This window comes from Lissotriton vulgaris, unplaced genomic scaffold, assembly GCF_964263255.1.
Source record: "Lissotriton vulgaris unplaced genomic scaffold, aLisVul1.2 SCAFFOLD_881, whole genome shotgun sequence".
Lineage (NCBI taxonomy): Eukaryota > Metazoa > Chordata > Amphibia > Caudata > Salamandridae > Lissotriton > Lissotriton vulgaris.
Window position 1 is genome coordinate 741709 of NW_028255099.1, and position 122220 is coordinate 863928.

A 122220-nucleotide genomic window follows, 5' to 3' on the forward strand; every position below is an offset into this window, starting at 1 on the left:
AAAAGTATTTCTCCTCGTATCGCCATTCTAACACCTGCTCTTGCATTGTGTTAGTTTTTGTCACCGCCTCAGATTGAAAGGTCCTTGTATATTTGGGGCAGCGTCGAAAAGCAATGGTTGTTTGTTGTGGAACCCCCACCGCACGTCCCTTTGATGCAGATACCCACTTGAAAGGGACCATATTTACAAAGCAGGGTTAAGTCACAAAAAGCGGCTTAATACCACTTTGTAAATATGAAACAGGGCCTCGCGCCACCAGAACATCATACACAGTGAAGTTTCTGTGGCCCAATGCCCCCAAGTTTGTATCTCTGTCCGATACCACCTCCGTAGGAAACCCACCCCATGCGAAGATATCAAGGAAGGCTTTCGCACTGCAGTGGCAGTGGTGGTCCTTAGCTGAATTGCCGCAGGATGCCTGGTCGCATGATCCACTACCACCAGAATAAATCAGTTCCCAATGATATTTGATGGTCAAGGGGACCAACAAGGTCAATCCCAACCCTCTCAAAGGTAACTCGACCACTGGAAGTTGAATTAAGGGGTGCATTATTTTTGTCTTTACAGCAAGGGTATCCAGTTCCATGTCCAAAGGCCTCATACTCATGACACCCAGCCTTTTTGAGATCCCAGTTTTTACCCCGATGCCCACCCTTGGGCTCTGAAGAGTTTCTGAGTCCACCCTCCTACCCAGGTTTTTGGGGGCCTGAAGAAGACTCACTTTTGTTTTTATCTTTTTAGTCACCATCTTTACGTTGGAGGGTCTTTTGGCCTCTTTCCTTTGGTCGGTTCACTGATAGAACATCGATGCTAAAAATATCAATGTAAAAAATATTAAGAAAAAAATACAGAATGGCAAAATATAGACTCCCTATACTTAAACTGGTAAGTACAAAAATATTGAATCAAAAATATCACAGATAAAAATATAGATGTGAAAAATATTGATGTAAGTTAAAAAAAAAATATATATTAACACCTTTGACAATCATGACGAGCTGAGCTCGTCATGAGCCACGGCGCTCCGGTGCTCATGACGAGCTCAGCTCCTCATGGCCCGTGGAACGCTCAGGTGCGGGGAGAATTCCCCTGCTGTGCTAAGTCAATACACCTGTGACGAGCTCAGCTCGTCATGAGCACCGGAGCGCCATAGCTCATGACGAGCTGAGCTCGTCGTGAGCATGGGGCCGCTGTGCGCGCCCCCCTCCCCCCCAGCACAGCGGGGGAAAAACCCCCGCTGCGAAGGGGCTAAATATATAAAATGTTAATGTTACCTTTAACAAAAAAGATACATTTAATATACATTTTAGCTATATATAAAAAATAAACGTAATTAAAAAATATAAACACACAAACATAACATATACCTATATTTACTATAAAATAATTTACTATTATCTTTATTTAATTTTTAAACTTTTAAATTATATAAAAATAAAATATATATAATATCAATAATAAAAAAAATTAATAAAAACATTAAACTATTAAAAAAAATCAAAACATACATTTCACAGTACAATAAATACAACAGTAGGGAAAATGTTGGATAGCGCAACAATTAAATTTACTATTCCAACTCCAGTGAGTGCAACGGTGGGGAAAATGCTGGATAGCGGAAGGGCAAAAATTACTATTCCCACTCCAAAGAGTGCAACAGTAAGAAAAGTGTTAGATAGCGGAGGTGTAAAAATTACTGTTCCCACTCCATTTATTGCAACAGTAGAGAAAGTGCTGGATAGCTGAAGGAGAAAAATTACAATTCACACTCCAAAGACTACAACAGAAGGGAAAGTGTTGGATAGCGGAGGGGTAGATTTTAGTATTTCCACTCCAGTGATTGCAAAAGTAGGTTAAATGTTGGATAGCCAAAGAATTAAATGTACTATTCCCACTCCAGTGAGTGTAACAGTAGGGAAAGTTCTGGATAGCAGAGGGGTACAATTACTCTTCCCAATCCAATGAGTGCAACAGTAAGGAAAATGCTGGATAGCGGAGGGGTAAAAATGTCTATTCCCACTCCAGAGAGTGCAACAGTATGGAAAGGGTTGGATAGCAGAGGACCAAAAATTACTAATAACATTTAAACAATTTATCAACAAACAAACAAATTATTTAAAACATAAATGCATGTATTTTATTTCCTACCTTATAACACCACACCAATAAAAAAGTCAACATTTTTATTTAAATGTATTTCCATAATTAACATAATTAATAATGAATTACAAAATATTATTAATAAAAAATAATAAACATTACTGAGTACTAAGGCTGGGCGTAGTGGGCGTAGTGGGGCTTCGCGAAGCTACGCGATGTGGGCAAAAAACAACGTCCACCCACGCACTTCGCGTAGCCCCACTACGCGCCACCCGCCTCCCTCCCGCCCTCCCTAAATGCTTTAAATGAATATATAAATGAATTATAAAACCACTTACCTTGTCCGCCGCGTCCCCGGGGCTCCCGCTCGTCATCGCGCCGCCGGCGCCGCCATCTTAGATACACGATGCGGGCGGTCGCGCATGCGCATTAGTATCCAAGACGCGCGCGCCGGCGGCGCGATGACGAGCGGGAGCATCGGGGACGCGGCAGACAAGGTAAGTGGTTTTATAATTCATTTATATATTCATTTAAAGCATTTAGGGAGGGCGGGAGGGAGGCGGGCAACTTCGCTACGCCCACAAAGTGGGCGTAGTGTTGCCTGCTTCACCTACTTTGCAAAGGGCGAAGTAGGCAACACTACGCCCACTTCGTGGGCGTAGCGAAGTTGCCCGCCCACCCTTATTGAGTACACATTCTTTAACACTATAATAACCACAACACACACCTAAAATTAATTACCCAATTACCATAATTATTTACCAATTATTTCATTTAAATTAATTAACAATTAATTAATAATTAATTGATAAAAAAGTAAATAATTTCCCACCATTACCACCATTTACACCTATAAACACAACACACACCTAAAATTAATTACACAATTACCATCATTATTTACTAATTAATTAATTAAAATTAACTAAATATTAAATAATTAATAATACATTAATTTACACATTTAACACTATAACATCTCAATTAAAGAAATATTAATAAATACAAATTATTCAATAAATGTAATATAATAAAAGTACTTCCAAACCTATTTCCATATAAACCCTCAACCCGCTACTGAACTAAAAACACAAATTTCAAATAAAAATAATAACTACTACAAATAATCAATACATTTCATATAATTAAATTACTTCCTACCCTATTCCCCGATAAACTCACAACCTGCTACGGAACTAAAAACACAAAAATTCAAATAAACAAAAATGTATAACTATTAAAATTTCAAAACATAATAAAAATATAAACAATTCTTATACATAAAATATAAATTTCACACATATAAAATATATACTAAAATACATAACATTAATAAAAAAATCTATATTTTTAACAACAATATTTTTGCAAATGATTTTAAACACTTCGATAGTTTTAAATCAATATTACTTACCTAAAATCGATATTCTTGACCACAAGAATTTCTGTTGATATTCCTGACCCACAATATTTTTGATGCAATATTTGTGCAATTCGATTTTTTTTACTCAATTTTCTGTCTCTGCACCCCTTTGGTCATCTCCACCAGTGGTTGTTTTGGTCACCCTTTGTTTTGACTGAGGGGTCTGCCTTCCTCCCCAACTTTAAAGAGAAAGTGGACCTAGGTCTACTGGATGCTGATGTAACTTCTCATTGTAACAATTACTGAGTAGATGCTCTTTCATGAATACATTGTAAAGCCCTTCATATTCATGCACATTGTTACCAGTTAACCAACCATCTAGTGTTTTCATTGAAAAGTCAATACATTCCACCTAGGACTGATTCTAGTCTCCCTAAATGTTATCCTGTATTTTTCAGTGGTGAGTCCAAATCCCTCCATCGGGATACCCTTCATGAGCTTATAGGACTTTCTTTCTCATTCAAAGTCAGGAGTCTATCCCTGCATTTTCCTGAGAATAGTTCCGTCAAGAGAGCAGCCCAACTTTTTCTGGCTACTTTCCTAGCTAGGCAGGGTCTCTCAAAAGCAGTGAACCATCTGGGGATATCATCACCCTCTGAGTATTCAGGGACAAGACCATCCCAACAAGGCCACAGTGTATGAGACCATTCCAACATAGCGACAGTGTGTGTAAAATTCCAACATGGCAACAGCGTAAGAGACCATTCCAAGATGGCAACAGACCATTGTGATGGCATTCGAGCACATGGGGGCTGTGGCCCAGTTTTGAGTGAAGATACTTTTTGGGGGGAGATCCACAGGTTTCCATTCCCTAAACTTTTCAAAGCACTTTCAACTGCGTGTTTGATGCAGGGCCTGGGAGTCAGAGCCGAACCATATAGGGGCCCGCAGGGAACGCCTACCAACGGTGGGAGCACCAGGAAGCGCGAGATAAAAGCTAACGAAAGTTACATGCACTGATTGGCACGCGTATTTTGAACCGCCTAATAGAAGGAAGAAGGGCGGGGAAAGTACGAGGTCAAAAAGATGAGCGTGGAACCCCTTACCACAATTGACGCTCACCGTTGAGAAGTGACTCTCAGCGTGGAGACTGACCTATCGATTGGACTGCTTTTAATAGGACCCTGCCCGCCTCGCTATCAGTAGGTGCAGCTGTAGTAGCCCATCAGACCGAGACCCTGCATGGTAGGAGCAACGGGGGCCTTGGCGGTGCCGGAGACGATTGCCTAGCCAGGATCCGACTTCCTTGGAGTGCCAGCGAGGTGTGGGGCGGAGTGAGAAGCCATGAGCAGGAGCTGACCACTGTGGGCTAGGAGGCAAAGCAGTGGGTGGAGCGGTGGGCGGGGCCACCGAAGGCTGGGGCAGATCACGCTGCAGGGGTACGAGGCCCCACCACCTGGTTCAGGACAGCAGCAGGGACGAAGATCCAAGCCCTCCAAAGGCAAGCAGAATACGGGCTGGCCGGAAGCACAGCAGCTAAGACTGAGACGAGGCAACGGAGACTAGAAAAGCATGGCAGGGAAGAGCTGCAAAGGGGAAAGGCAAAGAAGGAAGCCGCCCTGTTTCCCGGAGGGAGCAGCTTGTGATGAGGAGGAAGAGGGACCAACACAAGAGAGGCATGGAGTGCCTTGGATGTAAAGAGAGAAGACTGGCCCTGAGCTGGACAATGCCCTGCAGGCCCTGCTGGATAGGGTACTGGCCCTCGTGGCCAGGCAAGGAAAGGAGTGGTCCGCAAGCATGTGATGGATTACCTGGAGGAAGGCCCTGCAAAAAAGCTTAAGCAGGCCCAGGAAAGAAAAGCAAACAGGGCAGCAAAGATCTCAAGACCCGGTGGGAAGGGGCTTGTAGCCGGAGTGCCGGAGTGCCCAATGGGAACAGTCCAGCCTGAACTGCCAGGCCAGGTTCTCCCTGGACCGTAATCAAGCATCCTAGGACCGGTTTCGGGGTTTCAGCCCTCATCAGCAAGGATCGCTTGACTCTAGTGGCACGGAGAGCATAGGACCCACGTCTGGGCATACCGTCCCTCTCGGGGTGACAAATGCAAAAAGAACAATTGATGGGCAGAATGCAGAACTGTAGTTCCGTGGTTCGTGAGTGAGGTTCGATGGTTCCGAACCCGTTCAATAAAGGTCCTCGGAAATAGACGATTTTGGTGTCAGCAGACCGCAAATGACGAGTGTAGTGTGTCCGAGTGTTTTCGCATGAATCGATCTATGGGAACACTCCGTATTCAAGGATTTAGTTTGGACCTTCGGGTTCCATTTTGTGTACAGCAGCCATTTTGTATGGTTGCCCTCACATAGGCCGATGACTGCGGCCGAACGCGTCCTTGAGACACGTATGCCTTAGCTGACTTCTGAATGACCTGGCCGAACTGACTCCTTGCCCAAGGCTGACCTCACTGAGCCAGTTCCTTGTTAAGCAGCTGGTCTGATAAAGATCAAAGAGTAGGGCAAGCCCGAGTTTATGGTACACTGCTCCCACCTTTCTATCTCACTTCCAATCTGTTTCTGCTCCTTCCTTTACGACATAATCACTGATTTGGGTTGAGGGTTTTATGATGGGTTTGTCCGGCCTGATCCGACAAGAAATCTGGAATGTGCTTGGTCATTTCTGGTGGGCTGGACAACGGAAAGTGGATTGTCGTCATACGCTACTTTTGAAATGTCACGCTGTCATTGGTCAGTTTGTATGAAGCCAATGCTAATTTGAAATGTTGCCTGAGGCTTGATTTTTGGCATAAAAGACCATGCTCCGCTCATTGAATTTGTGCAGTCTCTAGCGAACCACACGTGTGTGCTTCGTAGATCTCTGTTCCTGGTTGTAGCCAATAAACTTTGGTCTTTGACGTCACCAAGAAGTATCCTGTGTCTCTGTTTGCCAAGACAGGGGAACTCGAAGGCATCGGGCGTTCTCCCTGACGCCGCTGGGTTCTAAAACCTGGTCCTTCAGTTGGCGCCCAACGTGGGGCGACTTCAGCGGTACCGGTCCAAGCCCGAAGATCGTGAGGAGCTTCGTGTGAAAATTCTGGAGGAAGGCCTACCACCTCATCGACCCCTGTATGTCGGCGTGGTCCGAAAGTCTTTGCTGCGAGGTTTCCCGCTTTCCGACGGCTACGAAGGACTGCTGCCCTGACTGTCGCCCTGTTTTGGAGCCTTAGACGTTTGTAGAGCGAGACGATTGACGGGTCTTCTGGTGACGCCATCGACATTTCAGTTAAGTATGAGTGGAGCGTCTCCTAGTCCTTAGTTTGTTTGGTATCCCTTTAGTGGATAGCTTTGATTTGGTACCTGCAGGCCCCAAAGCCAAGGGACTCGTGTATTCGCGAGACTATCGTTTTGAGATTTCCCTTGTAGTTTGAAGCTAGACTAGTGAGCAAGATGCCTGGTCTTAGCAGACTGGGAAAGATATTTGGTTGTGGTTATTCTAAGGATTCCCGGTTAGAGGATTCGTGTCCGGTTCCTCCAATTGGAACTCCTACATATGACTTGTACGTGAAACATGGTGTGGGCCCTATTAGCTATAATGAGATCTGGGTAAAGTACACGAGAAAAGACGGTGTCCTACAGTGGCCCCGTTACGGTAGTTTTGAAACTGAGATTTTAGATAATCTCGAAGTGAAATTGTTCAAGAAGAAAGCCCGGCCGGCAATGTTTGACTCTTTCCGCATATGGCGCAAAGAAGCCAAACAGAAAGAAATTAAATTAGCGAAGAAGAATAAACGGGAACGAGGTATGTCTATGGTACAAGCTGCTATTGCGTATAGGGATAACGAGGAAGAGCAAGAGAGCGAACAGATGCTTAGGGTGAAGAAGTTAGCGGTAGATAGATGCTTCCCAGTCTTGCCGCCTAAAGAGCAGAAAGACAAGACAGATCTTGCAAAAGATCCTTTAATGTTGCATCTCCTGAGTTCGCCACCACCTTATGCACAGAGTGCTATTGCACCACCGCCACCAGTTGCGGTTGTGCAACCTCCAGTTGTTGTGCCACCTGCGATTCCTCCACAGCCAGCTCCTCTTCCGTTGGCTACTGTTCCTTTGGCGCAGCCTCCTCAGGGGCCGCCAACTTTGCCTCCCCCTTTGTCTGCTACTCCTACGCCTGTCCTTAATGCTCCTTCTGTTCCGACTTTGGATTCTTCTACTATTGTTCCGTCTTCCCTTATTCTTCCATCTTCTCCTTCTACTAGACAGCGAATGACTGCTGCTTTTTCTGGTTTTCTGACTCCTTTGTTGGGACAATTGGGTATGTCTCCTGTGAATGAGGATAGACAATCACGTAGTCAGTTGCCTGATACAGATGAGCGTGTAGTGTTGGATCACATGGCACGTAGATGGGTTACGTATACCTCCCAGTATGATCTTGAGGGTATTATGGATGTTTTCCAGCAATGGAAAGCACCAAAGCAACGGTACGTTTTTGAAATGATGTGTGTGTTCCTTCATGAACAATGGATTGACGAAGTGGGTAAAGCTCCTGAAGAATTGTATCGAGTGCGTTCCGAGTTTGCGAAAGGGACGATTGTGAGTCTCCTCGACATTGAGAGAGCAGTGTTGACGTTGTTGTCGTTTCGTAATAATGCTCCTTCTGAGCGATTGTTCGAGCCTGATTCGTCAGTTAGGAGAAAAGCGCGTCAATATCCGATGCGTGAAGTTCCTCCAGTTTGGAGACCTACTGATGGTAATGTTCCTGCGCACTTTCAGCGAGTGTGGGTACATGTTCCTTGGAACCGTGCTGAAGTTCTAGCACTTAAGCAGACTTTACCTGATCCGCGCGAAAATCCGGCGGGATATTATAAAGAGCTCACTCAAACTGTGGGTTCGTGCATCATGAATTTAGCAGACATAGACATGTTGTTTGGTAATGTTGTTCCACAGCCTATCTGGAATGTGATTCGACATACGGATCATGATAATGAATTGGGTGATACATGGGTTAATCTTGTTGCTGCAAATGATAGACAAGTTGGAGGTGCTAAGCCTGAAGATCTTATTACTGAACTTCCTGGTAGGATAATTAATTTCATGAAGACTTTGATGCCCGAAGTGCGTGTTAATTGGGACAAGTTGTCTGCATGCAAGCAGAAGAAATACGAGACTGTGTCAGATTTTTTCACGCGGTTTGAAGAGACTTTTGTAGATCATAGTGGCCAGGATATGGCTACCGAGGGTGGCCAGAGATTGTTCGTTGACAAGTTTGTGCATAATTTGCTTCCCGAGTTGTGCACTAAGTTGAAGGATTCCGAGAGTGCTTGGCCCGTTTCCACGTCAGCGCAGATTTTAGCTACGGCTCAGTACTATGAACATAGGCGCAAAGATGAGTTAGAGAAAGCGGATAAGAAGACTAAGGAATTGAAGACTAAAGTTCTTCTACAACAAGCTTATCCACCCCGTACTAATAGTCAGCGCGATTATCAGCAACCTCAGCAGTATTCGAGAAACTCGCAAAGGAATGAGTCTTCTCAACAGCGTTTCCCGTAGGGGCCTAATCAGTGTGCGTATTGCAAAGAAGAGGGTCATTACAAGAATAGTTGTCCGGTTTTGTTACAACGCACGAATGGTGCTTCTGGTGTACGAGGTAGAGGTGCTCAACAGTTGCCTAGAGGTAGAGGTTGCGGACAGAAAGTACATCCTTTGCCTCCACAGAACTCGATGAATAGTTTTGATCAACAGCAGGGTTCGTCTGGTAGGACAACACAGTACTATATGGATGATTATTATGTTGAAGGTGACGAAGCAAATGGTAATGATTGTTAGGACAGCCATGGACAAAGAGAGGGAGTTGTTTCAGTTCCAGTAGATCAGAGTGGACCTTATGTTGAAGTGATTGCATCAGGTGTGTCAGAACCTTTTCTGCTAGATACTGGTGCTACGAAGAGTTCTATTATGCATTCTAAACTCCCTGGCGCACCTTTGTCTGGCTTTGATAATGTTTCTGTAGGTTTTTCTGGCGCCCCCGTTACAAATCCGATTTCTGCTCCATTGTCTCTTTCTGTTGGTCCTCGTAAGTTCGAAGCACCCCTTCTTTTGACTACAGGTTGTAATGAGAATTTGTTGGGATTGGATTTATTGAAGAGATTGTATGCGACACTGTATTGTTCTCCGTCAGGAGTTCATCTTACCTTGGGTGAGAGAGTGATCTCTCCAATGTATATATCGAAAGATAGTCTTCCATCTGAGTTGTCTTCTTTACCAGATTCATTGTGGGCTACTGGTCCGAATGATGTGGGCCTATTTAAAATTCCCCTATATGTTGTGACACTGAAGGCGAATGCTAAGTTACCTCGCATTCCACAATATCGTATCTCGAGTGATGGTGAGTGTGAGAAGTTGGCCTGATATATAGTGCTCACTATTCTAGTGATCACTGTGTATCATACCAAACGACTCTTATTGATGATTGGTTGTAAGTCAACCTTATAGACCAGCTATCCTAGTAGCGTGGACAAAAGCAGTCTTTAGGCTAAACTCTAGAGGGCGTGTTAAGCCAGCTGTTTTACCATCACATATACCCCTTGAACACCAAGTGAAAGGACACCACACAAGTTGTTATGAAAAATAAAGTATATTTATTTATAACAAGTCTACCCTGAACTCTTTATGAGTCAGGGAGCTAAGCACAATACAAAACTCTTACGAAAATACTTCAAGTTGCACAATTTACACAAATGCCCGAGGGGCACGAAAAACCATATACACTAAAAGTGGAATGCGAAATACTAGCATGTAAGTAACAAGATCCAGAGGCTTCAGGATCGCTAGGACTACACTACTAAACCTTAAGGGTGGGAGCAGGAGGCCTAGGGAGATCGGGTGCAGAGTGTGCACTCTCACGTGGGATGCGGGACAAAGTCTATGGAGGCTAGTATTTCTAAAGTTACTGTTTTCGGACGAATCCGACTAGGTAGACTTAAAACGAAAAAGAATCTGGACACTTGGATAGTGAACCTGCGTTGGAGCACCGAAATGCTCGGGTTACCTAGCCCAGGGGCTGCGGCTGCATAGGGTTCAAAAGACGTCGGGAATCCTCGTTGTAGTCTATGGAGCCTGAAAGAAGGAGTTGCTGGCAGGCGACGAGTGAAGATGTTCGGTGTGATTAAAGCCTGGATCAGTGATGGAGACGACCTGAAAGCTGAGGGGAGTCAGTTCTTAATCACTAGCCAGTGATTGTGTGGGCACCAGGATGGCACCGGATGAAGTCACCTCGACCAGGTGAGTGGGCGACGCTGGACTCTGCAGCCACACGGGCTAGGAGGCGTTGTCGGCGACCAGGCTGGAGGTGCGAGCTGTCCCACGAAGGTGTCTGCTGTCGCGATGCGGGACCCAAGATGGGGCAACAAACCTTGGCAAAGGCAAGCCCACGCGGTGGAGTCAAGATGGTGTCTGGAGTGGACAAGGAGGGTCCGGGGAGCTCGTCTTTTGGAGGGGAGCAAGGGCCAGTCTGGAGCAACCAGATCAGCGGTGAAATCGTCGTGGTACGTCGTCAGGAGGGCCACTAGCCAACGGGCAAGTGACTAGACAACGTGGCAAGCAGCAAAGAGCAGAAGGGCCCCACTCAGATCTCGTGGATGCTGGGGGGCTGGACTTCGGTGCTGGAGCTGCTCTGGGTTGGGGCTTCTCAGACCCACGTGCACTCGCTGGAGGGTCCCTCGGTGGTCGTGCTGGTTAAGCGTCGTGCAGGTTTAGAAGATGGCCGGTCCCTTAGGTCTCGTCACACCCACGAATCTCAGCTGGGCTGATGATGCAGGTAGAGGTCAGAGATGCCAGGGAATCCGGGTCTCGTCGAGCTGGTCAGTCTTGATCCAGAGGATGGACGTGCAGCAAACCGCGATGCTTAGGTGGTGCCTGCGGGTGCAGGGTGGCTACTCCTTAGCCACAAGGGAGAGTCTTCAAAGAAAGTCAAGAGTTCCTTTCGTGGAAAGTAGTTCAAGATTCAAGATGATCTAATTTGGGAAGGGGGCCCGCTCCTACTTTTATTCTAAGAAAAGGGGCTGGCACGCGACTAGGTCCTGCCCATGGGTGGGACCAGGAGGGGGGTGGTTACACCCCTCTCCCTTGTCCGGACTTTCCCCAGCTCAGGGGCTGGGGTGCCCCTGGAACTGGTTTGAGCTGGCATATGCACAGTGAGCACCGGGGTGCCACTTGCAGTCACCTTCCTCTCAGCCCTGCCTACCTGGGATACACAAAACCCTGTCTGGGATGGTGCTAGCACCGCCCCTGACAGGAAACCCTTTGTCCGAGCTCTCCTCGCTGGAAGGACTCCCAGCAGCAGGAGGTCAGACTTGTGTCTGTGGTGGCAGCATCCATTTTGTGATGCTGAGGCTCGAGTTAACTTTAACCGGGGTTCACAGTTTCATACATGTCGTGTCCCTCTAGAAGGGTGGAATGCTAACCCCGTCGCCAGAATTGGCGAGGGGTTAGTATTCCAATCCGTATGACACCTTACTCGACATGTTTTGATAACGCGGTACCAAAGTTGGCAAATAACCGCGAGGATTATAATGCACTTAAGAGTATATGGTACGCGTTATCATGGAACAGCTATTAGGACTTGGTTCCGCAAGCTGCAAACGGGCTCAGCTCATGCCAAGCACTCTGCCTTCAGGATTGATAAGGCCTGCCATAGGAGAGACTGATAGGAATACATGTGTCCATTTTAGGGTTAGATATAGGAATACTACATCTAAAGCAAAGGGTGATTACACCACCTTGCCCCACTTGTCGTGCAGCCAGTTGTGTCAGATTTGGGTGCCAGCCAGGGGTGGCATAATACATGCTGTAGCCCCTGGTAGGCCCTGGGTACACCTATGCCCTGGATACCTAAGGTATGCTGTACAGGGTCTGATAAGGTGGCCCAGTACCAATTGGTAAATGCACCTAAGGTACATGTGTGTCCATTTAGAGAGAGAACAGCTAGGCTGTGGGTCTGATTAGCAGGCCCACAGCCAGGGAAAGTCGTAAACCAGTGAAGCAAAAAGCAAAAATCGGGGGTGACCATAGGATTGCAGACCCCACTCTCCTACATAACCCCCCCAAACTTAGGGACATTAAACTAACCTTGACCAGGTGAGTCTTCTTGTTCTAAGTAGAATTACCGGGAGAGACCATCTGCATTACCATGGTCAGTCCCTGGGCGGTGCTCCACTGTAAAGTCCATCCCCTGTAGGGAAATGGACCACCTAACAAGTTTGGGGTTTTCACCCTTCATCTGATTTAGCCATAAGAGGGGCTTATGGTCGGTCTGAATCTTGAAGTGAGTGCCAAACAAGTATGGCCTCAACTTCTTCAGGGCCCAAACCACAGCAAAGGCCTCCCTCTCTATAGCTGACCAACGTTTCTCTCTAGGGGTCAGCCTTCTACTTATAAAAGCAATGGGCTGGTCATGACCATCAATATTCAGTTGAGAAAGAACAGCTCCCACACCCAACTCAGAAGCATCTGTTTGGACAATGAATGGCTTGGAGTAGTCTGGACTCTTGAGAATAGGTGCAGTGCACATGGCCTGCTTTAGGTCATCGAATGCCTTCTGACAGCTAACTGTCCACTGAACTTTCTTTGGCATTTTCTTACTTGTCAGGTCATTAAGTGGAGTCACAATGGTTCCATAATTTCCGACAAATTTCCTATAGCAACCAGACAGGCCCAAGAAAGCTCTGACCTGTGTCTGGGTGGTTGGAGGAGCCCAGTCCTTTATGGCCTGTATCTTGCTCTCCAAAGGTTGAACTTGGCCTCCACCTACAAGGTGGCCCAAGTATACAACTTGACTCTGCCCTATCTGGTACTTGGTAGCCTTGATAGTGAGGCCTGCCTTTTGCAGAGCCTTTAAAACTTTCCTCAGGTGGATCAGGTGATCCTCCCAGGTGGAGCTAAAGACAGCAATATCATCTAGATATGCTGCACAGAAGTCATCCAGCCCAGAGAGGACTTGGTTCACCAACCTTTGAAAAGTGGCAGGTGCATTCTTCAAACCAAAGGACATCACCACAAACTGGTAATGACCTCCTGGGGTAGAAAATGCTGTCTTGGCCTTGGCATCCTCAGCTAACCTGATTTGCCAATAGCCAGCTGTCAGGTCAAATGTGCTCAAGAACTTGGCAGAAGCCAATCTGTCAATGAGCTCATCTGCTCTTGGTATTGGATGGGCATCTGTCTTAGTGACAGCATTGAGACTCCTGTAGTCTACGCAAAACCTCATCTCTCTCTTACCATCTTGGGTGTGAGGTTTAGGCACTAGAACTACAGGACTAGCCCAAGGGCTCTCTGAGGGTTCAATGACTCCTAATTCCAACATTTTCTGTACTTCTTGTTTGATACAGTCCCTGACGTGGTCAGGTTGCCTGTAGATTTTACTCTTTATAGGCAGACTGTCACCAGTGTCCACCTCATGGGTGCACCAGTTTGTCTGACTGGGTGTCAGAGAGAACATTTGTCTAAAGGATTGAAGAACCTGTTTACAATCCTCCTGTTGATGCTCAGAGAGGCTGCCAGAAAAGACAACACCATCTACTGACCCATCATCAGGGTTCTGGGTGAGCAGGTCTGGGAGAGGGTCACTCTCTTCCTCCTGCCCCTCATCTGTGGCCATGAGCAAGCCCATGTCTTCCCTGTTGACAAATGCCTTGAGCCTTTTCACATGAAGTACTCTGCGAGGACTCCTGGGAGTTCCAAGGTCCACCAGTTAGGTGACCTCTCCCTTTTGCTCAATAATGGTATGGGGTCCAGACCACTTGTCTTGGAGAGCTGCTGGGGCCACTGGCTCCAACACCCACACCTTCTGTCCTGGGTGATACACAGTCAGGACAGCCTTTTGGTCATGCCAAGCTTTCTGGAGTTCTTGGCTGGCCTCAAGGTTTTTAGATGCCTTCTCCATGTACTCTGCCATCCTGGAGCGAAGACCAAGTACATAATCCGCTATGTCCTGTTTAGGCTTTTTGAGAGGTAACTCCCATCCTTCCTTCACAAGACACAGGGGTCCTCTTACAGGATGCCTAAAGAGAAGTTCAAAAGGGCTGTAGCCAACCCCCTTCTGTGGGACCTCTCTGTAAGCAAACAGAAGGCAGGGTAAAAGGATGTCCCATCTTCGCCTAAGCTTTTCAGGTAACCCTTTTATCATCCCCTTGAGGGTCTTGTTGAACCTTTCAACAAGCCCATTGCATTGTGGATGATAGGGGGTAGTGAACTTGTAGTGACACCACACTCCTTCCACATAGCAGTCAAGTATCCTGACATGAAGGTTGCACCTCTGTCAGAGACAACCTCCTTAGGAAACCCCACTCTGGAGAAAACTCCAAGTAGGGCCCTTGCCACAACAGGAGCTGTAGTGGTCCTAAGGGGAATAGCTTCTGGATACCTGGTGGCATGATCCACTACCACCAGTATAAACCTGTGCCCAGATGCTGTTGGGGGGTCCATTGGTCCAACAATGTCAATCCCCACTCTTTCAAAGGGTACCCCCACCACAGGTAGAGGTATAAGGGGGGCCTTTGTTGTACCACCTGATTTGCCACTGGCTTGACAGGTGACACATGAGCGACAAAACTCCTTAGTGTCCTCAGACATATGAGGCCAGTGAAAGTGTGGGGCAAGCCTGTCCCAAGTCTTGTTCTGGCCTAAGTGACCTGCAAGGGGAATTTCATGGGCCAAGGTGAGGAGGAAACCTCTCAGAGACAAGGGGATGACCAGCCTCCTGGTAGCACCAGGCTTGGGGTCTCTTGCCTCAGAGTAAAGGAGTCCATCTTCCCGATACACTTTATAGGTACCTGTGGCATTCCCTGGGGCCTCAGCAGCAGCTTGCTGTCTGAGGGATTCCAGAGAGGAACAGTCTAATTGAGCCTGCCTCAAGTCTGCCCTGGAAGGTCCCCCTGTCCCAAGAAACTCAACCTGTTCAGGCTCAAGTTCTTCTAGGATAGTTCCTTCTGGGGTCTTTGGGTCAGTCTCCTGTGAGAGCTGATCCTCTCCTTGAGGCAAGGGGGAAGGCACTGCCTTAACCCTACTGTTCTTTCTCTTGGTGAGTGTCTGGTCCATTGTTCCAGGATCCAGCACTAGTTCAGCTGGGCTTTTCTTGGCCTGTGACCTAGTCACAGCAAGGACATGTGCTGACAAACCTAACATCTCCACATGAGTCCTATACTCCACATCTGACCATAGAGAGGACTCCAAATCATTGCCCAAAAGACAGTCCACTGGGAGGTCTGAACTAACAACAACCCTTTTGAGGCCATTTACCCCTCCCCAGGAGAAATTAACAAGTGCCATACTATGGTTGGTAGTGACATTGCTAGCGTTGGTCACTAGGTAGTCTGAACCTAATATTACCTGATCAGGGTCCACAAAGTTTGGTGTCACCATAGTGACACTGGCACAAGTGTCCCTGTAGGCCTGAGCCAATTTTCCATTGATTAAAGGCGTTTGCCTGTACTTGCCCAGGGTACTGGGACTTATTGTAGGGGTCATATCCATGTCCCCAGTACAAACAAGAACAGCCTGGGTAGGTACTCTGACTAGGTCAGAGCCTGCCTCAGATACCAATGTCAACCCCACTATAGCCTTAGGGGGAACACTACCACTACTAACTGAACTAGGGGTTGCAGGTGCCTTAGGGGCAGTAGTGGTAGGAGCTGGTCCTTTCTTGGTGCACTCACTAAACCAGTGAGTATTACTTTTACAGTATTGGCACCATGGTTTCTTCTGACCATTATTCTTCTTCTTTTGGGAATTCTGGGACCCACCCTCCTTAGATTGTTGGGGCCCTGTTGAAGACTTCTGGTCATTTTGCTTACTCTCATTACCCTTCTGGTCTGCTTTCTTTTGGCCACCACCCTGGTTCTGGTTCTGCTGCTTGACCCTTGTCCTGACCCATCTGTCTGCCTTCTTTCCCAATTCTTGGGGAGAGGTCAGATCTGAGTCAATAAGGTGCTGATGCAACAACTGATTTTGACAATTACTTAAGATTTGTTCTCTCATAATTAGGTTATACAATCCTGTATAATCAGTAACTTTACTTCCCAGTAACCAGCCTTCAAAAGCCTTAGTGGCACAATCAACAAAGTCAGCCCAATCCTGAGACTGAATTTTCTGGGTGTCTCTGAACAGCAACCTGTACTGCTCAGTTGTTAAGCCAAACTCATCAATCAGTGTATTCTTCAGGACTTGGTCATTGTTAGCATCCTCAGCTCTAGTAGTGAGGAGCTTATCTCTACCTTTGCCTTCAAAGGAGAGCCACAAGATAGCTGCCCACTGACTCTGGGGGATGCACTGGACAGTGCAGGCCCTCTCCAAAGCAGTCATCCATTTGTGGATGTCATCCCCTAACTTAAAGGGGGGCACTATTTTACTCAGGTGTCTAGTATCAAAACTCCTGTCCTTATCTCTAGGGATAATGCTGCCACCAGTGGGGTCTGCCCCACTCAATTTCTGCTCTCTGGCAAAGGCAAGTCTCTCTTTGGCAAGGGCAAGTTCTTCCCTCTCATTGCTCAGATTGACTTCCCTCATCTTAGCTTCATGCTCTCTTCTCTGATGGGATGTCATCCCTCTGTGAGAAGAGGTCTGAGAGCCATTGGTATGAATAGATCTGTTAGAGCCTCTGGAATGAGACCTAATTCGTCTACTCCCAATGTTAAGCCTGTCTGAGAGTGGGCCTGGGGGTCCCCCAGTTCCATTCTCATGTAGGCTTAAGTTGGTCCTGGTGAGCCTACTGACTACTACCTGACCTTTGTCTGCCTCATCCCCTGACAACTCCTGTTCCTCTTCCTCCTCTTCACTTTCTGTTCCATTGAGGTTGAGGTCAGGGTCCCCAAGGGTTCCCTCTAAGGGGGGCATACTCCCATCTGGATTAGAGGGGCCTGTGTTAGAAGCCCTTCTGGCATCATAAGTCTCTAAGAGACCTATCAGAAATGGGATGGTAGGGTTAGAACCCTGTTTTAGCTTCCTGGAGGTACATATCTGTCTCATCTCCTGGAAGCTAAGAGCTGCATATCTTGACATGACCTGTGGAGGGTCAATGACCACTAGGGGAGTCTGTGAAGACTCTCCGTGGTCAGACATGCTTTCTAGTGAGGTGTAAGTGGTGCACTTACCTACACTATTTGTTTGCCTACTGATCCCTTGCTAAGAGTTGTAGTCAGGGTGTGCTAGGCCCTGTTGAACTACAACAGCTGGTTCAGTAGAACTCAGAGTATTCTAAGCTAAGTTATATGTACCTGGAGTACTTATGTGATCTTTCAAATGATATTCTTAGGATACCTGCGAGGTAAAACAACAGCAAGCTCAAATCCCAACCGCTGCTCACCAATGTGAGAAGTTGGCCTGATATATAGTGCTCACTATTCTAGTGATCACTGTGTATCATACCAAACGACCCTTATTGATGATTGGTTGTAAGTCAACCTTATAGACCAGCTATCCTAGTAGCGTGGACAAAAGCAGTCTTTAGGCTAAACTCTAGAGGGCGTGTTAAGCCAGCTGTTTTACCATCACATATACCCCTTGAACACCAAGTGAAAGGACACCACACAAGTTGTTATGAAAATAAAGGATATTTATTTATAACAAGTCTACCCTGAACTCTTTATGAGTCAGGGCGCTAAGCACAATACAAAACTCTTAAGAAAATACTTCAAGTTGCACAATTTACACAAATGCCCGAGGGGCACGAAAAACCATATACACTAAAAGTGGAATGCGAAATACTAGCAGGTAAGTAACAAGATCCAGAGGCTTCAGGATCGCTAGGACTACACTACTAAACCTTAAGGTTGGGAGCAGGAGGCCTAGGGAGATCGGGTGCAGAGTGTGCACTCTCACGCGGGATGCGGGACAAAGTCTATGGAGGCTAGTATTTCTAAAGTTACTGTTTTCGGACGAATCCGACTAGGTAGACTTAAAACGAAAAAGGATCTGGACACTTGGATAGTGAACCTGCGTTGGAGCACCGAAATGCTCAGGTTACCTAGCCCAGGGGCTGCGGCTGCATAGGGTTCAAAAGACGTCTGGAATCCTCGTTGTAGTCTATGGAGCCTGAAAGAAGGAGTTGCTGGCAGGTGACCAGTGAAGATGTTCGGTGTGATTCAAGCCTGGATCAGTGATGGAGACGACCTGAAAGCAGAGGGGACTCAGTTCTTAATCACTAGCCAGTGATTGTGTGGGCACCAGGATGGCACCGGATGAAGTCACCTCGACCAGGTGAGTGGGCGACACTGGGCTCTGCAGCCACACGGGCTAGGAGGCGTTGTCGGCGACCAGGCTGGAGGTGCGAGCTGTCCCACGAAGGTGTCTGCTGTCGGCGATGCGGGACCCAAGATGGGGGCAACAAACCTTGGCAAAGGCAAGCCCACGCGGTGGAGTCAAGATGGCGTCTGGAGTGGACCAGGAGGGTCCGGGGAGCTCCTCTTTTGGAGGGGAGCAAGGGCCAGTCTGGAGCAACCAGACCAGCGGTGAAATCGTCGTGGAACTTCGTCAGGAGGGCCACTAGCCAACGGGCAAGTGACCGGACAACGTGGCAAGCAGCAAAGAGCAGAAGGGCCCCACTCAGATCTCGTGGATGCTGGGGGCTGGACTTCGGTGCTGGAGCTGCTCTGGGTTGGGGCTTCTCAGACCCACGTGCACTCGCTGGAGGGTCCCTCGGTGGTCGTGCTGGTTAAGCGTCGTGCAGGTTTAGAAGATGGCCGGTCCCTTAGGTCTCGTCACACCCACGAATCTCAGCTGGGCTGATGATGCAGGTAGAGGTCAGAGATGCCAGGGAATCCGGGTCTCGTCGAGCTGGTCAGTCTTGATCCAGAGGATGGACGTGCAGCAAACCGCGATGCTTAGGTGGTGCCTGCGGGTGCAGGGTGGCTACTCCTTAGCCACAAGGGAGAGTCTTCAAAGAAAGTCAAGAGTTCCTTTCGTGGAAAGTAGTTCAAGATTCAAGATGATCTAATTTGGGAAGGGGGCCCGCTCCTACTTTTATTCTAAGAAAAGGGGCTGGCACGCGACTAGGTCCTGCCCATGGGTGGGACCAGGAGGGGGGTGGTTACACCCCTCTCCCTTGTCCGGACTTTCCCCAGCTCAGGGGCTGGGGTGCCCCTGGAACTGGTTTGAGCCGGCATATGCACAGTGAGCACCGGGGTGCCACTTGCAGTCACCTTCCTCTCAGCCCTGCCTACCTGGGATACACAAAACCCTGTCTGGGATGGTGCTAGCACCGCCCCTGACAGGAAACCCTTTGTCCGAGCTCTCCTCGCTGGAAGGACTCCCAGCAGCAGGAGGTCAGACTTGTGTCTGTGGTGGCAGCATCCATTTTGTGATGCTGAGGCTCGAGTTAACTTTAACCGGGGTTCACAGTTACATACATGTTGTGTCCCTCTAGAAGGGTGGAATGCTAACCCCGTCGCCAGAATTGGCGAGGGGTTAGTATTCCAATTCGTATGACACCTTACTCGACATGTTTTGATAACGCGGTACCAAAGTTGGCAAATAACCGCGAGGATTATAATGCACTTAAGAGTATATGGTACGCGTTATCATGGAACAGCTATTAGGACTTGGTTCCGCAAGCTTCAAACGGGCTCAGCTCATGCCAGAGCACCATCTCACATAATTCCAAGCACTCTGCCTTCAGGATTGATAAGGCCTGGCATAGGAGTGACTGATAGGAATACATGTGTCCATTTTAGGGTTAGATATAGGAATACTATATCTAAATCAAAGGGTGATTACACCACCTTGCCCCAGCTGTCGTGCAGCCAGTTGTGTCAGATTTGAGTGGCCAGCCAGGGGTGGCATAATACATGCTGCAGCCCCTGGTAGGCCCTGGGTACACCTATGCCCTGGATACCTAAGGTATGCTGTACAGGGACTGATAAGGTGGCCCAGTACCAATTGGTAAATGCACCTAAGGTACATGTGTGTCAATTTAGAGAGAGAACAGCTAGGCTGTGGGTCTGATTAGCAGGCCCACAGCCAGGGAAAGTCGTAAACCAGTGAAGCAAAAAGCAAAAATCGGGGGTGACCATAGGATTGCAGACCCCACTCTCCTACAGTGAGCGTGCACTTTTAGCGATTATTTATGATCTGATCGAAAAGGGTGTTATTGAGGAAACGAGAGGTAATGTATGCAATAGTCCCGTTTTGCCTGTTCTGAAGAGAACTGATTCTTCACAGCCTCCTGTATATAGGTTTGTCATTGATCTTCGCGAAGTGAACAAGATCGTTGTTCCACAATTTCCTGTCGTGCCTGATATTACTGCCTTGTTGACTCTGATTCTGGCTACAGCCACATGGTTTTCGGTGATCAACTTGAAGAATGCTTTCTTCAGCATCCCGATTGCCATGGAAAGTAGGGACATCTTTGGATTCTCTTTAGGAGGACGAAGTTTATGCTTTAAACACGCTCCTCAAGGCTATTGTGAGAGTCCATCGATCTATAGTCAAGCTTTGAAGACACAACTTGATCTGTTGGTTTCACCTGATGGTGCAGCCCTTATTCAATACGTTGATGATTTGCTAGTGGCCACTGATACTGAAGAGATTTGTAGGGAAGCTACTCTGTCATTATTACGCCACTTGTCTGATTTTCATCACAAAGTTTCTCTCTCCAAGTTGCAATATTGTCGACAAGAAGTAACCTACTTAGGTCACCTCTTATCGAAGGAGGGAAGGAAATTGACCCCAGAGAGAATTCAAGCTATTGCGTACATGAGTGTGCCTACGACACAGAGAGAAGTACATGCGTTTTTGGGTATTACGTGGTACTGTAGGCAGTGGATTCCTAATTTTTCTTTGCTAGCGAAGCCTTTGATAGCTCTTACTGTTAAGGATACTCTAAATCCTATTTCTTGGACTGACGAATGTCAAAAGAGCTTTTCTGAATTACACAATGCGTTGTGTTCGGCTCCTGTGTTGGGTACTCCCGACTACAGTAAGCCTTTCACATTGTATGTCCACGAGAGAGAGAGATGTGCATTGTCAGTGTTGACTCAGCAGTTTGGCGATAAGCAACGCCCATGTGCTTACTTTTTGTCGACTTTAGATCCGGTAGCTAGAGCGTTGCCGAGTTGCTTGAGAGCTACGGCGGCAGCGGCTGTTTCAATTCGACAATCTGCTGGTTTAGGTATGGACAATACGTTAGTGGTTATGGTTTCACATGCAGTGGATACCTTATTGAACCGTACCAAGACACAGCATTTAACTAGTGCTCGGTTGTCGGGTTACGAGTTGACGTTGTTAGCGAGTCATGTGCACATTAAACGATGCAACACGTTGAATCCAGCCACGTTGTTGCCAATTGCAGTTGAGACAGATGATGATATTGAAGAGGAACATGATTGTTTTTGAGAACTGAAGAAGAAACAAAAGGGAGAGTAGACCTTAGGGACACTCCTCTTCCAGAATGTGATGGTACTTTGTGGGTTGATGGTTCATGCTTTAAGTTGCCGAATGGTGATACGACTGTGGCATATGCTGTTACGACTTTGCATACGATTGTTGAAGCTGCACGTATTCCACATAATTCAGCACAAGCAGTGGAGTTGATTGCATTACCGAGAGCATGTGTGTTGGCGAAAGGTAAACGAGTGAATGTGTATACTGATAGCCAATATGCCTTTGGCGTGGCTCATAACTTTGGACGTTTGTGGCGTGAACGTGGATTTCTAATTTTGCATGGGTCGAAGATCCAGCATGGACAGTTGGTGAATGAACTTCTTGAATCTCTTACTTTGCCATTACAAGTAGCAATTGTCAAATGCAGTGCCCATAAGAAAGTTACGGATGATGTTGGCTGCGGAAATGCGTTTGCGGATGAAGTTGCGAAAGAAACTCCGAGGAATGTGATGAGTCGAATGTATGTTGCGGGTCCGGCGAGATGGGTTCCAGAGAAGAGTATGTGTGAAGATACGATTGAGAGTGTGAAATCCATTCAAGCTAAAGCTACAGAGAAAGAGTTGAATGAATAGAGTGAGAGCAAGGGTAGATTGGATTCGGATGGTTGTTGGACTGCTTTGTCTGAGCATCAGAGATGGTTGTTGCCTAACGCGTATGTGCTTCCGGTTGTTACAATGGCTCATGGGATGGCACATATCAGCGTGAAAGGGATTTGCAAGTTGTTGGCTCCGGTTTGGCAGAATGCGGGAATTCCAAAATGTGCAGAGAACTTGGTGAAGAACTGTATGGTGTGCTTGATGTACAATCCTGGTAAGGGAACTCCAACACCAGCTGGTCATTTTGCTCCTCCAACGTATCCGTTCGAGGCTTTGCAGCTAGATTTTATCCATATGAAGAGATGCAACAACCTGAAATATGTTTTAGTGGTTGTTTGCTCCTTTTCTAGATGGGTAGAAGCTTATCCCCTTAAGGACAATACTGCCTTGTCCACGGCGAAAGCCCTTATCAAAGAGTTTTTCCCTAGATTTGGAATGCTGAGAATTATCTGGAGTGACAATGGGAGTGAATTTGTGGGTCAAGTCATGAAGAGAGTGTGTGAGGGACTAGGAATCCGGCAGAAGTTCCACGCTGCAAATCACCCCCAATCAGCTGGTATAGTCGAGTGCTATAATGGCACCTTGAAGCTAAAATTAGCCAAAATCCAAGCACTGGTCTACAGTGGCCAGATGCTTTGCCTTTAGCGCTTTGTCCACAAGTATGACTGTACATTCGAGAATGGGTCTGAGCCCTTATAAAGTGGTCTTTGGACGCCCAGCGAATATTTGGGGTGTGCGAAGACCAACTAGATTTAGTGAGATTGAACATCCTGTGTTGCTTGATTACTTGCGCGAACTGACGACTAAATTGCGTGTTTTACACCAACAGGTGCACGATAGCCTGCCACAAGCTTCAGAGGATCCAGGCCAATCTATTGAACCTGGAAGTTGGGTGTTCGTCAGGAATTTCCAGCGGAACAAGAACGATCAGCCCCGCTGGACGGGATCCTTCCAAGTCCTCCTGTCGACACGTTCTGCGGTACGAGTACAAGGCAAGCGAAACTGGATCCACGGAGTACACTGTAAGCGAGCACCTTTGCCCCTACCGTACGATAAGTGGGTCCAGGAGGGACTTCCAGACTCTGAAACAGACACTGTTCCACGATTTTTGCCATTCAGCGATGCTCGTCTGATTAGTTCGAACTCTGTAAGAGAAAGTGATGATATTTTGCAAGAAGCTGTGCCTCCTTTGAATCGATTGAACACTAATGAGCCTGAAGTCTTATTTAAAGATCAAGAATTGCCTGGAAGAAGCCGCTATAATTTGCGACTGAGAGTCATGGACAAATAAATAAAGACAAATAAAGTTTTTATGATTTTTCTGTTTGCAGGTTAACTCTCCACCGAGGATATACTCATTTTTGTTTTTCGAACCGCCATCCGGGTTCAGCTGTAGGGTCGCGGTTGCCGAAAGTCTTTGGAGTGCAAGCCTGAGACACTAGGTCGAAGGTTCTGGTTGGCGTAAGGGAGTTTCCCTGGGTTGACAGAGGCATTCCTTAGCATAGAACACCCTACCATCGCGAGCAGCATATTTAGTTTAGGATGGATTGCTTCGAGTTGGAGAGACCTGCACGGACAATGATTTTTAGAAAGAAGATATGTAAACTCATATCGAAGAAAAGTTTTTTGATACCGTGTTTGTTTTTGCTATTGAGTTTAATGATGTTCATAATTGGTTATGTGACATTCTCTTTTAAAGTGACGTTTAATTCCACTGTGCAACCTACACCTACACCTACTATTTCTTCTCATTCTTTTCATCCTTTGCCTGAACATGAGGTAGTTAGACGATTGGAATTTGCCAATAATTCCTTTATTCAACTTTTGCACCAATACCAGTTAGTGATGAACACGACAAACTGTTGGATTTGTGGTCTAATGCCCCATACGACTGATAAAGGTATTCCGTACTTAGTTTTGCCTTTTAGTTTAAATGGTTCGATTTGGGCTTACAGAAAGATGTTTATTTATGCCCATAGTGTCTATCCCCAACGTTCAGTGAAAGACAACCCGAAGAATAGTGCTCTGGTCAAGGGTGTAGTCGACATGATTAGAGGGATTAGTTCGTATGAGACTATTCCGAGAGATGAGACACAAGCCTACATTGTTTGGAAAGTTACTGGATATGGAGTTAGTCTGAGTGTTAACCAGCGAGCGAAGAGTTCTCCACCGATTTGGATAGTGCCCCATCATGGTCGCTATTGTCTGCAGGGTAATGGCAAGAATCCGAGAGCTCAGCTAGGGAAGAGCGTTTGTACTGATACCTACGTATTTACGTCTCAGTCTTCCCCAGCATTTTTAGCTGCTAACGGTACCTACTTTGTTTGCCATGACAAAGCATATACATGGTTGCCCCCTGACTTTTCGGGCACATGCTTTGTTTCTTTCCTGTTGCCCCCCACTTTTACAGCTGCGGCAGATTACCATAAGACGAGAGTTGCTAGAGGTGTCTTTAGTCAAGAGTACACTGCAGGGCAAGAGTTGGGAGATTTCTTTAAGGGTTTTCTGCCGTTCTGGGGACCGATGGCTAACAGCAGGAATATTCGCCAGTTGACGAGAGTGGTTGAGTCCACCATAGTCGAAACTGCCGGTGCCCTTGGTAACTTGACTGCTGAGCTCCAGTTGGATAGACTTATGACTCTTCAAAATAGAGTTGCCCTTGATGTCATACTAGCAGACCGAGGTGGAGTATGTAAACTGATTCCATTGAGCTGCTGCGTTTTCATTCCAGACAACTCTCCGTCAGTTTTCCAGGCCATTTCCAAGCTACATAAGATCTCCGATTCTGTCCATTTGGACAAAGGAGATTGGTCGTTGATGGGATGGTTATGGGGATTGATATCCACTTGGGGTTGGAAGATTTTGATGGTCATTGGGATGGTCTTAGTTATCCTTTTCCTGTTCTGTCTCTGTGTGCAGTGTGCTCCTTCTATTTGTGGTCTCTGTGCTACTTCATGTGAAAGGAGACCTGTCCAGAGAGAGGTACTAAGTAACAGGATGATGCTACAGCAACATATCGATGATCTGATGAATATAGATCCAGATTCAGATAGACATGGGTTTGGGTCCATTGCCTATGTAAGGGCAAAAGGAGGGTCTGTAGTTCCGTGGTTCATGAGTGAGGTTCGATGGTTCCGAACCCGTTCAATAAAGGTCCTCGGAAATAGACGATTTTGGTGTCAGCAGACCGCAAATGACGAGTGTAGTGTGTCCGAGTGTTTTCGCATGAATCGATCTATGGGAACACTCCGTATTCAAGGATTTAGTTTGAACTTTCGGGTTCCATTTTGTGTACGGCAGCCATTTTGTATGGTTGCCCTCACATAGGCCGATGACTGCGGCCGAACGAGTCCTTGAGACACGTATGCCTTAGCTGACTTCTGAATGACCTGGCCGAACTGACTCCTTGCCCGAGGCTGACCTCTCTGAACCAGTTCCTTGTTAAGCAGCTGGTCTGATAAAGATCAAAGAGTAGGGCAAGCCCGAGTTTATGGTACACTGCTCCTACCTTTCTATCTCACTTCCAATCTGTTTCTGCTCCTTCCTTTACGACATAATCACTGATTTGGGTTGAGGGTTTTATGATGGGTTTGTCCGGCCTGATCCAACAAGAAATCTGGAATGTGCTTGGTCATTTCTGGTGGGCTGGACAACGGAAAGTGGATTGTCGTCATACGCTACTTTTGAAATGTCACGCAGTCATTGGTCAGTTTGTATGAAGCCAATGCTAATTTGAAATGTTGCCTGAGGCTTGATTTTTGGCATAAAAGACCATGATCCGCTCATTGAATTTGTGCAGTCTCTAGCGAACCACCCATGTGTGCTTCGTAGATCTCTGTTCCTGGTTGTAGCCAATAAACATTGGTCTTTGACGTCACCAAGAAGTATCCTGTGTCTCTGTTTGCCAAGACAGGGGAACTCGAAGGAATTGGGCGTTCTCCTTGACGCCGCTGGGTTCTAAAACCCAGTCCTTCAGAACAATATCATACATTCACCCCAGTACAGAGATGTGGGCCTAAATCCATCGTTTTTTTTTGCTCACTGTTGGACTTGGCCCTTCCGGCAGGTTCACCCCTAAACTTTTTGCTTTTAATTGTGACCTGGTGTTAGTTATTTTTGTCTCCTGCGCAATTTACCACTGTGTCCCAGGGTAAAGTGCGTGCGTGTGGTAAGGTTGGCCTGCCCTCCAATAGGAATGCCTGGGGAATGTATGTGTCCCTGGTAGTTCCTGATGCGTGGGGAGTGCAGGCTCGAGTTTGGTATGTGCAGACTCGTGTGAGTAAATGCTGTGCGATGATGTGTGGGGAATTAATGTGCCTAGTGCGGAAGTGCCACTTCTAGAAGTTGGCCTGTCTGTATCATTTATGTAAATTGGCTGTCTGGCTTGTGATTGGCTGGAGCTGGCTAGTGAGCCTGGCTTCATGAGTCATGATGGGTCTGCCCCGGTGGTAAGTGGAGAGATCTGCATGATTGATGTGAGGGAGGGGTGCACCTGGGACCTGAATAGGGCTGGGCTTGCCCCACACAATGCTGGCTCTGCCCCCTGTGGTGCGACTGATGACCCTAGCCTGGCCAGTGAATGGGAAGAGGGGCTGAGCAGATCAGAGTGCTCCAAAACCAGCTGCGACTGGTCTTCCCCCACCCTACACCCTAAGACAAAGGAGTTAGGTGTATAAAAAGGGGATGTGTACCCATGCAAAATGTTCTCTGTTCCTGATCTTACCTTAAGGGGGGCCTGCTGCTGCTGGGAGCCAGGAGGACCGCCACTGGGGACTGCCTCCCTGCCTGGAGGGCCCTGTGAGCTGGCCCCTGGGCCCAGCCTTTGCCCCCCCCTGCCTACCTTCCTAAAAGACTTGTGCTGGACTTCATTTGGACCTGGGACCTTATTCCCTAAAGCGCCTGGGCAGCGCTTGATTTCTCCCCCAGAGGAGCGCTTTCCCTTTTAAACTGCAGCCCGAAGCTGCGATCGCCCTCCTGCGGGATTCCCCGGCGTGGGGATCCCCCTGTCTTTGCTTTTCGGCATGGGTGCCCACCCCGCTCATGTGCCGCATATTTTTATTGTTGGCAGGTGCTCACCCTGCATGGTGTGGCTAGCAGGTGCCTATCCCGTGTTTTTGCAGCTTCTGGCCCCCTTGCATTAATAGCGGGTGCCTACCCTGCTTTCTATAATCTTTAACGAGGGAGCCTACCCCTCAAAATCACCGCCAGCGGCCCGGGAGCTGTGGAAGTCCCCCCAGTTGCCAACGTCACGAGGCCGCCGCGCTGGGATTGGTCCCAGCCGCGGGCGTTGCCTCGCAACGAAAAGGAAGTGGCAGGTGAAAGCAAGGACGGGAGCCTACCCCGCCTTGCAGGACGTCCCGGCATGAGAGAAGTGAAACCGGAAGCCAGCGCCGGCTCGAGCATGGCTCCCCTGAGGGAAGGGAGAGCCCCGCGTGTTGCCTGGAGACCGGTACCAGAGTAAACACCCAGGCGGGAGCCTACCCCGCGCTGGCCCGCACTGAAAGGAAGACCGGCAGCATACAGGAGTCCCGGTGAGTGGGGCCTGTGTTCCGTTGTAAAGAGGGGGGCGCCGGGGCACATTGCCAGTGCCCGCCCCCCCAGTGGTGCTAGCTTCAATTTGGGGGCATCTAGGAGGGTAGAGTGGCCCCGGTTGGCAGCGGGCCGCTCCCCCCCCAATAGGCGGCATTGTTGTTCGAGCCCGAGAGGTTCCTGGGCATTTCCATTGGTTCCGAGTCCCCAGAGGGGGGACTCCCACGTGAAAGGGGGCACTTGTTTCAGAGCCCAAGAGGCTCCTGGGGGCATTGTGGTTGCGAGCCCACGAGGCTCAAGGGGGCATTTTGTTTAGAGCCCACGAGGCTCCCAGGCTCCCACTTTGTTTTGGGCCCCATTGTCTCCATGAAAAGCCCAGAGGAGATCCCCAGCTGCCCAGCACTTAGTGGGCAGCTGCTTCGTTTAGGCCTGATCTTTTGCGCATTCTTCTTTGGCTGCCTGCCCAGTCTGCCCTGACTTTGGTGGACACAGGGCGTTTCAGCCCCTGAGAGGCCAGGTTGGCAAGGGGTCATTTCTGGGTACTTTTTGGCGCAATTGTGATTACCTGCCTAATGTGATTGTTATGTCATATGCAATGCTTTTATGCCTATACCCTTAACTTTATTTTCATGCTTAGGAGGGTGTTTTCCTAGTATAGGTGATGCTAGTGAGTTCATGATTCCCTGCGTGATATTTGCCTAAGGTGTTTAGGATCGCATGGGTGGTACTTACCTTTTACCAGTGGTTACTTGTTGTGTGCTACATTTGCTATTTGGTGCTACAGTTGTTCTATGTTCTAAGTGCTAGTTCTACCAAGTGCTAGTTCTACCAAGTGCTTATTCCTGACAGTGGTCCACGTGGACCTGTCCTGTGTATATAATCCCCTGTAAATTCTGCCTGTGCCTGTTGGCACATTGTAAAGTGTGTGTTTTATCTAATGTGTTTTGGTGTAATACAAAGGCTATTTTTATATATAACCTTGTGTGGAGTTTCCTTTGTGGTGGGCCTTGGGTGTTGTTGCTGGGGTGCGCGTGCAAACACTTAACCTACATAGCCTCCAAGTTTAGCCTTGCTGCTCGCGCCACGTTACCTAGAGGGTGAGCAGGGGTTATCTTGGCGTGTAACTCCCTTGCCCTGACTAGAGTGGTGGTTTCTGCCTGGCTCTGGCGCAAGCCTTGGCCAGCCGGAAAGCCCATTTCTAACACTCACCATGCCATTCCAATTTAAACCAAGTCATAGGCAAATCAGTCTTGACCCTGCGTCCAATGGGAACAGTTAAGCCTGAACTGCCAGGCCAGGTTCTCCATGGGTTTTTATGACTTTACAGCTACTGCCTAAACCACGACTTCCTCAACAACGACAGCTAAACAACGATCTGTATTTAACTACTACTTTTTTAACAACTACTTCCTATACAACAACATTTAAAAGATTAAAAAGCCCATTACTAATTATTTCAATAATTTTGTTTTGATTAAATTTGTATTTAGCTGAGTTCTTCTTGTAACACTTTAATTCAGAGCGAAGCGCAATGAAACCTTTTTTTCACAAAGCAGAGGGACTGCAATTCAAATGCTGGCGATCGGCATGCATAATTGTGATTTGAGCTTGGCATTTGAATTGGTATTCATTCCCCTTTGTCTCACTCTATTTACTCCCCTTCAAGGTTCATTTCTATTAAAAAGTGAATTTTGAATCTTTTAGTTCACATTAGTCCGTGACTTTTCTGAGCATTGAGGGTTTTTTCGCGGTCACATGAATCATAAATCATTTTAATATGCACCGACACTTGAAAGCGCCATATATCAAATACCAATACGCTGCAATTATGATTTTAAATAGAAAATAAAAAATAAACTAAGTAGTAGTATGGATGCAAGTCTCTATGCATTAGTCTGCAACATAGTGCCATGTTTAGAAAATGTGAGGCATTATCAGTTTTTTAAACTGTTTATTTCAGAGAAGTGAGGGGGCTTAATAAAGTGATGTCATGCCCCTAAACTGGCGAATCAAAGACCGCATTACATTTAGTGAGGCGGAGAGAAGAGACGTGCCTAGCATTCTTTCCTGTTCCAATACAATACAAGACGTCAGCCTGAGAGTCGTGGTTCCAGACTTCGTGGATCCAGACTTCGTGGCTCGTCATGGTTCGTTGTTAAGACTTCGTTGTATAGGTTGTTTCCATCGACTGGAAACAAGCACCCTAGGACTGGTTTCATGGTAGTTTGGGCTGGACTGTTGGGGTCAAACTGGGGTGGCAAAGTGAGCAAAAGAACAATGGATTTAACCTAGATCTCTTGACCGGGGTGAATGTTTGATTTGCTCTGCATGCCGTCCATCATCTGTGTGTCCTTTGCTTTCTTGCCCTAAGTGCCCCAGCTGTGCCCAGACGTGAGTCCCTTGCTTACTTTGCCACTGGATTCAAGATAGCCTGGCTGATAAGGGGTGAAACCCTGAGACCGGTCCTAGGATGCTTGTTTCCGGTCCAGGGAAGACCTGGCTTGGCAGTTCGGGCTGGACTGTTCCCATGAGGCACATGGTCCGGACTGATTTGCATATGGCTGGGTTCAAACTGTGGTGGTGTGGTGAGCAAAAGAATGATGAATTAAACCCAGATCTTTGCTACTGGGGGTGAATGTTCGCATTGTTCAGCATTCTGTCCATCATTTGTTCCTTTTGTATTTTGAGACCTTCCGCAGTTTCGTGGAATGGGAGGTAGGGGCATGATACCCTGCAGGGGGCGTATACACTACTTGGACGACTTCATGTTTATTTGCCAGCCAGAAACCACAAAATTTGTGGACCTACTTTGCCATTTTGAGGAATTGGCAGAGGAGCTCATGGTCCCCTCATTCAGGGAAAAGACAGAGGCCAGTCCCCCGGCTATCATTGAACTGGACTCAGTGGAAGGGACTCCCCAGTGATAAGGTACCTGAGCTGCAGCAGATAACAGGGCCGCTGCTCAAGAAGCAAGGCGACGTTGGGCGAGCTCCAGCAGCTGCTCAAGAGAAGGAAGGCGACGTTGGGCGAGCTCCAGCAGCTGCTCAAGAGAAGGTAGGCGACGTTGGGCGAGCTCCAGCAGCTGCTCATGAGAAGGAAGGCGACGTTGGGCGAGCTCCAGCTGCTGCTCAAGAGAAGGAAGGCGACGTTGGGCGAGCTCCAGCAGCTGCTCAAGAGAAGGAAGGAGAGTTTTAGCGAGCTCCAGCAGCTGCTCATGAGAAGGAAGGCGACGTTGGGCGAGCTCCAGCAGCTGCTCATGAGAAGGAAGGCGACGTTGGGCGAGCTCCAGCAGCTGCTCAAGAGAAGGAAGGCGACGTTGGGCGAGCTCCAGCAGCTGCTCATGAGAAGGAAGGCGACGTTGGGCGAGCACCAGCAGCTGCTCATGAGAAGGAAGGCGACGTTGGGCGAGCTCCAGCAGCTGCTCAAGAGAAGGAAGGCGACGTTGGGCGAGCTCCAGCAGCTGCTGAAGAGAAGGAAGGCGACGTTGGGCGAGCTCCAGCAGCTGCTCAAGAGAAGGAAGGCGACGTTGGGCGAGCTCCACCCGCTGCTCAAGAGAAGGAAGGCGACGTTGGGCGAGCTCCAGCAGCTGCTCTGCAAACTCAACCTTGCCAACCGGGTGATCCTATCCGGACGACCTTTAGCTCGGCGGCTGGCCTGGGTGACCAATAAGTGACAAAAACGGGTCACAGGGTGTTCCTCACACAAGGAGTAAATGAGGACCTAGAACAGTGGGGTACACTCCTTGTCAGTATCAATGGGACACCCATGTGGAGGGAGCCTTGGGTAACCTCTTGGCAGCTGGAACTTTTCACAGATGCCTCCCAGAGCCTCGGCTTCAGGGCGATCCTGGGTGCCGCCTGGACAGCTGCACAGTGGCCCGCCACCTGGCACACCATAGGGCTCACCAGAAGCATGACCCTCTTGAAGCTCCTCCCCATCATAGTGGCCTCCTTTGTCGGCCTAGGTGGAGTTTGCAAGATCCGCTACGCAGAACTCTGCAAAGTGACCAAAAACTTCCAACGTGCTACACGGAGTTCCGCACGCAGCGGAGTGCGCCTGGTCTGCCTGCTCGTGTTGATTTTCAGCACCGGGTGTTTGCAAGAGGGCCCGCTTCTTTTCTGCCCTTCGGGTAGATTTTCTACTCGAGTGGCAGCTTTCTCAACGCAGCAGAGGGTTTCTCAACACAAGCGCTCATGACCCCCTGCGACTGCCCGCGTTGAGAAATCCAACCACCCGCATTTAGAAATTTTGCAGAGAGTTGGATTTTTCTCATTTGCACTCACCAACTTGAGATTGGTGAGCGCAAGTGAGGAACATTTTTGCCAGGAGGTATATTTTCCTTGCTCATCAACTTGACGTTGGGGAGCGCAAGCGAGGAAAAACTCTGCGCTGAGTTTTTTGGAACTCCGCGTGCTCTGGACAGCGCGGAGAGCGGAAAACTCTGCAACCTCTGCGAATGGAGAGGAGCTCACTGCCAGACCTACTTTACTGTGCGGTAGGACACACTAGGTAACAGGAAGTTCATACTATGGTCTGACAATCACACAGGGATGCAGGCAATAACCCTAGCAACAGCAGGGTGCCCAGCAGTGGTACGATTATTGCGATAGTTAGTTGGCTATCAATTGTGGGACAACATAGCGCTTAGGGCCAGGCATATCGCAGGTGTCGTGAACTTGGTGGCTGTCGCGATCTTTCATTTTCAGTGGGAAATATTCAGAGAACTGGCACCGCAAACAGAACAGAGCAGGACACCGCTGCCCAGACACCTCTGCAACCTTGTGGACCCAACCTAGCGATGCTGGTCGACAATGCGCTACCCTTTTGAGATGACGAAGAGAAACTGCAAGTGCTGAGAAGTCTTCAAAAGCGCAACGAACACACAAGGCCAGGGAAGTGTCACCTGCGAGGAGGAGGTGGGTTTCATAAAATGGGCGTCCAGAGCGGGTGGAACAAGTCATAGGCGCAGAAACACCTCAGCGCGGTTCTCACTATGCCAGGCAGGCGAGAAGGATGGACCCAGACGCAGGACAGCCATGAAAGGCTGGGGAGGCCACAGCTGAGGCGCAGGGGCCGGAGGAGACCCGTGGACTTCAAGGCAGAGCTGGCACCCCAGTAATATGCAGGTCAGAACACAAGGTGGCACTGTTCAAGACAGCAGTCACCTTAGGTGTTTTAGGGACAAACCCGGGGACAGCCTGCGCACACACGTGGGACATACGTCCAGGGGGCGTGTACATGAGAGTGCACCTATGCCTGGCAGAAACAGTGCAAGAAGGTTAAGAGACACACAGGCATGAACTGTGTCATGGACAGGACATGCAGCCCAGTGTGCCCCATGGATAACTACACATGTCAGGGTATCCGCATGGCGAAGCCTCCCTTCCTGCCCCAGGATGGCTCACGCCTGAGCTGGTTTCAATTCACAGCAGTAATGAGGAGGGCCTTAGACAGAGCGGGACTTCCACGCAGGGAATTTGGGTCACACTCGTTCCACACAGGGGTGGTGACCACCGCTGCTTCCTTAGGGATGAGCAAAGAGAGCATAAGAAAGCTGGTCCGTTGGGCCTCAGGCTCCGTCAAAGCAGACATCCGGCCCACTGGGATCGGAGCTATGTTTCTTTCCCAGCAGGAGGGCCTGGTGGCCAGCACACAGTAGGGCTCCTCGGACACTCATATATCACGCAGGCGCAGCTATGGGCATCGGCGCGTGAAGACGCAAAGGGATTTGGCTACAAAACACGAGGGTGGAGTGGTTGGAATGAGCTGTTAGACTCTGCACAGTTGCACTTTAATTATTGTTGCTCAAGGACTCTGCCCATTGCTGTTAACTGTAACATCGCACAGGTATTCTTTATTTAGTACATCTTTGTTGGACTTGGCCCTTCTGGCTGGTCCCCCCCTGAAGTTTTGTGCTTGTTATATGTGACCTGGGAATGGTGATCCCCCTTCTGAGTGTGTGTGTGGTGAGAGAGACCTGCCCCCCATAGGGATGCATGGGGAATGTATGTGGCTCTGGTAGTTCCTGATGCGTGGGGCGTGCCGGGTCGAGTTTGGTATGTGTGTGCTCGTGAGGTTGAATGCTACAAGATGATGTATGCGGCATGTGTGTGACTAGAAGGGAAGTGCCACTTCTAGACCTTGGTGCGTGTGTGCAGTAGGTGTGCTAGCGTATGATTGGCTGAAGCCGGCTGGGCCTTCCCCCACCAGGCTGGCTCCACCCCCCTGGGGTGCGTCCAGTGTCCCTAGCCTGGCCAGTAACAAGAAATTCCTTATAACCAGTTCTAGCTGGTTCTCTCCCGGCCTGCCCCTTTGGAGACAAAGGAAGCTCATGTATAAAAGGAGGGTGGGCCCTCTTCGCTCTCTCTTCTTCTTCCTGCTTGGGACCCTGCCAGGGTCGTGCTGCTGCTTGGGCTCAGGGAAGGGCGTGCCTCCCTGAGCCCTGCTCTGCTCCTGAACTACGGACTTCCTGAACTTCCTATGGACGCTGCTTTCTATGCCTCTAGCGCTTGGGAGCGCTTTCCTGCTGTCCTAGCGCCTTGGGCGCTTCCTCTATCCTTCTAGCGCTCGGGAGCGCTCCCCTGCTGGCCTAGCGCCTTGGGGCGCTTCATTTAGGTTTCTAGCGCTGGGAGCGCTATCTTTCACCAGCCGGTGCCACCCGGCAATTGGCCGTTCGTGTGAGGGGGGCCCGAGCCCCCAGCGAGTGCCTACCTCGCTTGCCCCCGCCCTCGCTACATGATCGAGGGAGCCCGGCCCCCGTTACTTCCCCCGTGATCACCGCCGCAGCCCGGAGTTAGCCGGGGAGGCGCTGCTCCCGCCTTCTTACCCAGGGCAGCGCTACTATTGGCGGCCCTGGAGAGAGCATTGCTGGCCGCTGATTGGTCCTGGCCGCCGGGACTCCTGGGACGTCATCGCGGGGCCGCGCAGGGATTGGCCCGGCTCGGAGGGCGTCCCCGCCTGTCCGGCAGCGAGGCTTCCCCCGAGGAGAGAGGGAGTTCCCCGAGCGAAGGCGAGCCCGGGGAGAAAAGGAAAGGCTGCCGGCACGCCTGGAGGGTTCCATGGAGCAGGAGCTCCCCTCCAACGGCCGCCATCCGACCCGGTGAGTGCAGCTACGAGGAGGGGGCGTCGGGGCACGTTGTCGGTGCCCGCCCCTCCCCTCCAATGACCGTCTGATGTGCTTTTGGGCCTGTGGGGCCCCCAGTGATGCCGGGTCCCCCGAGGGGGACCCCACTTGCCCATATCTGGTCCCGAGCCCCGAGAGGCTCCATCTTTGGCCGCTGTTCAGATGAGCCTGCAAGGCTCCGCCCACTACTTTGTTCTAAGAGCCCCGGGATGGCTCCCACGTGGCCCCTTGCTTCTCGAGCCCAGAGAGGCTCTCCCATTTGGCACATTCCTCCTGAGTCCGGGAGGCTCCACCCCGGGTCCCAGTAACCCGAGCCCCGAGGGGCTCCCCCCTTGTCCCTTGCCTTCTCGAGCCTGCGAGGCTCCTACGTGATGCCCCCATCATCCACGGCTGCCCAGCACTTCGTGGGCAGCCGCCACGTTTAGGTTGAGTGTAGGCTACCAGCAGCCTGCCTTGGACATCGAGACTGTGGGGTGCCCTTGCCCCAGAAAGGCCAGCTGGCCTGGGGAATGCTCTTGACCAATAACAATGTGATGCGGAGAATTATCATGTGTTGTCCTGCTGATGGGGACCTCTGTTGTGTTATGTACCTTGTCCCTTCTCCCCTGAATACCCGATGTCCCATGTATGTGATTCCTGGTCAGAGTGGGTTCTACTGCTAGTGCTAGGAAATTCCCAGTTGATATGTCTACACCTGGCAGGGGCCCCTTGGCCCTGCCCTGTACCCTTTTTCCCTTGTAACTCCTGCCGTGCCCCTGGCACATTGTAAAGTGTATGTTCCTATGTGTCCTTCCTAATACAAAGACTCTTTGCATATATATATTTGGTGTGGAGTTCCTTTTGTGGGAGGCCCTGGACGTTGTTGTTGGTGGGTGCTTGCGCAAATGCTTCACACATGCCCGTTCTGTGGAAAAATGTGTGCGTATACACTGTGAGTTAGGTGTCCCTAGCTTGGGAGGGTAAATACTCTCCCTAGTACAATATGGTTTTCTAGATTCACCAGAAGGGTGGGATCCAGTAGTGGTTGCGTAATTGTGTTCAAATGTGTATGGTCCTTGTCCCTTCCCTAGAGTAATGGTACCTGTGCCACCAGGGTCAGGTTGAGGAATCAGGGGCGGTGGAAAACTGTCTTACCAGTCTAGGGGACGGTGTGTGGATGAATGTTGAGGTGTGCTGAGTAATGGAGTGTAAGTTCTCTGGGATGGGGAGCTTGCTGAATCAACGATAATCCTGTCCTTCCTTACCCCGCTGAATGTGTTGGATGCATCATGTGTTCCGTACACCGCTGAATGTGTTTGATGCGTCAGGTGTCTCCCCCTTTTCCCCGCTAAATGTGTTTGACGCATCATGTGTTCCGTACCCCGCTGAATGTGTTTTAGGCGTCAGGTGTCGCCCTGGCTGAATTTATGTTAAGTTGTATCCCGGACAAGGAAGACCTGCTGGTGCTGCCGCGGCTTGCCTTGGGGAGAGCTGAACCTTGAGACCTGCTGGCGCTGCAGCGGCTTGCCTTGGGGAGAGCTGAACACTGAGACCTGCTGGCGCTGCCGCGGCTCATTTTGTTGAATTTATGTTAAGTTGTATCCCGGACAAGGAAGACCTGCTGGCTCGGCCGCGGCTTGCCTTGGGGAGAGCTGAACGCTTAGTTCCCAGCTGGAAGACCAGTGGAGGGAGGAAGCTATCTCTCTAGTTATCGTTTTCTTATGGGAAACATCCGCAACAGCTTGTTTATTAGGCGAACAAAGTGAAACACACAACAAGCATATCATAGGGCTACATTGAATGCATACACAGCAAGTGAATAATATGCCAACAATTATACATAATCCAGTGAGGGCTTTCCAGCCCCATGTAGAAATTAAGGTCCAAAACCACCCAGAGAAAGTCCAAGACACATTCTCTTGATGTATATCAGCTGCAATTTTGTGCAATTTGTTAATGGCTTTATACACAGAAGGAGTATGGTCAGGGATAAACACACAACAGCTACTTCCGATAATTCTGCACGCTCCGCCTCTATCTGCTAACATAACGTCAAGAACCATTCGGTTCTGTAACACAACAATTCTAGTAATTTGTAGTTCTTCAGTAAGATTCCCAAGAGCTGCAGCAGTTTGATTAGTAACAGCTTCTACTACTCTCGTCAATCGCCGTATTTTTCTGCTATTCAAAGCAGGTCCCACAAAGAAAAACAATCCCAAATTGAAGTCTACATATTGTTGCAAACTAGTGTTCGTCTGATCGACATCGTCTATGGATAAAGTCCTTTTGAATCTGTTCACAGTTACATTATTCAACAATTTCAAGTCTTTATGATACGAAGCAGGTGCCAAGAATACAGGTGGCAATAGAAACGATACATAACATACTCCAGACCAACCGGGCGGTAATCGGCAATAGGCCTTATTTCCACATACAAAATAGGTATTATGTGAAGCCAGAAAAGTACTGTTATTCAGACCGTCAATGTTCAACACAACAATGCAGTCACTAACACCTACAGGAATGTGACCTACACTCTGTACACATAAATCAGCTTGCGCTTGGGCCACTGAAATCACGAACTTCTCTTGTCCAACAGTGTCTCTAGTGTTCGTGAAGATATAAGGGGTCGATTCATTGTCCGGTCGATATTCTTCCCATTCTCATATAGTTCCATTGGCTTGTGGATAGCCATCTTTGTCCTGACGACATTCCTTGTTCAATTTGAAAATCAGTCGTCCTACTGTAGGTTTTCTTGTAGAAAAAAGCAAAGTATACCACGCTCGACAAGAACCATTATGAGAAAAGGGAAGTGGTATAGATGGTGTTCCCCCTTTCTTTTGGTGCGCTGGCATCATCCCACATACCCAACAGTCTGTGGCATTTGTAGCAACATGGGTATGATGCAACATCTGAATGAAGGTATTATTCAAATATGACTGTCGATGTTTCAACTCTTGATATGGGAATGTATAGAAAAAGTGCTCATCAGGGACTGGAGTAGAAACAACATACAGTTCACGGGCAGGAGCTTTCTCCTCAACGAACCACATGACTGTAGCAATAACTGCTATAATGAATATGAACCCTACAGAACCAAGAATCTTCTTCTTATCCATTTCGAACAAAATGTACACAGTATCTTCCTGAAACTAAAGTGTTGTCAGAACTCTTACCCCTGAGGTAGCCGTTGTTTTCTTCACCATCGGGCCAAGACGGGTGTCACTACTCTAATGCATGGCTGATCCCCCCCCTTGCCTCATTGGCTCTCCGTTTCACAAACCTAGGGACCGTTCTGACAACTTCTCACACAAATGCAGACTCTTTCCTTGGTCGTAGATTGTATCTTCTCGATGCAGGCGTCGTTTGGTCCGGGAAGAGCTCCTCCGAATGGTCAGATACCACAGCACGGCCTCACTCCGTAGTCAGGATGTCTCGATGGTCAGTCAGCACAGCAGGTTCCACCAAATCGGGTAGCACCTTCCGGCAGTGAACGGAATGGATCCAGTTCCTGCGATTCGTCACTCGCACTGCTGTTCTCGTGGCCAGGAGGACTTGTTCAGGGCCACACCATCTCGGCTCCAGACTACTCGACCTCTCAAATGATTTAAGTAAAACAAAATCACCAGGCCGGAGATTGTGACCTTCTCCTGTGGACCGGTCAGGGAGTGCTTCTCGAACCTGTTGATGAATGGAAACCAAACTATCAGTTAATTGTGCCAAATAGTCATTCATTAAAACACAAGGTACATCATACACTGAACTTGGTTTGGGCACCCCCCATATATTCATGGGGCGCCCGAAAACTATCTCGTAAGGCGTTAAGCCCGTTCGAGAGTGCGGTACCGATCTGATAGACAACAACGCCAAAGGCAGAGCATCTGGCCAAGTCAGAGAAGCGGAAGCCTGAATCTTCCTTATCTTCAATTTAGGAGTGCCATTGTACTTTTCCACCAATCCAGCTGACTGAGGGTGGAATACTGCATGAAACTTCTGCACAATACCAAATCCCTTCAGGACATACTTAATAACGTCCGCCACAAAATGGGGCCCGTTATCACTCCACAACAATCTACAAACACCAAAACGAGGGAAAAATTCCTTCAAAAGCACCTTAGCAGTAATCATGGCGGTATTGTCCTTGGTAGGGTATGCTTCAATCCATTTACTGAATGCACAAACCACAACCAGTGCGTACTTCAGATTATTACAGTGTTCAATTTGCAGTACTTCAAAAGGTGCAGTAGATGTTGCAAATCCTCCTGTTGGAGTTCGTGTCCCTTTTCCGGGATTATATTTAAGGCAAATCATGCAGGTCTGCACTACTCTCCCACACTTGCGTAAGCAATTTCACAATTGCTGAAGCTCCAACACGTGCTAGCCCATGTGCCATCTGAACCATAGGTTGTAAGAAGGCTGTAGGTAACTTCCACCTATCCATCTGCTTATTCCTCCAACAACCCTCATCGTCCAATTCTCCATCTTTGGACCATTGCTCTCGTTCTTTCTCAGTAGCAGTTTTTTGTATTTCTAATACTCCCCTAGCATCGTGCCACCGTTCAGCTTGTGACTTCACAACATACATTGAAGTAGAGCTAGGCTGCATCGCAGTTTCACGTGCCACTTGATCTACGAAAGCGTTTCCTTGTCCCACTTTGTCTGTCACTTTCTTGTGTGCACTACATTTCACTATAGCTATCTTCTTAGGAAGGGTCAATGCAGTCAAGAGGTTTTGTACTAATTCTCCATACATTATTTGAGTTCCGTGTGATGTCAAAAAGCCCCGTTCCTTCCAGAGCAGGCCAAAATCGTGCGCTACTCCAAAAGCATAACGGCTGTCTGTGTAGACATTCACACATAATCCTGCACTAAGCTCACAAGCTCGTGTCAATGCTATCAGTTCTGCTGCCTGAGCTGATATCTGTGGTATGCATGCTGTCTCCACTATTGTGTATAATGTGGTAATTGCATATGCTGCGGAAGTAGTTCCGTCTGGTAACTTTAAACAGGACCCATCCACCCACAGCTCTCCATCCACATCTGTAAAGGGCGTATCTTGTAAATCAATACGACCCTTTGTCTGTTCCTCGGTCACAAAGACACAGTCATGTGTCTCTTGCCCCTCAGGCTGAGTTGCTGGGAAGGGTAACAACGTGGCTGGATTCAATGTTGCACATCTCTTCAATGTAATGTGAGGAGCCAATAACGTCAGCTCATATCCTGTCAGACGAGCACTAGTTAAATGCTGCGTCTTTGTCTGATTCAAATGGGCATCAACAGCATGGGAACCAACACCAACAACTTATGAGATAAGATTATCCCTTCACTCTGACGTATTGACACAGCTGTCGCAGCAACTGAGCGAAAACACCCAGGCAGCGCTCGGGCAACAGGGTCAAGTACTGCCGATAAGTATGCACAAGGGCGCTGTTTATCGCCGTGCATCTGCACTAACACTGATAACGCGCATCCATCTCTTTCATGTACATACAATGTAAAAGGTTTTGTATAATCAGGGGTGCCTAGTACTGGTGCTGAACAAAGGGCCTGACGTAATTGGTGAAAAGCATTCTCACATTCATCTGTCCATGGAAGGGGAACTGGGGTATCTTTTGTCAACAAGCCTAACAATGGTTTAACTACATAGGAAAACCCCAATATCCACTGTCTACAAAAAGATGTAAGGCCTAGAAAGGCTCGAACTTCTTTCTGCGTAGTCGGTACTGGTGTATCTAAAATAGCTTGGATACGATCTGGTGTGAGTGCACGCCCCTCCTTAGACAAAAGGTGACCTAAGTAGGTTACCTTTGGTCTACAATATTGCAGTTTCTTTTTCGATACTTTGTGGTTATGGGATGCCAAAAAGGTAAGCAAAGACAAAGTGCACTGTTGACATTGCTCAGGGGTGTCGGCGGCCAACAAGATGTCATCGACATATTGTATGAGCGTCACACCGTCTGGTAAAACAAAAGAATCTAATTGTCGTTTCAATGCCTGACTGTGAATGCTAGGGCTCTCAGTATAGCCTTGAGGAATCCTACAAAATCTGTACGATCTATTATTCAACGTGAAACCGAAAAGATATCGGCTGTCAGGATGAATAGGGATCGAAAAGAAGGCATTCTTCAAGTCTATAACAGAAAACGTTGTTGCAGTTGGTGGGACCAAAGTGAGGAGTGTCGCAATATCAGAAACCACAGGGTATTGAGGTATGACAATCTTATTAACCTCCCTTAAATCAATAATAAATCGATATATCCTAGTATCAGTGTCTTTCTTCAAAATCGGTAGGATAGGACTGTTGCACACATTATATGGAACTTCTTCAACCACCCCAACTTTAATCAAATCCTGTACTATCTGTGTGAGTGCCTCCTCCCCCTCCTGTGATATCCGATACTGAGGCAGGCGTGGCAGCACAGCTCCCTCCTTTACACTGATGTGCACCGGAGGGATAATCATCTGTCCCACGTCGGTATCGGACGTGGCCCACAAAGTGTCAGGCAAAGAGGCCAGTGCAGCCTCTATGGATATCATATACACCCTCTCCATTGACGGATAATTGTCATTTAAAATAACACGTACTCCCTCAGGGGAGCACCGTATCGTAGCCCGAACATATTTGAGCATATCCAGGCCAACGATATTATCAGGAGTGTTTGGGGAAAGTAGGAATGGACATGATGCAGCAAACTGATCTACCGAGAGTGCAAGAGGTTGTGACAGTGGGCTAACAGAAGGCGTTCCATCGAACCCTATTGGCGTAATCGTTGAGCCAGACAGGGGAGCCCTTGGAACCAATTTTCTAGATAATGCGCTACGAGTAGCTCCTGTGTCAACCAGGAACCTATCAGTAGAGCCCAAAACATGTGCTGTAACATAAGGACCCATCTGATCTACTGGCACTTCAACTGGTTCCTTACCCCATCCTACGCAATCCTATGCATACTGTGAATCGTGGTGTTCGGGAAGCGTATAATCAGACATTTGATACTGATTCCGTCGATCAAAAACATTGGACCCATCTCGGGGTCGCGCATTAGAATCAAATCTAGCTCGGTCATTCATGTTGTTTCTAGGGCCTGAAAAGTTTCCTCTACCCCTCATAGACCCTCGCCCACGCTCCTGTCGCTGAGCACGCAACAGCGGGCACTCATTCGCCCAATGACCTTTCTGCCGACAATATGCACATTGATCCCGGGCCAAATCAGTACGACCCAGAGGACAGTTGGCAAAATTCCTGCCGCCTCGATCATTACCTCTACGAGGCGGTCCATATACTTGCGCTAGCATAACCTTCGTTTTCAAATCTTTAGATTTCTTTTCCTCACTACCCTTTGCTTCTAATTCTTGACGCTCGTAATACTGAGCCATCGTCAGGAGGGATGCTGGTGTCGAAGTTGTCCAAGAACTTTCACTCGCTTTTAATCGAGCTGCTATACTTGGCAATAAATTTGAAACATATTTATCAACAAAAAGGTGTCGGCCCGTATCATCCGTGAGCGACTGACCACTAAAATCATGGAATGTTTCTTCTAATCGTGTGAAGAAATCTGACACAGATTCATCTACTTTCTGTTTACACAATGCTAACATAGTCCAATCAATCTTTTTAGGGGGGATAAGCGTTTTTAATTTAGCTACAATAGCAGCGGGGAGATCTAAAATGGCCTGGGGCGGTTTCTGTGCTGGTCTCCTCTCCCTGTCCTCATCTTCGAGATCCGCCCATCGAGCTTTAAATGCCTGAAGGTCATCAACCTTTCGTATTGATCTCCACATATCTGGGGGTAATATAAGCCCAAAGAATAAATCGATATCAGACAGAGTCATAGTGCAAGAATTCAAAGCCCCTTCAACTTCTTCATAAAAGGCTGCAGGATTCTTTTGAGGGTCAGGTAATGCTGCCTTTAACGCCATAACATCGGCCCTATTCCAAGGAGTGTAAACCCAGTTATAAATAAAATACCCTTGAGCATCAGGAGACCCTTTATCTGAACTAGTACCTGCTCCTTTAGGAGGAACATACAAAGGCGCCGCCTCCCGCATTGGTTTAGCATGCACTGCATCGATCTTATCTGAATAAAAGATGGATGACTGTTTCCCGCCGCCGCTCGGATTCGATTGTTCCTCATACGCTTTCTGTTTCCGTGCTTCGTCCCGTAGCTGAAACATTTCATCCCGTAATGAAAATAACCGTCGGATTGCATTGGGTACCTGAGGGGAGAGAAAAAGACCTTTCCGAAAATCCTTTGCATCAGCTATCACATTTGCTGGTTCAAGAACATCAGAATATTTCCGAAAGGCCGACACTATTTCATTAGAAAGATAATCAGCAAAGTACAATTTTTCCCTGTCTTCCCATGACTCAAGCTCTGTTAACAAATCAGCGAGAGTAATAGAATCCTTTTTAACCCGATGAGCAATCTTACGAAGCTCGGCCATACGCTCAGTCGATAACATAGACTGCGTATCCACCTTCGGTGCCGGCAGTCTAGAATCCTGATCTCCTCCTCTCAGGGCAGACGGACCAACGTACGGGGGCGGTGAGCGATCTAGTAACGAAAAATCATCATCCGATTTATTAAGGACAGGATAAAGAGGCTGTCGAACAGGGTATTGGCCAGATACTTGCAGCCGACGTTCTTTCTCCTGTCTCTCTTCTAGTACTTTTGCTTCACGTTTTTTCGCTTCATGCGCTTTCTCACGCTCACTCTTTCGTTGCTCTTTCTCAATCAGTGCTTGCTCACGCTTCTCTCGCTCTCGCACCTCTTTCACCTACATTCGTATACATTCAAACATATCTTGCCTCACTCGCCGCTTACACATACACTGCTCAACATACTCAATTTTCCTCAAATCAAACGATCCATACATAGGCCATCGTAACTCAGGATCCTTTTTGGTAAATTTCCGCCACAACGTGCTGTACATTATGGGGGAAAGACCAAACTTCACATACATATCCCTATTCGGCGTCCCCTCTGGGGGGGCCGGCTGTGATTCTTCAAGTACCAACAGGTCATTTCCAAAACAGCAGCACCACTTACGAAGTGCGCTAAGAACAGGTCTGTCTAAAAATACTACTAAAATGGCACTTAACGTTGCCGCTCAAATTCACAGGTCAGGAGAAATATCTCCACATTGCCATAAGGTACAGAGAGCCCTACCGCTTTGCAGACGCCTCATCTGGGGAGAAGAACACCGTGTCCCTGCACATCCTGCCCGCCTCCCGCCGCTCGCTGACCAAGCTGAGCCGCCGAGTGGAGCGCGGGTCAGGAGACTACAAGCCCCATCAGCCCAAGCGGGCTGCAACGCTTTAAGCCGCGCCAGGAGGCACTTAAAGCCGAGGTCAGCCCTGACAATAGCGGAATTGCCATAAGGTACAGAGAGCCCTACCGCTTTGCAGACGCCTCATCTGGGGAGAAGAACACCGTGTCCCTGCACATCCTGCCCGCCTCCCGCCGCTCGCTGACCAAGCTGAGCCGCCGAGTGGAGGCCCAGTGGAGACTACAAGCCCCATCAGCCCAAGCGGGCTGCAACGCTCCAAGCCGCGCCAGGAGGCGCTTAAAGCCGAGGTCAGCCCTGACAATAGCGGAATTGCCATAAGGTACAGAGAGCCCTACCGCTTTGCAGACGCCTCATCTGGGGAGAAGAACACCGTGTCCCTGCACATCCTGCCCGCCTCCCGCCGCTCGCTGACCAAGCTGAGCCGCCGAGTGGAGCGCGGGTCAGGAGACTACAAGCCCCATCAGCCCAAGCGGGCTGCAACGCTCCAAGCCGCGCCAGGAGGCGCTTAAAGCCGAGGTCAGCCCTGACAATAGCGGAATTGCCATAAGGTACAGAGAGCCCTACCGCTTTGCAGACGCCTCATCTGGGGAGAAGAACACCGTGTCCCTGCACATCCTGCCCGCCTCCCGCCGCTCGCTGACCAAGCTGAGCCGCCGAGTGGAGCGCGGGTCAGGAGACTACAAGCCCCATCAGCCCAAGTGGGCTGCAACGCTCCAAGCCGCACCAGGAGGTGCTTAAAGCCAACGTCAGCCCCGCCTCGCGGGACGCGAGCTGGACGCCGGGCGGGCCCGTTTCAGCCCGTTCCAGACTGAACCAGGCTGGGCTGGGCCCCCTCCCCTTGGTTTGGTTTGTAATCGCCTGACGACCCTCTCTTCAGTTAAAGGTACTCTTTAGTTCTGTGTTTTGATTCTTTTGGCTCGCTGCCCCTGTGCCTGCATATCCACATTATGTCAGTAACAAGGGGATCCAGGAGTAAGACTGCACTTAGAACTGCGCAGTTTATAGGCCCCATCGACAAATTTATCTCTACTACTACTGAGGCTATCAATTTAAACATTTCCCTTTTAGAGCGCAGGGTATCCCAGGACCTTGCGTTTGCTAAGAGATCCTCCCTGGGTCTCATAGCTACGGCTTTAACCCCAGTCCCAGCAGTTACATCTATTCCCAGCCTTTCTCAACCCGGAAATGTTATAGCACAAGTTCATTCCATTCCCAATGCTATAGATCTATCGGCCACAAACCTGTCAGTGGGACTGGACTCCACTGAGAACCTTGAGATCACCCCGGACTTGGAGCGGATTGTAGTTGACGACCAGACCCAAGGTATCCGTTCCATGGGGGTGAGAGAAGGCGCCATTCCTAAGCAGTCAATACCCTTAAATAAAGGGAATAAGGCCAACCAACATCCTAAAAACAAGAAAAAGAAAGGGACTACTACAGCACCAGTCACGAATATACCTATCTGTACTAACTCTGTAACATCTGTTTCGCCTAACCCACATTGTACTTCTAAGGGTATTGTCCAGGGGGGTGCACCCTGTCCGTCTGACTTTGATAATACCCAGTTGTTTGAAAGACTCAGGGACTTATTTAAACATCAACTCCAGCCCCTGGAACGGAGCATCATGGCCATTGAGAAACAGCTTGCCATACTTATAGATAAATCTCCCAACCATCCAAGGGCAGGAACGGCTAAACCCGGGGGGTTTCATCTGTGGTTTCATCTGTGGTGTCCTGTCCGGGGGTCCCTCCAACTAAGACTAACATAGATAAACCATCTGTCAATACAGTTATGTTTAATACCAAATCTAAAACAAAGGATCCCACAATTTTAACATCGTCTGTTTCTAACACCTGCATTAATTGTTCCAAATCTAAGCCGAAAGACAAACCAATACCCCAGACACCGTCATCCAGTCAGCAAATTCTTGCTGTCCAGACCCCACAAGTTACCTCCAATGATGCCAATCGTACCCTGACCAATGAGCCTTTACAGCAATTTACCAGCAAAAATAAGGCCCCCAAAGCTAATTCCCATGCAGACAAAAAGAGGCCTAGACCTAAACGCCCATTTCAATTGGCTCCTGAGGTATCTCCATTTACGGCAATTTTAACAGGAGTACCGGAACTCCCAGAGGGAACTGATGAACCCCACTGGTCCCTCCGGAATAAAATTCTGCAGTGGCTTAGTATCCACAGGCCTCTGAAGCCCCCATTCACCTGTAGAATATCTTCGGTACGCAGGGTATCTTGGGTGGGTAAGATCCCCAAGAGCATTCAAGGGGATTGTGTCATCGTTACATGCGAGGATGCCTCTACTGTGAACCACATATGTTCATGGCCTGATCTAGAGAAGAAAGGGGGAATCGATACCCACCGACTCTCCTTTTTCTACCCCCCTACTTCTAATTACCACCACCCAATTCCACCGCCAAATTGGGCTATGAACCAAGAATACCAATGGGACTATGGCGACCCATGGCAAATTCAACAGTTTAGAGGTAGGGATTGGTTACCTCGTCCCTGGTATCCCAATAACAACCGTTTTGCAGACGGCGGGTGGCAGGGTATCCAAACCTCTAACAGATTTGACTGCCTGGAGATGGTTGATTGACTTTATGTCCCATTACCACCGACTCCAACTGTCAATAGGCGGTCGGCATCTGGTGTGGTTGTGCGATCCGACCCTGCCAGCCCTAACTCTGCTCTTACAGTGGCCCCTGTGTCTTCTAGTGGTCATATGGTTTTACAGAAGACTCCCGCACCCAAAAGTTCTTTGACCCAATCCCCTCCTCTTTGTCACCACCCTTTTAACATCCAACCCCCCACCTGCAGGTTAGTAACCGGACCCTCAAAGATACCAGCTCAGGTAACTAAGCCTGGTGACCTTATTTTGATATCCTGGAATATCGCTGGTATCGCAGGGAAATTAAATACCCCTTTTTGGTCTAGATTCATAGGAGAAGGGTTTGATATAGTCCTCCTCCAGGAGACCTGGAGTCAGGAGGATATCAATGTAGAAGGTTATTCTTCTTATTGCCTAAATGCCACCAAATCCAACTCTGGCAGGGCAAAGGGGGGTCTCTTGATTCTCCTTTCCAACAGATTGGAAACCTACAAAGTTAGAAGCAGCTCAAATGTGGGAGCTCACAGCCAGGTATTAAGGATTGCATGTGCTAAGGGAAAGGACCTGGTTCTCGTCAACTTTTATAATAACATTTTTGATGCCTCCAGAGGGAATATCCTGTACCCCCTGGAAAAAGAAATCGCTAAGGCTATAGGCATTTCAAACAAGCAGTCAGACATCCTATGGGCTGGGGACTTTAATCTGCAGCCATGTCAGCTATCTAAGGGCAACCCATGCGGCTTTGGGATGGAGCCGGATAATTCTAACGGGAGTGTGGGAAGGAGTGAGGATTCTCCCCATTTCCCACATTGCCATTACGGCTCCACCTTAAACAAACTGCTATCTAAATTAGATTTATCCTTATTAAATTGTAACAAAAATAAGCAGAATGCCATTTGCCCCACCTTTACAGGGAGGGAAGCTGGGACTTTCATCGATCACATCTTGTTCTCAAGCAATGGGGACTATGTAAGCTTGTACGTGAGAGAGGAAAGTCTTAGCGATCACAACAGTATTTGCGTCAACCTTCCTACAAGGGGTGTCACACAAAGAACTGGGGAAACCTGCACCACCGATATAGCGTCCCAACGACCCAACGGTCCGAGAATCAAATGGACGGGGGTCAATTCCGCGGCTAAACAAAGGGAGGTAATAGTCAGCTGTAAAATTGAGATTAGTTATTGCCTTAAAGATGTTTTTAACCACGATCTTCTGATATCTCAATTTATTAATATCAACACCATCATTGAGGGTATCTTCACCAAGAAACCCTCAGCTAATAAAACGATAAAACTGGGATGGTTTGATAAGCCCTGTACTGTAGCCTTACGGGAACTAAAACGTGTTTTAGGGCTCAAACCCCGTGATGGCATTAGCATCAAAGAAGCAAGGGTTAATTACAAACTGGCTATCTCTTACAGGAAAAAGGTACTACAGAGAGAAGCTTGGGATAAATTGAATGAAGCAGTTGAGACAAAAAATAGTAAACTCTACTGGGAAATAGTCAACAGTCCATTTCTAAATACAGAAGGTGTCCCAGAAATCACTTCTTATGTTGCCTGTGAGGACTGGGTTTCTCATTTCACTAATATTTTTAATCCAGAAAGGGTATCACTAACCCTACCTCTTGCTGACTTGCCAATGTGGTCACCTATACCTTTAGAGATTACGCTGCAAGAGGGACTAGAAGGCCTTGCTAATAGCAAGGGGGGGAAGGCCCCGGGACCTGATGGGGTGCCCATAGATTTATTAAAAACAGAACCTAATCTGTGGGCCCCCATTTTGGTTAGGACCTTCAACTGTGCAGCGGAAGGCAATTTTCCTCCCTCCTGGGGTCAATCGGTCATTGTCCCCTTATTTAAAAAAGGCAGCAAATCTGAGGCCTCCAACTATCGGCCAATTTCTTTATTGGACGCCTCAGTAAAGGTTATGAGCAGAATTCTGCTCAAAAGACTAGAAACTTGGGCAGAAGATATGAATATTTTAACTAAAGTGCAATACGGCTTCAGGAAGGGGATGGGTACCCTGGAGCAATGCGTGAATTTGGATCTTTTAATTAACAAATATACAGTGGCCAAAAAGGGTAATTTATTTTTATGTTTTGCTGATCTGAGCAGCGCATTTGATTTAGTTGATCACGGCATTCTTTGGCAGGTTTTATTGGAGTTAGGAGCACCGAAAGAAATAGTACATTTTCTGGCTAGGCTTTACCAGAAACTTTCTTGTAAAGTCCGATATGGCACCCATGGTGAATGTACACCATTCTTTAAGGTATCTAGGGGCATCCGCCAAGGATGCGTACTAGCTCCTCTTTTATTTTCCCTCTTTATTAACTGTGTTGATCGCACCTTGGCTACTATATCAGCAGACGCCCCGCAGATTGGAGGCAATTCTGTCTCAATTTTACTTTATGCGGATGACGCAGTACTTTTATCACGCACTCAGATAGGCTTACAGCGTCTTATTGATGGTTTTATGTTGTTTATACAAAACAGGAGACTCTGTGTAAACAAATCCAAGACCTATGTTATGTTGTGCGGTGAGTGAGCCAATAAACTAAAGTCCAATTTCTATATAGACAGCGATAAAATGTTACAAGTTAAAACATTTTGTTATTTAGGAATCACCTATGCTAATGATGGGTCCTGGAAATCAGAGCTTGACAATGCCAGGTTGAAAATGACTCGCTCTACTAGCAGCGTTTTTCGATTTTCTTCTAAGCTCGGTTCGAGAAGCATTCGTGATATGATTAACATCTATAATATTCGCTGTGTTCCCTCGGCATTGTACGGGGCTGGGGTGTGGGGCCACACAGATGGCACCTCTCTCCAAAAAGAGGAGAACAAGTTCCTAAGAAAAGTGCTATGTGTTCCCCACTCCGCTTCCATTCAATTAATTCATGACGAGGTTGGGGTCGAGTTTATCTCGGACTTAGCAGCCGTTCGTCCACTCTTATTGTGGCGTTCTATTTGGGCTAAGCCAGAAACTCGATTCACTCAAGAAATTATTCTTGACTGTATAGGCCTGGACTTTTCTTTACGTATTCTTTGGCTGAAATATATTAGTTTCTGGTTTAAGACTCTGTTTGATATTGATGTTCTTACCGACCCCGAACTTGCGGTAGAAATACCCAAAAAGGAGATCAAACAAACTTTTTTAATGTACAAAAAGAAAGGGCGAGATGAGGTATATGGTAAGCTAACTACTGTGAAGTTCTATAGAGAACTTAACTTACCATCGGGGTTCCAAGCCTATCTCCTATATGTCTGCCGCCCATCTCATCAATATGTTTTAACCCGCGTCAGGCTGGGTATTGTACACCATCTAGTTGCGTTCCCAGTACAGAAACAGAAATCTGAAACCCCCTGCCCTTGTGACAATGTTTCACGCCAGAGTTGCTGCCATTTCTTACTTTTTTGTAAATTTTATCACTTTTTAAGATTAAGGTACTTAAAACCTATATTTATTAAATATAATATACGGTCTTTTAAGAATGCCCTTGTGTTACTATCAGCTTTAGAAAATGTGGACATATGTTTTTTTGTTGCCACTTTTATTTTGAAATGTACAGCTGCCAGGAAAAGTATTGTATTGCTATGAATTCTATATTCCTGTCTGTACTTCCCCAAAATGTACAGCTGCCAGGGTGAGCATTTTTTAGCAGTGTTCAACTTATTTTCAATCCTGTCTGTACATGTTTTCTTCTTTTGATTTTTCACATTTTTATCATACAGCTGCCAGGAAATGTTTAGTGCTGCTATATTCCTATACTTTCCTGTCTGTACTAAAAAATTTTAAATCAAAAAATTTACATGTCCCATGATTTAGGCAGGGGCTTGTTATTCAACGTACAGCTGCCAGGATAAGCATTTTGTGCCAATTTATTTATTCCTGTCTGTACGATTTTAACTTCTATACCTTTTGGTCATCTTCATGTTTTTTAATTATGATCCAATGTTTAAACGCTTGTTAGTATGTGTCCTATTCCCACATGAATTATTTTGGATTCCCCTGTATAAATTTTGTATTTTATAACAATTTTTTAATGCAATGGATTGATTTCATGTTTTGCTTGTATGATTTGTTTGCAAATCGAATAAAAGCTTTGAAATTGATTGCCTGTCTATATGGGTTGCAACTCATATATAACTCTTCGGACTCAATAATGTGACTAGTCACTAACAAACAATCAATCAAAGAAGTCGGGGCAAGCGTATAAAACTGCCTTGCCCAAAAAGACTATCAAAAGCTCGGAGCAAGCATCGTACAACGATTATTACCAAACAAGAGCATCCAGATTCCAACTGCCAAGTTCCAAATTCGCCCAAACGGCCACTACACGGCAAACCGACAGAAGAGGTCTCAGTCGATGACCGGCGCCACCCAGATGGTCAGATCGGAAGGGAAGGAAGAATACCTCGGGATGCTAGGACTAAAAGCGCCGCTGGCAGTGATCACGTCCCCGGCACGGTTCCAATCCTTCGTCACGACCAATCCTTCGAGCATCCGAGTCGCCGATGAGCCCCACGTTGGGCGCCAATTGACGAATACCAGGCCTCAGCCAAGCCTGCAAACGCGAAAAGGGTTCGCTCTTCTGTACGCAGAAGTCCTAAATCTACACAAGAAATTGGCACAGAAACTGGAAATACAAAAACATAGTTTAATAAACCTTTAAAGGTGGTACTACAGCCCACACAACACTCTACAGTATTGTACAAGGTAACACAAAGAACTCGGACACGCGGTCCCCTTTTATACACATAAAGGGGTTCATAAGTAGGCGGTTACAACTCAAAGTACAGGATTTACTTCCATATATGGATGTTTCTTGAACATGATCGATACATGGGCGGAGTTAACGGTTCATAGGACCCCTCTAATGCACATTCCAATCCTTGCTGAACAAAAACAGATGTTACACATACTGAGCATGCGCTAAACAGGCTGGAACTATTTTTAGCCTGTTGCTGGGCAAACTTCAGAGGTGACTGTCAACGAGGTAGGACTTGCCTCGTGGTGAGCACATGGCGGAGTGTAACATCTAAGATGGATGCCAGAAAACAAAATGGAGTCTGGCCGTACTTAGAACTACGAGCGGGAAAACCATGCTAAAGACACAGTAACATGTCTTCAGTGAATGCTTATCATTATCGCTGTTTTATTTACAACAGGTGGTGAACAAATCCAAGCAAATGCGGAACATTTCCATGGCCCAAATATGTAGGGCAAACAGATGGGGGTTCGTACGACATGGGTGCATCAATCTTAGAACACCAGTCTACTGCACGGAGGAGGGGGTCCACTTGTCTGGATATGTTCCTACTCAATATAGTTGGGGTCCTAGAGCAGTTAGGCTGCTCCTAAAAGAAGCAGTGGGTGGAACTGCCAACGATCGGGAAACCGCTGGCAGCGTGGCGGAGACAGACCAGAAAGATACCTAGTGAAAAGAGTCACCTAGGAAGAAGAATGCCCCTCGGCAGGGGCACTGGGGGCAGGCGATGGCACACAAGGACAGCCAGAATAGAAGAGCTGCTCAGACAGTGCCCATGGGATGCCTCACAGCAGTGGCACTGGGGAGCAGGTGATGGCACATAAGGACAGCAGAAGAGCTGCTCAGACAGTGAACGTGGGATGCCCCACGGCAGGGGCACTGGGGCAGGTGATGGCACATAGGACAGCCAGAAGAGAAGAGCTGCTCAGACAGTGCCCTTGGGATGCCCCTCGGAAGGGGCACTGGGGGCAGGTGATGGCACAGAATGACAGCCAGAAGAGCTGCTCAGACAGTGCCCTTGGGATGCCCCATGGCAGGGGCAGTGGGGGCAGATGATGGTGCATAAGGACAGCAGAAGATCTGCTCAGACAGTGACCGTGGGATGCCCCACGGCAGGGGCACTGGGGGCATGTGACGGCACATAAGGACAACCAGAAGACCTGCTCAGACAGTGCCCGTGGGATGCCCCACAGCAGGGGCACTGAGGGCAGGTGATGGCACATAAGGACAGCCAGAAGAGCTGCTCAGACAGTGCCCATGGGATGCCCCACGGCAGGGGCACAGGGGGCAGCTAATGGCACATAAGGACAGCCAGAAGAGATGCTCAGACAGTGTCTGTGGGATTCCCCATGGCAGGGCCACTGGGGGAAGGTGATGGCACATAAGGACAGCCAGAACAGATGCTCAGACAGTGTCCGTGGGATGCCCCATGGCAGGGCCACTGGGGGCAGGTGATGGCACAAAAAGACAGCCAGAAGTGAAGAGCTGCTCAGACAGTGCCCCTGGGATGCCCCTCAGCAGGGGCACTGGGGGCAGGTGATGCTACAGAAGGACAGCCAGAAGAGCTGCTCAGACAGTGCCCTTGGGATGGACCTCGGCAGGGGCACTGGGGGCATGTGATGGCACATAAGGCAGCCAGAGGAGTGAGGAAATAAAATTGACAATTGTGCCCCATTGTTTCCCTTCTTTCTGCCTGGTAGCCATTTGATTCAGACAGCACCCATTTTGCGTGTGTCATCCATTTTGTCTTCAGACCCACGAGCAAGACACCCTGCACCTGGCACCTCCATTCATAGACCACACATTCCTGTGGTTTGGCCAATTCCGAGAACCAGCGAGATAGTTCCTGTTTTAAGAGATAGTTCCTGTTCTTGACTCTAAGCCGAGAGATAAACCCCCCGGATGAGGAAGGGCCTTCAACTGAAAAGAGCATATTTCGACACATCGCATGCACTCTCACGAGACACAAGACACGCCCATACCTTGACACATCTGGTTGGAAATTACTGCTTGTCACTTCCTTTTTTTCTTTTGATGCCTACTGACTGAATCTGTATAAATATTCTGCTGTGTGAATCAAGCTTTAGACCACTCCTGAACCTGCTTGGTGAAGGAGCTCTCCCTTAACTCGAGTTATTGAATAAAGCCCTTAACTCTGCACCACGGACTCCTCTTTCTTTGCTTACTGATAGTATTCTAGAAACTCTGATATATGAGGTAATAGTATATTTACCACATATTTCTGGCGCCCGAACAGGGACGCTCCCTCTTCTCTACTCGCCGGAGGTACGGGACCTGACCCGGTGCCCTTTTTAACGCCCTCGACGGACTCTATGTTCACAAGGACGAGGTATTCTCGCAGAGTCCCTCGGAGGCCACAGGGACTGTGGTTCTGCCCTGGTACCCACACGAGGCGGTAACGAAGATTGCGGAGCGTCTCCACCCAGGCCCGAAACCCAGTGAAGAAGATGAGTCCGAGGTCCTGAGAGCCCTTCCCGCGCAGCGTCAAGTTATCTCGAGATTTCAACACTCCAACGTTCCTCACCCGGTGAGTACCTTCGTAAAGAAATTTCAAGTTCAAGACGTGTCTTTTCTTAAACAAGCACGGTCAAGACGGGCCCTGTTAAAAGGACCCAGTAAAGTATTCAAGTTGTAATTCTTGACTATTGTCAATTGATCTTGCCACCATGCCGTTGTTTTCTAAATTACATAAACTTACAACCAGAAAAGGGTTCCTGGAACGGGAAGTGGCCATTCCTGCGAAAGATACCCCTGGTCATTTCATATATCTCAAACACGGCTTGGGTGCAATAACATATTTTGATCTATGGGTTGATTACACTAAAAAATTAGAATATGAGCACAGATGGCCTGACACAGGGACCTTTGATATCGAATGTATCATGAAGATAGAAGAACAATTGTGGAAAAGGAAGGCTAGACAGTCTCAGCTAGATTCAATCGAATTATGGAGAAAGGAAGCACACAGGAGACAACAGAAGGAACTCAGTAAGTTAGAGAAGGGAAAGATAATGTCAGAACAGGCCAAAGAGGAACAGTTACAGGAAATAGGTCGAGAGAAACTGGACGAGGAACGGGACCGACACACACATGCCCAGACCTCTGGCCTTTATCCAGTCCTACCAACAGACCCAGATAAGCCCCGGAGACATGATCACGCTCCGTCGGCCCCTGTGATGGACCTGGTTACATCATATCTTTTGGATAACCCACCACCTCCCTATATTAATGCCCCCGTACCACCCCGAATAGAGCCACAAGTAGGGGCAGAGGGGGGAGCACCTGAAGAAGCCCCATCTAAACACCCGGAAAGCCACACAAAAGAAGAATTACCTTTCAGTCCGTATGATGAGACACCAGGAGTGGGAGCAGACGCTGTAGTGTCGCGCACCTTGAGAGACAGTTCTGGTGCCCTTAAAGGAAGGGTAAATTCTAAAGAATTGTTAGATGCCGCCTCTGAGTTCCTACGTACAGGGAATAAAGAAGAGGCAATCCCTACCCTTATGAAGGGCAGAAGAAAGAAAGAAAAGGAACACATTTTCACATTCCTTGTCTCCTGCTTCCTTAGACAACTAGGTACAGAAGAACCGGAAATACCGTCAATATTAAGGAACTTGTTTAACAACCTGTCGGATTATAATACCATTGACGCCCTTGATCAGGGCGTCGCAGACTTTACACAAGCAGTAATTAAACATAGAAAAAATGTTGACGAAGAGGGTCCGGACCCAGAACAACTTATGGTGACCCGATCAATAGGTAAAAAAATAATTCGAGGATGTGGGCCTCCGGGGACTAAAGATGCCAAATTTCAGGCAAATTTCAGGCAAAACCCCGGGGTCCCCACGACCAACATTTCGAATTCTTAGGACCCTCACCCGAGGAAATGTTTGAAAATACTGTTCAGGCTTTAGAAGTCTGGCTAGATATGGAACACCCTCTCAGCACTCACGAGAAGGAAGTGGCAAGAGCCGCCGCCCAGTGGGCTTCCTGCCCCTCCAAGTATAATGATGATCTGGTCGCACAACTATACCCTGCCCTGATCCCTCATGAACAAAGACTAGCTGGTATCGATATGGTACAACACCTGATCACATTAATGGGAGTTTGGTGTTCCAGAAGCCAACCCAAACTGACCCAACTCCTGGAAGATTGTGCGAATAATAAATATTTGTGCAACCCTCCAGGGTTCCTGAATCAGTTCTTAGAACTTCGCGCCAGATGCCATGGACGCCTAAATATCCAGTGTTCAGTCAATGAGAGGAAATTATCCGTTAAGAGAAGTACACCCTAGAATGACTGCTAATGATACCTTGGAAAGAGTGTTTGTTTATACTCCCTTGACTAAGTTAGAAATGTTGAAAATGAAGGAACTGGTACCCACCCATGAGAAAGACCCTGTGGGATTCTTTAGGGAACTGGGGGATGTGTTACGAATGGGTAGCCTGACCTATACGGACATCCTTTCTCTTCTAAAAATACTGCTGCCAGGGGGTACCTTTGGTAAACTAAAAGAAAAGGACTGGGAGGTAGGAATACATGTAATAAAATGGGCCGAACTAGCAACAGAGGACGACACCCAAGCCCGGGACAACCGCTGGACAATAAAGTTAAATTGTTGCCCGATGCAATAATGGCTGTTCTCCCTCAATTATTGGCCACAAAGAGAGAAGACTGGGGTGCTATTTCAGCCTGTAAGCAGAAAATAGGTGAGGATGTGGGGGACTATTATACCAGGTTAGAGAAATGCTTTACCGCCAACAGCGGACTCACACCCGCTAGCGATTCGTACATGCATCTCTTCGTCTCTAAGCTAGTAGAGAATGCACTACCCCAAGTGAAAGATAGAGTACTTAAAGTAGAAAGCACTTGGCAGGCAAATACTGCTTCTCAAATGCTAAAAATGTTACAGTACCATCAGAATAGGATACGTGAATAGAGCGAACAAGAGAAACGTAGAATGAAGGACACAAAAATGAAGGCTCTCGTGGCCCAGACAGTGCCCACGCCCTCTGTGGCTACACAAAAGGAAGGAGGTCCAGACAAGGTCTGTTGCAATTACTGCAAGCGGCCTGGTCACTATGTACGTGAATGTCCTGTCCTGAAACACAACTTAGCCACAGGAAAGACAAAACCCCGTTCTTACCCACCCCAACAGGGCGACGCAGGAACGGAACTGGGACCTCCCACTGATAGACCTTCACTAACACCACAAATGTACATTGGAACTGACTTCAACACAGACTCATACCCCGAGTTTTCATGAAGAAGCCCAGAGAGAGGAAAAACTCCACCCCTAATACCCATTCCAGTAGATCAGAAGGGTCCCTATGTAGACGTCTCGATACTAGGGGAAGAACGAAAGTTCTTATTAGACACCGGTGCGAGTAGGACAACAGTTAGTCATCAACAAATTCCGGAGGTACCTCTCTCGGGTAGACAGAATATATCTCTGGGTTTCACAGGTCAACCAATAGTTAACAAAACATCGCAACCTATACCCCTGACCTTAGGTCCACTCACCACTGTCACAGACTTAGTGCTCACTGAATCATGTCCTGAAAATGTATTAGGAATAAATCAATTGAAAGAAGTAGGAGCGGTAATTGTCTGTTCTCCCCATGATGTATGACTTTTCTTGCGAGACTTTAAGGGTCATTACACCTCAAGAGAACTAGACAATAGACTAATATCATTACCATCATATTTATGGGCACAAGACTCAACAGATGTAGGATGCATGACCATACCACCACATAGAGTCACTGTGAAGGAAGGAGCTGCTCTGCCACGTCTTAAACAATATCGAATACCCCCACGGCAGAGACAGCCCTATTGAGAATAATAGAGGATCTTATCCGATCGGGTGGTCAAGGAAACCCAATTCAACATCTGCAACTCCCCCGTTCTTCCTGTTCACAAGAAAACAACCCCTGATTCCCCACATGTGTACAGATTGGTAGTTGACTTGCGAAAACTTAATGAATGCATCATTCCCAACACCCCGTGGTCCCCGACATTTCCACCCTGCTCACTGCCGTTGACTCAGAGGCTTCCTGGTTCACGGAGATAGATTTAAAAAATGCCTTCTTCTGCATTCTAATACACCCAGATAGCCAATACCTTTTCGGCTTTTCCCTCCAAGGTCGAAGCTTCCAATTCACGAGAGCACCACAAGGTTTCACTGAGAGTCCCAGTATATATAGTCAAGCATTGAAAAGACAACTGGACACAGTTCACATGCCCCCTGAGACTGCCCTCTTGCAATATGTAGATGACAAACTTATTACAGCGAGATCAGAGAAACAGTGCTGTAACGCATTCCTGACTGTTCTCCATTTCCTTGCTGATAATGGACACAAAGTTTCCCCCTCTAAATTACAATTCTGTTTACAGCAAGTCGCATACCTAGGGCACTTGCTGTCAAAGGAGGGTAGGTAACTAACCCCTAAACGCATCAAACTCATTACCGCCATGACAAGACCCCAAACCCAAAAACAAGTCAGAGCTTTCATGGGACTCACCTCACACTGCAGACAGTGGATCCCTCAATTCGCCCTCATAGCCAAACCCCTTGTACAGTTAACAACGTCCGAAGCGGCACAACATCCGCAGCTTCCCTGGCTTGAGGAACATGAACAAGCTTTTCAGACACTTAAACAAGCCCTCTGCCAGACTCCAGTGTTGGCCACACCGGATTATTTGAACATTTTCACACTCTTCGTTACAGACAGACACGGTACAGCCCTATCGGTATTAACACAAGATCAAGGAGGCAAACATAGACCTTGTGCCTATTTCTCAAGTACCTTGGACCCAGTTGCACAGGCTCTTCCAGCATGCTTGAAATCTGTAGCAGCTACAGCACAAGCAATATGCCAGAGTGACACCATAGTCCTAGGACATCCATTAACAGTGCAAGTCCCCCATTCAGTGGAACTACTTCTCAACAGAACCCAAACACAACACCTTACCGTAGCAAGATTGACAGGTTGTGAGATGACACTATTTCAGCCCCATATAACAATACGTAGGTGTAACATTCTAAACCCTGCAACGTTGCTACCCATTTATGACGCCCAAACGAACATTCATGACTTCATTAGTGAGGTTGAACTAACAACGAAACCAAGACAAGACCTTAGAGACACGCCCCTACCCAACCCTGACAAAACATTATTTGTGGACGCTCTTGCGTGCGCCTTACAACAGGAGAATTGGCGGCTGCCTATGCAGTGACAACCGGATCCACTGTCCTCGAGTCACATAAGATCATAACGTTGTCAGCCCAGGCTGCAGAGTTACCTAGGAAAAGACCTGACCATTAATGTGTACACTGATTCACAATATGCATTTTGAGTAGTGCACAACTTTGGCACTCTATGGAAGGAACGAGGGTTCCTCACCTCCCATGGATCCAAGATCCAGCACGCCGAACTCATTACACAGTTACTCGAAGCCATACACAAACCCAAACAGATATCAGTGATCAAATGCAAAGCACACACTAAAGGGACAGATGACATTTCAAAAGGAAATGAGTTCGCTGATTCAACAGCTAAAACAACAGCTCGAACAGAACTGACAGCATTACAGGGAAATAGGGTGCTCGTGGTCCGAGACCCTTTCCAAGATCTACAGAATACCCAGAAACATGCAACCAGAGCTGAATTACAGGAGTGGAAAGAGAAAGGAGGGGTGCAGATGGAACAAGGGTGGATGACTCCGGAGAGAGCTGTGTGGTTCCTACCAGATGCGATGGTCCAGGTCATTATCAACACGATACATGGGTCGGCGCACCTGGGGGAAAAGGGTATGTTAGAAAGCATCAAAGATATATGGCACAACAGACACCTTAGAGCAGCAGCTAAACAACGAACTAAGACCTGCATGATATGTTCTCAGTACAACCCTGGCAAGGGCACACCCGTTGAGCAAGGTGGGTTCCACCCACAGGACCACCCCTTCGAAGTCCTCCAGATGGATTACATCCAAATGGATCGATGCAGGGGACATAAATATGACTTAGTGGTCGTGTGTGCTCTGACCAGGTGGACAGAGGCATACCCAGTCCCAGACTATACTGCATCAACAACAGCAAAACAGTTGGTGAGAGAATTCTTCCCTCGATATGGGCTGCCCCGTGTCATTTACTCAGATAATGGCCAACCTTTCTCGTCTGAACTAATGAAACATGTCTCACTACTCCTGGGGTATACCTGGAAGTTCCATTGTGTCAGACACCCCCAGGCTGCAGGCCTGGTAGAAAGATATAATCAGACCTTGAAGACCAAATTAGCAAAGGTGGTGGCCGAAAAAGGGGTGGACTGGGTCACAGCACTGCCAGTGGCACTGTTCTACATAAGGATGATCCCACACTCAAGAACAGGACTAGCACCCTATGAGATCGTATTCGGCAGGCCCCCCAATGTGTGGGGAACGACTAGACCCGAATCCATCACAGATGTTAACAGTCTTGTGCTGACAGATTACCTAGCTTCTTTGATGTCTGCACTCCGTTCTTGTCGTTCACAGGTGGCTGCAGCTTTTCCAGACAAAACCAACCCTGAAGAACACACCATCCGACCCGGGGATTGGGTCTTGGTCCGCAATTTCGACAGGACAAATCCCCTCCAGCCCAAGTGGAAAGAGCCGAAGTTGGTACTCCTAACTACGCGAACTGCGGTGAAGATCGAAGGCAGAAAAGGCTGGTTGCATGCCAGTCATTGTAAAAAGTACTTTGGGAAAAATAGACTCCGTTGCCAGCGATATTGCCAAACCTAGTGACACTGTGACTGAACAATTCTCATTGCCCTTAGAACAGACCCCACAACAGGATTATAAATCAAAGTTGAGGTCCGCCACCCAGACTCTGGCTGATTAAGTCCACGGACACAGGTCCAGTGGTGAAGTGGTCAGAGCATAGGGGCAGACTCAGACACCCTGACTATGTGGGAGAAAGAGAAAGTGAGGTGCCGAAAGAAGAATGTTAAGAAGTTGCATTGCGTCTCTATATTATGTTTGATAATACTGTTTCTCTTGATAACAATCATGACATGTCTCGGTTGGGTCCTTCACATTGTTTTCCCGCCAGCACCACATACCTCCCATGCACCTAACGGCACCCAGGAACACACACATCACGATCTACCCCCTCATGAGCAAGCCCATAGACTAGCCTTGCGGAACAATACCTTTATACAGATGCTACACTATACTCATCAGGCCAGCAATACCACAGAATGCTGGATATGTGGCCGCCTCCCACCTCATCAAAAAAAGGGAGGGATGCCTCTCTTCCCCTTCCCGTTTTCTTATAATGGGACTTGTGAGGCCTGGTTCGCCCTAATAACAGCCGACAACACTACCCCCACCTCCTGCCCTTATGGAAATAATTCATGCAAGGATGGGTGGCCTTGGGGGGACTTAAATAAGGTCCTTAATGCTGTCTGCTACCCGAATGAGGATGGAGATCCTCAGGCGACAGGTACGGTCCTAGAAAGCGAAGAATACATGCAGGGGACCGTGACCATGTCCTACCGGATATTAAATACCAAACCTAAAAGGAATGCTGGGCCCCCTTCCATCTCGGTCTCAACAGTAAAAGGGCACCTGTGCGTCCGAAAAAATGGCTCTGTTCCATTAGGACACAGTGACTGCCATACCACTGTGAGCTTTGAAGACAAAGGAAAATCATCATTTCCAGCATCTCGCCATACTTATTTCATCTGCGGGCAAACGGCCTATGTGCGGCTGCCCTTGAACTGGGGGGGAACGTGCTAATAAGCATTTCTGCTACCTTCTGTCTTTGTGGCCCTATCCACTTACCACCGAGACCTCCTAGTGCCCCATGTTAGACATAAAAGAATGATCGACACCTCCGGGGTTGATCAAGTGGAAACTACATGGGAACAATACACAGACTTCAACAAAGGATTCTTTTTCTTTATCGGCCCTGTGCAGAACAGCAAGCTCATACGCAGGTTGACAAGGACCTTGGAGGCTGTTGTAAATCAGACGACGTCTGCCCTGGGGAACTTGACTCAGGAACAGTCTGCCATAAGATTGGTTGCTCTCCAAAACCGCCTTGTCCTTGACATCATCCTGGCTGATAGAGGCGGAGCCTGTAGAATTATCGGCTCTAGCTGCTGTGTTTTCATTCCTGATAACTCGCCGTCTGTATATACGGCTATAACAAAATTACACAAGATAGCCGCCAGCCTACATCAAGAACCTGGCACTTGGACATGGTCTGACTGGTTTTGGAAAATAATATCATCCTGGGGATGTAAATTGCTATCCGCAGCAGGCATCATATTCCTGGTAATAACTGGATGCTGCCTTTGCATCCAATGTGGCCCTGCCCTGTGCGGACTATGCGCTGCAAGCTGCATTCCTAAACCACATATCCAGCAGAAAGAAAACGAAACAATTATGCTACAGGAATGCATAGACAATCTCATGCAAATTGAGATATAAATACAGGTACACTCTGGGGCAAGGAGGGAATGAGGAAATAAAATTGACAATTGTGCCCCATCGTTTCCCTTCTTTCTGCCTGGTAGCCATTTGATTCAGACAGCACCCATTTTGCGTGTGTCATCCATTTTGTCTTCAGACCCACGAGCAAGACACCCTGCACCTGGCACCTCCGTTCATAGACCACACATTCCTGTGGTTCGGCCAATTCCGAGAACCAGCGAGATAGTTCCTGTTTTAAGAGACAGTTCCTGTTCTTGACTCTAAGCCGAGAGATAAACCCCCCGGATGAGGAAGGGCCTTCAACTGAAAAGAGCAAATTTCGACACATCGCATGCACTCTCACGAGACACAAGACACGCCCATACCTTGACACATCTGGTTGGAAATTACTGCTTGTCACTTCCCTTTTTTCTTTTGATGCCTACTGACTGAATCTGTATAAATATTCTGCTGTGTGAATCAAGCTTTAGACCACTCCTGAACCTGCTTGGTGAAGGAGCTCTCCCTTAACTCGAGTTATTGAATAAAGCCCTTAACTCTGCACCACGGTCTCCTCTTTCTTTGCTTACTGATAGCATTCTAGAAACTCTGATATATGAGGTAATAGTATATTTACCACAGGAGAAGAGCTGCTCAGACAGTGACCGTGGGATGCCCCACAGCAGGGGAACTGGGGGCAGGCGATGGCACATAAGGATAGCCAGAAGAGATGCTCAGACAGTGCCCATGGGATGCCCCATGGCAAGGGCACTTGGGGCAGGTGATGGCACATAAGGACAGCGAGAAGAGAAGAGCTGCTCAGACAGTGCCCGTGGGATGCCCCACGGCAGGGGCACTGGGAACAGGTAATTGCACATAAGGACAGCCAGAAGAGCTGCTCATACAGTGCCCGTGGGATGCCCCATGGCAGGGGCACTGGGGCAGGTGACAGCACCTAACGACAGCCAGAAAAGAAGAGCTGCTCAGACAGTGCCCTTGGAATGCCCCTCGGCAGAGGCACTCAGGGCAGGTGATGGCACATAAGGACAGCCAGAAGAGAAGAGCTGCTCAGACAGTGCCCATGAGATGCCTCACTGCAGGGGCACTGTTAGCAGGTGATGGCACATAAGGACAGCCAGAAGAGAAGAGCTGCTCAGATAGTGCCCTTAGGATGCCCCATGGCAGGGGCACTGGGGCAGGTGACGGCACATAAGGACAGCCAGAAGAGCTGCTCAGACAGTGCCCGTTGGAGGCCCCACGGCAGGGGCACTGGTGAGCAGGTGATAGCACATAAGGACAGCCAGAAGAGCTGCTCAGACAGTGCCCATGGGATGCCTCACAGCAGGGGCACTGGTAGCAGGTGATGGCACATAAGGACAGCCAGAAGAGAAGAGCTGCTCAGACAGTGCCCTTAGGATGCCCCATGGCAGGGGCACTGGGGCAGGTGACGGCACATAAGGACAGCCAGAAGAGCTGCTCGGACAGTGCCCGTGGGATGCCCCACGGCAGGGGCACTGGTAGCAGGTGATGGCACATAAGGACAGCCAGAAGAGAAGAGCTGCTCAGACAGTGCCCATGGGATGCCTCACAGCAGGGGCACTGGTAGCAGGTGATGGCACATAAGGACAGCCAGAAAAGAAGAGCTGCTCAGACAGTGCCCTTAGGATGCCCAATGGCAGGGGCACTAGGGCAGGTGACGGCACATAAGGACAGCCAAAAGAGCTGCTCAGACAGTGCCCTTAGGATGCCCCATGGCAGGGGCACTAGGGCAGGTGATAGCACATAAGGACAGCAGAAGAGCTGCTCAGCCAGTGCCCATGGGATGCCTCACAGCAGGGGCACTGGTAGCAGGTGATGGCACATAAGGACAGCCAGAAGAGCTGCTCAGACATTGCCCGTGGGATGCCCCATGGCAGGGGCACTGGGGCAGGTGACGGCACATAAGGACAGCCAGAAGAGCTGCTCAGACATTGCCCGTGGGATGCCCCATGGCAGGGGCACTATGGTGCAGGTGATGACACATAAGGACAGCCAGAAGAGCTGCTCAGACATTGCCCGTGGGATGCCCCATGGCAGGGGCACTATGGTGCAGGTGATGACACATAAGGACAGCCAGAAGAGCTGCTCAGACATTGCCCGTGGGATGCCCCATGGCAGGGGCACTATGGTGCAGGTGATGGCACATAAGGACAACCAGAAGAGCTGCTCTGACAGTGCCTGTGGGAGGCCCCACGGCAGGGGCACTGGGAGCAGGTGATGGCACATAAGGACAGCAGAAGAGCTGCTCAGACAGTGCCCTTGGGATGCCCCACGGCAGGGGCACTGGGGCAGGTGATGGCACATAAGGACAGCCAGAAGATCTGCTCTGACAGTGCCTGTGGGAGGCCCCACGGCAGGGGCACTGGGAGCAGGTGATGGCACATAAGGACAGCCAGAAGAGCTGCTCAGACATTGCCCGTGGGATGCCCCATGGCAGGGGCACTAGGGTGCAGGTGATGACACATAAGGACAGCCAGAAGAGCTGCTCAGACAGTGCCCATGGGATGCCCCACACAGGGGCACTGGGGGCAGGTGATGGCACATAAGGACAACCAGAAGAGCTGCTCTGACAGTGCCTGCGGGAGGCCCCACGGCAGGGGCACTGGGGGCAGGTGATGGCACATAAGGACAGCCAGAAGAGATGCTCAGTGTCCATGAGATGCCCCACGGCAGGGGCACTGGAAGAGTTGCTCAGACAGTGCCCATGGGATACCCCTCGGCAGGGGCACTGGGAGGAGGTGATGGCACATAAGGACAGCAGAAGAGCTGCTCAGACAGTGCCCTTGGGATGCCCCATGGCAGGGGCACTGGGAGCAGGTGATGGCACATAAGGACAGCCAGAAGATCTGCTCTGACAGTGCCCGTGGGATGCCCCACGGCAGGGGCACTGGGGGCAGGTGATGGCACATAAGGACAGCCAGAAGAGCTGCTCTGACAGTGCCTGTGGGAGGCCCCACGGCAGGGGCACTGGGGGCAGGTGATGGCACATAAGGACAGCCAGAAGATCTGCTCTGACAGTGCCCGTGGGATGCCCCACGGCAGGGGCACTGGGGGCAGGTGATGGCACATAAGGACAGCCAGAAGAGCTGCTCTGACAGTGCCTGTGGGAGGCCCCACGGCAGGGGCACTGGGGGCAGGTGATGGCACATAAGGACAGCCAGAAGAGATGCTCAGTGTCCATGAGATGCCCCACGGCAGGGGCACTGGAAGAGTTGCTCAGACAGTGCCCATGGGATACCCCTCGGCAGGGGCACTGGGAGCAGGTGACGGCACCTAAGGACAGGCAGAAGAGAAGAGCTGCTCAGACAGTGCCCTTGGGATGCCCCACGGCAGGGGCACTGGGGCAGGTGACGGCACATAAGGACAGCCAGAAGAGCTGCTCAGACAGTGCCCGTGGGATGCCTCACAGCAGGGGCACTGGGAGCAGGTGATGGCACATAAGGACAGCAAAATAGCTGCTCAGACAGTGCCCGTGGGAGGCCCCATGGCAGGGGCACTGGGAGCAGGGGATGGCACATAAGGACAGCGGAAGAGCTGCTCAGACAGTGCCCGTGGGATGCCCCATGGCAGGGGCACTGGGAGCAGGGGATGGCACATAAGGACAGCAGAAGAGCTGCTCAGACAGTGCCCGTGGGATGCCCCACGGCAGGGGCACTGGGGGCAGGTGATGGCACATAAGGACAACCAGAAGAGAAGAGCTGCTCAGACAGTGCCCGTGGGATGCCCCACGGCAGGGGCACTGGGGGCAGGTGATGGCACATAAGGACAACCAGAAGAGAAGAGCTGCTCAGACAGTGCCCATGGGATGCCTCACAGCAGGGGCACTGGTGAGCAGGCAAGTGGTCAGCAAGAGTCCATAGCAGGCAATCATGGCACTCCTAGCCCGGGTGGGTGTGACGTCTGCTCAGGGAGACCAGTATCAAAGGAAGCCTCGACTCTGCAAACACTGAGACTCACTCCTGTGAAGGGTTCACTCAGGGTTAGTTCTGTCAACCAGAGACAGGGAGCAACGTTTAGACATCGACAAACGTGACGTTCATCAAGTCAGCATGAGAACTGTGACTGACCAACCAATAACCAATAAGGCGTGAAATGTATGATTCATGGATTGATATGTGTAATAAAACTGCAACCTTCATGCACCTCACACTGTCCCCGTGTGATTTAAGAGGAGGGTGTATGCGGGGTGTGGCAGAGGAGGAGGGTCTGCGAGGGGTTGGGATGTGAGTCGTACTTTGATGTTTGGCGAGTGGAGGATAGAAAGGCGGCTTCACACGCTGAGGCCTTTGGGCACTGAGGGCACTCCGAGCGTAGGGGTCCCGCACACGAGGAGAGAGACACAGACCGAGGCAACGGGGGTCGCCATGGGCCAGCCGTCCTAACGGATGTAGGGGACAAGGGTTGTCCATATGTATGTCATGGCGGGAGCACCATAGGGAAGCTGCAGGGGGTGAACTGGAGTCTGCCCGTGTACGGGTATATACCCTGCAGGGGTGAGATAGGTGCCAGAGAGTGGTCCCCATCGCGAGATCTGCCAGGGGCACCTGATAATGTTCATTCTAACTTCAGACCATGAGTCGGAGGACAGAATAGCACGCGATTAGCGTCACCATTTGAAGGGTATGGAATGGAGAATGGAGCTTTGTTGACTCACGTTGACGTGATGTGTAGAAGCCGTAGGGCCTCACAACTGTAGTCACAGATGTTTCATGTTTATTGTCAACGAATACAGACCTTGGTATAACTGCAACTGACGTATGTGGCAGTAATATACTTTCTACTGTTTCCAATGTCCACAGGGTTGATATCTGTTTATGTCACCTCAATGCCCCCTGAGGAAGAGCCAAGGGAGCTCTGAAGGGCATTGGGGCTGAAGTCACCTGGATCAAGTGTGCACCCTGCACGCTGCATGGAATCGAATAACGAATAAATGACGCATAGAATGATATAAATCAAGTTGAGTCACCTGGATGAATTTGTGTTTGACCGGAGACGGAATTGGTTGAACATCAAAGAGGAACTGAATGACAAAACTGGAGCAACTTCAAATAACCAGATTAAGAGGCAGTGAGGCCCTGACCCAGTGCGGGTGGGGGGACACACTATCCCAGAGAATGACAGGTGCAGGGTGGGGGGCTTCTATCCCAGAGAAGGGGGGGCTTCTATCCCAGAGAGGGACCAGTGCAGAGTGGGGGGCTTCTATCCCAGAGAGGGACCAGTGCAGGGTGGGGGGCTTCTATCCCAGAGAGGGACCACTGCAGGGTGGGGGGCTTCTATCCCAGAGAGGGACCAGTGCAGGGTGGGGGGCTTCTATCCCAGAGAGGGACCACTGCAGGGGGAGGACAAACTATGACACCTTAATCGTGCTCCCAATGAATCATTAGTTGCATCCCAAAAGGCACTCTATAAAGCTTCTTTTTTATTAAAAGCAAGGATTCCACTCCAGGGTATCTTGATCATTCAATAATTTTTATTCTCATAAATTTTCATCTGTTATTTTCATGATTTTTCTTTACTTTTCAGAAACATCATATCCATTAGATTATCATTGCATTAATCCATCACTCCTATGCGTTTCGGGCACTATGACGCCCTTCCTTAGGGAGTAGCAATAATAACACTGTTCGCGAAGTATACCTTGCAATCTGCTTCGCCGGCCCCGGCTCCCCCGAAGTTCCACGCTGCCGCGTCAGCCTACCTTGCTCACTCCTGCAGTGGAATCCTTGCTTTTAATAAAAAAGGAGATTTATAGAGTGCCTTTTGGGATGCAACTAATGATTCATTGGGAGCACGATTAAGGTGTCATAGATTCAAGCGTCAGAGGTCGGGAGACGCTACCAAAAGAGCACCTAAGATTTATGAACGTTGAGTTTGATACTATAACATTATCCACACTGAAAAATTAGGCAGTGCATCTGGAGTGCATTATTGATTGGAGGACACACTATCCCAGAGAGGGGCCAGTGCAGGGTGGGGGGCTTCTATCCCAGAGAGGGACCAGTGCAGGGTGGGGGGCTTCTATCCCAGAGAGGGGCCAGTGCAGGGTGGGGGCTTCTATCCCAGAGAGGGACCAGGGTGGGGGCTTCTATCCCAGAGAGGGACCAGGGTGGGGGCTTCTATCCCAGAGAGGGGCCAGTGCAGGGTGGGGGCTTCTATCCCAGAGAGAGACCAGTGCAGGGTGGGGGGCTTCTATCCCAGAGAGGGACCAGTGCAGGGTGGGGGGCTTCTATCCCAGAGAGGGACCAGTGCAGGGTGGGGGCTTCTATCCCAGAGAGGGACCAGGGTGGGGGCTTCTATCCCAGAGAGGGACCAGGGTGGGGGCTTCTATCCCAGAGAGGGGCCAGTGCAGGGTGGGGGCTTCTATCCCAGAGAGAGACCAGTGCAGGGTGGGGGCTTCTATCCCAGAGAGGGACCAGGGTGGGGGCTTCTATCCCAGAGAGGGGCCAGTGCAGGGTGGGGGCTTCTATCCCAGAGAGAGACCAGTGCAGGGTGGGGGGCTTCTATCCCAGAGAGGGACCAGTGCAGGGTGGGGGGCTTCTATCCCAGAGAGGGACCAGTGCAGGGCGGGGGCTTCTATCCCAGAGAGGGACCAGGGTGGGGGCTTCTATCCCAGAGAGGGACCAGGGTGGGGGCTTCTATCCCAGAGAGGGGCCAGTGCAGGGTGGGGGCTTCTATCCCAGAGAGAGACCAGTGCAGGGTGGGGGGCTTCTATCCCAGAGAGGGACCAGTGCAGGGTGGGGGGCTTCTATCCCAGAGAGGGACCAGTGCAGGGCGGGGGCTTCTATCCCAGAGAGGGACCAGTGCAGGGTGGGGGGCTTCTATCCCAGAGAGGGACCAGTGCAGGGCGGGGGGCTTCTATCCCAGAGAGGGACCAGTGCAGGGTGGGGGGCTTCTATCCCAGAGAGGGACCAGGGTGGGGGGCTTCTATCCCAGAGAGGGACCAGTGCAGGGTGGGGGGCTTCTATCCCAGAGAGGGACCAGTGCAGGGTGGGGGGCTTCTATCCCAGAGAGGGACCAGTGCAGGGCGGGGGCTTCTATCCCAGAGAGGGACCAGTGCAGGGTGGGGGGCTTCTATCCCAGAGAGGGACCAGTGCAGGGTGGGGGGCTTCTATCCCAGAGAGGGACCAGTGCAGGGTGGGGGGCTTCTATCCCAGAGAGGGGCCAGTGCAGGGTGGGGGCTTCTATCCCAGAGAGAGACCAGTGCAGGGCGGGGGGCTTCTATCCCAGAGAGGGACCAGTGCAGGGTGGGGGGCTTCTATCCCAGAGAGGGGCCAGTGCAGGGTGGGGGGGCTTCTATCCCAGAGAGGGGCCAGTGCAGGGTGGGGGCTTCTATCCCAGAGAGGGACCAGTGCAGGGTGGGGGCTTCTATCCCAGAGAGGGACCAGTGGAGGTGGGGGGCTTCTATCCCAGAGAGGGGCCAGTGCAGGGTGGGGGGGCTTCTATCCCAGAGAGGGGCCAGTGCAGGGTGGGGGCTTCTATCCCAGAGAGGGACCAGTGGAGGTGGGGGGCTTCTATCCCAGAGAGGGACCAGTGGAGGGTGGGGGGCTTCTATCCCAGAGAGGGGCCAGTGCAGGGTGGGGGGCTTCTATCCCAGAGAATGACCAGTGCAGGGTGGGGGGCTTCTATCCCAGAGAGGGACCAGTGCAGGGCGGGGGGTTTCTATCCCAGAGAGGGACCAGTGGAGGGTGGGGGGCTTCTATCCCAGAGAGGGGCCAGTGCAGGGTGGGGGGCTTCTATCCCAGAGAATGACCAGTGCAGGGTGGGGGGCTTCTATCCCAGAGAGGGGCCAGTGCAGGGTGGGGGGCTTCTATCCCAGAGAATGACCAGTGCAGGGTGGGGGGGCTTCTATCCCAGAGAGGGGCCAGTGCAGGGTGGGGGGGGCTTCTATCCCAGAGAGGGACCAGTGCAGGGTGGGGGGCTTCTATCCCAGAGAGGGACCAGTGCAGGGTGGGGGGGCTTCTATCCCAGAGAGGGACCAGTGCAGGGTGGGGGCTTCTATCCCAGAGAGGGACCAGGGTGGGGGCTTCTATCCCAGAGAGGGACCAGGGTGGGGGCTTCTATCCCAGAGAGAGACCAGTGCAGGGTGGGGGCTTCTATCCCAGAGAAGGACCAGGGTGGGGGGCTTCTCTCCCAGAGAGGGGCCAGTGCAGGGTGGGGGGGCTTCTATCCCAGAGAGGGGCCAGTGCAGGGTGGGGGCTTCTATCCCAGAGAGGGACCAGTGGAGGTGGGGGGCTTCTATCCCAGAGAGGGACCAGTGGAGGGTGGGGGGCTTCTATCCCAGAGAGGGGCCAGTGCAGGGTGGGGGGCTTCTATCCCAGAGAATGACCAGTGCAGGGTGGGGGGCTTCTATCCCAGAGAGGGACCAGTGCAGGGCGGGGGGTTTCTATCCCAGAGAGGGACCAGTGGAGGGTGGGGGGCTTCTATCCCAGAGAGGGGCCAGTGCAGGGTGGGGGGCTTCTATCCCAGAGAATGACCAGTGCAGGGTGGGGGGCTTCTATCCCAGAGAGGGACCAGTGCAGGGTGGGGGGCTTCTATCCCAGAGAGGGGCCAGTGCAGGGTGGGGGGCTTCTATCCCAGAGAATGACCAGTGCAGGGTGGGGGGCTTCTATCCCAGAGAGGGACCAGTGCAGGGTGGGGGGGGCTTCTATCCCAGAGAGGGGCCAGTGCAGGGTGGGGGGGGCTTCTATCCCAGAGAGGGGCCAGTGCAGGGTGGGGGGCTTCTATCCCAGAGAGGGGCCAGTGCAGGGTGGGGGGGGGCTTCTATCCCAGAGAGGGACCAGTGCAGGGTGGGGGGCTTCTATCCCAGAGAGGGGCCAGTGCAGGGTGGGGGGGGCTTCTATCCCAGAGAGGGACCAGTGCAGGGTGGGGGGCTTCTCTCCCAGAGAGGGACCAGTGCAGGGTGGGGGGCTTCTATCCCAGAGAGGGACCAGGGTGGGGGGCTTCTATCCCAGAGAGGGACCAGTGCAGGGTGGGGGGCTTCTATCCCAGAGAGGGACCAGTGCAGGGTGGGGGGCTTCTATCCCAGAGAGGGACCAGTGCAGGGTGGGGGGCTTCTATCCCAGAGAGGGACCAGTGCAGGGTGGGGGGCTTCTATCCCAGAGAGGGACCAGTGCAGGGTGGGGGGCTTCTATCCCAGAGAGGGACCAGTGCAGGGTGGGGGGCTTCTATCCCAGAGAATGACCAGGGCGGGGTGGGGGGCTTCTATCAGAGAGAGGGACCAGTGCAGGGTGGGGGGCTTCTATCAGAGAGAGGGACCAGTGCAGGGTGGGGGGCTTCTATCCCAGAGAGGGACCAGTGCAGGGTGGGGGGCTTCTATCCCAGAGAGGGACCAGTGCAGGGTGGGGGGCTTCTATCCCAGAGAATGACCAGGGCGGGGTGGGGGGCTTCTATCAGAGAGAGGGACCAGTGCAGGGTGGGGGGCTTCTATCCCAGAGAATGACCAGGGCGGGGGGCTTCTATCCCAGAGAGGGACCAGTGCAGGGTGGGGGGCTTCTATCCCAGAGAGGGACCAGTGCACGTGCATCAGTACTGAGTGACTCCCAGGACCCGCGGGCGATACCTTACCTACACACTGAACCTTCAACCCATGATACAAGAACAGAAGAAGAGAGCTTTAAAATTCTTTTGAATTTGTTTTACATCAGAAAAGACACAGACACAAACGTGTTGGTTTTCGTCCCACTTTTACTGTTGAAGAAACTGGAAACAAGCTGTCCGATCGAGGCCACTGCTCAGACTCCTGCAGGGAGCAGGTGGTTCAAGAGAGCACTGAGGCATACTAGTTCTGCATTGATGAGACAGGTGGCCGCAGGTTTCATGGTCCTCTCCAGTAAGGGAGTGAGTCGGAAGGGGGATCTTGGGTGTCAGGAGGGCAGATGGTGTCGGCAAGTCACCTTTTCTTCTTACTTGAGGGCGTCCAAGGCTGTGGTCACCTGCTGGAAGACCTCATCCACAGCCCCCTCGGCACTGATCTGCAGGAGAGAAGGTATCCACAGTCCAGGTCAGAGGGGCGAGTCGAGACCGTGGGTAGTTAAAATTTCTAGCAGCCCCTTGCTCCCGTCTTCAGGAGTCTGAGTCATTTCCTCTCGCAAGCTTCTCCGTCCCATGATCCCCTCAAACTCCATCTCATGATTCCCTCCAATGATTATCTCCAAACTCCTTCTGGACCCTGCTTCTCCATCCCATGATCTCCTCAAAACTCCATCTCATGATTCCCTCCCATGATTGTCTCCCAACTCCGTATGAACCCTGCTTTTCCATCCCATGATCCGCCCCCACAATCCCCTCCATGCTTCATTTCATGAACTTCACTTCTCCATCCCATGATCCCCTTCAAGCTTCATACCATGAACGCAAATAATTTGTCCCATGGTTCCCTCGAATGATCCCCTCCAAGCTCCATCTCATGATTCCAGCTTCATCCCATGATCCTCTCCTATGATCCCTTCCAAGCTCCATCTCATGAATCCTGCTTCATCCCATGATCTTCTCCTATGATCCCTTCCAAGCTCCATCTCATGAATCCTGCTTCATCCCATGATCCTCTCCTATGATCCCTTCCAAGCTCCATCTCATGAATCCTGCTTTTCCATCCCACGATCCTCTCCTATGAACCCCTCCAAGCTCCATCTCATGAATCCTGCTTTTCCATCCCATGATCCTCTCCTATGATCCCTTCCAAACTCCATCTCATGAATCATGCTTTTCCATCCCATGATCCTCTCCTATGATCCCCTCCAAGCTCCATCTCATGCATCCTGCTTTTTCATCCCATGATCCTCTCCTATGATCCCTTCCAAACTCCATCTCATGAATCCTGCTTTTCCATCCCATGATCCTCTCCTATGATCCCCTCCAAGCTCCATCTCATGAATCCTGCTTTTCCATCCCATGATCCTCTCCTATGATCCCTTCCAAACTCCATCTCATGAATCCTGCTTTTCCATCCCATGATCCTCTCCTATGATCCCCTCCAAGCTCCATCTCATGAATCCTGCTTTTCCATCCCATGATCCTCTCCTATGATCCCTTCCAAACTCCATCTCATGAATCCTGCTTTTCCATCCCATGTTCCTCTCCTATGATCCCCTCCAAGCTCCATCTCATGAATCCTGCTTTTCCATCCCATGATCCTCTCCTATAATCCCTTCCAAACTCCATCTCATGAATCCTGCTTTTCCATCCCATGATCCTCTCCTATGATCCCCTCCAAGCTCCATCTCATGAATCCTGCTTTTCCATCCCATGATCCTCTCCTATGATCCCCTCCAAGCTCCGTCTCATGAATCCTGCTTTTCCATCCCATGATCCTCTCCTATGATCCCTTGCAAACTCCATCTCATGAATCCTGCTTTTCCATCCCATGTTCCTCTCCTATGATCCCTTCCAAGCTCCATCTCATGAATCCTGCTTTTCCATCCCATGATCCTCTCCTATGATCCCTTCCAAACTCCATCTCATGAATCCTGCTTTTCCATCCCATGATCCTCTCCTATGATCCCCTCCAAGCTCCATCTCATGAACCCGAAATCTCTGTCCCTTGATTCCCCCTACAATCCTGCCATGCTTTGTCCCATCAACTCTACTTCCCCTTCCCATGATCCCCTCTAAGAGCCTCTCTGCGGTCCAAATATTTCCCCCACTTCTCTTTCTCATTATCCCCTATGTTCTCGTCGATACCAGTCCCATGCTTCCCATCCATGATACCCTGCACTTTCCATGCCATGCTTCCCAAGCCATGATCCGTCTTCTCAATCCCATGCTTCCATCACAATACTCTCACGTGCTCCTTAAATGTTTTGCTCATACTCCTCCGATCTGTCTCATGATTCATCCTACGTTCTTTTCTCGCACTCTTTCCACACCTAGTACAGCCTGCCCTCGTATCATCCCCTCGTATGGTCCACTCCATGCTCCATCCCATGATCTCCGTCATGTTCCTCTCACTCTTTTCATGACCTGACACATCCCATCACCCCCCAAGTGCTCCGTCCCATACTTCCAGACCCATGATTCCCCGGTATGATCCTCTCCGTCCCATACTTCTAGACCCATGATTCCCTGGTATATCCTCTCTGTCCCATACTTCCAGCCCCATGATCCCCTTGTATGATCCTTTCCGTCCCATACTTCCAGACCCATGATTCCCTGGTATGATCCTCGGACCTCTCCGTCCCATGCTTCCATGCCCCATGATCCCCTCGTATGATCCTCTCCGTCCATTAATTCAAGGCCCCATGATCCCCTTTGTCCCATGCTGCCAGCCCATGATCCCCTTGTGTGATCCTCTCCGTCCCATGCTTCCAGACCAATGGGGGTGAGGTAGAGTGAAGGGAGACAGAGCAGGCGGAGAAGGGAAGAGGAGAGGTCTGGGGAACGGAGGGGTTGAGGTCGGGCGAAGGAAGGAGGCGAGGTCTGAAGAAGGGACTCAGTGAGGTCTGGAGATGGGAGGAGGTGAGGAGACGGGAGGAGGTGAGGTCTGGAGAAGGAAGGAGGTGAGGTCTGGAGAAGGGAGGAGATGAGGTCTGGAGAAGGAAGGAGGTGAGGTCTGGAGAAGGGAGGAGGTGAGGAGACTGGAGGAGGTGAGGTCAGGGGATGGGGAGGTGAGGAGGTGAGGAGACGGGAGGAGGAGAGGTCTGGAGACGGGAGGTGGTGAAGTCTGGAGACAGAAGGAGGTGAGGTCTGGAGACGAGAGGAGGTGAGGTCTGGAGAAGAGAGGAGGTGAGGTCTGGAGACGGGAGGAGGAGAGGTCTGGAGAAGGGAGGAGGTGAGGTCTGGAGACGGGAGGAGGTGAGGTCTGGAGAAGAGAGGAGGTGAGGTCTGGAGAAGAGAGGAGGTGAGGTCTGGAGAAGAGAGGAGGTGAGGTCTGGAGACGGGAGGAGGAGAGGTCTGGAGAAGGGAGGAGGTGAGGAGAAGGGAGGAGGTGAGGTCGGGAGAAGGAAGGAGGTGAGGTCGGGAGAAGGAAGGAAGTGAGGTCGGGAGAAGGGAGAAGGAGAGAAGACGGTGAGATGAGGTCTGGAGAATAAAGGAGGTGAGGTCTGGAAACAGGAGGAGGTGAGGTCTGGAGACAGGAGGAGGTGAGGTCTGGAGACAGGAGGAGGTGAGGTCTGGAGACGGGAGGAGGTGAGGTCTGGAGACGGGAGGAGGTGAGGTCTGGAGAAGGGAGGATGAGAGGAGATGGGGAGGTGAGGTCTGAAGAAGGGACTCAGTGAGGTCTGGAGACTGGAGGAGGTAAGGAGAAGGGAGGGGTGAGGTCTGGAGACGGGAGGTGGTGAGGAGATGGGAGGAGAAGAGGTCTGGAGAAGGGAGGAGGTGAGGAGAAGGGAGGACGTGAGGTCTGGAGAAGGGATGAGGTGAGGTCTGGAGAAGGGAGGAGGTGAGGTCTGTAGAAGGGAGGAGGTGAGGAGACGGGAGGAGGTGAAGTCTGGAGATGGGAGGAGGTGAGGTCTGTAGAAGGGAGGACGTGAGGTCTGGAGAAAGGAGGAGGTGAAGTCGGGCGAAGGAAGGAGGTGAGGAGACGGGAGGAGGTGAGGTCTGGAGAAGGGAGGAGGTGAGGTCTGGAGATGGGAGGAGGTGAGGTCTGGAGAAGGGAGAAGGTGAGGAGATGGGAGGAGGTGAGGTCTGGAGACGGGAGGAGGTGAGGTCTGTAGAAGGGAGGGCGTAAGGTCTGGAGAAAGGAGGAGGTGAGGTCGGGCGAAGGAAGGAGGTGAGGTCTGAAGAAGGGAGGAGGTGAGGTCTGGAGAAGGGAGGAGGTGAGGAGATGGGAGGAGGTGAGGAGACGGGAGGAGGAGAGGCCTGGAGAAGGGAGGATGTGAGGTCTGGAGACGGGGGGAGGTGAGGAGACGGGGGAGGAGAGGTCTGGAGAAGGGAGGAGGTGAGGTCTGGAGACGGGAGGAGGTGAGGTCTGGAGACAGAAGGAGGTGAGGTCTGGAGACGGGAGGAGGTGAGGTCGGGAGAAAGAAGGAGGAGAGGTCTGGAGAAGGGAGGAGGAGAGGAGACAGGGAGGTGAGGTCTGGAGAATAAAGGAGGTGAGGTCTGGAGTCAGGAGAAGGAGAGGCGATGGGGGAGGAGAGGACTGGAGAAGGGAGGAGGTGAGGTCTGGAGACGGGGGAGGTGAGGAGATGGGAGGAGGTGAGGTCTGGAGAAGGGAGGAGGTGAGGCCTGGAGACGGAAGGAGGCGAGGTCTGTAGAAGGGACGAGGTGAGGTCTGGAGACGGGAGGAGGTGAGGTCTGGAGACGGAGGTGCTGAGGAGACAGAAGGAGGTGAGGTCTGGAGAAGGGAGGAGGTGAGGAGACGGGAGGAGGTGAGTTCTCGAGAAGGGAGGTGAGGTCTGGAGATGGAAGAAGGTGAGGTCTGGAGACGGGAGGAGGTGAGTTCTAGAGAAGGGAGGAGGTAAGGTCTGTAGAAGGGAGGAAAGGAGGAGACGGGAGGAGGTAAGACAAAGGATGGAATGACATTGGGGGCGGGGGGAATACACCAGGTGAGGTCCAGAGAGTGAGGGTGAGTAGATGGACTCCTTACCTTTCGAACTATACCGCGACTCTCGTAGAAAGCGATGACGGGCTCAGTCGCTTTGTAGAACGTTTCTAGACGCTTTTTAATGGTCTGTTCATTGTCATCTGCTCGTCCACTAGTCTCGGCCCGCTTCAGAAGCCGCTTGGTCATCGTCTCCGCCTTGACATCAATGTAGAGCAGCAGTGACGGTGCAGCGATCTGTGGAGAAGAACACGTGTGACTGACTGAAGACTGACTATGAGTCATGGGTGGTTCACGTGGGAGCAAGAATCCTATTCACTCATTCAATCATGCATTCACCCATACCTGCTTTGGTTCCATGTGAGTACATTCAATCGTGAATGTTTGTTTCACATTGTTTATTATATTATATTTATATTGCACAATTTATATAACGCTTGTTACCCCACTGTGGGACACTGAAGCACGTGCCTGCACGGGCGGCTTGCGTCCTCTTGTAGGATGCGTGGTTGGAGGCGTGTTGCTCTTGTTTTGAACATAGATTGATGTTTCCACCAAGATGTGTTTATCATGTTATGGGACTCAGTGCTGAGCAGTGTGATGAATGAAGGGGTCGAGAGAGAGAGGGGCTGCAGCTTATGGTTTTCAGCATCCCCCATCGAAGGCCCGTAGATCCCTCTATATTGGAAGATGGCGGAGATTAGAAGGGGGCAACTTACCGACCCAAGGGTTCTCAGGCACTTAGGGGGATATTCTCAAGTACAAAAAAAGCGATTGGCGCTCCCCGATGGAGCCATTGTTGTTTGCTATAGACTCACCCAGGCTCTGAGGGACACTGGGTCACACCATGGTGTAACCCCTTCACTGGGGCAGGTGCATACCTGCGAGGGTTTAGTACTCTCATTTATTGTGAATTGTTTGATATATTGTGTAACTCTTCATAACTTTCTTGTGATTAAGTATGTCAGAAAAAGGATCCCTGTATTACAGTGAAGACATTAACAAATCGATCCAAGACCTTCTACTAGGTGCAAATGCACCATCATTTGACACTACTCTTCATAACAAGTTAGCAAAGCTAGAGAGACTGGAGAAGAAACGGATATGCTCTTGCTTACATGGTCACGTCCTAACCAAGTACCTCCAATCAAACATCATTCCAAAAGGTCTACAAGTTAGAAACGAGCCATCCATCTTCATAGACGTCCCCAAATTTAGAGAGGGATTTAGTTTCATATCAAACAACTGCTCCAGGCATTGGATGGTGCTAAGGGTGGAAACAGCGATTGAGTATGTTAAAAAATTGACGCAGGAGATAGCGGAACTCAAGCAAAAAATATTAGACGACAGAACCTTAGCTAATGCAAAAGAGGTACTAGAGCGCGCAGAAAAGACCCTCGCGGAGTTTAATACAATTACCCTGAACAAGAAGCTTGACAAACTCACCAAGAACGTGAGGAATTATGACAAGAAAGTTGTCTATCCCTAAGTATCATACGACTGCTACCGGCAGGATAGCCAGGGCTTTTTTACTAATAGAAGCAGACAGGGCCCGAGGCGCTTGCGCTTCACAACATTTTCAGACTCCTCAATAGGTGGTGGTTCAGACACCGATTCAGACAGACCATCTATGAGCCGCCAGGGCTACTGAGGCCAACCTTCTTTTTTAGGAGAAGGCAACCGCATTCCAAACAGGGGTGGTGGTGCAGAACAGAATTGGGACAGACAGACGGGTTGGAACGGAGGCAAGAGCAATCAGAGAGGCAACACAAGGGTCAAATTGTACCAACCAGACATTCACGGCGCAATCCAAACACACAGGCAAACATAGAGATGACGGAGCTACCCTCAAACATGTTAGTTCCATTACCAGAGCAATCTAGGAGTACTTTGCCAATCACTAATGAACCTGCACACACCACAGTGGAACCTAATATCCACCTGACGACCGACCTGTCTGTAGAACTCCTTTCATCCAGTAACAGCATGGACGATAACACCGAGTCCTTTACAACGGATGTATGACGTTACAATGCATGCTATTACAACGCATGCCTTTACAACGCGGTTTTTACATCGCAACCCTTTACAACGCATAGTGCTTTGGGGTGCTGGATAGTGAATAGTTTCATTTACTATTCCAACTCCAGTCCCCGTGGACACTAGGGAAGGTGTTGGATAGTAAATTAAACTTATTCCCTATCCTAGAGCGCCCCCCCAGCGCAATGCGTTGTAATGGTTTGCGATGTAAAAACCGCGTTGTAAAGGCATGCGTTGTAAAAGTTTCGTTGTAACGGTTGTTCACCCTTGACAACTCATGATCTCAGCATTATAAGACCTGACTACAATAGTCACCCCGGTGTCGAAACCCCTGCAATCAAGGATTGGCGTTGGTCCCCTTGTATGATCGCACTGTAAATCTCAAGGTTCACACTCACAGAAGCAGAGAAAACAGTGCTTTCTAAGGGTTTGACGTTTGTCCCCACAATGCCACCAGATTCCTTTAATATTAAGTTGGAACTCCAACGCTTCTTCAGGAAGATCAGGCTGAAGTACCATTTTAGAAATCCTGACTATCACCCGACTCTCGCGGCAACAACTTTCAGGCCATCATCTACTTTCACTCCAGGCGCACACTGGCATGCGAGCAAGGAGTACTGAACGAGACCACGGACCTACTTAATAACCACAACATCAGCAAAGATGCACGCTTTGCCCTGCGTTCCCTAGGTGCCAATGAGGCAATTGTCATTAAGGCTGCCGACAAAGGGGGTGTTATTCAGGATACACATAACTATGTGACAGAAATTGAACAACAGCTGGATATAACGCAGAGCTACCAACCCATATCAAGATACCCGACCACTGAAGGTGACCAAGCAGGGCCTCTCTCTAGGACTATTGAGCCAACCCGAATAGACTTCCTAAATACTAAAGATCCAACGATCCCGACAATCTATACTTTACCGAAAGTGCATAAAGGTTTGGACAATCCACCAGGAAGACCCATCGTTTCTTGCTGTGGCTCGGTCTTAGAGCCCCTGAACAAGTATATTGGCAAATTCTTGCAGCCATGGGTGCTTCAGACCAGATCGTATGTGCGCGACTCTAAGCACATCCTCCAACTTTTGAAGGGACATTCTTTTTTTTTTTTTGTTAAAGATATTTTTTATTAAGAGAATAGAAAGATGGAAAAAACAGCAGAGAAAAGGGATGAAAGCACATGAATTCAAATCAAAGAAGTGTCCACGCAGGGGCCAATGCAAAAACATCTAGCAGTAGAAACAATAAAGAAGGGCCGAACTGCGTCAGTACTCAGGGTAGGCAAAAAGAGTTCAAAGAAAGAGTCCAAAAATCTGCCCAGGACAATGTCAAGCCCCCCGAGAAAACCCGGAGGGGAAAGCCAGCACGGCATCGGGCAAGGCTATCCGAGTCAGTGGTTTAAACGACCAAGTCCATGTACGCCTCCACGCAGTTCGGCCAAAGGGAAGGCAACGAGGCAAAGAAGACCATAAAACATCAAATCGTCTACATCCCCTTCTAGAAGGAAAAAACAAACTGAAACCCCCCCCCCCCCCCAGAGGCTCCAACCTCCTTGGTGCACCCTACCCCCCGTTGGTGGCAGCCTGACAACACCCATTCACACAAGCACAGTTCACACCTGAAACAGATGAAGGGCGCGTACGGCGGGCGGGCTCACCGCTGACAGCAACCCTCGAGAGAGAAAGCGGACCAGTGGGCCCCATCTGAAAGCAAAATTCTTAAAGTTGTTTCTAAAAATGTCCGCCATACGCTCCACACTCAGCAACCTCCATAACCTAGCGAACCAAAGGGAAAGAGCTGGGGCCTCCTTCTTTTTCCAAGCAGCAGCCAGAGTCAGTTTGGCCGCTCCCAAACAGAGCCAAAGGATGTGCTTGTCAGCCCTGGTTTGGTGCTCCAGAAGCAGGTCCCGAAGGCCCAGGAGCACGAAGCCAATGGAATCTGGAATCGGGTAGCCCAGGATCTCTCTAATATGAGACAGAATCTCCTCCCAATAGGGGCGTATGATGGGGCAATCCCACCAGATATGACGAAAGTCCCCCAGAAGACCACAGCCTCGCCAACATCTGTCAGAAGCGGTAGGAAAAATCTTTTTCAACCGGGTCGGATACAGATACCAATCCAGCATGGTCTTCATATGTGCTTCACGCAGATCGACAGAATGATTAAATTTGTGCAGATCTCGCCAAAGATGGGACCACTCTTCATCAGAGATATCCCGCCCCAGGTGCTCCTCCCACAAACCCATGTATCTTGGCCGAGGTGAGATAGCCGTGGTTAACAGTAAATCATAGAGGAAGGAAATCACCCCCTTCATAGATGATGTGCGTGTGATGTAAGATTCGAAGTCCGTGGGAGGCCTCGTCGCTGCGTCCCGCACCTCAGGAGACAATGCCCAGTGCAGCAGTTGGGCGTGCCGGTAGCGCTCAGTAGGTGCCACCCCGTAGTCACGCATGCAATTTTGGAAGGTGAGCGGCTCATAGCCATGGAACAAATGTGTAAGTGCGTGGCAGCCCCCCACCTTCCACCCATCAAAGGGCCCCTCAACAAGGGCCGGCGGAAACGCTGGGTTAAAGTGAATAGGTGTGAAGGGGGAGGGAAAGGAGGTCCATCTTTCATCATTAGAGACCGAGTCCCAGACCTTTAGAGTGGTGCTCGTAGGAGTGCTAATGTATGCGTTGCGAGGCCGATCCCCTTTCGCCTTCCAAACCAAATCCCATATAGAGCGGCCCGCCACACTTCTGTCCATATGCAGCCAGTGCTTCTCCGACTCCATTTGGGTCCATTCGGCCAGCACCCTGAGTTGTGCCGCTTTATAGTAAAGAAGCATGTCTGGAAGGCCAGCCCCGCCCTTCCTCAATGGACGGCTAAGCGTGAGATAGGAGAGTCTTGCACGTCCCCCTTGCCAAATGTAACGCAGAACCATAGTCTTTAGACGACGAAAAAAAACCCCGTCCAAGGGAATGGGGAGGGCTTGGAACAGATAAAGAAGCTTGGGGAGCAGCGTCATCTTGACAGCATGCACGCTTCCCAGCCAAGAGATAAACATAGGCTTCCATCGATTCAGCTCAGCCTGTATCTGAGTCAGCAGAGGAGGGAAGTTAGCTGCATACAAGGTGGCGATGGAGGAGGTCAGCCGAACCCCGAGATATTGTATGGAGGAGCTAGCCCAGGACAGGGGCGTAAGCGGTCGAAGGCGCTCTACCTCAGGTGGTGGAAGCGTGAGGTTGAGAATGTATGATTTGCCGGGATTCACCCGAAAACCTGCCACTGCTTCAAACTGGGACAGCACGTCCTGCACCCGCGGGAGGGAAGTCCCGGGGTCAGCTAGCGACAAGAGGACATCATCAGCAAACAAAGTTATTTTGTGCTGTTCCCCCGAAAAGGGGAGGCCCACTATATCTGGGTCCTCTCGCACCCTGATGGCAAGAGGCTCAATGCCGAGCGCAAACAGTAAGGGAGATAAGGGACAGCCCTGTCTTGTGCCTCGGGAATTAACAAAGAAAGATGAGACATGGCCATTTACCATAACTCTCGAGCGCGGGCCATGATAATTGGCCCGAAGCATGTCTATAAATTTGGGAGAGAAGCCAAAAGCATGTAGAGTACCGAAGAGAAAGTCCCAGTCCACCCGGTCAAACGCCTTCTCAGCGTCAAGGCCTAGCAGAACAGCCGGAATCTTAAAGCGCTCAGCCTTCTCGATCAAATGGATCAGCCGTCTAGTGTTATCATGAGTCTGGCGACCCTTTATAAAGCCCGATTGATCTGGATGGATGAGGGCAGGCATAAGGTCCTTGAGCCGGGTTGCCAAAATAGAAGAATACAGTTTGGCATCAACATCCAATAGGGCTATAGGCCGGTACGATTCACATTTAGAGGGATCCTTCCCCGCCTTGGGAATGATCGAAATCATAGCCTCCGCCATAGTGCCCGAAGTATGGCCCTCTTCCCTCATGCTATTGAAAAGAGTCACCAAGTGGTCTCCCAACTCGGATGCGAATGTTTGATAGAAGGAAGCCGTGTAGCCATCCGGGCCCGGGGCCTTGTGCTGTTTGAGGGACCGAATGGCTGACAACATCTCCTCCCTAGTGAAGGGGGCCTACAAGAGCTCGTTCCATTCCTTGGAAACCTGTGGAAGCGACAGGGCCTCCAAGTAAGCTCGTTGATCAGCTGGCGCCAAGCGATCCGCCGAGTATAGTGCGGCATAGAAGTCGCCAAAGAGCTCTGCTTTAACCGCATCCCTGTGTTCCACCACCCCGGAGGGGGTCCGAATGCCACCCACATATTCCCTCTCACGCTTATCATGGAGCTGTCGTGCTAGGTGCTTCCCCACCTTGTTGCCCTGAGCATAGGAGAGGCGCCGCAGGCGCAGGAGGGTATATTTAGCTCGATTATTATAGTGCGCCCTAAGCTTCCCCCGCACTGCAGCAAGAGGGCGAAGGGTCTTTCTAGAAGGATTCTGCTTGTGCGCAGTTTCCAACGACGTCAACTCCGCCTCCAGCGCCTCCCTCTCCTCGCGTCGAAGCTTGTTCAGGGCGGAGTTCAATGCAATGCACGTGCCCCGAGTCGTTGCCTTGAAGGCGTCCCATTGGGTGAAGACCGAGGTGTCACCAATCTTATTTATTTCAAAGAACTCACCAGTGGCTGCCCTAAGCTTCTTGCAGGATTCCTCATCCCGCGTAAGGGATGCCGGGAAATACCATTTGCGGTGAGGGGACGACTCTGGGGCCCAGATCAAGCACGTCGCTAACAGGCTATGATCTGAAACCGAAAGTGGAAAAATTTTGCTATCGCGCAGGTCGCCCTGTAGAGATTGATGCACAAAGATGTGGTCAAGACGGGAATACGTGTGGTGAACATGAGAATAGAACGTGTAATCCCTAGTGCGGGGGTGGAGGGAGCGCCAGCTATCAATAAGGCCCAGACTCAACAAAGTATTGCGGAGCTCCGGGGAAAATAGACCTGTCTCCGTCCTCTGTTGATGCGAACAGTCCAGACCTTTATCCCAAACCAAATTGAAGTCCCCCAACACAATCAAGGCTCCCTCCCCGAAGTCCCCGATAACTCTCAGAAGAGCCTCGAGAAACCCATGTTGGCCCATATTCGGAGCATAAACAACCACCCACGTGCAAAGCTTACCCATGAGCATACCCTTCACCATCATCCACCGCCCCTCCTTGTCACCCCGCACCCCCATAGGTTGAAACTGAAGGGAAGAGCGGAACAGAAGCGCAACCCCTCGATGCTTAGTAGTGGCTGAGGATTTATAAATCAGGGGATATTGCTTGTGCTTAAGTCTAGATTCATCTTTACGGGCCAAATGAGTAAGGGTGGGCGTAAAATCCGTTTCGCGGGCGAATTTGCGGATTTTCCGTGAATCTCACGAAATCGCGGTAAAATCCGCGAATCAGCGGGGACGGATTTTCAGCCAAGCAAGGGTTACAGCAGCAGGTGCAAAAGTTGAACCTAATTTCTTTGTAACCTTTTACAAAAGGGTTACAAAGAAATTAACTTCAACGCGGGCACCTGCTGCTAATTGCTTCCTGGCGCCTCGTTGCCTACTTGCAACTATTCTCTGACCCTGCTCTGACCCTTGAAGCAGGGTCAGAGAATAGTTACAAGTAGGCAACGAGGCACCTGTCCAAGGAATTAAACCTCATCAGGAAGCACTTACAGATATAAAAAACAGGAAGAAGGGAGAGGATGGCAAATACACCCATTTTGAGTTGTCAGGAGGGGTTAAACTAAAAGAGACCTTTACAGCACAATTTTCATATGCATTTTGCAAAAAATAAAAAGCTGTATGTTCTGTAGGGGCAACTCAGGAATCTGGCCCTTCAGAGATCCGGCCTCTCTTTCTTTCTCTCGTTCTCTCTCTCCCTCTCTCTTTCCCTCTCTTTCTCTCTCTTTCTATCTATCTATCTATCTATCTATCTATCTATCTATCTATCTATCTATCTATCTCTCTCTCCCTCTCCCATAAACGACTGCATGGGTAACTTCGCTATGCAAGCGGCTCGCGAAGATGCAAAAATCCCCGCGAACACGCAAAAAGCCCCGCGAACACACAAAAAACCCCGCGAACACGCAAAAAAACAAAAATCCGCAAATTCGCACAAGTTCGCGAATTTTGCGGATCGCGAATTCGCAAATCCGCAAATTCGCGGATCGCGAATTCGCAAAATTCGCCCATGCTTACAAATGAGTCTCCTGCAGGCCCACCACATCTAGCTGATGATCAAGAATATACTTCCACACTTTCAGGCGCTTTTGAGGAGAATTAAGGCCTTTAACGTTCCAGGAGCCTATCGTAAGGGGTGACATCGAATCCAACACTCCCCCTCATCGCTCCAGTCAATGCAGTCCACTGCTAGATATACACCAGACATACCACAGCCATACCAGGTCCCCTGCCACCACCACCGGGAGCCATCCCCAACAAGCCTACCAGAACCCAGCGGAGCCTCATAAACAAAACATAAAGAAGGAAAAGCAAAAAATAGATAGAGAACAATGAAAGAGGGACATGACCGTAAGGGTCGGGGGTAGAAGACCCTGGTAATGCCCCCCCGAATCCAGGGTTGGGGTAACCCTCCAGCGGAGAACTGTCCTACAGAGTACCTGAGTTGGTAGAGCCCCCCGGCTCCCACGGGCCGCTGCTGAGGGGGCCTAGGCCGCCGAGGAGCTGTCCACTCGGCCCGAATCAGTCACCTGGGCCACCGAGGCCAGAGCCTCTCCCCTTTCACTCTGGCTTGCCGATGGAGATGGCCCCTCTGCCGCGCCAAGCCGGCCCACTCTTTGCCATGCTGGGGATCGGGAGCGGCGTCGTCTTCTTGGAGAGGCGCTGGCGTCCGCCGACGCAGATGTTTCCTCCATTCCGAGCAGCTCCCTGGCAGCCGCTAATGTTCGCACTTGCACCAGCCTATTTTGCCACCGGAAGATAAGCCGAAAGGGGTGACCCCAGGAGTAGGACACCCCGTGCTCCCTCAGGAAGGCCGTGATCGGACGGAAGTCCCGTCGCTTTTGCAGGGTGGAAGCCGCCAGGTCTTGAAAAAGTTGGGGGCTATGCCCACGAAAAAGCAAATTGTTGGTGTCCCTCGCCTTCCGCAGGATCGCTTCCTTCAGCTGAAAGTCATGGACACAAACCAAGATGTCGGGAGGCGGCGAGCGCGCGCCAAGTGGCAGGCCCACCCTATGTACCCTGTCCATCTTGACTTCACTGCGATCGTCCTCCACCAAAATGTGCAGAAAGAGCCTCCACATATTCCCGCAGGTTTCCGCCGTCTCCATCCCATGGCACCGCTCGTATTCTGACGTTATTACGACGGGACCGGTTTTCCAGGTCCTCGCAGTGGGTCTGGAGATCCAGATTTTGCTCGCGGAGCTGGAGCAAATCTTGTTGTAGCCGATGGACATCCCCACTGAGGCCCAGGTCGCGGTCCTCTAAGGTCGCTACACGCTCGCCGATGCCGTCCACATCACGGCGGACCTCACGGAGGTCGGAGGCTAGTTGTGCTTTCAGTTCCGTAATGTCCTCCTTGATGGAGGAAAAGAGCTCAATCAGGAAGGCCTTCGTGACCGGGCCATCAGCGTCGTCTTTGGTCGGCGACTTGCTAGGGCCGGGGGGCGATCCAGATGCCCCCTTGCCGGGACCATCCTTCCCCGGTTTATTCAGGCGATTCCTCGTCGACATGGTGCGACTCCTCAGCTCAGACGGTGAGAGGCAAGATGGCACTACCTCCCCGTCCGTTCGTCTTCTGCGCTGTCCAGCAAAGCTCCAGACAGGCCGGCGCCTCCTCGTCCTCTCCGCTCAGCAGCAACAGCCAGCCAGGACGCCGGGATCACAGGCAGGTCGCCACCATCCCAGTGGGGGGGACTCGCAGTGCAAGTGCTTCACTCGGTACTTGCAAAAGTCCCGAGTCCCCTCGTGCGAAGAGTCGATGTCGCCCAGACAAAGCTGCGTAGGCCGCTCCGATGCTCGTGCGTCACCAAAGTAACACCTCGGCTAAGTCCGTCGTCCCATGTCGTAGCTCGACGGGAGAAGGAGCAAACCAATGCAGGACACCTCAGCGAACCCAGGAGAGTCAGAGCCGAGGCCGAAATCGCCCCAATGCCGCTAAACAAATTTATTTATTTATTTATTTATTTATTTATTTTTTCCATTTGTAATGCGCTCAGATACCCACAAAGGGTTTCCCGGCGCCTGGACTAAGAATCCAACAACACAGAAAGCAAAAAACGGCCAGAGACCACCATTATTTATTGAAGAGCCAAGTTTTAACGCTTTTCTTAAAGCTGGCGAAATTTTCCTCCTTTCGTAAAGCTGGGGGAAGGGAGTTCCAGAGGACTGGTCCCAGATAGGAAAAGGATCACCCTCCCATTCTGGCCAGATTAAATCTGGGTACCACAAAATTTGCTGCATTTAAAGAACGGAGATTACGTGCAGGAAAATAGGGCCTAACTAGTTTTTCCAAATACTTTGGAGCAGTTCCTGCCTTTATTTTGAACATATAGCTATAGCTAACAAAGCTATGAAAGGCTCGGGGTGCCGGAGGAGCTCGCAGGCACGTCTTACTCCGTCGCCATCTTGGCCACGCCCCCTCAAGGGACCTTCTTTTAATGCCAATACCCAATTTTTTGTGACACTGGACATATCCTCCCTCTGTACAAGTATACCACAAGGGAAGGCATTGGAAGCAGTGAGAATCCCTTTAGACAAACGCCCAAGGCCGCATTGGGTCCCCACTGACTTTTTGATTGCTATGCTGGACATCGCGATGACCAAGAACTATTTTGTCTTTAAAAAACAGCACTATTACCAGTGCAAAGGCGTCGCAATGGGGGCAGGATTCGTGGACCAATACGAGGATGAGCACCTTTACAGCGACACCAACCCCTTCATAGACTAGAGAGAAGTTTGGAAGCATTATATCGACAATATAATGATATGGACCAGAAGTGAAACCAGCTCCGGACATATGTCGCACAGCAACGAGTCCGTCAGCTTCCCAGATCTCACCTACAAAACAGATGAGGGAGAACTATACACGAACCTTTACACGAGATCAACGGAACGGTACACACTCCTGAAATACGATCCACACCATCCGCGTGGCCTGAGGGATAACCCCCCCACCGGGCAGTTCCTTCGCCTGAGGCGTAACTGTGCACATAGAATTGAATTTTTGAAGGAGAAAGAAACCCTAACCAGTCGTCTCCGGGAAAGAGGATACCCCTTGGGACTCCTCAGGGGGCAGTCGAGTTTAGTCAGTCCAGTGCTCCAAGTGAAACAAACAGCACCCACCCAAGACAATATTGTATGTTTCACTACACTCAATGCACGCAGCCCGGAGATTATAAAGAGAGTCAGACAGTCCTGGGGCCGGGATTCAACTGAAATTGGCGCCACGCAAGATCCCATCTTTGCTTTTAGGAGAGGAAAAAATGTGAAAGACACAGTGGAAGAAGCCTATCCAGAACCCCCTAAGCCACCAGACATGAGGGGCCAACTGGGATTGTGCCCCCTGATGGGACACCATGCAAGGCCTGCCCCTAACTGCTGTAGGATCATCCTTTACATGTGACGGGAGGACATATAATCTCTCCCTACACACAAACTGCAACAGCACGCATGTACTTTATGCAATTAAGTGTCTTCCTTGTGACATGCTCTACGTGGGGCAAACCACACAAGAGTGAAGGCCAGGACACTACAACACATGAGCAGGATGCAATGTAACTTAGAAGGAGCGCCACAATCCCAGGAGCCACAGCCCCATAGCCTGAAGGGGTGGGTGGTGGAGAAGATACGCCCCCATCCAAGGGGGGCTTGGTTGTATCCTCCCTGAATCTAAAGGAGTGGACACCGTCAACAGGGGCCTCGACGAGACATCCAGGCACAGGGGGTTACTTTAGTTGTGTACGTTTGAATGATCTCGCCCCATTTGACTGGCTTTTTCAACATGTATGTAACTGTTTACATGTAACCACTGCTTCTTTACCGTCTGGGCCACATCATGTAACATCTACCATTGCTGGCCCTTTAAACCGTGCTGCTGTCTTGCAGAAACTATTCAGACCCACCGTAACCCCAGGGTCTGTACACCTTCTATGTGCGCATCATTCGCGTGCTGGCATGTAACCTCCTCACTTCTAGACATGAATCTGTGTAGCGGCAGCTCTATCCCCTTGCGCACATCCTCCTAGTATTTTATCAGATGCGCGACTTTTGAAAGTTCATCATGTGCTTTTAACAGTGTGTTAGTTAATAGTAACAAACCTGTTGCAACTTGACCGACTGTAACCCCTGGGGTCTGTAAACCTCACGTGTCCGCACATGTCGCGTGCTTACAGGTAATGTCCTCTTCTCAACACATTAACCTGTGTATCTACAGCCATAGGATTTCACTGCGTCATCAATATGGACAGGTATTCATGCCAAAACGTTGGGCCTTTTTCTCCTTGCGTGTATTGGCTACTTCTCCTTGCCACAATGGGTTCCTGTCACTTGACACGCGGCGTGCGTGAGCCTCCCGCCCTTCACACACATGCAGGCGATCTAGTCCCGCTGCCCCGCGGCTTCCGGCTGCAGCCAGCGGGTCCGCCATGGTGCAGCTGGCGCCCGGGCAGGCAGCGTGACACTGCACAGTGTCACGCATCCTCATGCACGCCGGCGCGTGTCCGGAGCACGCATCTGCTTCAAGACAGCAGAGCGGACCCCGATGCCAGGTAAGAGCTCTATTAGCCACAAGTTGCCCCGCAATGTCAACGTGACCTTTTTCAATCCTTGCGCTTTGGATTGTTTATGTAAAGGGGTCCAGCCAAACACGTATTCCAAGTACCTGTAACTACTTCAATACCAACCACGTTTGGCTGGTATCTCGTAACGGAAATGCTAATGTACTTGTTTATAAAAAAACTAATAAAATACTTTGAAATTAAAAAAAATAATAATAATAATTCCCGTCATTTCCTTTTACTTTCCAGGACTTATTGCCTGGATTTGTGTACATTTAACCCATCTGGATTGTTCCAGATTTTCCACCAAACCACAGGTGAGACTGGATGACCGGTGGGGCCGGCAGGCATTAATTAGTATTCAGCTGACTCTAGAGCATTTTTAACCTTATACATTGGCCCTGTTTTGTTCATGCTGTCTCATACTGGAATTGTCCCTGACGTTGCACCAAGCCACAGGCAAGACTGGACTACCGGTGTGGCCGTTATGCATTGTTAATTAAAAAGCTGACTCAAGAACACGTTAACGCTACAAATTGGACCTTTCTTTCAGGGTATTGGCCTTGATTCATTCATGCTTTCCCTTGCAGGGGATGCTATCCCTCCTTATTCACTTTTGAGATTGTACCTCTTCGAGTCTTTCTTGACACCTGCAGATACGACCTGATTCTTTCTCCTCAATTGTGCTCCCTTTCAATTTACCTACTCTTCTCAAGAGCCGTGTAATCAATCCTTGATCAAATTTTTAGATCCGTCTGGCTGCCCCGACACTGCGCTGGACGCCTTCTTGCATCTGGGGTCAGTAATAGTCATCACCAGCCCACCTCCCAAGTGGGCCCATTGTAGAACACCCCCTTACACTATGTCTCATCTATTCCAGGCTGTCCCCCTGTCCTGATGAAGACCCGCCGTGACAGATCATTTATGCGTTGTCAGGGTCGAAACATCAACGCTTAACCTTGGTTCAACCTTAAAATATCCCTCAGTGTTCTGGTATTAGCAGGAGCCTGGAGGTGACATATGTATTGTTAGTGCATGTGGTGCTGATGATAACCCTCAGACCGCAGAGGGTTACGGTATTAGCGTGGGCTCGGAGGGGATATATTGTATCGTGACTGCATGTGGCACTGATGATAACCCTGATGAAGCGTTGAAGGGCTGACGATGGGCAGCACGTTGCTCCAGGATACTAGGTTAGTGGTTGTTGGTTAATGTTGGTTATTGAGATTAGACTTGGAAACCATTCCTGGCCTTTACTGAGTATTCGAGGGGGTAGATGACATTAATACGCAATAGGTGTCATTTCTGCTGGGGGGTCATGCATTCATACAAATGGTTGGTGGTTCTGAGACATGAGCGATTGTGAGGTTCCAGGAGTCAGACTTTAAAGGGGAAGTTGTGACCTTTGACGTGTGGGCCACTTGCAGAAACACAGGCGCATTGACCACCGGTGCATCATTTTATTTGATGCACCGTGGCGCAGTGGCTTTCCACGTAAAGTCACCCTGTGTGACTTTTGATGGCTTTGTAAAAATGGGCCCCTTTCATTCATTACTCTTCGTTAAAGGGGCGCTCCGTGGGCGTTGCTGTGGGTGCTCCATGGGCGTTGCTGTGGGCGCTCCATGGCCGTTGCTGTGGGCGCTCCATGGGCGTTGCTGTGGGGCGCTCCATGGGCGTTGCTGTTGGCGCTCCATGGGCGTTGCTGTGGGCGCTCCATGGGCGTTGCTGTGGGCGCTCCGTGGGCGTTGCTGTGGGCGCTCCATGGGCGTTGCTGTGGGCGCTCCATGGGCGTTGCTGTGGGGCGCTCCATGGGCGTTGCTGTGGGCGCTCCATGGGCGTTGCTGTGGGCGCTCCATGGGCGTTGCTGTGGGCGCTCCGTGGGCGTTGCTGTGGGTGCTCCATGGGCATTGCTGTGGGTGCTCCCTCGAAACATCCATTGAACCTGTCACATTCGCAGAATCCTACGTCCCCCCATGGGAGGCGTAAGCAGGTGCAGCGAGGAGAAATACTTTCTTCCTATTTGTACTCATTTGCAGCACGCATAGAAAGAAAAAAACGCCATTAATGATTGTTATTGTGCAGGAAGGTGTGCGTCCCTGCACAAAAACAATCATCCCTGCAACGCAGGCACCCTTGCACCATGACGCAAGGGTGTCTGCGCTGGCGCATGCCAGCCAAGTGTGCGCTAGCGCAGGGGAAAGCATGGATGCGTTGCATTGTTAAATCGATGCATCCCTGTGCTTGTGAAATGGAACAGCAGAATGGCGTGCGGCGCGGCGCAGCGCTGCGTCAATTTGCCGTAAAACGATCACAATATCAGGACTTTAGGGTCATGCGAGGGCGGGAAGTGGGGAGATATTTTACCGCTACAATCGTTTGAAGAGCTTGAAAAGGTGAAGCTTTTGTTTAGTATTAGAGTGGGGAACACGTTTGAATAGAAAACTGAGAAAAAAGACGAATAAAGCCCCAGGGATCTGCCATCCGGGGGTGGGAGGGGGGCTCTGCTTTAGTATTAAATCATTTTTATTGTAGGATAGCAAACAAATGAGCATACATGACTCGCCCCGGACATTGCATGCATTGATATAGTAAAAGCTGAAACAATGGGGCCAGAGCCCAATCCAAGTCCATGTGAACAAAACATAGCATAATAGATAAATGCCTGCATCCCTTTAGAAGAAGAACAAGGAAGAAAAAGAGAGAAAACCCGCTAACTGAGCACCCCCCACCCCTACCCCTACCCTACCCAACCTTCCCTCCCCTCACCCACGTTCAATGTCCACCACTGGTTGCACTTAGGACCATGCACACTAACCAGGTCCTTCATCCCCCGTCTCCGTGAGACGCAGCAATCGAAGATATCGGGGACAAGTCACCTCCCGGAACTCTGAGGATAGCAAGGACAAGAAGGGCTGCCACAACTCTGCATATTTGTCCCCCTCCCCCGCTGCCGTCAGTGAAAGCGTTTCCATGCCAAGCACGAGCCAGAGGCGATGGAACCACCCATGCACCGTAGGGACAAGCGCCGTCCTCCAATGAGTAAGGATGTTTTGTAGCGCTGATTCCAAAGCAATCGCAATCAGGCGACCCCTTCGAGAACGCAGCGGATAGGTCAAGGAATTCGGCAGCCCCAGAAGGACATAAGACGGAAGGCGTAGAATCTCCGTGTCAAAGTGCTCATCTATCGTATCTACAATCTGTCGCCAATACCCCTGCAGATGTATAAAATCCCAAAGCAAATGCACCAGCGTGCCTACCTGCCCGCAGCCCCGCCAGCACAACGCATCCCTAGAGTGATCCATTTCATGGAGCCGTTCGGGGATGTAATACCAATAAGTTACAATTTTTGTGAGGGTGTCTACAGGCCCCATACGGTAGGCAGAGTGACGTGCTCAATATTAAATACCCTTCCACTCTTTCCGGCTAAAAGCCCTACGCAGTTCACTCTCCCGACGAGCCCTGCCAGCACTGTAAACATGCAAATATTTAGCTAGTAGCATCCTATAGAGATCAGATATTAATTTCTTATCAGTCTTACGCGTAATCAACCAATACTCATATGGAGAGAGGCGTCTGTCAGCCTCTGAGCGCACCTGCTCATGTAGAGCCCAGTGTCGAGCCTGTAAGTACCTGAGCCTCTCCCCTTCCGGAAACCCGTACTCCTGTCTAAAATGAGCGAAGGAAATCACCCCCTCCGGCAAATATAGATGGTAAAGAGAACGGCACCCTGCTGGTCTCCATTTCTCATAGACCATTACATCTAACCTAGGCGAAAAGTCCGGATTTTCCAAAATAGGGGTAAGTGGGGACGGGAAAGTGGCGAGTTCATGGCTAATATTCGTCCGGTTCTACACCTCCATAGGAACCCTGGTGATATGTGCAGCATACAGGTTAGGGGGCCTGTGTTGCTTTCTGAGAAAGGGGATCTCCTGAAGGGGCCTACCTGCCAGCGCTTGGTCCTGGAACAGCCAGTGTTTGTCTGACTCCCATCTGTTCCACTCCACCAAAAGGCGTAACTGGGCCGCTTGAAAATAGAGCGTTAAGTCAGGAAGACCAATCCCTCCACTCTCCGGGGGAAGCATCGCCAACCTTAATTTGAGGCGTGGCTTCCTCCCATTCCCAAAGAAATGGGCCAGTTCCCATTGCGTCTGCTTGATCCAACCTACGGGTGGCCGCAGGGGAATAGTACGAAATAAGTATAAATTCTGCGGGAGAACCGTCATTTTTATTGCAGCCACCCTACCTTACCAAGACAGGGGGTAGTGCTTCCACCGTCCAAACTCCCTTCTGATCTTGATATCAATCAACCGTATCCCTCAAAGATGGGGCCAACTGGATCCCCAAATCAGAAACCTCCCCCGTCGCCCACTGAATGGGAAATGCGATTTGTAACCCATCACTTGTATGTTTCTTCAAAGACAAATCAAGGGCCACGGATTTACTCATGTTGACCTTAATCCCGGAGATCCGCCCAAATGAGTACAAGTCAGCAATACACGCAGACAACGCTTCCTTAGGGTGAGAAAGCGAGATTAAGACATCATCAGCATATAAACTGATCCTATGTATATAATAGCCCCCCGAATTTGATCCACGACACATCCGGATTGAGCCTCAGTCTCTGTGCCAACGGCTCCATATAAAGGGCAAACAGGAGGGGAGATAACGGGCACCCATGCCTCGTTCCCCTCCCAATAACAAACCGAGGAGAAGTATAACCATTGACTCGTACCGTGGCAGTCGGGAATTTATAACAATTCAGAATGTAGGTGCAAAACTTGAGACCCAGACCCGCCTTCTCGAGTACTTTTGCTAAGTATGGCCAGTGGACCCGATCAAACGCCTTCTCTGCATCTATGGCGAGCATCATATATTCCCCCTCTGTACGCGTTGGTTTCTCTATGAGATGGAGGGTTCGTTTGGTATTGTCTGAGATTTGGCATCCCGGGATGAATCCCGCCTGGTCCGGATCAATTAAGCCTCCCATATGCGGTCCAAGCCGCGCGGCCAGTATCCCCGTGTACAGTTTAAGGTCGACATTAAGAAGGGAAATAGGATGGTAAGCTCCACATTGTGAGCGGTCCTTACCAGGTTTTGGTATCACCGCAATAGAGGCCTCAAAGAGGTCACTCGGGATTACTCCTGGCGCGGACGCACCAGTAATAGAACCACCTGCACACAGAATGTTTTATAAAAGCTCGTGGGGAACCCATCAAGTCCTGGGGTCTTTGCCGGTTTTAGACGAGAAATGGCGGTAATAACCTCCCCCGGTCTAATATCACGCTCCAAAAAATCTACCTGATCACTCGAGAGTACCGGAAGGGGGGTGGAATCAAGAAAAGCGTTGTCCTCCCCATCACCTAGAGGCTCACCAGAATACAAATCGGCATAAAAATCTCGAAATGCTTCAGCAATATCATGATCTTCCGTGACACGCCTCCCATCCCCCCTGACAATCTCCTGAACCATCTGTTGCTGTTTGGCCTCCCTTAACTTATGTGCCACCAGCCTCCCGCATCGGTCCCCTCCCGTGTAATATGCGTGACAAAGTCTCAGGGCCGCGAACTCCGCCCTGTCCTGATCAATCGCCACTAATTGTTGCCTAACCGCCTTCAGCTGCCTCCACACGCTGGGTGCCCCCGTCCTCTGGTGCATCTGTCCAAGTTCTCCAACCTGCTGAGTAAGCTCATCCCTCTTGCCTTGTACTGTTGGAGGTAGACATGAGGGTAACCGGTTTGGTCCGAGTGGCCGCTATTGAGGGTCACTGAAGGGGCGATGGTTGATGACATTGATGTGCTCCGGGCACCCACCCCCACGCTGCGCCTGGGCCGTGTATACGCCCTGTGGGAAGGAGTACGGCGTAGTGTGAGGGAGTGGTGATGTGCACCTCTGGTGGGCACCCCACCGGGAATGCCCCACTACTTTTGAGTTTCTTTGTGCGACTGACTTGTTGGTTGAATGGATGGTTGGATGGAGGGAGGGGGGGAGGGTAACTGGGGGTCCTGACGGTTTGGGGTTGGTCAGGTGGGTGGGGGGGGGGGAAGCTGCGCTGGCAGCGCGTGTTCCACTTGATACTTGTGATTGTGGCGGTGTTAGCTGCGGCTGTGTGTCTGTCTTGGCGGTGACCTGGGATTGCTGTTCTGCTTCGTCCTCGGCCGTACCGGGCCTGGATTGTTTTCTTGCGTATGGAGGGGGGACTGATTTGTCCGCTCATTGTGGCCATTGCCGCAAGGGGGGGGGGTGGACGATGGCGGGCTACTCCTGGGACGCTCATGGTTGTTGCTGGTGGGACACGGTGTGTAGGCCGCGCGTTGTTTTCTGAGCTGACTGCGTGCCTGTTGCACGGTTGTTGTTGTTTGGGGTTGGGAGGGGGGTGTCTGGTTTTGTGGATGGAAGATGGCAAGGGTAAATGTGGTGTGAGGTTGTCAAGAGGGTTGGTGTGTGCGATGGTACCGTTCCACTGCTTTTGCCCGAGGGAGTGGGATGGTGCACTGCTTGCGTATGCCCCTTGCACATTGATCACGGGTGATGTCGGTTGACGTTCTGGATAGGATATCGATCTTGTCTTGGAATGTGCGTGGGCTTAATGATGCCAGGAAATGTCGGAATGTACTACACTATTTGGATAGACATGCAATACAAATAGCTTTACTGCAGGAAACGCATCTGCGTCGTGTGCCTGCACCTACGTTTGGAGGGAGGTGGGCTGCAGTGAGGAAGTTTGCATCATGCTCCTCGTACGCACGGGGGGCTGTTATACTGATCAAGAAATCGCTCTCCTTTCAGGAATTGGGGACACTGGTGGACCCTGAAGGGAGATATGTGTTATTGTGGGGTAGGCTTGGGCAAGTCACTGTGCTCTTTGTAAATTGTTATGCACCGAATGTTGATACACCTGCTTTTTTTCTTACACTTTGGGGCCATGTTCTTGCTGTAGAGGCCTCACATATTGTATGGGGGGGACTTCAATTTAGCAGTACAGGCTCTGGAGGACAGATCGGAGGGGAGTCCTCAGTACAATATACAAGCCAGGGATGTCTTGCGGGGCATTGTGGAGGAAGCAGGCCTGATTGATAGTTGGAGGTATGCTCATCCGGCCTTTAGAGAGGGCACGCACTTTGCTGCACAGGCTCGCTCGTGGGTGCGACTGGACTATGTCTTCCTCTCCAGGGGGCTGGTAGCGGGGTTGCAGGAGGCGGTACACCTGGCCAGAACGTACTCTAATCATTGCCCGGTTAAGGTTGTGTTTTCAGTGCCCGGGCTGCACAGACCGCGTCCACCCTGGAGGCTCTTCCCCTCTGCCTTGTTGGATCCCGTTTTTAAGGCGGAACTTGGCGAAGAAGTGGAAGCTTTCTTTCCGAGGAATAAAGGATCTGTAGATAGTGTGGAGGTGATATGGGAGGCATTTAAGGTTACGATTCGGGGTGTCACTATCTCCAAGAGTTGTGGGGTGCTTAGGTCTATTGTTCGAACTCTCGCAGGATTAGAGGCTGACTTAAGACAGCTGGAACGCAGAATGCAGGCTGGTTCTGATCCTGACCTCATGGGTCAGTTTAGGGGTAAGCTTTCAGAGTACGAGGAAGAGGCTGCCAGGGAGGCGAAGCACAGGGGGAAATACTGGACGGCGAGGAGGTACTGCGAGGGTGAGAGCCCTGGGAAGGTACTTGCCGCACTCACGAGACATCAGAGGTATAGTTCGGATGTGTTGGAACTGGTCTTGCCGGATGGCACGCGTTGTAGAGACACGAAGGAGATCCAGGAGACATTTATACACCACTACGCACAATTGTACACTACACAGCAATCGAGAGATGTGAGGTATGGGGGATTCCTTGATGATCTGGCGCTCTGCTGGCTATCAGACGATCACAGGGCGTTCCTAGGTAGGCCCCTTGAAGAGGAGGAGATTAGAGGCGCCATCATGTCTCTGAACAACGGGAAGGCTACAGGGCTGGATGGCCTACCCGCCGAATTTTATAAGTGTTATGTAGATATTATGGCTCCAGTTCTCCGGGAGGTCTTTGAGGAGTCCCTTGAGGAGGGGGAAATTACCGGGGTCTATGAGGGAAGTTGCTATCACTTCGTTTCTCAAACCAGGTAAGGACCCCCTGGACGTGGGATCCTATAGGCCTCTTTCATTGCTTAACTGTGATGTCAAGATACTGGCGAAAGTGTTGGCGGCGCGGCTTTCGGAGCTCATGCCTGTTATTGTCTTGCCCGATCAGTCCGGGTTCGTACCTGGCCGGGCGACGTCTCATAATCTTCAAACACTGTTTTCCCTAATCCCGACTATAGCTCCGGAGCTCCCGGTAGCCGCCGTTTTCTTGGACGCTACGAAAGCGTTTGATTCAGTGGAGTGGGGTTACCTGATAGATGTTTTATGCAGAATGGGGTTTCCTCGGATCTTTATCTCGTGGGTCAAATTGCTGTACACTGACCCGGTGGCGAGGGTGGTCGTGAATGGTGTGCTTTCCCCCCAATTTCCTATCACAAGGGGAACCAGGCAGGGATGTCCCCTCTCTCCCCTCCTGTTTGCCATTGCCATAGAGCCTCTTGCTTGTCGGATTCGCCAACTGCACCAACAGAGTGCATTTAATTGTTTTCAGCGCCAAGTGGGGATCTCTTTGTATGCGGATGATGTTACACTCTATGAGAAAGATCCGCAGGCGAATCTTAACGCGCTTTTGCGAGAGCTTGTTGCCTTTGGAGGTGTCTCTGGAGTACATATCAATTGGCAGAAATCCCAATTCTTCCCACTCACTGCAGCGGTTCATCGCTTTCCATTGGACTACCCTCTGGAGTGGTGTGATTCGGAGCTGCGATATCTTGGCATTGTGGTCTCTCTGAGCAAAGAGGAGACTATTAGGCTTAACTATGGCGTCGCTATCACTAAACTGGCGGATAACATTACGAGATGGATGTCTTTGCCGTTGTCCATGGCGGGCAGAGAGTCCCTGATAAAAATGGTGATCTTACCCCGCTTTCTGTATCTATTTCAGAATATTCCATGTCACCCTGGGGCGTATTTTTTTAAACGTCTCCGCTCGGAGCTGATTCGTCTGTTCTGGGGGGGTAAACAACTGAGATTGGCGTGGGCTACCTTAACGTTGCCCTATGTCGATGGAGGTTTTGATGTTCCTGATTTTGAACTTTATTATTTGAGCGCTCAAACACACTATGCATACCACTGGATGCGTCCCACGCCGTTTATGCCACAGATTGCGGCTGAACAATGGGTCGCCCATCCTCTCCCATTGGAAGGCATGGTGATGGGCAATGTTGGAGATGTGGATACGCACCAGACAACGGTAACGTGCACAGTGGATGCTTGGAAACGTGTTGCGAAGCTACTGGGTCTTTCATTCCTCTACTCACCTGCACTGCCCCTAGCATATCATCCTGCCCTGTCCTTGCTGCAGGAGACAGGGTTCCAGCGTATGTGCAGGCGTCTTGGGACGCTTACGTGGGGGAGCCTTTTTTGCGAGGGCACCTTTCGTACCCGTGAACAGTTTTTTGGGGGTGTGGTGTGTTCTCCTTTGGAGATGTTTTATTATGTCCGCTTGCGACAAGGCCTGCGGACCTTACTGCCTGAGTTCCCTAAGGAGCCGGACGTTGCCTTACCGCTCCACGTTCTGTTAGTCTCCGATGGGCGTCACTTGGTTTCTAAATTGTATGGAGCCATCAGACGGCAACGAGTTACGCCGGCTAGTCGGGTACGGGAACAATGGAACGCTGAGCTTGGGATCGCCATCTCTGACGAACAATGGGTGTACTGTTGTGGTGTGACTGCCAATATCTCCTCTAGTTGCCGTTTGAAAATCATACACTACAAGTTCATACAAAGGTTTTATTACACCCCAGCCAGGAAACTTAGATTTCGGTTGTCAGCGGACGATAGATGTGCCCGTTGCCGGGCAGCGGGTGCCGATTTCCTGCACCTGGCATGGGAGTGTGAGGCCGTTTAAGAGTACTGGTTGCAGGTCCATGATGCCCTTCAGGCCATGACTGAGGATGGGGTATTGTTCGACCCCGTGGTCCTACTATTGGGATATACTAAGGAGGTGCCAGCACTCCACCGTAGATTTGTGGACGTGGCCTTATTGTTGGCCAAACGACGAGTGGCTTGTAAATGTAAATGTAAATGTAAATGTATAGGCATTTATATAGCGCACTACTTACCCGTAGGGTGCCAAGGCGCTTCGACCGCTGCGAAACCCTTCCTGGCTTCCCTGAGAGATGGTCCCTTAATGGGTATCTCCAGGGTGAGACCAGGCATCCCCGGCGGTCTGGTGGGGCCGTTAGTGAAGATGAGGCAAGCTAATGCCCAGAGTTGCAGAGTGTGATCGCTGATCAGAGTGGGCACCGAGGCTAGAGAATTATCGAGTTTGCTGACCCTGGTCCAGAAACCTGCCGCGCCGGGAATCGAACCCTGGTCCCGGGCCGTCCTCTGCTCTCGGGTCTGCCGCCTCTAAACAGTGAGCACACTACTTCACTGCTTGCTGTTGGGGGCGGGGCAGAGTGCCAAAGTTCAAGGACTGGTTGGGCGATATCATTTACTGTCAGGACCAGTACAGCGTATATGCGGAAATGATGCCCGTGCGCTGTAGGCCTAGGGATTTTTGGAGCCCGTTGCAGGTGTACCTCCTTACTAGGGCGGTGCAGGACTCTGAATCTGAGAGTGAGGATCGGGTTGGGGTTGGTTAGTGATACGGTGTTTGTTGGACTACGCTTGAACCTACCGGACACCATGTTCCGCAGTGAGTGGAGATGTTTCTCTATTCTATTGCTATGCTGATTGTGTAAGTTACACTGTGCTGTCCCTGTGGGCGGTATGGTGGGCCAATGACTGCTTTCTTGAGGTGGTGGTGGGGGTCCCTCATCCGAACGAATGTTGAGTGGTGGTTCGGCGTCCACTGTGTTGCTGCCTTTCATCCTTCATTAACGAGTATGAGCTGCGGGTCCATACCCCTGCAGTCACCAACTGTTCTGTGCAGATGCGTTGCACGCAGATTGCTTGCAGATGTTATGTTTTTTTCCATTAATGTTTACACTGTACTATGCCTGGACATGACGCCTGGATCTTTCAAGTCTATTGCTGCACTATCTCTGAATATTTGTATGGTTTGTGAATGTGCCACTGCTATCTCCTGCTTGTCTTCCAATAAAGGTTTAAAAAAAAAAAGTTTCGGTAGGGAATCTGACCTCAGGAGACAGTGAGGAAACCATGTCCCAGAGTTCATCCCATGCTTTGGCAGGGGCCTGACATTACAGAGAAGGCCATCCAAGGACTGAGGAGCCCGCGTCTGGCAGCGAGAAGGGCAACTGTGTCTGTGATTGTTGGCCGTAGTGTCGAGGTGCGTATGTTACTTGGTGTATTCTGAAGACAATGGGATTTGCAATTTCTGCAGGCAACAGGCCTTCTAACACAGGTGGAAAAGGGCCTCGGCGTAGGGTTCCAGGAGGAGCATAGGGCGATCTTCCGACTGCCAGACTGGCGGTGGCAGTCCATCGCCCACCGCATTACAACTTTGAAAGTTGTTGCGGCGATGACCCACCGGCTGTGCCAGGGAACGGTCGTTCCCTGCTGGTGGCGCAGCTGTGCCACAAAGAACGATGCACAGCGGGATGGCGCAGTCCAGTTGAGCAATATTACAAGTTCCCCCACCGCCAGCCATTGCATGGCCAGAGCCCCGCCATGAAAAGGCTTTCAGTGGAGGAACAAAAGGAGCCCTGTAACCCCCCTACCGTGGGGCTACATTCAAGGGGGCACAACATGTGCCCCCGTCCGTATTCCCCCAAAGTTGTAGCACAGCATAGACGACAACGTCCATGCCGTGCTGGAATGTTTTTGCCGTTCCGATTGCGGTGCCTGTTTTCCAGTCACCACCATGGGAAAGGCGAAGGACTACCCGCCATACACAAGTTCAACTCGTAATATGGCAGGCGGTCCTTGCACTGGTTTGGCGCAGCTGTGCCGGGGTGAGAGCCGGAGCATGCGTGCCAAACTTGTAACCAGCAACATAGACTCTACAGATTGGCGATACTGTGTCAAAATTCCAGATGTACCAAGAACCGCAGATCGCCATTCCAAGAAGAGTGCAACATTTTGACATTGGTGAGGGACCGACAAAACGGCACTTTAACCAGACCTGGAGTCATTCCCGCATCAGAGATCTCACACTTCCTGCGTTCAAAGTGAGACCACATCAGCAAGTAAACGGCACACGTGTGTAAGAGCTTTGTCATGTTCCTTTCATGTGGCCCTAAAGACCAATATGTCATCACGGTCATTAAAAGCATGCGTGACAGGCAGCATTTTGCAGCAAATGACATCTTGGCAAACATCTTCTTTTCAACACCTGACCCGCTCTGTGTCCGTGTCTACACCGGCCGAGAGGAGGGGCCACAACAGAACCCCTTTACTCTTTAAAGAAGATATCTAAAGGACCCCCTCCTCACCCCCCATTGGTCCTCACCAGGACCCCACTTTCCACCCCTCCACCCCCATTGGCCCTAACCAGGAATCTCCCCACCCCTCCACCCCACACCGTCCTCGCCAGCTTCCCCCCACTCCACCTCCTTCCCCCAGTGCTCAACAGGACCACTCCTCCCCGCCCCCCCGCCCCCACACACTGGTCCTCACCTTCTTTTCAAACTCCTGCCCCTGCTGCACATCGCGGGGGTAGCCATCGATGAGAAACCCCTTGGACTCGCCGGCCTTGGCCATCATTGCGTCCTTCAGCATGTCCAGCACCATGTCCTGTGGAGGGAGGAGGAGAAGAGGTGGTCACAGGGCTGAGAGCAGATAGAGAGAGGAGAGAGAGAGAGAGAGCACAGAAGAGAGGCAGAGAGTGCAGAGGAGAGAGCGAGAGAGAGAAAGAGAGAGAGAGAGAGAGGAAGAGAGGGAGGGAGAGAGAAGCGGAGGTGTGAAACAAAGAGTGAGAGAAAGTAAGAGAGAGAGAAAGAGAGAGCGAAGTAGAAAGAGGGCGAGAGAGAGAGCACAGGAGAGAAGGAGAGAGAGACACAAAGAGAGAGAGAGCGAATGAGAGAGAGAGAAAGCAAGAGAGAGAGAAAGAGAGCGAAGGAGAAATAGAGAGTGGGAGAGAGACAGAGAGAGAGCGAAGGAGAGAGAGAGTGATGCAATTCCGATTTGTAAGTGCATGGGGTCCCTGCTCACCAGGCTCCCAGGGCAAGATCTTCTTTGTATATAAATGTACCACAAAAGTTTCCCGTGCAAGGCCCCAGTCATTGCTACCCAGGCATGTGGACAGAAGACGGTCCCCTGGGGACCCCTGGCTTGCTCCAGGGGGTGGTACTATCACAGGCTGTACGCCGAGGTGCAGGACAGACCGAAGAGTCGACATGGTACACATCCCGCGTGCCATGCCTCCCATACACAGCATGAGATACAGGCAAGGGTGTTTAGACAAAATATCAAAACTAAAATATGGTACGACCAAAATTTAGTGATTTGGAAATATCATCTGCAAGAATATCGATTTTAAGGTAAGTATTATCGATTTAAAAAATATCAAAGTCATTAATAGTTTACAAAAATATACGATTACGATGGAGAAGGCCGCAACCGCCAGCCGTGCGGGCCCTCCGCCACGGACAACGCTTTTCCCCCAGCCACATTACAATGCCGGGAGGAATCAGTCTTCGCCCATGGCAGACGCAAAGACCGCCCGCCAAGGTTCCGCCACAGGCAATCGTTCCGATTGCCTGGCAGACCGGCTTGCAAGAGTAAAATGGTGGTGGTGCCTAGCAGGCACCGTCCGCTAAATCACTATGCGGGCTGAAGCGAGCCTTCCATGAAACGGCTGGCGGGGATTGGATTTGGGGGCCCTTTGCGTGCCCCCTTGTGTTAGGGGGCTGCACTGGGGGCACACAGGGGGGTACCCATGGTACCCCCCTACATTGTACTGCACTAAGTTGCAGGCACTGTGCAGTGCAGTGAAATGCACAACATTAATTTTAGCTTTGCAGCGGGGGCTGCAGCCAGCAGCAAAGGTAAATTGCTGGAGGAGACCCCCATGGTGGTGGTCGCATCGTAATGTGGAGTATGGGACCGCCGCCTTACAGGCAGGTTGTCCCAATCCCTGCTACAATGGCGGGCAGACGCAATTCTGCCCGCCATAGTAATCGGCCCAATAGTTTTTTAATTATTATATATTTTTTTTAGTATTTTTAAATGTATGTGATGTATATTTTTGTATGATTTTTTTGTTTTTGTATGTAGTAGTTACATCATTCACAGTTATTACATTAATTTAAATTATTATTTGTGATTTTTAGTACCGTAGTGAATTGTGGGTTTATAGGGGTACAGGGTGGATATTGATTTAATTATAATTCATTAATAATTAGTTTTTAATTAATATCAATTGTTTAATTTATAAATATGTTAATTGTGCAATTATTTTTATTTTATTTTATTTTACATGTGGGTTATGGATGTAGAGGAGTACAGGGTGGAAACTAAATTAATTATAAGCATTATTTTTTGTTTAATAATAATTATTTAATTGATAATTAATTATGTTAGTTGTTCAATTACATTTGTAACTTACATTTTAGGTGTGGGTTGTGAACGGGTATAAGGTGGGGAGTAACTTAAATTAATTAATTTTTAATTGATATTAATTAATTATGCTAGTTGAGTAATTCATTTTTTGTTAATTAAAATTTTAGGAGCATGATGTGTGTTTTGTAGGCCTATATTGTGGGGAGTTATTTAATTAGTATCAAGTAATGATTAATTAGTAATTAATGCTAATTAGTATATTGATAAATATTTATGTTAATAGTGTAAACAATGGGGTTGTAACCCCTTCGCTGCGAGTCCCCCCCGTGCTAAGCATTCTTTTTCTATTTGTGGTAGTTCGTGCTAAAGCCCCTGTAACTTTTTGACTACATAAGGTATCCATGCCAAACGTGCGTCATTTTCTTCAAACATCATGGGGATTTTAAAGGTACCCAGGGTTTGTGGATTCCCCTGGAGAGGACCCAATAATTAGCCAAAATACAGCTACATTTCTTTTTGGGGGGGGGAGGGGGTTGGGAAAAAAGTGCAGCACATGAAAGCGTCTGAATTTTTCTCTGAAAATGGTATCAACAAAGGGGTTGTGGGGCTGAAATCACAATTTCCCCAGCTTTCAGGGACTGACATACTTTTGTCACAAAACCAACATTTTTATTACCCAGTTTTGGCATTTTACTGGGACATTTTGCTATTTTTGTGCTTTCAACCTTCTTCCAGTTAATGGTAGAAACGGGTATGAAAGCAATAATGGATCCTGGAAAGGTATATATTTTGGAAAAGTAGACACAATTCTGAATTCAGCAAGGGGTCATGTGTGTAGATCCTTCAAGGTTTCTTTACAGAAACTAACAGGTAAATATAGGAAAAATTGAGAATTAGTTGAAAAAAACAGCCATTTGTGCCAACGTTTTCACCTGTAACTTCTTGTATTATGACAGCTCTTTGAAGCAATATACCTTACATCCGCTGGACCCTGCCGGTTGTGGGGATATATAGGACTTGTAGGTTCACCAAGAACCTGACGAACTCAGAGCCAAAAACTTAGCAGCATCTTGCAATGGCGTTTTATTATGTACCGGGTATATAGCAATTAATTTGGGAAAATATATACATGGAAAAATCGGTATGAAAGACACCTATGTATTTCTGAAATGGGAACAAAATATAGAGTTTAGAAACAGTAGATCTTTGCACATTTCTGAAATTGGGAATACTCATACTAGCACGAGAATTATCAGTCATTTTTCAAAGTGACTTCTTTTTTACACATTGTCTTTCATTCGGAAAGCAGAAATGCATTGTAAGTCAATAGGTAATATTAGTTGCTCTACAATTCTGAGCTACCCTAGTCTCCCGATAAAAATGGTGTCTCACTTGTGTGGGTCGGCATAGTGCCCACGACAGGAAACAGTCTAAAATGCAAAGTGGAAACACTATATTTTTACAGTGAAAACTGACCCTCTTTTTTGCAAAGTGCCTAGCTGTGGATTTTGAACCCAAGCTCTTCTGGCACCGAGGGACACCCAGCAAACATAAGCATTTTTGAAAACTAGACACCCAGGGGAATCAATGAAGGGGGGACAGGTCATTTTCGAATACATAGGGGGCATCAGCGTTTTTGGTCCCGGGGTCGGCAGCCATCTAGGGAAAACGACCAAACCCACACATTTCTGAAAACGGGAGACCCAGGGAAGTCCAGGAGGGTATGGCTTGCGTGGATGCCCCAATGTTTCCCTACCCAGAATCCCCTGCAAACCTGACATTTATTAATGAAAAAATCAAATTGTTCTCACATTTCTGTGTGGGAAAGATGTATGATCACTGGGCTGAAACAAATTTCCTACCACCCAGTGTTCCCCCAGGTCTCCCAATAAAAATGATACCTCATTCTTGTGGGTGGGTCAAGTACCTGCGACAGGGAAGGACACAAAACGTATTGTGGAGACATCAAAATTACCTATCACAAAACAATCTGCTTTTGTAAGGGCGGCCATCTTGGGAAACTACCAAACCCACACATTTCTGAAAACTAGACACCCGGGGTAGTCCCCCGAAGTATGGCTTGTGTGGGTACCCCAACGTTTTCCTACTGAGAATCCCCTGCAAACCTCAAATTTAGCAGAAAAAAACACATTTCCCACATATTTTTGGGTGGAATCACCATGCCAGCACACATGTCCTACCCCACAGTGTTCCCCTCAGTCTCCAGAGTAAAATTATACCTCACTTGTGTGGGGGGGCAAGGGTCTGTGACTGAGAACAGCCAAAAACATAGGGATTAGGGTATAGCACCGAGAATACTAAGCACTACATTTTTAAAAATATGTTTTTAGCCAACTCTGCATTGGACACCCACACAGGGGAGCATGTTAGTAGCAAGAAAGCGAGAGATGGAGAGCACGTGAGGAACGTGGAAGAGAGAGAGGACGAGCACGGGAGGAGCAAGGAAGAGAGAGAGGAAGAGCACATGAGGAACGTGGAAGAGAGAGAGAGGACGAGCACATGAGGAACATGGAAGAGAGAGAGCACGTGAGGAACATGGAAGAGAGAGAGGACGAGCACGGAAGGAGCAAGGAATAGAGAGAGGGAGAGCACGTGAGGAACGTGGAAGAGAGAGAGAGGAGAGCATCTCTAACCAGTGGCACCAGGTCTCCCTTCTCCATAATGGCTGCCGCTTTCTTGCCCCTCTCGGAGCCGGCCTTGACCTCTGCCCTGAGGAGGTCACCGCTGGACAGGTGGGTGTAGCCGTACTTGGCCACAATCTTTTCACATTGAGTTCCCTTCCCGGAGCCGGGTCCACCTGGAGGAAGGCGGGAGAAAAAGACGAGAGTGAGGCGGCGCACGGTAGAAGGTCTGGTGCTGTGGGGCGGGCTGTGTGCAGGGTGCAACCTGGGTATGGGACCGCACTGACACATCACTGACCCTGCCACAGCACTGACCCTGCCACAGCTCTGACCCTGCCACAGCACTGCCACAGCACTGACCCTGCCACAGCACTGACCCTGCCACAGCACTGACCCTGCCACAGCCCTGACCCTGCCACAGCACTGACCCTGCCACAGCACTGACCCTGCCACAGCCCTGACCCTGCCACAGCACTGACCCTGCCACAGCTCTGACCCTGCCACAGCCCTGACCCTGCCACAGCACTGACCCTGCCACAGCACTGATCCTGGCACAGCACCGACATTGAAACAACACTGACACAGCACTGATGTTGCAATAGCACTCATCCTGCTACTGCACTGGCCCTGCAACAACACACATCACGGACCCTGCCACAGCACTGACCATGGCACAGCACTGACCCTGCCACAGCACTGACCATGCCACAGCACTGACCATCCCACAGCACTGACCCTGCCACAGCACTGACCATGCCACATCACTGACCCTGCCACAGCCCTGACCATGGCACAGCACTGACCCTGCCACAACACTGACCATGCCACAGCACTGACCATCCCACAGCACTGACCCTGCCACAGCACTGACCATGCCACATCACTGACCCTGCCACAGCCCTGACCATGCAACAGCTCTGAACACATGTGTGGAGGGTAGGTGTTCCATGTGTGAAGGGCGGGTGTTCCCTGTGTTAAGTGTACGCGTTCCATGTGTGGAGTGTACGTGTTCCATGTGTGGAGTGTACGTGTTCCATATGTGGAGTGTACGTGTTCCATGTGTGGAGTGTATGCGTTCCATATGTGGAGTGTACGTGTTGCATGTGTGGAGTGTACGTGTTCCATGTGTGGAGTGTAGGCGTTCCGTGTGTGGAGTGTAGGTGTCCCATGTGTGGAATGTAGGTGTTCCATGTGTGTAGTGTACGTGTACCATGTGTGGAGTGTACGTGTTCCATGTGTGGAGTGTACGTGTTCCATGTGTGAAGTGTACATGTTCCACGGTTGGAGTGTACGTGTTCCATGTGCCATGTGTGGAGTGTACGTGTTCCATGTGTGGAGTGTACGTGTTCCATGTGTGGTGTGTACGTGTTCCATGTGTGGAATGTAGGTGTTCCATGTGTGGAATGTAGGTGTTCCATGTGTGGGGTGTACATGTTCTATGTGTGGAGTGTACGTGTTCCATGTGTGGAGTGTAGGTGTTCCATGTGTGGAGTGTACGTGTTCCATGTGTGGAGTGTACGTGTTCCATGTGTGGAGTGTATATGTTCCATGTGTGGAGTGTACATGTTCCATGTGTGGAGTGTACGTGTTCCATGTGTGGAGTGTACGTGTTCCATGTGTGGAGTGTACGTGTTCCATGTGTGGAGTGTACATGTTCTATGTGTGGAGTGTACGTGTTTCATGTGTGGAGTGTAGGTGTTCCATGTGTGGAGTGTACATGTTCCATGTGTGGAGTGTACGTGTTCTATGTGTGGAGTGTACATGTTCCATGTGTGGAGTGTACGTGTTCCATGTGTGGAGTGTACATGTTCTATGTGTGGAGTGTACGTGTTCCATGTGTGGAGTGTAGGTGTTCCATGTGTGGAGTGTACGTGTTCCATGTGTGGAGTGTACGTGTTCCATGTGTGGAGTGTACGTGTTCCATGTGTGGAATGTAGGTGTTCCATGTGTGGAATGTAGGTGTTCCATGTGTGGAGTGTAGGTGTTCCATGTGTGGAGTGTACGTGTTCCATGTGTGGAGTGTACATGTTCTATGTGTGAAGTGTACATGTTCTATGTGTGGAGGGTAGGTGTTCCATGTGTGGAGTGTAGGTGTTCCATGTGTGGAGTGTATGTGTTCCATGTGTGGAGTGTACGTGTTCCATGTGTGGAGTGTACATGTTCCATGTGTGGAGTGTACATGTTCCATGTGTGGAGTGTACGTGTCCATGTGTGGAGTGTACGTGTTCCATGTGTGGTGTGTGCGTGTTCCATGTGTGAAGTGTACGTGTTCCATGTGTGGAGTGTAGGTGTTCCATGTGTGGAGGGCGGGTGTTCCATGTGTGGAGTGTACGTGTTCCATGTGTGGAGTGTACGTGTTCCATGTGTGGGGTGTACATGTTCTATGTGTGGAGGGTAGGTGTTCCATGTGTGGAGTGTAGGTGTTCCATGTGTGGAGTGTATGTGTTCCATGTGTGGAGTGTACGTGTTCCATGTGTGGAGTGTACATGTTCCATGTGTGGAGTGTACATGTTCCATGTGTGGAGTGTACGTGTTCCATGTGTGGAGTGTACGTGTTCCATGTGTGGAATGTACGTGTTCCATGTGTGGGGTGTACATGTTCTATGTGTGGAGGGTAGGTGTTCCATGTGTGGAGTGTACGTGTTCCATGTGTGGAGTGTACGTGTTCCATGTGTGGAGTGTACGGGTTCCATGTGTGGAGTGTACGTGTTCCATGTGTGGAGTGTACGTGTTCCATGTGTGGAGTGTACATGTTCTATGTGTGGAGGGTAGGTGTTCCATGTGTGGAGTGTACGTGTTCCATGTGTGGAGTGTACGTGTTCCATGTGTGGAGTGTACGTGTTCCATGTGTGGGGTGTACATGTTCTATGTGTGGAGGGTAGGTGTTCCATGTGTGGAGTGTATGTGTTCCATGTGTGGAGTGTATGTGTTCCATGTGTGGAATGTAGGTGTTCCATGTGTGGAATGTAGGTGTTCCATGTGTGGGGTGTACATGTTCTATGTGTGGAGTGTACGTGTTCCATGTGTGGAGTGTAGGTGTTCCATGTGTGGAGTGTACGTGTTCCATGTGTGGAGTGTACGTGTTCCATGTGTGGAGTGTATATGTTCCATGTGTGGAGTGTACATGTTCCATGTGTGGAGTGTACGTGTTCCATGTGTGGAGTGTACGTGTTGCATGTGTGGAGTGTACGTGTTCCATGTGTGGAGTGTACATGTTCTATGTGTGGAGTGTACGTGTTTCATGTGTGGAGTGTAGGTGTTCCATGTGTGGAGTGTACGTGTTCCATGTGTGGAGTGTACGTGTTCCATGTGTGGAGTGTACATGTTCCATGTGTGGAGTGTACGTGTTCTATGTGTGGAGTGTACATGTTCCATGTGTGGAGTGTACGTGTTCCATGTGTGGAGTGTACATGTTCTATGTGTGGAGTGTACGTGTTCCATGTGTGGAGTGTAGGTGTTCCATGTGTGGAGTGTACGTGTTCCATGTGTGGAGTGTACCTGTTCCATGTGTGGAGTGTACGTGTTCCATGTGTGGAATGTAGGTGTTCCATGTGTGGAATGTAGGTGTTCCATGTGTGGAGGGCGGGTGTTCCATGTGTGGAGTGTACGTGTTCCATGTGTGGTGTGTGCGTGTTCCATGTGTGAAGTGTACGTGTTCCATGTGTGGAGTATACGTGTTCCATTTGTGGACTGTAGGTGTTCCATGTGTGGAGTGTACGTGTTCCATGTGTGGGGTGTACATGTTCTATGTGTGGAGGGTAGGTGTCCCACAAATCTACCCATGTTTGTTGGCGCAGTCCCACATTTACTAACACGAGTAATCCTGGAAATGTGTCAAAATGCTGCAGCTTCCCCGGAGAGGCAAATATGTTCATTTCTCATTCCTTGTTCCTCATTTTACATGTCCTGCATTCTTCAGAACTCATAGAGCAAAAAGCCTCAGGGATTGTTTTTGTGCAGGATGGTAACGCAGGCGCCCGTGCACCCATTATGCAAGGGTGTCTGCACTGGCGCTTGGCAGACACAAGTGCGCCAGCGCAGCAGGAGAGCGGGAAGGCACCACTTCTTGGCACACCCTGCCCTTTCCACTCGATGCAGCGCCGCGCAGCGCAGCGAGCCGTCTCCCTGCGCTGCATTGAGCCAAATGTTAGCAAACCTGCCGACAAGTTTCATTTGAACTTCATGGAAAGACGACCTGTTAGTGAAGATTTGTGAGGAAAGGTTGATGGATCAGCCGGAGCGTCTCTGACATTGGACCTCTCGAAGGAGCACTTAAGGATTGCCGATTTCTAAAAGAACAAAAATGAATTCAAGACGTGTGTCATAGCCAGCTTTCTCAGACATCCTGGGCTGTGTGTAGTGACGTATCTGATAGCATACGAAGATGGTATCAGGGAACTGAGGCAGGATTCGTCAGCCCAAGTACATGTGCATCACAGAACCCTACGGATCCGGGACCGCAGGCCCGTTAGGGATGGGATGGATGGCGTCTCGCTGAACCGGCGTTGATGGGACAGATGGAGTCTCGCTGAAGCGGGCGTCGATGGGACGGACGGCGTATTGCTGAAGGGGGCAATGATAAGACGGACGGCATCTCACTGAAGTGAGAGTTGATGGGACAGAAGGCGTCTCGCTGCAGCGGGCATTGATGGGACAGACGGCGTCTCACCAAAGCAGGCATTGATGGGACGGACGGCGTCTCGCTGAAGAGGGCGTTGATGGGACTGACGGCGTCTTACTGAATCTGGTATTGAAGGGACAGACGGCGTCTCGCTGAAGCGGACGTTGATGGGATGGACGGCGTCTCGCTGAAGTCGATGTTGATGGGACGGACGGCGTCTTGCTGAAGCGGGCATCGATGGGACGGACGGCGTATCGCTAAAGAGGGCGGTGTTAAGACGGACGGCATCTTGCTGAAGTGAGAGTTGATGGGACAGACGGCGTCTCGCTGCAGCGGGCGTTGATGGGACAGACGCCATCTCACCAGAGCAGGCGTTGATGGGGTGGACGGCGTCTCGCTGAAGCGGGCGTTGATGGGACTGACGGCATCTTACTGAATCTGGTATTAATGGGACAAACGGCGGCTTGCTGAAGCGGGAGTTGGTGGGACAGACAACGACTGGCTGAAGCATGCGTTGATGGGACAGACGCCGTCTCGCTGAAGCGGGCGTTGATGGGACAGACGGCGTCTCACTGAAGCAGGCGTTGATGAGACAGACGGCGTCTCGCCGAAGCGGGCGTTGATGGAACGAACGGCGTCTCGTTGAAGCGGGCGTTGATGGGACAGATGGAGTCTCGCTGAAGTGGGCATTGATGGGACGGACAGCGTCTCGCTGAAGCGGGCAGTGATGGGACGGACAGCGTCTCGCTGAAGCAGGCCTCAATGGGACAGACAGAGTCTCGCTGAAGCGGGCGATGATGAGATGGACGGCGTCTCGCTGAAGCGGGCGGTGATGAGATGGACGGCGTCTCGCTGAAGCGGGAGTTGATGGGACAGACGGCGTCTTGGTGAAGCGGGAGTTGGTGGGACAGACGGCATCTCGTCAAAGCGGGCGTTGTTGAAACAGACGGTGTCTCACCAAAGCAGGCATTGATGGGATGGACGGCGTCTTGCTGAAGCAGGCGTTGATGGGATGGACGGCGTCTCATTGAAGCGGGAGTTGATGGGACAGACAGCATCTCACTTAAGCGGGAGTTGATGGGACAGAAGGCGTCTCGCTGAAGCGAGCGTTGATGGGACAGACGGCGTCTCGCTGAAAAGGGAGTTGATGGGATGGATGGCGTCTTGCTGAAGCGGGCATTGATGGGACGGATGACATCTCGCTGAAGCGGGCGTTGATGGGACAGATGGCGCCTCGCTGAAGCGGAAGTTGATGGGACAGACGGTGTCTTGCTGAAGCGGGCAGTGATGAGACAGATGGCATCTCGCTGAAGCTGGAGTTGATGGGACAGACAGCGTCTCGCCGAAGCGGGCATTTATGGGACAGCGTCTCAAATGTACCCTTCTCTTCAGAAATGCCACTGAGGAGGTGACAATGTACCTTTCTCTTCCGCAAAGCCATTGAGGAGGTGACAATGTACCTTTCTCTTCCGCGACTGAGGAGGTGACAATGTACCTTTCTCTTCAAAGAGGCCACTGAGGAGGTGACAATGTACCTTTCTCTTCAAAGAGGCCACTGAGGAGGTGACAACGTACCTTTCTCTTCAAAGAGGCCACTGAGGAGGTGACAACGTACCTTTCTCTTCCGCAAGGCCACTGAGGAGGTGACAATGTACCTTTTTCTCCAGAGAGGCCACTGAGGAGGTCACAATGTACCTTGCTCTTCAGAGAGGCCACTCAGGAGGTGACAATGACCCTTTCTCTGCAGAGATGCCACTGAGGAGGTGACAATGTACCTTTCTCTTCAGGGAGGCCACTGAGTAGGTGACAATGACCCTTTCTCTTCTGCGAGGCCACTGAGTTGAAAATGTACCCTTCTCTTCAAAGAGGCCACTGAGGAGGTTGACAATGTACCCTTCTTTTCAGAGAGGCCACTAAGGAGGTGACAATGTACATTTCTCTTCCATGAGGCCACTGAGGAGGGTGACAATGTACCCTTTTTTTCAGTGAGGCCACTGAGGAGGTGACAATGTACTTTTCTCTTCCGCAAGGTGACTGACAAGGTGACAATGTACCTTTCTCTTCCACGAGGCCACTGAGGAGGTGACAATGTACTTTTCTCTTCCGCGAGGCGACTGAGGAGGTGACGATGTACCTTTCTCTTCCACGAGGCCACTGAGGAGGTGACAATGTACCTTTCTCTTCCATGAGGCCACTGAGGAGGTGACAATGTACCTTTCTCTTCAGAGAGGCCACTGAGGAGGTGACAATGACCCTTTCTCTTCTGCGAGGCCACTTCGGAGGTGAAAATGTACCTTTCTCTTCCGTGAGGACACTGAGGAGGTTGACAATGTATCCTTCTCTTCAGAGAGGCCGCTGAGGAGGTGATAATGTACCTTTCTCTTCCACGAGGCCACTGAGGAGGTGACAATGTATCTTTATCCGTCAGAGAGGCCACTGAGGAGGTGACAATGACCCTTTCTGTTAAGGGACACTACTGAGGAGGTCACAATGTACCTTTCGCTTCAGAGAGGCCACTGAGGAGGTGACAATGACCCTTTCTCTTCTGCGAGGCCACTGAGGAGGTGAGACTGTACCCTTCTCTTCAAAGAGGCCACTGAGGAGGTGACAATGACCCTTTTTCTTCTGCGAGGCCACTGAGGAGGTGAGACTGTACCCTTAATAATAATAATAATAAAGAGCTTATAAAGCGCACAGTAACGCCATCCCGGCGTGTCCCCGCGCTAAGAGCTACTAACGACCACCATTACAGAGCCTCTAACTCTACACAGTGTATAGTAAGGTTTTGAGCCTAGCCCTGAACAACGCTTCACTACTCTCCAATCTCAGGGCAGCAGGAAGTTTGTTCCAGGGTTGAGCTGCTTGGAACGAAAAAGATCGTCCGCCCATTCTGGCCTTCTTTACCCTTGGGACTGTCAGCAGCCCGGTACCCTCCGACCGGAGGGCCCTTGGCGGTTCGTAGCGGCTGACTAAGTCCCTAAGATAGGCGGGCGACCTGCCCCAGACGATTCGGTGACAGAAGAGGAGGTATTTGAACAGCACACGTTTCTTCACTGGCAACCAGTGAAGCGCATCCAATGCCTGCTGAGAATTAGCTCTCCTGGGTCTCCTTAACACCAGTCTGGCGGCGGAATTCTGGATAACTTGCAGGCGGCCAAGGCTGCCCTCGTTGGACCCAAGGAACAGGATATTTCCATAGTCCAACCGAGAGGTCACCAATGCCTGCGTCAGTGTCCTTCTGGCCGCTAGGGGTAGTAGGTCTAAAGTTTTGTTCAGGGTCTTCAGTACCCCAAAACACTTACCCACAAGACGCCTTATATGGCCTTCACAGGAGAGGGTGGGGTTGATCCAAACTCCTAGATTCTTAGCCTCCTCGCAAGCTGTGGGAGTAGGGCCAAGGCATGAAGGCCACCACTCGGCTGACCAGCTTTTGCTCTTTCCCCCCACTACCAAAACCTCGGTCTTAGAACCGTTGAGTTTTAGGCAGTGGGAGTCCATCCACTCAGCTAGCGCCTGCATACAGGACTTAAAGTTGGTGGTGGTATTGGTGGTGTTCTGCGATAGAGAGATCAGCAGCTGGGTGTCGTCGGCGTATGATACCAATTCCACCCCGAAAGCCTGTACCACCTTCGCCAGGGAGGCCATGTACAGATTAAAAAGAGTTGGGCTCAAAGCTGAGCCCTGAGGCACTCCCTGGTCTAGTGGCATCTCTACCGATCTACATGCCCCTTGTTGTACCTGGAAGCATCTTCCTGTGAGAAACGACTGCAGCCAGTACAGCGCGGGACCGACGACCCCAGCCTCACTAAGGCACTGTAGCAGGATGGAATGCGCTACAGTGTCAAAAGCTGCGCTGAGGTCGAGCATGATCAGGGCCATTGTATGTCCTGCATCCGCTCCTGCTCTTAAAGTCTCAGTGGCACGTAGGAGAGCTGTCTCAGTCGAGAAGCCCGCCCTAAATCCTGATTGGGAGGGATGAAATAGGTTCCCTCTCTCCAGGTGCTCAGTGAGCTGAGCATTGACCACCTTCTCAGCCACTTTCGCCACATACGGCAGTAAAGAAATGGGTCTGAGGTTTTCCAGCACCTCAATACTTACATTTGGTTTTTTCCTTATTGGGAGTACTATAGCCTTCTTCCACTCCTCCGGAACTCGTTGAGTGGAAAAAGAGGTCTGTAAGACATGTCTTATATATGGTTCCAGTCCAACAAGACCCTCCGAGATGACCCAAGGAGGGGCCGGGTCATTGGGGGAACCAGACTTCACGCTACAACATTCTTTTCAGAGAGGCCACTGAGGAGGTGACAATGTACATTTCTCTTCCGCGGGGTGACTGAGGAGGTGACAATGTACCTTTCTCCTCCACGAGGCCACTGAGGAGGTGATAATGTACCTTTCTCTTCCACGAGGCAACTGAGAAGGTGACAATGTACCTTTCTCCTCCACGAGGCCACTGAGGAGGTGATAATGTACCTTTCTCTTCCGTGAGGACACTGAGGAGGTTGACAATGTACCCTTCTCTTCAGAAAGGCCACTGAGGAGGTGACAATGTACTTTGTTCTTTCACGAGGTGACTGACAAGGTGACAATGTACCTTTCTCTTCCATGAGGCCACTGAGGAGGTTGACAATGACCCTTTCTCTTCAGAGAAGCCACTGAGGAGGTGAACATGTACCTTTCTCTTCCACGAGGCCACTGAGGAGGTGACAATGTACCTTTCTCTTCTGTGAGGCCACTGAGGAGGTTGACAATGTACTTTTCTCTTCAGAGAGGCCACTGAGGAGGTGAGAATATACCCTTCTCTTCAAAGAGGCCACTGAGCAGGGTGAGAATGTACCTTTCTCTTCCGCGAGGCCACTGAGGAGGTGACAAGGTACTTTTCTCTTCCGCGAGGCTACTGAGGAGGTTGACAGAGTACCCTTCTCTTCACAGAGGCCTCTGAGGAGGTTGACAGAGTACCTTTCTCTTCCGCGAGGCCACTAAGGAGGTGACAAGGTACCTTTCTCTTCCTCCTGATCCTTTGTATGAAGATTTCATCAAGTAGCTCCCAGTACCAATGTAACCGTGATTGAGAGTCCACGGCCTGTCGTTCGGATCTGTGATGAAGGGACTCCCCTCCCGTTGGTGTTGTTGTCACCCTAGATCATCATTATAGTGTTATTTCACCCATGGCTACCACAACTGTCGTTTCTCCTGTGAAAGGGCCCCCTCTGGATCTACCAGGGGGGGGGGGGGGGGGGGGGGCCTGAAGGGGAAAAAAAATAAGAACTCGGTGTATTATGAAATGTAAGTCTAAAAAGTGAAGGTTCTCGAGCGTTTAGAAGAGTCTCACTGGGGTCAAACCCCAAAAGACAAAGGCCACCATTATGTCTGGGATGGCCACAATTATGTCTAGGATGGCCATCGTTATCTCAGGGATGGCTACCATTATGTGAGAAATGGCCGCCACTATATCTGGGATAGCCACCATTATGTCTGGGATGGCTACCATTATGTGAGGAGTGGCCTTATTATGTCAGGGTCAGCCATCATTATGTGAAGTACATTTGCCACTGTGTGAGGGATGTTTGCCATTATGTGAGGGACGTTTTCCATTATGTGAGGGACGTTTGCCATTGTATGAGGGACGTTTGCCATTATGTGAGGGATGTCTGCCATTATCTCAGGGAGGGCCCTCATTATATGAGGAGAGGCCATTGTTATGTCGGGGTCGGCCACCATTATGGGAGGGAGGGCCAAAATATGCAAGGGCTACAAATGTGCCCGCCAGGGCAACCGCCAGTTCAGGGGCTGACATCCTCATGCCAGGGGTGGTCACATAGACAAAGGCCCACCCCTAATGCTCATTCAAATGTGGAAGCAAGCCATGTGCACAAAAATACACAGTGGCACATGCATTCACACACCCACACACAGCTGCACATGCATTCACACACCCACACACAGCTGCCCATGCATTTACACACACAGCTGCACATGCATTCACACACACACAGCGGCACATGCATTCACACACACACAGCGGCACAAGAATTCACACACACACACAGCTGCACATGCGTTCACACACACACAGCGGCACATGCATTCACATACACACACACACAGTGGCACAAGCATTCACACACACACAGCGGCACATGCATTCACACACATCCAGCAGCACAAGCATTCACACACACACAGCTGCACATGCATTCACACAGACACAGCAACACATACATTCACATACACACACACACACAGCGGCACACCCATTCACACACACACACACAGCTGCACATGCATTCACACACACACACAGTGGCACAAGAATTCACATACACACACACATGCAGCGGCACATGCATTCACACACACACAGCGGCACAAGCATTCACACACACACACAGCGGCACGTGCATTCACACACACACAGCGGCACATGCATTCACACACACACAGCTGCACATGCATTCACACGCACACAGCGGCACAAGGATTCGCATACACACACACACACACAGCTGCACATGCATTCACATACACACACACTGCGGCACGAGCATTCACACACACACACACAGCTACACATGCCTTCACACACACACAGCGGCACATGCATTCACACACACACACACACACATAGCGGCACAAGCATTCACATACACACAGCGGCACAAGCATTCACATACACACACAGCGGCACATGCATTCACACACACACACACACACATAGCGGCACAAGCATTCACACACACATACAGCAGCACAAGCATTCACATACACACACACTGCGGCACGAGCATTCACATACACACACACTGCGGCACGACCATTCACACACACACACACACACACACAGCGGCACATGCATTCACACACAAGCACATACAGCGGCACATGCATCCACACACACACAGCGGCATGTGCATTCACACACACACACACACAGCGGCACAAGCATTCACACACACACACAGCGGCACATGCATTCACACGCACACAGATGCACAAGCATTCACATACACACACACAGCTGCACATGCATTCACATACACACACACTGCGGCACGAGCATTCACACACACAAACACACACACACAGCGGCACATGCATTCACACACAAGCACATTCAGCGGCACATGCATTCACACACACACAGCGGCACATGCATTCACACACACACACACACACACAACGGCACGTGCATTCACACACACACAGCGGCACAAGCATTCACATACACACACACTGCGGCACGAGCATTCACACACACACACAGCGGCACATGCATTCACACACAAGCACATACAGCGGCACATGCATTCAGACACACACAGCGGCACATGCATTCACACACACACACACACAAAGCACCACGTGCATTCACACACACACAGCGGCACAAGCATTCACATACACACACACTGCGGCACGAGCATTCACATACACACACAAACACACACACACAGCAACACATGCATTAACACACAAGCACATACAGCGGCACATGCATTCACACACACACAGCGGCACATGCATTCACACACACACAGCGGCACAAGCATTCACATACACACACACACAGCTGCACATGCATTCACACGCACACAGCGGCACAAGCATTCACATACACACACACACACAGCTGCACATGCATTCACACACACACAGCGGCACAAGCATTCACATACACACACACACACACAGCGGCACATGCATTCACACACACAGCAGCATATGCATTCACAGACACACACACAGCGGCCCCTGCATTCACACACACACACACACACAGCTGCACATGCATTCACACACACAGTGGCACCAGCATTCACATACACACACATAGCGGCACATGCATTCACACACACACATCGGCACAGGCATTCACATACACACACACACAGCGGCACATGCATTCACACACACACAGCGGCATATGCATTCACATACACACACACAGCAGCACAAACATTCACATACACACACACACAGCAGCAGCACATGCATATACAAACACACACATATAGCGGCACATGCATCCACATACACACACACACAGCAGCACATGCATTCACACACACACACACAGCGGCACCTGCATTCACACACACACACACACACACAGCTGCACATGAATTCAAACACAAACAGTGGCACAAGCATTCACATACACACACACAGCGGCACATGCATTCACACACACACAGCGGCATATGCATTCACATACACACACACAACCACACACACAGCGGCACAAACATTCACATACACACACACACACACACACACAGCAGCAGCACATGCATATACAAACACACACACATAGCGGCACATGAATCCACATACACACACACACACACAGCAGCACATGCATTCACACACACACAGCGGCACATGCATTCACACACACATAAGCACATACAGCGAAACATGCATTCACACACACACAAACACACACAGTGGCACATGCATTCACACACACGCAAGCACATACAGCGGCACATGCAGTCACACACAAGCATGCACAGCAGCACAGTTGAGAAGTGTGGCTCAATGGTTAGAGCGGCAGACCTTGATGCAGAGATCTAGCCCGGGACTAGGGTTCAATTCCCGTCTCTGCAGGTCTTGGGCTCAATTTCCGCGGACCTGATCATTCTCGCCTCGGTGCCTATTCTAATCATGGGTCCCACTCTGCAACTCTGGGCAATAGCTTGCTTAATCTCCACAACGGCCCCCACAATGCTAAGGATGTCTGGCCTCCACCTTGGGGGTGCCCAGGAGTGGACGCCTAACAGGGAAAGCCAGGAAGGGTTCCACAGCGGTATGCGTACAAGGGCCTGAGATACCCCTTCGGGGGTCGATTCGGTGCGCTATACAAATACTACTACATTTACACATGCATTCACACACACAGCGGCACATGCATTCACACACACACAAGCACATACAGCCGCACATGCAGTCACACACACACAAACACACAACGTACTCACCGACCACAAAGATGACTTTGCATGTCTTCAGCTTTTCTGGAATAAGAAGTAAAGAGAAGTGTTAGTATTCTCGCCCAAGATCAGCCGAAGAGCAGGTCAAGACTGGACCTAGGAACTTTAGGGCTATGGGAAGAACACCTGTGCATAGGGATCTATCTATCTCTCTATCGCCCACTGTGCATAGGGCAATATGTTTCTCTATATCGCCGCCTGTGCATAGGAATCTATGTATCTATCGCCACCTGTGCATAGAGATCTAGGTATCTGTCGACGCCTGTGCATAGAGGTCTATGTATCTCTCTATCGCCACTTGTGCATAGGGATCTATGTATCTCTCTATCACCACCTGTGCATAGGTATCTATGTATCTCTCTATTGCCGCCTGTGCATAGGGTAATATATATCTCTCTATCGCCGCCTGTGCATAGGGTTCTATGTATCTCTCTATCGCCATCTGTGCATAGAGATCTGTGTATCTCTCTTTCTCCACCTGTGCATAGGGATCAATCTATTTCTCTATCGCCACCTGTGCATAGGGAACTATCTATCTATCTATCGCCCCTTGTGCATGGGGCAATTATGTTTCTTTCTATCGCCGCCTGTGCATAGGGATCTATATATCTATCGCCACCTGTGCATAGAGATCTAGGTATCTGTCGACGCCTGTGCATAGAGGTCTATGTATCTCTCTATCGCCACCTGTGCATAGGGCAATATGTATCTCTCTATCGCCGCTTGTGCATAGGGATCTATGTATCTCTCTATCGCCACCTGTGCATAGGGATCTATGTATCTTTCTATTGCCATCTGTGCATAGGGATCTATGTATCTATTGCCACCTGTGCATAGGGATCTATGTATCTCTCTATCGCCACCTGTGCATAGAGATCTGTGTATCTCTCTTTCTCCACCTGTGCATAGAGATATATGTATCTGCCGCCAACTGTGCATAGGGATCTCTCTATCTCTCTATCACCACCTGTGCTTAGGGCAATATGTATCATTCTTCCACCGCCTGTGCATAGAGATCTGTGTATCTCTCTATCTCCACCTGTGCATAGAGATCTATGTTTCTGCCGCCACCTGTGCATAGGGATCAATGTATCTCTCTATCGCCGCCTGTGCATAGTGATCTATGTATCTATCGCCACCTGTGCATAGGGATCTATGTATCTCTCTATCTCCACGTGTGCATAGAGATCGTTGTATCTATCCCCACCTGTGCATAGGGATCTATGTATCTCTCCATCCCCACCCATGCATAGGGATCTATGTATCTCTCTATCACCACCTGTGCATAGTGTTCTATGTATCTCTTTATCGCCACGTGTGCATAGTGCTCTATGTATCTATCACCACCTGTCCATAAAGATCTGTTTATCTCTCTATCGCCGCCTATGTATAGAGTAGAGGCCTGTGTAGCTCTCTATCGCCGCCTGTGCATAGAGGTCTATGTATCTCTCTATTGCCACTTGTGCATAAAGACCTGTGTATCTCTCTATCACCACCTGTGCATAGAGATCTATGTATCTCTATATCGCCACCTGTGCAAAGAGGTCTGTGTATCTCTCTATCACGCATGTGTATAGGGCACTATGTATCTCTTTATCGACGCCTGTGCATAGTGATCTATGCATCTATTGCCGCCTGTGCATAGGGATCTATGTATCTATCGCTGCCTGTGCATAGGGATCTATGTATCTCTCTATCGCTGCCAGTGCATAGAGATCTGTGTATCTCTCTATTGCCACCTGTGCATAGGGATCTATGGATCTCTCTGTCACCACCTCTCTATTGCCACCTGTGCATAGGGATCTATGTATCTATCGCCGCCTGTGCATAAAGATGTGTGTATCTCTATATCGCCACCTGTGCATAGGGATC

General features: G+C 50.0%; 1 protein-coding gene and 1 pseudogene across 1 annotated transcript; one reads left to right on the forward strand and one right to left on the reverse strand.

Annotated features, from left to right (window-relative positions):
* The first annotated feature begins 60761 nt into the window (after positions 1–60761).
* Positions 60762–72094, forward strand: LOC147659241 (endogenous retrovirus group V member 2 Env polyprotein-like; annotated as a pseudogene).
* On the reverse strand, positions 71979–120552 carry AK1 (adenylate kinase 1). Its single transcript, XM_086951861.1, has 5 exons — positions 120337–120552; positions 106747–106910; positions 102209–102325; positions 76834–77025; positions 71979–72283 (listed from the first exon to the last, which is right to left on the reverse strand). Exons 2-5 carry the CDS (start codon positions 106771–106773, stop codon positions 72215–72217), a joined length of 405 nt encoding a protein of 134 aa, XP_086807987.1. The 5' UTR covers positions 106774–106910; positions 120337–120552; the 3' UTR covers positions 71979–72214.
* Between the last annotated feature and the right edge of the window lie 1668 nt (positions 120553–122220).

Bases quoted from the DNA above. Each gene is read 5' to 3' on its own strand.
- AK1 (XM_086951861.1), bottom strand. From the start codon at position 106,773: ATGGAGAAGGGAGACCTGGTGCCACTG. The intron at 102,326-106,746 runs GTTAGAGATGCT...CTCCCTCCACAG, and splicing joins AGGGAGACCTGGTGCCACTG to GACATGGTGCTGGACATGCT. The intron at 77,026-102,208 runs GTGAGGACCAGT...TCTTCTCCACAG, and splicing joins GGCAGGAGTTTGAAAAGAAG to ATCGCTGCACCGTCACTGCT.